The sequence below is a fragment of the Pipistrellus kuhlii genome, unplaced genomic scaffold (assembly GCF_014108245.1).
Source record: "Pipistrellus kuhlii isolate mPipKuh1 unplaced genomic scaffold, mPipKuh1.p scaffold_m20_p_10, whole genome shotgun sequence".
Taxonomy (NCBI): Eukaryota; Metazoa; Chordata; class Mammalia; order Chiroptera; family Vespertilionidae; genus Pipistrellus; species Pipistrellus kuhlii.
Genome location: NW_023425405.1, coordinates 26,765,469 through 26,909,647, shown reverse-complemented (window position 1 = coordinate 26,909,647; position 144,179 = coordinate 26,765,469). Strand labels below are relative to the sequence as shown.

Below are 144,179 nucleotides of genomic sequence, written 5' to 3'. Positions count from 1 at the left end.
CCTGCAAACAACAGGTTTACTTCTATTATATTCTAAAATATTTTTTCCTCTGGCTCTATTTTTTTTTTATTACAATAGTTTATGTTGTTCATTATTTTCCACAAATAAGTGAGATCATGTTATATTTATCTTTTTTCAATTGGCTTACTTCACTTAGACTAATGCTCTCCAGGTCCATCCATGCTGTTGCAAATGGTAAGATTTACAGGGAACTCATACAGTTTAGCAAAAGGAAGATAAACAATCCAATCAAAAAATGGGAAAGTACCTAAATAGACATTTTTCGAAAGAGGACATACAGAAGGCCAAAGAGACATGTGAAAACATGCTCAAAGTCACTAATCATCCGAGCAGTGGCAGCAGGTGCAGCAGGCTGAGATGACCATGAGAGCAGCATGGCACCCCTCCCCGGCTCGGGCTCCTCTCTGGCTCAGGCTCCTCCCTAGCAGCCTGTTTGGTGCACTGCTATTGTACATCCCTCGAGGAATGTCCAATTGCTGGTTTAGATCTGGCCTAAATCGGCAGTTGGACATCCCCCAAGGGGGTAAAGGATTGCAAGAGGCGCAGACCAGGCTAAGTGACCCTCCCTCCTACACTCCCCCATCCCCCATGCATGAATCCATGCACCAGGCCTCAAATTTTAAATAATAGAGAAATTAATCAATAGGTACACAAAAGCTAATGAAATCAGAGATCATTGTATTTACCTAAAACAAATATTTACTGTAACTGTAGATTTTAAAAATCAGTGTCATCCTTTAATCTGTATTCTACTCACAGTTTTATCTTCACATATATTCTTCATTTACACACACCTGAAAAGTTTTATATTTGCTCTTTTGCAATTTAAATCACTAATGCTTAAGGCAAAGCCTCATAAAACTATAAACACCACTCTTGCCTCTTTCAGCTACCAAATCAAAAATATAAGTAATACAATATGGAGGGCAGGGGGTAGAAAGGAGAGAGCAACCAAAGGACTTATATGCATGCATATTAGCATAACCAATGGACACTGACACTGGGTGGTGGGGGCTTATCCTGGGGAATAGGAGTGGCTGTGAAGGGGTCAGTCAGGGAAAAGGAAGACATATGTAATACTTTAAACAATTAAAAAAAAAAGTAATAGAATGTGTACACTATAAGAACAATAAAAGGAAATCTGAAGTTGCACTTTCTCAGTATTTATGAAACAATGTTAAGTTTAAAAGTGTTTATGATTCAATTCACTGTTCTTTTCTCTACTTTTTATATTTTAAAGATATTTGAGACATCAAACAGCTTCTACTAGTGTTCATCCTAATTCTTTTCTTTTCTTTAATTTTTTAAAATATATATTGATATCAGAGAGGAAGGGAGAAAAAGAGAGAGATAGAAACATCAGTGATGAGAGAGAATCATCAATCAGCTGCCTTCTGTACATCCCACACTGGGGAGTAAGCCTGCAACCAGGTATGTGTTCTAACTAGGAATCAAACCGTGACCTCTTGGTTCATAGGTTGGTGTTCAAACACTAAACCATACCAGTCAGGCCATCCTAATTCTTTGAGATATTTCCCATTTACTAATGAAATTTTTAGATTTTTAACTCTTGAAATTTTAGATTTTCAAGACACAGGTAATGATATAAGAATTAAGGTTGTCCATTCTATCTCCACCACCACTTAATATTATGAATCTTCCTTAAATACATAAGATTGATGGTGATTACTCCATCTGAATGTATAATAGCTATGAAGCTCTTTGGCTCTAAGAACAGGTCCAATAAGGCCAAACTTATTTCCTAAGTAGTATATCTTAGAGAACTTTTCAAATAATAACCTCATACATAAATTATTCACATCACAACAGTCATTCGCTTGTAAAGAAAAGAGAAAGAGAAAAAAAGAGCAGAGTTGGTGTACTATGGAAAATTACAGTTTTCAATACCCATTATTTTCTTCATGAATAAAGCCTTAAATTCATTGGGGGAGAAATCCTCAAGCATTTGCTAATGTGGTTTATCCCCAATAGTTGCTTCAGTTCAGATCATACAATCCTTCATTCACTTTGTGAAACCAGTTACTCATGATTACTCAATTTCTTTCTTACAGAGGCATTATCCAGCCTTTTGTTCTCAAAGGTTAAAATACTTCCATGAACCACTACATCACTGCAAAAGTATGCCCTGGTCATAGGATCAAAGTCAGCAACACAACCAAAGACTCGTGGGGAGATAAGTGGGGAGACCTGAATTTTAATGTGATCTCTACAACTAACTAGATTAGAAAAACTCAGCCAGTTATTCCATCTTGAGTTTCTGTTCCAGATATATTTTAAATAAAACAGCAGCTGTTTTATGCAGCCATTCCTAAGATGTGTGCTAAAGCATAAAGCATGTGTGCTTCCAAAAAAGTTTGGGCAACCCTGAGACCTTTACACCCCTCTTGGAGATTCACAAGGAGCATTAACACAGTAAAGGCTCTGACAATTCCTGCAGTTCTACTTAACTTTGTTCAACCAATAAACATTTTAGCTGAAACCGGTTTGGCTCAATGGATAGAGCGTCGGCTTGGGGACTGAAAGGTCCCGGGTTCGATTCCGGTCAAGGGCATGTACCTTGGTTGTGGGCATATCCCCAGTAGGGGGTGTGCAAGAGGCAGCTGATCGATGACTCTCTCTCATTGATGTTTCTAACTCTCTATCTCCCTCTCTGTACAAAATCAATAAAATATATTAAAAAAAACATTTTACTTTATTTTTTTAACTTAATACCCCTGTACATCTGTACAGCCTGCACTGAGAAATTAACTACACTGGTGATTTTCAAATTCTGCTAAATCCTCTTAGTGTTTACCAGGAAACTGTAGTGACGGAAGTAAGGAGGGAAAGAGGAAGCAGTCCACAGGTAGGACAGTAGGTCCTACCCTCATATCATATTTTTATTTTGGGGCCTCCAAACACATATCACTTTAAATAAAGGAATCTATGACTTTAAAGACCAAAAAAATCTACTTGGGTTCTAAAAGTTTCTGACTTAGAAATAATTTATTACTAGTCTGAATTGACATGTTGAGCTTATTATGGGATTTCCCTGTAAAGGGTCCACAGTATTTCCAAGAGAGGTACTTGTGGCAGATTGAATTTACTGTTCATTATCACTCCCTCCTCACCTGTCATTCCCTCCCACCCTCACGTGCTTCCTTAGAGGCAGAGTTCTCTTCTCTGCCCCACTGATTTGGGGCTGGGACATGTGAACTGGAATGTGAGGGTCCAATGTACTTAAGTGGATTATTTTTGTGTTCCTCTTGACTTCTCTTCACCATGAGAAGAGCATGCCCCAGATAACAGATGCTCACCAGCCAAAGTCCAAGAATTAGAAAACACATGAAGCTCAGCTATAGCCACCCCACAACCCTCATGTAATATGAGCAAGAAATTAATGTTTATTGTTATACTAGGGGCCCAGTGGGAGGGGAGGGTCCCTCAGCCCAACCTGCACTCTCTCCAATCTGGGATTCCTCTTGGGATGTCCTACTGATGGCTTAGGCCTGCTCCCCATGGTTCTCTGCTCTCTGAGGACCTGCCTGCTTGACAACACTACAGGCTCTGGAGTCTGCTCTCTGTAAAGGTCTGCTTGTCCTTAGCTTCCGGGGGCAGGGGCAAGCAGGACCCTGCTGTCTGCTAGTTTGCTGCGGGGGACATGCCACCCCACCCCTGGCTACTTGCATCCATGTTGGCTAGGAGCGCTTTGGTCCCGGGGAGGTTCCCACCCTGCCTCCAGCTGCTCTGTGTAGGCTTGGAGTGGCCAGGCCTATGCGGAGAATGCCTGTCCCTGGACGCAGGCCACTTTGCGCAGGAGTGCACAAAAGTGGCTATCCCATCCCCAGCTGCCACAATCTTTCTTGGGTTAATTTGCATAGTTGCTCCTGATTGGCTGGTGTGGCCTAGATATGGTCAACTTGCATATTTATCTTTTATTAGTGTAGCTGCCTCTGAAATTTGGGGACTATTTTTTTTTTTTTGACACAGCAAAAGCTAAAAATCAAAATCTAAGCTGATTTGACTCTCAATCAAGCACCTGCAGTATTATACTATACTTGATAATCAGGTTTAAGATATGAATTGCTAAACTCACTAATAGTTTTGTTATTACTTTGTATAACTGTAAGAAAGTGGAATAGAGAGGAACCAAGATTGTGGCATAGGTAAACACCTGAACTTTCTGCCTTGCACAACCACATCAAAAATACAACTAAAAGACAAATGGATATCACCCAGAACCACAGGAAGGCTGGCTGAGTTGAATTTATACAACTAGAAGGAAAGAGAAAAACACATTAAGAATGGGAGGAGGTGTGGAAGTGCAGAAGTGAAGTGCAGAGGTAGGGGCATGTGCGGAAAAGAGCTGGCAACTGGGTATATTGTTTTTTTCAATCAGAAGGGAGATACAAGCTCCCAATGTCTCTGAACTCCAGTTCCAGGTGAGACTCTGGGGACCCAGACTCATACAGGGAGAAACTGGGCTGTCTGGCATCAGACTGGAAAACGAGGGTGGCTTTCTCTCATAGATTCTTGCAGTGATCATTGTTCCTGCACAGTGCCTCGGGGACCATCAGCCATTGCTGTTTGCTCTGCCCTGGTGATTCCCTGAGACCCTACACAACTTACAACCTCTCCCAAGTTAGCACAGAGGCTTTTGCATATGAATGGCCTGGCCTTTTGCAATCTAAAACCTAACAAACTGCAGCTCAGTCAGAGAGCCCAGAAACTCCAAAAGAAGGCCCAAGGCCCCACAGCAGTTTGCATTGCTTCACAGCTGGGCCTCATCTGGGCACCTCCAAACCCCAAACAAAGAGGAAGAATCTGAAGATCTCTCTGTAGCTCCTGTTGGGTGGCCTCAGGCAATGGCTGACTTTGAGTCTCCTTAGAGATCCAAGAGCCAGTGTACCCAGTGGTCAGAGTAAGACCATCCAGGTTACAACTCTTCACATCATAAGGAAAGAAGGAAGGAAGGAAGGAAGGAAGGAAGGAAGGAAGGAAGGAAGGAAGGAAGGAAGGAAGGAAGGAAGGAAGGAAGGAAGGAAGGAGAGTTATGGACAAATAGTTCAGGTCATATGTTATCAACCAGGGAAAATAAGAGAATATAATTATGCTTCAAACTGTATTTTCTAATGGGTTCACTATAAGTAATTTCACAAACTATACATTTCTATAGACCCAGCCTTTTTTGTTTGTTTGATTGATTGATTGATTGATTGGTTAGCTGTTCTATGTTTTATGCAATAGCAGGAAAAACAAAAAAGAAGGCTGTCAGGGCCAAACTAAAGTCTGGAAGAACATCTCTGTAATTCTGCAAGTTCATTCCCAAGAGATTTCACAACATCCTTGGGGAAATCGGAACACAAAACTTTTACTCAAAAGGTTTTAATATCCTGGCCTCCAGACTTACTCTGAACTGGGAAGTCCCTAAGTATTTTAAAATGAAATTTAAAAACAATCTATAAATATTTCAAAAATTATTTTTTAACATTTTAAATGAAAATGCAATTTAATTGTGTCCCCAGGAACTGCATGTATTTTCTTTTTTTTTCCAGGTTCATTTTACAGTAATTTCTGTAATATATTCAACAGTCATTAATTCTTTTTCCTGATATAAATTCTTAAGAAATTTATACTCTTGCACACAGACTACTTTTCTCAATTGTCACTGACATCAATAAATATAAAAGTTCAGCTGGGCTCGGCCAGTGTTGTTCAGTGATTGAGTTTCAACTTATGAACCAGGAGGTCACAGTTTGATTCCCAGCTGTGGAACATCCCCAGATTGCAGGCTAAATCCCCAGTAGGGGTGTACAGTAGGCAGCTGATCAATGATTCTCTCTCATCATTGATGTTTCTTCTCACTTTTCTTCTTTCCTCTCTGAAGTCAATTAAAATACATAAAAAATCTACACATATAAAAAGCCACTGACCATAACACCGTAATGACCATAATGACTGGTGCTATGACACCCACTATGGCCAGAAAACTGGCTCCTTCAGGTACATAGATCTACTTTTTTCTCCATTGACCCAAGAGCTCTCTATGTGGTTACCAGAGGCTGATCCCTGGTCAGCATTGCAGCTTTACTTATTCCTCTGCTCAAACCTGCTCTTTTCCCATTCTTCCTAGTTCCTGTTCTCAAAAATATCCTTTAATAAGTACTTCCGACTACCAAACTCTCCCACCTGAATCAAGGGCAGGACTGGCTGGCCAACTGCCCCACTCCCTTTCCCCTGGCCAGCCCCACCCCATCAGCCTACCCCACCACAATAGGCCCACAACCCCTCCCCATGGCCGACTCCTCCCCACCATCAGCCCTGCCCCTTATCACCCCCCACCCCAATAGGGAGTGGGGCCAACCAGCCAATCTCCTGCAGCCCCTTCCCCAGGCCATCCCTGCCCTTGATGGGCCCCCACCACCCTTACTGGCCAACAGCCCTTCCCCCTGGGCAGCCCACCCCTGATCACTCCCCTATCCCAATGGGGAGGAGGGCCCCACCACCCTAATCAGTCTGTAGCCCATCCTCCTGGCCAGCCCCACCCCTGATCGTACCCCAATCCTAATAGGGGGTGGACAGGCCAGCCAACCTCCTGAAGCCCCTCCCCTTCCCTGGCTTCTCCCCAAGTAAGCCCCCGTACCTCAATCAGGGGCAGGGCCAGCCAGCCATCCTCCTACGACCCTTCCCCCAGTCCACTGGTCTCGAATTCTTGCACTGGGTCTCTAGTAAATAAATAAAATAGACCAACTGGGGAAGCTGCTATATATATATTATATAACTGAAATTCATGCACTCCCTCAGTCTGGATTGTGAGAGGGCACAGGCCAGGCCAAGAGACCCCAACGTTGCACAATCAGAGCCAAAGAGGGACATGGGAGGTTGGCCAGCTAGGGAGGGACCTCAAATGGGCTCCAGGGCATGTCTAACCCATCTCGCTCTGTCCCAATAGGCCAGACCCCAGCAGCAAGCTAACCTACCTGTCAGAATATTTCCCCCCTGGTGGTCAGTGCACATCATAACAAGCAGTTGAGCAGCCTTAGCATATTATTAGCATATTATGCTTTGATTGGTTGAGTGACTGACAGAACAACCGGACACTTAGTATATTAGGCTTTTGTTATATAGGATATATTCTTGACAAAATAAACCTCAGGAGTTGTTTTTAAGTCAAGGGCATATTGATGTGTGTATGTGTTTGTTTAGTATCTTGTTAACAGGAATTCACAGAATTGAGGGAAACTGTTTCTATAATTTATGAAAAGCTCTATACCAAATACATTCCCTTTTCAATAATATATGGTCTGGCACATCTTCTCATCTATAAAATTTAAAAATATAGGATAATAATTTAGAACAGTTTCTAAATAAATAAGAAAATGAGATTGTTCAAATTTAAATATTTGAGACCAGTTCTCCATGTAATAAGAACATCTTTGTTTAGATAGATTTAATGTATCCAACTATTGTATTTTTTAAAATATAATCAAATTCATAAACTTTACACCTAAATACTGTTTATAAAGTTTTTCTTTCTTGATTTGATCTTACAAATATTGATGTACATTAAACACTCTTTAAACAGTTACGTATTTCTAAAAGTAGGGTAAAAGTGCTGATTAAATATTTCATTTAATCTCTCTGCTACACAAATAACATTCTTAAATACAGCATTCTAGATTTTTTTTTTTTAAGTCACTTTAGTTCAATAGGAATATCAGTTAGAGTTAGGGGTGTCGAACTCAATCAGAGAAGGGGCCAAAATCTAAAATCCAGCCTAAATCGCGGGACGAATGGTTTACTGAACAGTCATAAACTGTCATTGTGATGGAAACGCAGCGCAGTGCAGTGATGACAGTGCAGTGCGGGCCACATTGCAAGGCCTGGCGGGACGGATTTGGCCCGCGGGCCTTGTGTTTGACACATGTGACTTAGGTGGTTGTTCAACCAGGAGACCTGGAGTTCAACCACTTGCTATGACATGTGCTGACCACCAGGGGGTGGCGTGAAACATGGCGGGTATCTGCGACTCAGCACTGGCAGCAGGCTACAGTGGAAGCATTGCCAGCTCTGATGGGCTCCAACAAGAGCATGACTGTGGCGGGATGGTGAAGCAGGGCTGTGATGCTGGGGGTGAAAGCTGGGGCTGCAAGGCTGAAGGCACAAGCTGAGTCCCAATCTCCGCAGGCTACCTCTAGAAACCTCACCCATGCATAGAATTTGTGCACTGCCTTCTAGTCATGGGATATTCTAAAACATCCTCTGAGTTGGACACTAATATTATCCCTTTTTATAGATGAGAGAAGTGAAACACAGAGACAGATAGGAAACTTACAGCAAGTAACACAGTAATGGCAGAAGCAGGTTTGGAACTTATCAATCTAGTCCTTGAATTTGTTCTATGCACTGCTCCCTTTCTAATAAACCTTTATTATTGACTAGAAAATTATACAAGATTCACATCTCCCTAAAGAAATTTATATCTCCAAAATTTTGACATAAGCAAATTGAGCTTGTTAGAAACAATAACCACAAAATTAAACTCACAATGCAAAAGCTAAAATTAGTGCAATATGGTATTGCAAAACAATTATAAATTAATAATTTCTGGGAATTTGAACAAAAAATAGTTAATTGTGACAATGATTTCTAAACAATAAAAAGAAAAAACCTCTTTAAATGACAAAAGGATGCTATACAAAATAATTATCAAAAAGCAAAATAGGTTTTATTGACTTTGCTCTTCTGTGCTTGCTGGGATGAGTTGAGCAAAGTAAAGCTATAACAACAAATGACAACCACATTTCAATCATTTCAGTCATGTCAGTGGTTTAAAGCTGAAAAGTTTATTTTTCATTTACACTACATCTATCACATTTTGGCAGGGTTTTCTGCACCCGGTGTTCTCTCTTAGAACTTACACCATCTGAATTGTCATTGATTGAGGTGATAAGTATCATTACTCTTATTTTATTAACTCCAGCAAGTCATATGGTCATGACTACACTCAAGCAGGTGGGTAAGAGCCATCCCTCTGTATGCTCAAAAATAGAGGGGAAACATTTATTGAGCAGTTTTTCAATCTAGATTATTAGCATCTGGCTTCCAGATACACAAAATTAAGTGTTCAGATTGCAAGGTAGATGGAGCACCAGATAATGTCTATCCTTTCGGCCACTATCAATGCTGAGAATAATAACAAACATGATAATAGCAGCCAATATTCCTTGAGAACTTACAAAATTCTGGACATTGTGCTTTGTATGCATTTTTATTTAACTCAAAAATCTCACAAGGAAAGTCTATTTTATAGAAAAAAAAAAAAAGAAAAAAAACTGAAAAACAGAAACTAAAATACCTTTCTGGGTCTTAGAGCTAGAAACTGTTGGAGCTAGGACAATAACCTAGACCTATACAATCTAATAAATTCCCCCTGTTAGAACTGCTCCTCTATGCTGTTCCCCCATTGTGCTTTATCTCTGAATATTGCAGGCTTTGCAACTATATTCACCAGTGCTAAATAGAACTTGACCCTGGTGGTTTAGCTATAACTGGAAAAGACAACTTCCACAAAGTTTTCTCATAAAGTCTGTTGCCAAGATTATTGAGAACAGCATGTGCTTTTCCAAATTACAGTGATAAGAAGGTCGACCATGCTGAGAGCCACAAGTAAATTCTAAGAAAGCAGCATGTTTCCAAAAGAGGGATATTTCCGCTGGCTTCCACAAAAGCTTGTGCATTTGTTTCTTGGGGAGAAGCTGGCTGAGACTGCTGGTAAACCACATGGAAGCGAGTGCCCTAAATTTACTAATTGGGCTTCCAGAGGGGTGCTACTGCAATAGTCTAGACATCATCATGCTACCCATTAACTTGAAGAAAAAGACCCTTCCATTCTAAAGGCAGAGTAATGGAAGGAAAAAAGGTCTCTGACTAAATAAGTTGTATTCAAATTACTCCCTCACACCTAGGAATTAACCAAAAAAAATGTAACTATGACAATATCTATATAATGTCTACTGAGCTATAAATCTCTTCAACTGGTGTTTATTGTCATGAGTTGGCAGGTGCTGATGATAATGGCCTCGAGCAGTCATGAAGTCACACACACACACACACACACACACACACACACACACACACTATGCCTTCCTTTCTTGCCTCAGGTTCCTTCAAGTCCACTGGATCTCTCTCAGTAATTTGCACCTCCATTGGATTCTTTCTCTCACCTCTAGGGTACAAGGGACTCTGAGCTATTAACTTAGGCTCTTTACCATGCCATGGTTGGTCTGCTGTTTTGGTCCATGATAACCATGGGGCTTCTAAAAGGCTTCCAGTCTCCTCTGGCTTATGCACCCTAAGATATCATGTACCAATTCCCTCTGCTTAGGAGGTGGGAGAGAATTCAGGGCAAGATCTGAGTCTCTCCCATTAATTCTTACATAACCAGACATTCAGATGATTTGGGCATAATTTCTATGCCTTATTACCTTCAGAATTTTTGATTCTGATATCCAAAGCCAAGCTTTTGAACTTTAAAGCACTTATCTGTCTCAAGAACTTGGCTTTTAGAAATATAAAAATCCTTAAAATTTGTTTCTGCTGTGAGTGTCAAAACCCATTGATCAACTCCATTTCTAAACTATACCCTCCCTCCCTCTATGGGTAGTATATAGAGAAAATTATCTTGTTGGGGAAAAGTAATTGGTTCCAAGTTGCCCAGTGGATGAGAAGGAAAGTGGGGTTAGGATCTATCTTAGATATGCTTTCTGGAATTCTGGGTGTTTCCACCTATTTGAGGCTACTCTGATAACTGTGCTAGCATTTATGTAGTATTTAGTATGTGCCAGAACCTTAGATGACTTTATCTTCTAATCCTCACAAGACACTATGAGTTGGACCTTTTATCTCCCTTCAAAGATAAGGAAAGGGAGTCTTGGATACATTTATTAACTTGGCTAAGTCCACACAGGTAGTAAGTAGATGGTGGAGCCAGGCACTATGTTAGTTTCCAAGTGTACAAAGATGAATAACACAAAGATGAATAATATATCAAGATGAATGCATCAACTGGTGTAAACATCATACACTTAAATGGATCCTGAAAGCCCAAGTGACTAGGACTGGTATTAGGATTAAAACAAATAGGAGGGGCATTTGACTAAGGAGTATAAAAGTCTTCCTAAAGAGATTAATACCTGAGTTGATTCAAGAAGAATAAACAGGAGAGTTAGACAAGTAAAAGGAATGGAAGAGGAGAAAAAAGAAAGGATATTTCAGACCCAAGAAATAGAATCAATAAAAGCACAGAGGCAAGCTGAAATAGAATGCTTTGCTTCCTATTTAGGACTGATTTTCCAATTACTTACTATTATATAACAAGCCACCAAAAACTTATATCAGCAGTTATTTTGCTTATGAAGCTGCAATTTGGACAGAGCTTTGTGGGAACACCTCATCTCTGCTCTGCCTACCATCATCTGGGAGAACTCAAATACTGAGGCTAGAATCAGCCAGAGGCTTACCCATACATGAATTGATTGATAACTGTAGTAGGCTGAGACCTTAGCTGATTCTATGGGCTTATAAACCTATCCCTAGCCTATACCTGTGGGTTGAACTTCCTCACAACATGGTGGCAGGGTTGTGAGGATGAGCATCCTGAGAAAGAGTAAACTAGGTGAAAGCCACATCACATTTTTTTAACTGTCCTTGTAAGTCATGCAGTGTCACTTCTATCACATTCTCTTTGCCAAGACAACCACAAAATGCCACCCAACTCCAAAGAGAAGAAAAAAGACCTCAAACCTTGAGGCAATGTTTTAGAACAGCATGGGGAATTAGAAATATGGTTGTGATCATTTTTTTAAGTATACAACCAGACACAATACTAAACATAAAATATATCTACATATATAAAAGGCTAAGTGTCCATCCATCCAACAGGTAGATGTGATGCACACTGACCACCAGGGGCAGATATCCAACACAGGAGCTGCCATGACACACACTGGCCATCCTATAGAATAAAAGTCTAACATGCAAACTGTCCCCTTGACTGGGAGTTCAACCCCTCGCTATGATGTGCTCTGACCACCAGGGGACAGCATGAAACATGGCAGTTGTTGGTGATATGGTGCTGGCAGCAGGCCCCAATGGGCCCCAACAAGAACGGGACTATGGCGAGATGGTGGAACAGATGAGCAGGCGGCATCGGGCCAATGCACATGTGAGTAGGGCTCAATGGCCCTGCCTATGGTGATGAGTGGCAGTGGTGGGGGACGGTGCTGCTTCCCAGCTCCCAGGCACTAAAGGAGCCAGGCAGGGGCTGATGACCCAGACAGAGGAGGCTGCACAAGGACCCAGGGGCCCTGGTGTTTCCCAGGGCCCAGAGGTCAACTGGGACCTGCTCTTCCACACTAGACGCTTGCACTTCAATTGCCAGCCAGGCCTAGGGACTGCACCCATGCATGAATTTCATGCACTGGGCTTCTAGTTTAAAAATAAACTGCACCACAGGCCTGGTGCCAACAAACCAACATTCGACTTCCCCCAAATGGGACACAGGCCCTGCCACCATCCCAGAGCTACACCCCACCAAATTGCAGCCAATGCTGCCAAAACCCCATGGTGCAAAATGCAGCCCACAGCCCAGTTCAGTCCACAAACAATCGCTGTGAGCACCAGGTAATGACATCACATAGCAATGTCCAGCTTACTCTCCCTAGCAACTAGCCTCCTTATAGTTTCTTCAGCCCAGGAACATGACTTGCTTTATACCAAGGTGCAAACATTTTACAGTTTAACCAAATGTTTATGAAGCGTTTCCCATGCTTCATCTCATTTGATCCTCACAAAAGTCATGGAATAAGTAGATAGCAGACACAGTAAAATTCTATTTTCTTTTCATTAGTCTGAAAATGGAGATTTAGAACGCTTAGAAACTTGACCCAACTGAAAAGAAGTAAGACATGGTGGACCTTGACAATGACTTCAGATTTTCTCACTGTGCAGAATATAGTCAAACACGGCTACAGTTAAATATTTTATTCATTGTTCTCCCTGTGTGATCTACAATAATGATCTGTTTTTATATTGATATTTACTGCTATGTTGCTGACAATTATCTGAAAGAGAAGTTGAGGTGCTTCACTGGGCTGGAAAAAGTTTAGCTAAATCAGAAAGCAGGTCTAATTAAGCAAATTTATATATATATATATATATGGCTAAGTTGACTCGCGCGTGCATGATACAAATAAAGTTCTTGCTGGGGCCAGTTGCACATGTATGTTTTGATCTGTCATTGTCGATTGTGAATTTGGTTGACACTTCTATTATAGAGAAAGAGCAAAAAGCAATATTAAAATATTTCTTCTAATTAATTTCTTTCCAATGTTTATGAATCCGTGCACCTGGACACTAGTAACAATATAAGATGCTTTTAATCACCTCCCATAACAATGCTCTTTCCTGATATAATCACATTATTTGCGTGAGATCATTTGATTGACTCATTGTTTACTAGGAGGGGGTTACCAGAATAAAGCCAAAGAAAGAATGTGTCATTCAGAAGCCTTCAACATGACTTACCCACACAGTAAGGTGGCATAGGAAAATTCTGTCACTGCACAAAATACTTGCTATCTTGGCCACACTCATAAACTGTAAGACCACTACAAGCTATGTGTCAAAGACTGCCAAAGATGCCTCTATTTTTCTAGGCAGTAATCTATAAGTCTTGACCAAGAATCTCCAATGAATTTAGTCATTTCAGGAAAGGTCTTATTGTTTGTGGAAATATCCTCAAAATTGCTTGGCCACGTTTAGCTTTATCTGACTTACTGGGTACAACAATCATAGCCCCATGGCATTTAATGGCAACAATCAGATTGTAAGATGTTAATGTCTCTATGTTCTAGAGGGCCCAGACTGCATGATGTGTTAACTAAATGTAAAGCTGTTTTTCTCAGGCAAAGCAGAATGATTGGAATCCTCTTATCTAGAGGAATTTAACCCTGAACTTCCAGCTTCTTCACCACCTCACCACCACTCCCTGTGGGATCAACAGAAACAGAGTAGAGATGCCTGGTTTTTACTGTCCCTCAAATGCAGACAGAGACCCTGTCACCAAGAAATTTACATTGCAGTAACAGAGAAAGAGTTTAATCAAACAGTTGCACAAATATGGAATGTAAGTAAGAAAGGATAAATGCTATGACAAGAAAGCACCTGATTCTATGAAAGCATATCATAAAGAAGCTGACATAACTGAGGAAGGGTTCCCTGAGGAAGTTAGAGTTGACCTGAAGCTGAAGAATGAGTATGAGTTCACCTGGAGTCAGGGTTGAGAGGAAGAAAGGGATGAAGAGGAGTTCCAGAAAGCAAAATGAACAGGGTACCTGGAGGACAGAGCATGGTGAACTCAAGGAAGTAAAAGAAGGGCAGGCGGCACAGCACATAGGCATCCCAGGAAGTGTGAGGCTAGGTGAGGATGGGGGCCCTTTTTTGAGAACAATGAGAAGCCATTCACAAGTTTGTTTGCTTGCTTTTAAATATATTTTTATTTATTTCAGAAGGGACAGGGAGAGGCAGAGAGAGAGAAACATCAATGATGAGAATCATTAATCAGCTGCCTCCTGCACGCCTCAGTCCAACCCGCAAACCAGGCATGTGCCCTGACTGGACTCCAACGAACCTCGACCTCCTGGTTCACAGGTCGAGGCTCCATCACTGATCCACCCTGGCGGGACCAATTCACAAGTCTTAAGCCTCTAGGTCACATGTGTCAAACACAAGGCCCGAGGGCCAAATCCGTCCCGCCAGGCCTTGCAATGTGGCCCACACCACGCTGTCATCACTGCACTCCGCTTCATTTCCATCAATATGACAGTTTATGACTGTTCAGTAAACCATTCGTCCCGCGATTTAGGCTGGATTTTAGATTTTGGCCCCTTCTCTGATTGAGTTCGACACCCCTACTCTAGGTTTTAAAGTTCATTCTATTCAGAACCACGTAACATACAACTAGAGACAACCAAGTGAGAGAACTGGTCCTGGGGCCCTATGGCTCTCGTCCACTTTAACCTCGTGGGCGCGGGGGGAGAGTGGAAGCGAGAGGGCCGCCCACTGCCCGCCCACGCGGTGAGAAACCCTCGGAGTTTCTATCAGCTCCGCCTCCACCGATGGAAAACACGTGTGCACGTTCTGCTCACCGTGAGCCGCTCTCCGGTGTTTCCAGCCTCCACTTAGCTGAGCAGGAATCCAGGCCTTCCGGTGTGGAGGGAAAGCGGAGCCACCGGAAACACCCACGCACGTCACCACCGGAAGCGGAAGCGCCTGGAGGCCTTCGGAGGACCCGAATCTGGAGGCCTGAAGCCTCTGTGTGAAGAAGGCCTCCCGCGTTGCCCCAAGGACCCCATGTGGCCCTCCGGGACCTCGGAGTCATCGCCTTGTTGGTTTCTCCATGCTCTTGGTCCTTGGCAGCACCTCCTCGTGCACCGTCCGTCCGCCTAATGCGCGCGTGGGCCCGCCCGGAAGCCGAGGCGCCGGGGAAACCCCGGGAGGCCATGAAGTCCAGCAGCTTCGACCCAGCCACATCCAGCTGCCACACAGGGACAGACTCTGAATGCGGCTCAAGAAGTGCCACCTTCTCCACCCCGCCAGCCGACCTGCCCTTACCTCAGAACACCTAAAAGGGTCCTAAGAGTCTGAAAGGTTTGGGTGGTGGTGGTTTTTACTTTTATTCTGATGGAATTTGATGAGGTGGCGTTTGGGGAAAACGGAAAACCCCTGAAACAGTCGCCCACCTGGATCGCAACTGGAATAGAGGAGCCATCTATAGGAGATGGGCCCTCAAATTCAGATTATTTTACTAGTATAGTGGGTCAGCCAGAGGAAGGTGAGTCTCTGGGCGCAAGACCAGAGCAGAAGCCGATGGCCCTGCTCTACAGGAAGACAAGCTGGCGCCAGTTTTATGTTGGAAAAGGGCTGGGTATCGCTGCTATTTCCAGAACAAGATTTGGCTGGAGAGGAACATGGCAGATGACAAATAAACCAGTTCCTCAAAAACAGAAGGAAACTCCATTTACATAGGGAAGAAAACTCAAATGATGTTTACAAGGGAGCACTATAAGTCGTGATTCATCACTGGTGCCTGACCCCAATGCCCAGTTCATCTTCCTACAATGAAATGTTTGCCAAATGACTCTCCTGTTCAAAATTTTAGAGGCAAATTCAGGAGGGAAGGTAAATTCCAACGCTCCTCTGTGTTATTTCTGATCTAGTAGAAGCTCGTCTCCTCCACAACCGACCTCCACTGTTCACTAAAGACATCTTCCATCTCATCTGGACTCTGTGTTTATGTCCATGTCCATGCTTGTGCTCATGTCATTCCTCCACGGAACGACATGGCTCTCTTCCTACCATAGAGATCTCTTATTCATCCTTTAGAACATCACTATTTCCCACATGAGTGGAACCTTCCACAGCCACCCCAGTTTACAATTATTTCTCTCTTGCAGATTTTATAGCTCCTGTTACCTCTATCCTTCATATTTGCAACTAATCACAAAAGAATGCACACTCTGCAATATTCTGTAACTATTTCTATAGGTTTGTCTTGTCTCTTGACAGAAAAATACAAGTTCCTTGTTAGGACCCATGTGTTTGGTCTCTTTTACATCTCTCACGGCTCCCAGTTGAAAAGTGAACTTCAGGCAAGAGGACAGGAAGCAACAGACTACATTTAAAAGCGAGTTCCCGTCTGCTGGTATGCTGAGGCGTCGTCAGCATCTTCTATCTCTGAATTGTGTCTCTTCTGTCTTCATGGCTGGAGCGCTTCTGTCTATTGCTCTCTGTTACAGAATTCCAAATGGTCTCGGAGTTGTTTTCTGAAAATATACAAACATATTCTCGACCAAAAGTTAATAAAGGGATATTTTTTTTACATTTTATTTGGGATTCTTTTCCATTTTTTTCCCCCCAAATGGTTTTCCCCTGGCTTGTTTTGTCATCATGTGTGTATTTTCATGGGTATCTTGCTATTAACGTTTCAAATGAAGGTTAATTTTCTAAAGCACAAATTTTTAAGATGGAAATTATTAGCAGGATATATTTTCTTACATGATATTCTTCCACTGTCACCCCCTTTTTTATTTTAAATAATAGGAAACTTTTGGAAATTTTATACTGTAGTCTTGATAGCTTTTACATTTTAATGAAGTTAGTTGCGCTACACTATGACTACTTTAGATTCATAACATGTGCAATTTTACCGTGGCCGCTCTGCCAATAAGAATTTTTGTTAACCCATTAGGAACAGCATTTTGAACAGTACAATCAGTTGTTGTTTTTTGTTTTGTTTTTGTTTTTTTAGAATATTCGTTTATTTCCATTAGCCACATTACTTTCCTCTGAGAAATTGCCTACCATTCATCTGTCATACTCAGCGCTCTAGCATCAATCACATTTATCATGTGTGTATTAGTGGAGTTGATTATTTCCCTTCTTGAGAAGGGCCTGAGCATTCCTGCTGCTAGGTTGGACTTGGATATTAAAAACCCACTTGCCCACACCATGGGTATGAGTCCTCTCAAATAAGTCTTGTTGCAATGAGAGGGCAGCTGCTATCAGCTAAGTCTCTGTTACCTGGGTCCCACTTTGAGCTATGCATGGGAAGCGACGCAGCCAAGGGGGCAGGAGACCTCCCTCAGAATGGGAGAAGGTTCAGGCGCCTGCCATGTTGCAGGGGGGGTTGTGGCCATGGACAACGGCGGGGGGAGGAATGGGGGGCATATCTAGGGAGGGGTGGGATGAGAATGGGGGAATAAGGACAATTATGTGAGACCATAATCAATAAAAAATAATAATAATAATAAGTTGCCTCCAGCAAATTTGTGAAATTTGACCCTAATGGAGTGTGCAGCCATTCAGGTCTCTGTTCATTTAAAAAAAAAAAAAAAAAAAAAAAAAAAAGAGCCCTTACTTGTTTGGATAGAAATCAAGTGTCCCAGGTTCGATTCCGGTCAAGGGCATGTACCTTGGTTGGGGGCACATACCCAGTAGGGAGTGTTCATGAGGCAGCTGATGGATGTTTCGCTCTCATTGATGTTTCTAACTCTCTATCCTTCTCCCTTGTAACAAAATCAATAAAATATATTTTAAAATAATTTAAAAATAAATAAATAAATAAAAGCGAGTTCTCCTGAGCCTGGGCAATTCTATTTTATGAGCAGCAATGACATCTAGTGGTTGGAAAGTTGTATGCCTTCTGACTTGGAAAAAGGCATTCCCAAAGAGAATGTTGTAGAATATTCAATGAATCCAAATTATTCCCATCAACTATGCTTGCTTTTGAAGGGATTTCACATTTTAATTTATGTGCTCTGCCTTCCTCCCAATGCCTCCCCACGCCCTCCTGTGGTCCAACGGCCCACAAACTGCTTATTAGGGGTCCCCACATGTGCTCCTTGTAAACCACAACTTCCTTTTCCCGTAGGAAGATCACCAGAAGCTTTTATGGCAACGATGCTCCGCTTCCTGTTAAAATGAAGTTTACATGCATAAATATTTATTTTGGAAATAAAATATGTAATTTAGAAAGAAACTTGAGATGATAAATTTGATAGAGTAGAAACTCATTTCAGAGCCAAATAGGGGAAAGGCAGTGTGGTATAGAGGAAAGCTGTGGACTTCAGCTTCCAAGGCACTTGGGGTCAGAAGCCAGTTCTTCCCATTAAAGTCACATGGTAGTTATGACAGTAATGTCTCTGGAACTCAATCTCCTTATCTCAAACAATTAGGATGGCATATACCTTGTCAGGATGTTTTCAGGATTAAATAGAATCATGTACAATAAAACTCTGGCCCAGAGTAGGTGGTATTATTATTATTATTATTTGTATTTTACTAAGAATAATTATCCTCATGTTTACAGTTGGATATTGTAAAAAGCCAAAATGCTGGTTTTTAAATTTTCAACTATCTGCGATCCTGATTAAAATGACCTCATCTCTCTTTGTTACAGGTGCTTAAACTACAAAATAATGACTTTGGGAAAACTGCTTTAAATCTCTGAAAATGAGATAGAAATTCTAATCTACTTGAGACTTGAATAGTAATAAAGGGTTTAGAAGAATTGGAACAGACTGATAGTACCTTTACGTAGAGAACTTGAAAAAATGATTTCTAACTCTATAAATTGTGAAGATAATCTGGATTTGTGGATAAAAAAAAAATCAGTTTAGGAATAAATGTGTAAACAAATTTATCACAAGAAAATATTGTGAAGTACTGATTTTTGTGGCCCTCTTATGGGCAGAATGTGAATCACAGTACCCCTTTAATATATATATATTATATATATATTATATATAGTGTTAGAGAGTATCATCTGAGTAGTCTAAGTTTAACCTTATCTGCAGCCTTGTTTTAAAAGTTGACCTTTTTTGCCTATAATCTGGAACTTAACAAATTTTTTCTATATAAGGAATGCTATATACCTATACTGTGGTCTATTTCCTAGTCAGTTCCACAGATTAATACCACAGTTAGACCTCAAATATATAAACCCACAAATAGGACTAGCTCAGTTAGCATCAATTGACAGTGATTACTTTGGAAATATCAAAAAACAGAATTTTGAGATTGGAAGAAATTTGAGATCTCTATTCTAAATTCCAGTGAAATATACCAAAAACACACCTTTCCCCAGTTTTGACCATAGCAATAGGAGCCAATAATCCCCTTCCCACCTAAGTCAGATGTGGCTGTCTTCTCCAATCAGTATTACAGAAATAGCAAGGCATGGGCTGACCTGGGTTCTAATTTTCACTCTTCAATCTGTTATAGAAGAGGGAGTGGACACTGGGGCATAGTCATCCCAAAATCAAAGAGGGTTAAACAAAGGTCTGGTTTGTGCTCACATTAACGACCTTTGCAGGTTGGCTTTAACTCTGTTCCAAATCTTCATCTGTAGTCCAGGCTGCAGTAGCAGCCACTAACAGGAACATGCTCTGAGCAGAGGGGGGAAAATTAATTGACAAGTTAAGTTACTCAAAAACTAAACTCAAGGATCAAGTAAGACTAAGTTATATTATATTAAGTTATACATATCTTATTTAAATTCTATTATGCTATGATATCTTTTATCAGATATTCTGTCCAGTAGATCTGTATATATTTTTTAATGCTCCAGGATTGAGAGACACTGGGGAGGGATAATTCTAGTCCTCGAATCTGGCTGTGCCTGAAGCTAGCAAAACCCCAAGACCTTTGTTTTTCTTTTCTTTTTCTTTTTCTTTTATTAAATATATTTCTTCATTGATTACAGAGAGGAAGGGAGAGGGATAGAGAGATAGAAACATCAATGATGAGAGATAATTATTGCTTGGCTGCCTCCTGCATGCTCCCTACTGGGGATGGAGCCCAGAATCTGGGAATCTGCCCCTGGCCAGAATCGAACCCGGGACCCTTCAGTCCGCAGGCCAACATTCTATCCACTGAGCCAAACCGGCTAAGGCAAGACTTTTGATTTTCATTTAACTATTTGCCATTGGGTTCCTGTCACTTGTAACCTAAAGAGTTCTAATTAATAATACACTCCCTTCAGGCATAGTCAGTTTTGTTGTTGTTTAATACATAAAATTTGAAGAACCAAGTAGTTAACCTTGTTCAGAGTACTAGTACTAAAACAATTCATGCCATAACCCTGAAGCCCTTCATGTTGAGGCTTTACAGTTTTTGTGGTACAGACTTCTAACAAACAAAATATCTCAGAAGATAAAAGGAAAACTCCTTCCTCCTATCCCTTTTGTCTATATTCTAATCACTTACTAATATACCCCATAGCTGGGCCCTTTATCTAGCTTTACTTTTCTCATAGGTTCTTTAGACAGCATTACTTCTATATGGGAAAATATGCCTTTCATTAAAGAAAATTCAAAATAAAAATGGAATCTTAGCTAACCTCTGCTTCCATGCCTATACTGGCAGCTGTTGAGAAGTAGCAGTTCACATTTACAAGTTTTCTCAGTTGTCCTCCATCTCTAACTCCTGGTAAGTGTTAGGTCTTCCAAGGAAGAAAACCAATTACTACTTCTCTTTGGCCATACCCAGAATTTCAGAACAGATGGACCTGGATGCCAAATTTTGCTGTAGAGTTTAATATGTTTTCTTGCTCTAAATTTAAAAAAGTCATTATAATATTTAGTTTACTTAGAATTTAAAGCTACTGTTTTTTTAAAAAAAATACACTTTCACTTTTTCAGGATAGAACATTAACACGTGATCTCAAAATAGAATTAGTTGTAAGAACTCACTCACATATGCTACAAGTATATCTAATATATGATTCAATAATTTGTCCTGTTTTATGGTAACAGCACAAGAACTTCCCCTGTATTGATCATGGATTTTATTTTCTGTATTTTATGATGCTTTAACATCTTGGGCCTTGCTGATTATAGAGAGATTGTCCTTCTCAAGGTTAGCCAATTCTTAGAGACAGCAAACAATTCATCCTGACGTGCTTTTCAAAACCAACCATCCAGAGCCTATAGCTTCGTCTCATTTAATAGACTGCCACATGCTGAGCAAGCCATTATCCCCTGCCCAAATCAGTCCACGATCAGGTGCCAGACAACTAGAGACATCCCCTACACCCAAGTTCACTGAAATTATTCAAACTAGCTAATTCTAAGCCTGTTTATCCTGTGTTGCTATGCCTTTCCTATGGAAACCACAGTAAAGGCTCTTACTTCCTGGCCAACCCTGGGGTGGCCCTGTGCAGAGTACCTTATTTCATGTTTCTAGGGATCTGAGAGTATAACTTCTTCCTTCTTGTCAGTCATTTCTGAATCTATATGTCTTACCATCCCTGCTTAAAACAAGTCCTGAGTACAATTTAAAACCTTGGCAATTTTATTAACTATTCATCAAAATAACTTCTATTAGTAAATATATTATTAATATAAAATTTTATTTACTAGGGTCCCTCTGCATGGCCTGTGGGCATCCGGCCAAAACTGGGAGTCCAACATCTCCCAAGGGATGTAGTAGTGGGTGAAGTGGCAGGCAGCCCCGGAGGAACCCAGGTCGGGAACCACTCCATTTCTGCTCATCCCAGTCCCACTGCGCCTGCCACTCAGTAGGCTTGTTGCAGCTCTGCTGAAGTCTCCACACCCATCCTAGAGTGATACCAGTGTGCCCATGACCTGGTAAGCGGCTGTGGGCTTGCACCCAGTCAGTCCTGATTCCAGTCCTGGTCCGGATGGGGGAGAGGCACACAGGGTGGGTGTCCAAAGGAGAGGTTCGCACCACAGCTGCACTTGCCAGGCGTAAGCCCAGTGTCTGGTGCCCATCAATCAGCTGAGCAGCGCTCCAGCTATGGAAGCTCACTGACCACCAGGGGCCAGCTCCTGCATTGAGCATCTGCCCCTGATGGTCAGTATGCATCATAGTGTCCAGTACAACCATCAATAGTCAAATGGTCACTTAGGCTTTTATATAGAGAGATTTGCCAAAATAGCTTTTCTTAGTAAATGTATTATTAATCTAATGTTTGTTTTTATAATATTCAGAGGTCTCCTTGAGATACTTTTTTTTTTTTAAAGCAAGACTTCAGGAAAGAGGAAAATTCAATTCCATTGAGACTGCTTAAGAATAAATAAGTCCCATATTTTTTTAGGAAAACTTCAGTAATAAAGTCTATAAAGTTGGACTTGTGGTTTACAGAAGGCTCCATAATCTATTTTTGATATGGGTATAATACTATGAGTCATCAAAGGAAAAGTAATTTTCCCTCTGTGGATTAGAAATGATTTCAGAAACCTTTATAAAACTCAAAGGAGAAAAGCATTGATTGCTGTGAACAAGTTGCCTAATTCATTTAGATCTGGTTATTTAATCTTGTCATTTATTTACAGAAAGAGCTATTAACAAGCAAATGGCCCCCACATGTGACTGGCTGATGTTTCCTTGCCTGGAGGAAATTGGTAACAAGTTATATCTTTTCTTTTCGTTGATATTTAAATTAGAATAGAATTGATGGCCTGTTGGTGAACAAAATGGATGATGAATGCTGACTGTGTGACTGGGAGATTTTACCCATCAGAGCCACAATAATGTAATCTTTAATAATTCATATTATGAAATAAAAACATCATTGCCTCTAAGAAGTTATTTATCCTCCATTTAGAAGAGGAACTTTAAAAATATTCTGTATATAAAAACAACTAGGAATAAAGCCAGTGTCTGTTACTTTAAGCAATGACCTCAAATCCTAATTTGAATAAAATCATGTGTAGTACTTTTTAAAAATGCATATTTTTGGATTCTGTTCTCCAGTGATTCTGACTCAGTAGTCTGAAGATAGGCTCAAGAATCTGCATTTTTATTAAGTAGTCTGCATCTTGACACAGGTGTTCCAAGAATCACAATTTAATAAACACAGAGAAACCAGTGGCCTACTTTCCCTGCTTCTAAAGATTCGTTGTTGAGCCATGTGTGCAATCAGCTGTCAGCTTGGGTCCTAAAATATATTCTAGTAGCAGCTTCTGTCTAAACATTGAGCTGATAATATTAATTTTATGTAAATTATATATATATGCATATCAATATGTCTAGATAGACAGATATCTAGAGATAGATATACTTATTTTTTATTATGATTTCGCCCTTTTCAGGTCCAGAAATAAATTTTTATTATGATTTCACCCTTTTCAGGTCCAGTAAAAATTTCAGGTCAGTCATTAAGTTTAACTTACCCTGTCTTAGCTAGGGCAATTTAAACACTTTGAATCTCAGTTTCCTCATCTTGAAAATGGGATTACAATGTACCTTCACAGAATTATGGTGAGCATTGAAGGGGCAGTGGTATATCATGCATTTAGCCCAATATCTAGCAGAGTAAGGGTTAAGTAAATAGTAAGTCTTGTTATTAAAAGATAGGGTAGAAGCACTATGACCCATTGATGCCTTATATTTGTAAGGAAATTGCTATATTTCCAGAGCTCTTTCACACACATCATTTCATTATATCCTCACAATGTGCATATGAGATAGCGGGTATAGGATATTGTCCAGTTTAGAAATAAGGTTCAACTTTGTCATTCGCTGTGCGCATTGGCTCAGACTATGGAGGAGGTAGTGAGTGGGGTGGGAGAGATGAGCCTCAAAGCAACTGAGAAGGTAGGAGTTTCTTTCACCTTTGAAACCAAGGAATTCGTGTATCCTAGAATGCTCCTGTAAACTTTAGAGCTCACAGTGAGTTTCTAATTTGTAGAATGGCAGAGTAGTACAATGGCTAAAAGCAATAGGTTTTGGAGTAAACAAATCTGGTTTTGCCACTATAATGGTTGTTAACTTGACAATGATATTTAAGTTTTTTAAGCCTGGATTGCCTCTTTGCATAATAGTAATACCTAATATTTATTGACTCTTCAATATAATATTTTCAGAGTACAGAAGAGTACTGCTCAGAATAGAGGTAATATATAAGAATCCTTCCACCTATACAAGCTACAATTACTACTAATGTATAGAAGCTGTTATTACAATGGTTAGCTTAAAAACTAAAGTAATAATTTTTCCTAATGTGAAGAGATAGCTAGTGGACAAATTGTTTGCCACCATTATAATCACTTACATTAATAGGAAACAGAGTAAACATGAGCAGTCTGTGTACCTAGGCCCAGATCACAAAATGACTCCATGGCAGGGTCAAAGTTCTGCTCTGTCCAAGACCTTGTCTTGTCTCTAGAGATCACTGTGATCCTTTCATAGCATTCAAAAGGATTTCCACTTGGGGAGTTTCCTTATAGCATTCCAAATGTTCTTGGGTCTGGAAAATTACTTTGTATTCTTATGTTTAATATTCTGAGTTTTGTTAAAGATGGAATTTTTGCTGAATTGAAGGCCCACACAATTCTTACAGGTTCCAACTTGAAACCAATCGGAAATCTTTTATGGCTTTGAGTTAGTCTTGGCAGAACACTTTCAGAGTGGGAGGATTTAATGGGTTTCTTTAAAGAGTCACTTTAAAGCATTCATTTAGGCTCAAACCAAAGTAAACTGACCACTCTATTCCCATGGATGTCAGAGGATCAAGGGTTAGAATTCAGGGGAAATGTGGTAACCAAGCCTATTGAGAATTTGGTTGATAGTTTGAGCCATAAAACAGAAGCAAGTCCATGGTGTCACTAAAAGAAACTTTCTCACAAAACCTTTTTTTTTAAACTTTGTCCATTGACCAGTTAGGGGAGTCTTCAGGCAAGGCATCCCAGCAGCTCATGAGGAGGCTTTCTGATGGAGTTCACCCCATGGGGTTAATAGAATCTACATTCCTTTCATATGTTCCAGTCTGAGCCCTGGCTGGTCTTCTCCCAGTTGCTCCCTACCGCCAGTCACAGCACACCTCATTTTTATGGGTAGGTTGTGCAAGAAATAGGTATCTTTAGTGGCTTCCCACCCAGTTTACCCTTTTCAAAACATTCAAATTGGAATTTTTGCTTCAATATTCTCCTTGAACTTCTTTGCTGAACTCCTAGACTCCCACAAAGGCTGTGAGTGATTGTATAAATCAGTGTTTTTTTGTGGGAGAAATGATCGAAAGCTACTATTTCACCATTATGGACCCTGTCTAACTCTGACTTTGCTTTGTTTTAAATAGTGATGTTTTACTCACATCTGGTATTACTTGATATGGCTCATTTGACCAAAAATGAAACAAGTAGTTACATTATTCGAAAGAGGAAAATAGGCCTTATTGAGTTACTGTGCTTAGTATTATACAGTAAGGATTAAATGGCTTGCCCAAAATTATATGTATAATAAGTGGGGAATTCAGAATTTGAGTTCAAACAAGTTGACTCCAAGAACTGTGCTTTCCAATAAGATGGTCATTAGCCACATGTGGCTTCTAGATTTAAGTAAATTCTATAGACTAGAAATTTAGTTTCCTTAATAGCCACATTGCACATATTCAATAGATACACATGCCTAATGGCTACCATTATCAGACGGTACAGAAATATCTGCATTTTTGCAGAAAGTTCTATCGAAGCAAAACTCTTAGCCTCTATACTACATCACTTCCCCTATACTTTTATATAACATTATAGATTATTAAAGCAATTTATTCTCAAAGTTTTAATTATTCCTTTTGTGCAGGTGACCATACCATTTTCTTAATTATCAGTGCCACATTTTCATCTGTATGCCTGATATGTTCATTTGTACATTCTAATAGCAATGCAAACATGTATTTTTTTTAATGAAAATAAAGGAAATTTATTACCTGTATATGGTACGGAAGTACGGTAGTTGTCAACACAAACCAGACAAACTGTGAATCCTACAGTATCAAGAATTTACTCATTTATTCAATGATAATCATGTCATCATCTTCTGGAACATCATCATAACAATCCAATTCCTGAATTTCCTGGTGAATTTCTTGTGACTCCATTTCTTTCAGAATCAGTGGATCAAATGTCTCATGTTTAGTAATAGCACTGTCTTTAAATGAGTATCGATACTTCTTGTCAAGGTAGCCTGCTCGCAGTGCATTTGCAATGCAACTGTCAGTGATTTTCTCCCATGAATTCTTCACCCAAGTCACAACTTCTTGCAGTTTAGGTTTCACATATTTTTAAACTGAATTTCACCTTATCCTCAAAATCAACTTTCTCTCTTAACCTCTCCATTTTCATCTTTGCTACCCTTTTATTTCCAGTTTCTGAAGGTTAGTCAATGAACTTTTTACTTTTTATTTCCTGTTTTTGTCCTCTGAATCTATATCCTATCAACCTTCCTTTAGAAATATCTCTGAAATAGGACTTTTTTACTGCAATTAAACTAGACCATGATAGTCTAGCTTAGGGGTGTCGAACTCAATCAGAGAAGGGGCCAAAATCTAAAATCCAGCCTAAATCGCTGGCCGAATGGTTTACTGAACAGTCATAAACTGACAATGTTAACCAGAAATGTGAATTTAAAATGAGTGGAACAATCTTTTCCTTAACAGTGCTGTAAACCAACTCACATGCTATCAAGGATTTGGCCCGCGGGCCTTGTGTTTGACACTTGTGGTCTAGCTGAATCTTATCTTTCCCAAATCCTTCCAGTCTATCCATGACATCAGATATCAAATACCAATGGCCCTGTCCCTCATTCTCAGAAAATTACAGTAGTTTAAAAAAAACAAAAAAACAGTTAATGCCTTCTACAATCTTATCTACTTTATCTCTTTCTCCATTTCTGCATGAACTGTTTGTTCTAACCAGACTGGTCTTATTCCTCTATTGAGATACTTGACCTTTGCATTCCTGAGATTATGTTCTCATTCTTCTTCCACTAATCTCCACTTACTTTAAATATTAACTATCCTCCAAGGACTAACCTCAGGGCCCTCCTTATCCTTAGGGTGAAACCATTTTAGGTCATAATGTTCTTTTCAGATGCTTGACTAGTCAGTCACTCTATGTGCTATTCATCACTAACTTCTTGTCTTGCTAGGTATATTGGACTAGGTTCTCCAGAGAAAGAGGAACAATATATTTATATATCCATATATCCTTTTGTGTTTATTTACACCTTTATCTTTATATACTTATATAGATATGAGAGAATGGGTAGATAGATAAATTTTGATTGATTGATCTTAAAGAATTTGCTCCCATCAGTGAGATGGCTGGCAAGACCAAAATCCTCATGGCAGGCTAGAAGGCTGGAAATTCTAACAAGAAGTTAATATCTTGAGACTGGAGACAGAATTTTTCCTCATCATAGGACCTCAGTCTTTTCTCTTAAGGCTTTAACTAATTGGATGAGGCCTACCCACATTATGAAGGATAATCTGCCTTACTCAAAATCTATTGATTTAAATGTTAATCACATCTAAAAAATACATTCACAACAATATGTAGACTGATGTTTAATCAAACATTTGAGTCTCATTACCTATCCAAATTGATATATAGAATCCACCATCACATTGGGTATATATATATTTTTAGAGCATGTGTGTGTGTGTGTGTGTATGTGTGTGTGTGTGTGTGTGTGTGTGTATGCTCTGCAATCGAATAGCTTTATGGAGAAGACAGAAATAAAAATTGTTTATGAAATTTGTCTATACTCAGCAATGATCTTCCTACTATAGTTTGTTCTCTTTGTAGCTTCTATAAAATTTATATCTTTCTTCATCTAGTTAAAAACCCCATGTTTTCCATTTAACCTATCTATCTTAGCTAGGCATCATATTATTCTTATTAACCATGTTTCAGAATTAATTGCCTTTCAAAAAAAATTTTCCCAATTTCTCCTCTGATTTCCCATCTTGGCACATAAACCTAGAACTTTTTTTTAAGCAAGAGACCTTGAAAGCAAAATATATCTTTCTAAATTTGTATTTCTTTGTATCCTCTATAATATTTGCTATGATAATCTACATAGTTATCAATCAGTAAGGATTGGCAGAGTGACAGGTTATTTAGGCCAACAAAGAGTTCTATTCTCACATTACCTACTAATTGTTAGATATTACTACCTGATTATCTCACCAATATCTCACATCATATGTTTCAAACCAAACTTACTTTTCTTCTAAAACATTGGCTGATCTAGAGGAACAAAAAGTTGCCATCATTTCCAACCTATATCTTCCTCTGGAATAATGACCTCTTCATTGCGCCATGCTCTTTCATCTTGTGTTCCTTTGTCTCATGCATTTTTATCTCCACCTGCCTGGGATACTCTTCTTGATCTTTATATGTCATTCTCCTTATTTTAGTTCCACTTTCACCTTAAATACTATCTTCCAGAAGAGGTTTTCCCATACTGAACAGGAGAAGGAAATCTATCTTTTTATTTTTACTCTTATAAACTTACAATATAAGCTCAATACTTTTTCAAAGAATTCCAGAATGAATAGATTAAATAAATATAATACAGTAACTAGGAATCTATAATAATAAAAGCATAATATGCTCATTAGACCAGACATCCTTCTGGATGACCTTCCAGACAAAGCTGGGGCGCGAGGGAAGCCCATGTCCAGTGGGAAGCTGGTGCCAGCAGCTGGGAGAAGGAAAGCCTACTCTTGCATCAATTTTGTGCATCGGGTCTCTAGTTGTAATATAAGGCAGAATGTATCAATGCACATAATACACATATGACCAAAGCACAAAAGGAGGTGATTATTTTCAGGTAGTAACAATGAGGTAGTTGAATGAATGCCTTGTACTCAATGATTATTTACTATGTAATTTGCTATTATTTAAATGATTATTTACTGTGCCACTGACATATGAAAGATATTTATTTTAGTTATTATAATTACTAATTCAGCTAACTAAAAATATTATGGGACTAAACAATATAAAACTGGGTATATATAAACACTACAGACTTTTTTTTTAAAAGAGTGTTTGTTTGGCTCAGTGAATTCTCTTTGCTCACCTTGTTACCCGAGTGCAGTATGACATGAAGAACACAATGTGCTTTAGCTGGAAATTAACTGCTATAATCAGATGTTACCGCATGATCAGAAAATAAGCTTTTTAAAGCATAGTTATGAAAAGTATAGTTAGTTATTTGTTGAGAAGAGAAACTGCACATGACTTTGATGTAAATGAACAGATCATGCATTTAACAAGGTGAGCCTCAATTGTTTTTATTTCTTTTTGTGAATATGAATCGTATTATATATTTGTTAATATCCATAAAATGAAAATAATTGATAGAGTACATTTTATTACTTTTCCTACACATATGTCAACATAACGAAATGGTGTAAAGCTAGTGTAGTAATTATAAAGATTTCCTATTTGGAGTTATGACGATTGACTTCTGAAAAAGGAAGAGCATGCCTTCTTTCTCAGGCACTATCAACTGACCCATTAGGTCTTATTTCTTCATGAAGAAACTTACTATTTCAAAATGTTGGGATTTTTTCAGATGTTCAGGTAGGATTTAATTAGTACTTCTAGAGTTAAAATTCAGATTCTCCATATTCTGTATAATGATCTCAATACATGAGGTTAACGCAAAACAAATGAGGTTCAGTCAAAACATCTCTATTACATTTGCATTGAAATGATAATTTATGTACATAATTTCAATCTTAAAACAAACTAAGATTCTGAAGTGTCATCCAAAGGAAGATACATTATGCTTAATATAATTATAATGATGAGTGGGTTTTCAAACTATTCTACTTTTAGTAACTATTAATTTATATATGGCAGAACCTTTAAATTGCTTACATTTGGTGAACTAGAGAGGCCTTCTTCATCAAACTACTCACAGACACTGTTGCATTAATTTTTTACAGAGAAAACTAAGCATGAGATAATTTAAAGTTTTCATCAATTACAATTAAATCAGAGGCAGAATAGGAAAAAATCCAATGTCATGAAAAACTATGCAGTCATGAAACTTAATATTCCTTCTTTTTTTTCCATTTCTATAATTTTCATTAGCTTTACATCTAAGCCCAAATGAGACAAAGAAGTCATAAATTCAATGATAAAATCTAAAGATACATAACCAGAAACTTCAGTTGGGGTGGAGGGGTGAAAAGGCAGCATGATTTTTCAGAAGCTGTAGGTACATAAAGAATGCTTTATATCAGCTAAGTGATAAAATTTCACATAGTCATGATATATTTGTTGATATTTACTTCAGCATAATTAAGTTATAAAGAAGATGGCAGATTATGAAAAAGCTGAGGAGATGCAAGAAAATTGCCAGAGAAATGGGTAAGTTTTGCCTAAATTCTACAAAAAAGTGTTTTACAACTTCATATATACCTTATCCTTTTCAAAGCTATAGCAAAAAATATAATTTTTTTTCCAAAAATAGCAATCCTATTTGCATTTTGCTGTACTTCTACATAATCAGTGTTACAAGTGTTACAACTGGTTTAAAAAGTAATTTTAGGAAATCAATAGCTACAGGATTTATTGAGTTAGCACTTCAGATATCACATCTTCTGAATTTCTTATAGTTTACCAGATACAGATAATTCTATTTCAGTTATCTATGGATCTTTCATACCACTTGGTACATTTAATAAAATAAAATGTTAAGTTTTGATTTTTTTTTTCACTGAATGTGGATGTCTGTGTATATGTAAGTTATAAAATTTTTCTTCACCTATAATCTATTAATTTAGAGATTTAAAGTTGAAATGTTTTAAAATTTTTTATCTTTAGCATAATGTTTGGGTTAAATTTCAGTGTATAAACTGTGAGCATCAGGTGGACCTCTCTAGATTCTGTGGTTCATTAATGCAGAGCTACAGTAGCCAGAAAGAAGCTCCTGCCATTTCTATGCTCTTCTCCACTTTCTTTTTTAAAAATTATTATAATTATACAATCTTTATTTTTAATGAATTTATTGGGGTGACATTGGTTAATAAAATTATATAGGTGTACAAATCTATAATATATCATCTGTAATATTGTTTTGTGTGTTCACCACCCTAAGTCAAATCTCCTTCTATGACCATTTACCCCCCTGTCCCCTCTTTTGCCTCCCCACCCTATCTTCCCCTCTGGTGATTACCATACTGCTGTCTGTGTCTATGAGTATTTTGTGTTTGTTTGTTCGTTGGTTTCTTTGTTGTTGTTGGTTGCTTCATCTCTTCATCTTTTTCACCCAGCCCCACAACAACCCCCAAACCCCTCTGAAAGCTGTCAATCTATTTTGTATCTATGAATCTTCACTTTCAATTCTGGTCTTTTAAAAGACTACCCATCCGCTCTTTCCAAGGCTTTCCATGAAGGTCAATAGAGACAGAAATGTTTTCCTGAAACAAAATTTATCAAAAGAGAGCATACTGGGTCTTAAGTGTTTGGATTGAAGGAAGGTCTTTTATGATCTTAAAGCACTTTTTGTCACTCTGACTCATCTCAGAGAAAATTGGCTAACCTCAGGTGGAATAGAATTAAGTGACTTCTCATTTATTTTATAATGAGATAAAACAGAAAATAGTAAGTATTGGTGATTATGTTAAGAAACTTCCTTGTGCATGATTGGTAGGAATGTAAAATGATTCAGCTGCTATGGAAAACAGTATGATGGTTCCTTAAGAAGTTAAAAATAGAATTGAAAGCAGAAATTGAAGATATATATATTCATAGCAGCATTATTCACAGTAGCCAAAAAGTAGAAGTAACCCAAGTGTACATTGATTAAGGAATGAATGAATTGGTTTGAAAAATGTGGTGTATATATATACAAATGGAGTAATATTCAGACTTGAAGGAAAATTCCAACATTTGCTACAACTTGAATGAACGCTAATGATATGTAAAGAAATAAGCCCATGAGAAAAGGACAAAATACTGTACGATTCCACTTATATGAAGCTCCTAGACTAGTCAGACTCGCTGGTGTGGCTCAGTATTTGAGCATCAACCTATGCACCAGAAGATCCTAGTTCAATTCCTGATCAGGGCACATGTCTGGGTTGGTCGATGTTAATGTTTCTCTCTCATGGATATTTCTGTCTCCCCTCTTCCTTCATCTCTCTCTCCCAAATCAATAAAGACTTAAAAAAAAATAAAAAATAAAAGTAGAATGGTGGTGGCCAGAAGCTGGCAGAGTTTCTATTTTTCAAGATTCATGGTATTCTGTGGATGGTAAGTGGTGATGGTAACACAACAATATGAATGTACTTGATACCACTGAGAAGTACACTTAAAAAAAGTTGAGATGGTGAATTAAATGTATTTCACCACAATAAAAAAATTCACGCCACTCACAACATATCCCTTCCTCTCCCACCCCTATTCCTTTCTTGTCATTGCTCCCTCCCCATCTGACAAGTCCCTGTCCTTTCACCTCTATGTACATAAACCCTTCCCATTCTTTAAGAACTAGCCCAACCTCCATCTTTTCTATAAAGTTGGCTTTTAATTTCTAGTCCTGAAGCATTGTCTCATCTCCCATAGTATTTTGTCAATTACTCTATTGTAGAATTTTAAAGTTTCTGCTTTGTATAATAGTCATCTGTACATCTTTCTTGTTATGTACCTTAGAGATCTTGAGTTTCTTTTTTTTTAATTTTATTTATTTATTTTTTTAAATATATTTTATTGATTTTTTTTTTGCCCCCCTCCCTCCCTGCCATACATAGCCTCCCTCTCCAGAGTTTTATGTCCATTGGTTGTACTTATATGCATGTATACAAGTCCTTCGGTTGGTCTATTATCTCCCAGATCTCCCTCCTCTCCCCACTATAAATTGACAGTCTGCTTGTTGCTTTACTGTCTCTGAGTAGCTAATTGTTCACTTTGTCTAAGCAGTGCCTTTCAAATAGAAATCAAGATTCATTTGGGGTTATGAGAGTAGTATTATATCATGAACAGTTAAAATTTTTGTTAATTAACTAGAAACTATCAGAATACATTGCATTTGTCCTAGCTGGTTTGGCCCAGTAGATAGAGCGTCAGCCTGTGCACTGAAGGGTCCTGGGTTTCATTCTGATCAAGGGCACATGCCCGGGTTGTGGGCTTGATCCCTGGTGGGGGACATGCAGGAGGCTGATCAATGATTCTCTGTCATCATTGATGTTTCTGCCGCTTTCCCCCCTCTCCCTTCCTCTCTGAAATCAATAAAATATATACATGAAAGAAAAAAAATTCATGCCAGATGTATATCTTCAGTTGTTACTCTAACGTGACAGCCAGTGAGAACTTAACTTTTCAGGGATTATACTAAAAATCTTTGTATTGTCTGTGGTTAATTTTGTTTTTAAAATTGCAATGTTGGTATAATTTGCTACCTTGGGTGAAATTTGACTCTTCAGCACAATTATAACTAGAAAATGTTACAAATTATATTCACAATGTAACGTTACCTTTTAAACATTTATTTTCCAGAAAACTGCAAGAACAACTGCCCAAAGTAAGAAACCAAGTTGTTGGACCTTTTGAGATAGTAAGTAACATCTGTTAGAAAGTATGCATATCAAAAGATTTTAGGGAATTCTCAGTAGTGGATAGACTGTTTGTTTGATAGTTTACATCTATTTGGGGAAAATAGGGATTTTAAAAAAAATTCATCAAAGTATGATTTCCAAAAGGAAAAATATATAACCAACCCAACAGGTCCACAATAAGGCATGGAAAAAACCAACACAAGAACTAGATAATGATTCCAACTTTGGGGGAAGAGTGTGTGCATGTGTGTATGTGTGATCCATAAATTTTATCAGAGGTTATTTTTTAGGGGTAGCCTATATAATAAAGAGCTAATATGCTAATTAGGCTGAACAGCAGAATAACCAACGAAGCCAAGGGCCGAACCCCTCGCACAAATTTCATGCATTTGGCCTCCAGTGGAATTACAAATGACTTTTACTATTTTTGTTTACATTTTAATATTTTCCAGTGAGATTGACAAAAGTTGCTTTTATTTTTAAAATTGTATAAATCCTTTTTAAATAAAAAATAAATATCTAAATATTTTGTAAACGTTATGTATGCATCACAGTATGTTTTAGCATAATTCTTTAGCATTATGTTTAAGGAAAATTTTCAAAAATGCTTTCTCAAAACAGTTCCTCTACTTAATCTAATCTCTAAATCAACCTATTAGATCAATATCACTAAAAATACACTTGAAACTACTTGAAAGTCCATTTTTTAAGAAATCTGGGAAGTAGCCGAGACCGGTTTGGCTCAATGGATAGAGCGTCGGCTTGGGGACTGAAGGGACCCGGGTTCGATTCCGGTCAAGGGCATGTACCTTGGTTGCGGGCATATCCCCAGCAGGGGGTGTGCAAGAGGCAGCTGATCGATGACTCTCTCTCATCGATGTTTCTAACTCTCTATCCCTCTCTCTTCCTCTCTGTAAAAAATCAATAAAATATATTTAAAAAAAAAAAAAAAAAGAAATCTGGGAAGTAGAAGAACATGAGAAAGTTTATCAAGGAGATAACACACTACTCTGGGGGTGTTGAAGGAGCAGATACCCTCTTATCATCTGTAGTAATGAGTACAATGGTATGGCAGTTAATTCATAAATATTTATTAGCTAATGCATGAATGAAAGGAAAACATTGTTTTTTCAGTTTCCACTTATAAAATATCTACTAAGTTCCTGTTATTCAAATCTAATTTTATTTCAGTAACATTATACATTTTATCTTTATCTCTCAGTAAAATAAATAATCCACATTTTTAAGTTCATGTTTTGGTTTTGGAATAGTGTTATGGGGACTTGCTATATAATAGAATGTGAAGCAATCAATATTTGACTTTGTTATTTCTTTCTTCTAAACAGCTTTGCGAATTATTATAGACCTTAATTTACAGAATAAATGTTGTCCTAAGTAGAAATAAATATGAGGAATTTAAAATAAGAATGAAAAATATAATTTATTACATTTGGTGAACTGATTTTTACTAGGTTCATTGCACTTAGTTTTCATTGCTATGATGTTGATAAGCCTAGGGAATTGAAGATCATTGTACATCAATTAAGATATTGTCATTGCAGTCTTTTGAAATGTCTTAATTTATTCCAGAATTAACCAAATGGAGGAAGTTTCTGATTCATATCCACATCTGACCTGACTTGTATCACAGGTCTACAATTTTTACTGATTTTGCTACTTTATATTTTTCAATATACATTGTAATTCCTTAAAATTGGTGACTATTTTTTTACTTTATAAATACTTTTCCGTTGTTTTATTCATTTATTTAGTCAATTAATTTATAAAATGACATTTACTTGATGGCAAAAACTGTAGTTTTGGTTTTGGGTTTTAATTTTTTACAACAAAATGCTACTCTGTTTTGTTTATTTTCCTCAGTTTCGCTTTGCTGATGCGTTGGACATCATACTCATGATCCTGGGATTACTGGCATCGGTGGTAAATGGAGCATGTCTTCCTGTAATGTCACTGATTTTAGGAGAAATGAGTGATAACCTTCTTAGTGGATGTCTACTCAAAAGCAACACAAGTGAGTATAGCTGGAGATGCGGAGGTGTTAAAACAGTCAGCTTATAATATGGATTATTGTATTGTCATATAATATCTACATGGTTTGCATTAAAGTCATTTATTTTTATATATTGCCAGGGACTAAAGAACCAAAATCTGTATTCATCAATATTTTTCAAGGAAACAGAACCAACAGGATGAGTGTGTGTTTGAATACATACATACACACATTATATATGTGTGTATAGAGACAGACACACACACACACACACACACACACACACACACACACACACACACAAGATGTCCCCAAAAAATATATACACACTTTGAATGATTACAAAATCAGTATTTATTAGCATATAGTTCATTTTCAAAATTTAAAAGAATCTATAGAAATGATAATTTTTCTGTCAATAACTGTTTTCAAATTAATGACCATTCTGGTCCAGGCACTGCTGATAACATAAAGCAATGGAATCATTTTATTTGTATTTGTGCACCCTCAATTCATCAATTGTTGTTTGTTTTGTGCCATAAACTTTATCTTTTATGTATCCACATTTTAAAAAGTGGCACTTTAGAATAAATTTTCTTTGTTTAAAGCCTAGTCTAGCTTCACCATTATTTCAAATCAGTTGAACCTGAAAAGGAGTGAAAATTAAATGAGTTATCAACTGCTAAAGTGTGCATACATTTTGGGGGACACAATATTCACAAAGAGAGGGCCAGAGAGGAGAGAGAGAGAGAGAGATGAAAGATGAGATTTCAAGGAATTGGTTCACTCAGTAATGGAAGTTGGCAGGTCCAAAATCTTCAGGGTGGGCCTGAAGGAAGAAGACTCATGAGAGAACCATTATTGCAGTTCAAGTCCAATGGCCATCTATCTGCTCATGGTATCTAATATACAAAAATAATCTGAGATTGAGTATAGTTCAGCTTGTCTTTCTAGAATTTTAAATAATTTTCTATCTAAAGTATGGCATAGGGAATATAGTCAATCATACTGCAATAACTATGTATAGTGTCAGTTGGATACTACATTTATCAAGGTGATCATTTAAGAAGTTATATAATGTCCAATCACTGGGTTATACACCCAAAACAAATATAATATTATATGTCAGCTATAATTGAAAAATAAAAAATTATTTAAAAGGGAAAAATCAGTGATGATTATGTCAAGATTTAATCAAAGGCTTGGGCCATTCCAGGCTATTTATTTGTATTTCAAACTTTAAGAAGAAAATAATCAAGAATGGCTAAATCTTTCATTAATAATATATAGACATACATGGCATTATAGAACATACTATGGCAAAGAAGCCAAAAAGAACAAGCAGAAAAATTATAGTGCTAGAAACAGAAAGCCTGAATAAAGTTAGGAGGGCAATCTTAGCAATCAGGTGTGGAAAAAGTGTTTTTGTGCTTCCAAATTATAAATATCCTTTGTAGCATCCTATTTTAGGGTCATATCCTTCAAGGTGACATTTTTCAGATGTAATTTCCATCAATTGTCCTATGCACCAATATAGTGAATATCCATTTTTTTAATCTAGTGGATATTATAAATATTAATAATTCCCTGATATGTTTTCCCCAAATTATACAGTAGGTAGTATCCTAATAGCTATCTATATACGTAAAGAGGTAATATGCAAATTAGCCAGATGCCTTTAGGCATCAAGACCAGTCAGGAGGAGCTGTGCACACAGATGGGTGGGAGGGGACTGCGTGCTGCCCCCAGCCCCAGTGGACACACACCAAGAGTGGGTGGTGGCGGCAGTAGGAGTGAAGCAGCCAGATCCTGGGTGCAGAGGGAAGCCAGTGCTGGCAGCCAGGGGAAGGAAGGCCTATTCTTGCATGAATCTTCATGCATCAGGCCTCTAGTTTATTATAACTAGGATAAATGTCTCATTAAAATCTGACTGTCTTTTAGATAAAAGCCTAGTTTTATACAGTGTGCTTCCCTCTGTGCCCTATTTGACTTTAAATACTAATTTATAGCCTCTTATTTTCCATCCTAAGGCTAATCTTTCCAAGGTCCCAATCTTGTCTGAATGGAGTAAAGCCATTGATTCTACCTCTGTCTTTGCATGTTAATAATTTTTTGATATTTTTTTATTGCTCTGATTTTGAGCATGTGTTTCTTTTTTTTTCATCTTTATTGTTGAGATTATTATAATTGTTCCACTTCCCCCCCACACAGATCCCCTTTACCTCGTTCCTACCCCACCCTCAGACCTTACCCACCCCCATAAGTGTATGATTTTTGTCCAGTCTCTTCCTACACCCCCCACATCCCTTTTCTCCCAAAAATTGTCAGTCCACTCCCTTTCTATACCCCTGATTCTATTATATTCACCAGATTATTCTGTTCATCAGATTTTTTATTCACTTGACTTTTAGATTCACTTTTTTTGTTGTTGTTTTGTTTTGTTTTAAAGATATATTTTATTGATTTTTCAGAGAGAGGAAGGGAGAAGGATAGAGAGTTAGAAACATTGATGAGATAGAAACATTGACCAGCTGCCTCCTGCACACCCCTCACTGGGGATGTGCCCGCAACCAATGTGCATGTCCTTGACCAGAATCAAATCTGGGACCTTTCAGTCCACAGACCAATGCTCTATTCCACTGAGCTAAACCGGTTTCTGCTAGATTCACTTGTTAACCTGTTAACTGGGGAGTTCCCTTTTTAATTACGCAAAGTACAACCGGCATATACTCTTTCACTAGGACGTGTCAGTACGTCACACCCAATGGACGTAATTTTATATTATTTTTTTTATTTATACTTAATTAAAATAAATGAAATATATATTTTTTCCTTTATTTATATATAAAGCACAAAGGAAAATACAAAATTACAAACAAATAGAAAAGAATACCAACAGAAAAATGGAAACATCGAATTAAAAATTTTACAAACAATTATAAAGATTACAAAAAATATATACCATCCCTCTCAGAGTGCAACATATATTTCAAGGATGCATTCATATGTCCTACCCATTCCCGATAGTGTTTACCTTTGACGTATTTATAGGTCCCGCTCGGTTAACAGGTTAATAGATATGTATTTGTTGTTCATAATTTTTATCTTTACCTTTTTCTTCTTCTTCCTCTTCTTAAAGCATACCTTTCAGCATTTTATATTTTTAATAATTCCCTGATATGTTTTCTTCTTCCTCATCACCAAACATAATAATTCCCTGATATGTTTTCCCCAAATTATACAGTAGGTAGTATCCTAATAGCTATCTATATACGTAAAGAGGTAATATGCAAATTTTTATCTTTACCTTTTTCTTCTTCTTCCTCTTCTTAAAGCATACCTTTCAGCATTTTATATTTTTAATAATTCCCTGATATGTTTTCTTCTTCTTCATCACCAAACATAATAATTCCCTGATATGTTTTCCCCAAATTATACAGTAGGTAGTATCCTAATAGCTATCTATATACGTAAAGAGGTAATATGCAAATATGCAAATTTGGTGATGCTGAATTCCTTTAGCTTTTTCTTATCTGTGAAGCTCTTTTTCTGACCTTCAATTCTGAATGATAGCTTTGCTGGGTACAGTAATCTTGGTTGTAGGTTCTTGCTATTCATCACTTTGAATATTTCTTGCCACTCCCATCTGGCCTTCATAGTTTCTGTTGAGAAATCAGCTGACAATTTTTGGGTACTCCCTTGTAGGTAACTTTGTCTTTTGCTCTTGACATTTTATATAATTATGATGTGAATTAGTGTGGTCCTCATTGTATTACTTTTGTTTGAGGTTCTGTATTATTCTATTGTTGGTATCACTGAAAGAAATTGACCTCCAGGCCTATTGGCTGTGAGGATCAGCTGTGTCTACAATGGGAGAACTTCTGGGCTGGAGACACCCTTATGAGACAAGACTTGCTTCAGTGGGGCTTTGGTGCTCACTGAGTCTGCTCCCTGAGTGTGTTCCTTATGGATCTGAGGAGTTGTAATCTGAATGGTCCTACTCTGACCACTGGGTATACTGGCTCTTGGATCTCTAAGGAGGTGCTAATTTAGCCTCTGCCTGAGGCCATCCAGCAAGAGCTGCAGAGAGATCTTCAGATTCCTCTTCTTTGTTTTGGTATTGGAGGTGCCTAGATGAGGCCCAGCTGTGAAGTAATGCAAGCTGCTGTGGGGTCTTGGGCTTTCTTTTGGATGTTCTGAGTCTTTCTGACTCAGCTATAGTTTATTAGGTAAGTTTAGTTTTCAAAGGACCAGGCCATTCATATGCAAAGGCTTCTGCACACAGTTTGGATGGGGCAGAGTCTCAGGGCAGACAAACAGTAATGGCTTCCCGTCAGCCCTGCCCTAAGAGGCCCCCGGGTCTCAGTGTCTCTTTGTAATCACTGCAAGCACCTCTGAGAGAAAGCCACCCCCGAGTTACAGCAGTCTGTATGAGTCTGAGTCCACAGAATCTCAACTAGAACTGGAGTTCAGAGCAATCGTGAGTTTATGTCTCCTTGTGGATTGAAAAGACCACCTACTATATTTTCCAGCGTATAAGATGACTTTTGAAACAAAAAAAAGTCAACCGAAAATTGGGGGCAAAAGACCAAAATTGCACAAAAATTACCTGCAGATCTTGACGGCAAAGTAAGTCTTTTCTTGAAGTGGGGGGTAGTCTTATACAGCGAATATAGGCCTAAACCTATGTTTTAACTGTAAGATTAGGGGGTCGTCTTATACGCCTGAAAATATGGTACATACTTTGTTGCCCGCCCTCACCATGCGCACGCGCCTCTGTACTTCTGGACTTTACTTCTGCAGCTCCTCTGAGTCTCAGTGTGCTTTTCTCTTTCCTTCTAGTTGTAGAATTTCTACTCAGCCAGCTTTCTTGTGGTTCTGATTGATGTCTGTTTTGTCTTTTAGTTGTAGTTTTGAAGTGGTTGTGCGAGGCAGCAAGGTCAGGTGTTTACCTATGCTGCCATCTTGGTTTCCCTTCAATTTTTTGATATTTTAATGATGGAAGCTAAATTAAGGATGTCATTCTGTTTGTTAAACAAAATAAATAGCCAATTCACTGAGCAAATATTTATTAATTGCCAACTATGTCTCTCTCTCCATCTCTTTCTCTCTCTCTCTCAAAATGAGTGATGAAGGAGGAAAGGGAGGAAAAATCAAGCAACCTAAGGCAGTATCCTTGAGGATATTTCTTCTGTTAGACTGACTCAATAAATTATTGCCTTACCAACTTAAAATAGCCTAGGCCAAACATAACTGGTTGGTACTGCTTGAATTTTAATTTTTGTTTTTGTTTAAGGCTTCTCCAGTTTTACTGAGTTTCATTGTTGAATAATTAGTAAACATAATATTGATTTTCTCAGGGATAATAGAGGAGGGTTATTTGCTCCTAGAAATGAAAATATAAATGTAGCTATTATTGATCAGGAGCCCATTTTTGTGCCACTGAGCTTTTATGCATACTACCTCTATTAATATAATCTCCAAAATGGGATGATGCCATTTTTATGTGATTCTGGGTACCACTTCTAGAAATGTTTATTATATTTATTAATTGAGTTCATCTCATTAAAACTTTATACTTCTATGATACTTCTGTGTCAATTCTGAAATTTGGAATAGCTGCTTTAAAATTGTTTCCTGCCATAATTTTATAAATAGAATGAGAGGAAAATGATGGTTCACATAAAAATAATGATCATAGACAAGGATTATTATATGTGAGATATTTTGGTTATGTAAGAGATGAAGAATTATGATGATGGTAATTCATTTTAAATTTTTATTATAGCGGTTTAAGAAAGAATATAATAATAGTAAATACCGACCACTGTTTTGTGCTCTTGGTGAAATCATGATCGTAGTATACTAATCAATGTTTGATATATTTTTTACCAGATGATATAATTTAAAGTTTATGTAGCAAACTTGTAATTCAAGGAGTATTTTAAATACTGTTTTATTATGTTGCTATCCTTGTTATACTCCATATATTTCAATGAGCTTTATTTACATTTTTCCCATGACTACTGCTTCTAGAACTTGCTTTTCTTGGACTTTCTAAATCATTCCTTGGGGTATCTCAAACTGAATTCTAAATGCATGATCTCAGCAATAAAGGAAAGCTTTATTACTATTAATTACACAATTGTTGTCTGAAATCAAAGATGTCCTAAAGAATTCTTTCTAAGTATGAGTTTCATGGTTAATATTAACTCATAATTTTTCACATTGCATGAGCACTTCTTGAGATCAAAAGTAATTATTTCAAATTTTATGTTAAAGTCATTACATTTATTTTCTTAAGAATGCACTATATTTGGTTTGGAGAGTATGGCCAATGATAAATTAATTGCTTTTATAATTTTAAAAACTTTTTTACAGCAAATTATCGGAACTGTACTCAGTCTCAAGACAAGCTGAATAAAGATATGATTATGTAAGTCAAAATGAAATGTTAATATCACGGACATTGCATGATGCTTTATTAAATACTTATGAGGAAAACTTAAAAGTTTGATCATCAACATGACATATAAGGGATTAAAGCAAACATATCCTCTTTTTTTAGGTATATAAAATATTATTACATATTTTTTCTATTTGAAAGTTATGTAGGTTCATATGCTTTAAGTTTTATTTGACAAAATTGCCATCAATAGAAAATTTTTTTTAGGATTTGCATTTGTACACAAATTTTGCCTCCTAAAACTGAAGGTACATATCATAGAGACTAAAGGACTTGTTTTTCCTTTTTTTAAATATTATTTTTCTTAAAAATATTATAGAAAAAAATCCCACTTCTATAGTTTAAAAAATTAAAAAAGTATGCAAAAAATAGTAAAAATAGTTGTAAAATTGTAATATTTTGTTGACTAATTTTAGAGACTTTTTCAGATCATTATCGTTATTTTTAGACTAAAAATTATAAAGACTGAAATAAGTAATTTATAAGGACATTTTTTGTTAGTAGTTTTATGTACTAAACAGAATGCTTTCCTCTCTCACATATAGGGTGTCCCAAAAAATGTATACACACTTTGAATGATTATAAAGTCAGTATTTATCAACATACAGTTCATTCTCAGTATTTAAAAGAATCTACAGAAATGAATAATATTTTTGTTAATGCCTGTTTCAAACTGATGATCATTCTGATCCAGGCACTGCTGATAACTCAACACAATGGAATCGTAAACATCAAGAATCATTTTTTTCTGTATTTGCAAGCCCTCAGTTCATCAACTGTTGCCATAAACTTTTTAAAAAATATATATGTTATTGATTTTTTTTTTTTTTATAGAGAGAGAAAGGGACAGAGATAGAGAGTTAGAAACATCAATGAGAGAGAAACTTGATCAGCTGCCTCCTGCACACTCCCTATTGGGGATGTGCTTGCAACCAAGGTACATGCCTTTGACAGGAAGTGATACTGGAATTCTTCAGTCCATAGGCCAATGCTCTATCCACTGAGCCAAACCAGTTAGGTCTGTTGCCATAGACTTTATCTTTTATGTATCCCCATAAAAAAAGCCTAGTGGCACTTTAGGATAAATTTTATTTGCTTAAAGCTTAGTCTGATTTCATCCATTATTTCAAATCAGTTAAACCTGAAAATTAAGTGAAGTATCAGCTGTTAAGGTGTATTTACATTTTGGGAGGACACGATATTGAGTTTGTTAGTTAAAGAGACACTATTGTACAGGGTATAATCACTGGATTTCAGTAGTATCTCAATAAAACTATGAGTCTTTACTATAGACTAGGGGTGTCGAACTCAATCAGAGAAGGGGCCAAAATCTAAAATCCAGCCTAAATCGCGGGCCGAATGGTTTACTGAACAGTCATAAACTGTCATTGTGATGGAAACGCAGCGGAGTGCAGTGATGACAGCGCGGTGCGGGCCACATTGCAAGGCCTGGCGGGACGGATTTGGCCCGCGGGCCTTGTGTTTGACACATGTGCTATAGACCAAGGGAATTTGTCATGTTTTCACCCAAGGGTAAAGCCTCTATGTTGCACAATCCCAGGGGATACCTATCACATCACAGTGACACCCTCTGGTCATCATTCTTTTTTTTAATTTTTAAAAACTTTTTTTTTTTTTTTAGAGAGAGAGAAGGGAAAGGGATAGAGAGATGGAAACATCGATAAGAGAAAAACATCACCGATTGGCTGACTCCTTCACACCCCCTACTGGGGATTGAGCTTGAAACCCGGGTTGACCAGGAATTGAGCCAGTGACATCTTAGTTCATGGGTCAGTGCTCAACCACTGAACCACACTGGCCTGTCATGGCTACATCTACTTTAGCTAGGCATGTTATCACTCTATCTCTGTCTCCATCTCTGGAATGCCAGTATAAATTTTTCAAGTGAAAGTATTAAAAAAAATTCTGAAAGGAGCCCTAACTGATTTGACTAAGTGGATGGAATGTTGGCCTGCGGACTGAGGGGTCCCAGGTTCGATTGTCATGGACATATACCTCGGTGGCGGGCACATCCCCAGTAGGGGGTGTGCAAGAGGCAGCTGATCAATGTTTCTTTCTCATCGATGTTTCTAACTCTCTATTCCTCTCCCTTACTCTGTAAAAATATCAATAAACTATATATATATATTATATAGTTTATTGATTTTTTTGGAGAATATATATATATATATATTGCAAGCCCTCAGCCACAAGGTGGCTCAGTTGATTGGAGCATCATCCTGTGCACTAAAAGTTTGTGGATTTGATCCCCAGTCAGGGCCCAGTTGCCCCCAACTTCCTTCCTCTGCTGGCCTGGTAACCCCTAACTGCCCTCCCCTGCAGGCTTAATCTTCCCCAACTGCTCTCCCTCACAACTTCCTTCCCCTGCTGGCCTGATCACCCACAACTGCCCTCCCTTACAGACCTGATCCCTCCCAACTGCCCTCCCCTGCTGGCCATCCTGTGGTGGCAATCTTGTGTTCACTTTGGGGCAGCCATCTTGTGTGTTGGAGTGATGGTCAAATTGCATATTACCTTTTTTATTAAATAGGATAGAGACCTGGTGTATATGCCTGGTCTGTGTGATATGACTTGGGTGTGAAAATAATGTCTTAGGAGAGGAAGCTGAAGGAGTGTGAATACAGTGGGAATGCTTACAATTTAACAACTGTAATCTCACTGGGGGAATAAAATTGGTTCTATAACCATTAGAATTGTTTTTGGATTTGTAATCAAAATGGTTTTATGATTTGTCTTTGACTATTCACAGATAATTGCAAATTTTGGTTTTATAATCCCAAGTCATTTTATATTTGCTTTCCTAAAATTTATTAAATTGGAATTTTTTAATACTTTATAAATACTATCTAATAAAAGAGTAATATGCAAATTGACTGTACAACTGCTACACCCACAGGCCATGCTCACCAGCCAATCAGGAGCCAGTATGCAAATTAACCCCACCAACATGGCCACAGAGCTGCAGCAAGCAGAAGCTTGAGTTTCCCTGGCAATGGAGGAAGCTAAGCTTCCCTGCTGCTTTGGCTGGCCCAGGCCTACAATCAAGGCTACAAAGTTTCAATTATAGAAGATAAATAAATCCCAACAAAAATGGTGGCAGCCATGGAGCTGGAAAGAGCAGGAGGCTTGAGTTGCTCCTGGTGATGGAGGAAGCCAAGCTCCCATAGCCCTGGCCTGCTTTGGCCTCCACTACAAAGTTTCAATTATAGAAGATAAATAAGTTCCAACAAAAATGGCTGTGGCCACAGAGCGAGCAAGAGGCTTGGCTCTGCTCAAAGCTACAAAGCTTCAATTATAGAAGATAAATGAACCCCAGATACCAGGGCCTCCGCTTGGGTCGCTGGGGGCATAGCCAGCCTGCAAACCATCACAGGCCCCTCACCCAGGCCATCCCATGCCCCAAGGGAACCTCAACCTGATCCAGGATACAGTTCATGGCAAACCAGCTGGCCCTCTATCCAACAAATGTAAAATGACTTGGGATTATAAAACCAGAATTTGCAATTATATGTGAATAGTCAAAGATAAATCGTAAAACCATTTTGATTACAAATCCAAAAACAATTCTAATGGTTATAGAACCAATTTTATTCCCCCAGGGAGATTACATTTGTTAAATTGTAAGCATTCCCACTGTTACACTCCTTCAGCTCCCTCTCCTAAAACAGTGTTTTCATACCCAAGTCATATCACACAGACGAGGAGCATTTTTTCTTTCACAAAGCTTAGCAAAATAGTTCCTTTTGACTTAGACCAATAACTTCTATTTATAAATAACCCCTCTTCCCCCAGTGCCTAAATCCACCCACGTCTTTATCCTCCATAGGTTGTCTCTCCTTAGTCCCAGTTCCAGTATGACAGGTCCTCCTCTAAAAGCACCAGTGAGGCCACACCAGTCACACATTAGCTCCTGCCTATACCAATGTTGACTGGGGTCCTAGTTGTCTCGCCCCTTTATGCCCAAGAAAGTTATCGTGTTCTCCTCTCTCTTCCTCATTCTTGCTAGTATTCTCCTGCCTTTTCATGACATCTGTGACAACAAGATATGTGGTTATTCCCAGTCCTTTCTGTCTTGTACAACCCTTCATTGATAACCAAGTAACTGTAACTATCATTGCAATGCTGAAAATCTCTTGGTCTTTTTCCCTCTCAATCTGTATCAACCTCAATAAAACAGTCTCTTCTAGGAGCCAGGAGTCTTAAACCAGTGACTCCTCTCTCCACATGCTCTGCCTTTTAACAGACCTACTTAATAAGAATCTGTAACTTAAAGATCTCCGCTGCTTTGCAAGATCTAGTCAGAACACCACAGCTTCTGTCAAGCCTCATGGAAGATGTCAGGCCCATCAATTCTCACCAATCATTTTGGGTTGAATTAAATTAATATAGTACCACACTATGCTCTTTACTATACTTCTTAACACACATATAGCATCCACTTTAGTAGTTTGAGCACAGAGCTCTTGAGAGCTATCTTTCCCCCTTTCAATATGCCTAGTCACCCTCCCATTGGGCCTAGGAAGCCTGTGCAGGCCTTCTGAGTTTCTCTTAGAACTAAGTATCTAACTGGTTAAAGAGTTCCCCACAACTAGTTATATTTTATGACCTCCGTATAGTATGTGTTGCAGCATCACTCAATTTGCAATCAGTGAAATTTATGAGGAATCTATGTTCTCTTAAATCTGATTTTAAGTGCAAACCACTTACTAGTACTAAACATGCTCCACTTTTAGTATGTCTATATTAAATGCTCAATGTAGAAATGCTACTGAGAGAAAACATGTTCTGAAGACCTGTCTCTATTCTCCTCCCCAATCTTTCAGCACAAATGTGATAGGCTCTTTTTGTTTGGGGGTGTAGTAAGGAGGTATTCGGGGTTTCTTTGGTGATAAGGGAAAAGTTGTTCTTGGATCTCACTAACATTTCTCATCATCTTTTTCAGGTTGACCTTATATTACGTTGGAATAGGAGTTACTGCTTTGGTTTTTGGCTACATGCAAATTTCCTTTTGGGTTATGACTGCAGCACGACAGACCAAGAGAATTCGAAAAGAGTTTTTTCATTCCATTTTGGCACAGGACATCAGCTGGTTTGACAGCTGTAACATTAGTGAACTGAACACTCGAATAACTGAGTAAGAGTATGCACATATAGCCTATCAACTTTGTTTTCATATCTGACATATAAACAAATTGCTGCATTTATTTGTTTCAGTGACATCAACAAAATCAATGATGGTATTGGAGACAAGATTGCTTTGTTGTTTCAAAACCTGTCTACATTTTCCATTGGCCTGGTGATTGGCTTGGTGAAGGGCTGGAAACTCACCCTAGTGACTCTGTCTACATCTCCTCTTATAATTGCTTCAGCGGCCATGTGTTCTAGGGTAGGTGAGATGGCTAATGTGTTGACTAGAAGTGGGAGTGTAAATGAGGTGTTTTACTGAGTTTGCCAGAAAGACATTTCTGTTCATATTTTATGTCTCAAATAGAAAGGAATATTATACATCAAAATTATTTTTGGTTTTGTTTACTGTTAATCAGCATTCTATCCTCAAGTTATTTGGCTATGATGAGGCTGATTTTAGTATATTTCTAACATTAAAAAATATTCATCTTCATTTAGCAGTCTAATGCAACTTCATATGATAGCATGGATAAAGTATTGTTCCTGGATACATCAGATGCTGAGAGTGCCTTAGGGTTCTAAATTCCCAGATAAATGTGTTGCAGTTTATTTCACTAGAACAGAATGAGAAAATCCTAAAATAGTAAATATTCAAATACCTTTTTTATGTCAGCTATTTAAAGTTTAAAATGTTAGTAAGGCTCTGAATTATATTTAAAATGTTTGCTAATGTCTATTTTTATGTACTATGTAAAGCTCTTTAAATTTTTAAATAAATTGTGTATGTGCATTTTAAATTATAGTTTTAGCACTGTTATACTGTGAGTATACCACAAGATATTAACCTATTTACAGCCAAATCTTGAAACCAATGTTTTTTGTGAAGTCTAAAAACAACCAATATATCCCTAATAGCTATCTCCAAATCATGTTTTTGGTAAGTCTACTAATGTACATACTCATCTCCTAGATTTGAGGCATAGTATACTCTTAAGGGATGGATAGAGTTTTTAATTTTGCAAAGCTAATTATTCATTATGAAAATCAACCCCATAAAATTCACTGAGTGTATTTTCTAGCAATATAAAAAGTCAACCAAACAAGAATTTTTAGCAATGATAATATTCTGTGGTTAATAATTCCTTAACAATAGACCCAAATGTTTACACAGCAAATCTTTATTTAGTGTGACTTCGAGTGTTGACCTGGTAACCCTTATCAAAATCTTATTTGAAATTAGAACCTCTTAGGAGAAATATTACCCACAATATGTTGCTAAGATCAAATCTTTAACTTAACTGCCCAGGGAAGTGACGTAGATAAGTTGTTTAAAAAGAATAGCAGTGGGGAATCTAAGTTCTGTTATTGTTGTATTAACTGATTATGAAGATGAAGCAAGTAAAAGTTATCAATTGACTAAAGAAGTTAGGTGGATAGTTTCTATCTTCCTTCAATTTAATTTATTTAGCAAACATTTATTAAATAAATATGCACTATACCCAAGGCTTTTTGCTGCTTCCCTTCTAGTGATATATCATAGAAATTATAATATTTTGCATTAATTCATAAAATAATGGGCATTACTCAATTTATGCTACCTTCTGAGTTTAACAACTGACAAATTTGTCTTATACAAAATCAGCTCCAATGATGTGAAATATACTTTGCAAGTGGATAGCTCTGCTATGTGAGTAGGCAGCAGTTAGACTCAGAGGACAAATTCCATTCCCTTTCATTGTGCTAATTATTAAATTAAATCCTCTACTAATTAAAGGAGTAATAAGTGCATATAATAGAGGAAAGGGCCCATTCTGATTTTAAAATTTTGGGAAATCACATAAACCTTCCTAATATGACAAAGAGTGATATTCTCCTCTCTTTGTCTCTGGAATCTCACCTCTTAGTGTTTGGAGATACAGCATTTTCTAAGATGGCTGCATTACACAGTAATAGCTTCTGGGGTCATAACCCAGGCATATGCAGGATCATCTTCTCCTGCTAAAACCTGTGACCAATATCCTTATAAGCCTTGCTTTTTACATAATAACAAATCAAGTCAAGTTAAATTAAGCTTACTAATTTCCAGAGTACTCCCAAAATAACTGAATTCTAATATCCTTCTTCAATTCAAGTCTTTATCAGTTATATAAACACCCAAGTTTTTAAAAATACAAAGGGGGAAAAAACAGTAAAACTCTACTCGTAGAAAGCAAAAATAGAGATTTAGATTCTAGGTTATGTTAGGTTAAGATCTTTCACTTCTGTGAGACTTTATAAGTCAATTAAGCCTGGACAGTATGACTCAGGGTTGAGTATTGATCAATGAACCAGGAGGTCACTGTTTGATTCCCAGTCAGGGGACATGCCTAGGTTCTGGGCTCAGTCCTCGGTAGGGGGGCATGCAGGAGGCAGCCAATCAATGATTCTCTGTCATCATTAATGTTTTTATCTCTCTTTCCCTCTCCCTTCCTCTCTGAAATGAATTTTTTAAAATCAGTTAATATATCTGGCTATTGGTTTCCTCATTTGTAAACCAACGAGGTTAGATTAAGTGACATTAAGTACCTTTTGCAATAATCTTATATAATAAAAGGCTAATATGCAAATTGACCAAATGGCAGAATGACCAGTAGCCATGATGCACACTGACCACCAGGGGCAGCTGCACAATACAGGAGCTGCCCCCTGGTGGTCAGTGCTGCTCACAGGGGGAGTGCTGCTCATCCAGAAGCCGGGCTCATAGCTGGCCAGCATAGTGGTTGTGGTGGGAGCCTCTCTCATCTCTGCAGCAGCTCTAAGGAACAGTGAGCTGAGTGGCAAGGAAGCTGGCAGGTGAACATTCCCTGGGGGTCCCAGAATGTGAGAGAATGCAAGCCAGGCTGAGGGACCCCTTTCCCCAATGCACAAATTTCGTGTACTAGTTCTCTAAGTAAAATTATGTTATTCTAAATTCTACCTGAATTAAATGTTCTATGCATTGTTACTACCCTCGGTCATTCTTTGGTTAACTATAGTTATGGTTTATTACAGATAGTCATCTCATTAACCAATAAGGAATTAAATGCCTATTCCAAAGCTGGAGCTGTGGCAGAAGAAGTTTTGTCATCGATCCGAACAGTCATAGCCTTTGGGGCCCAAGAGAAAGAAATTCAAAGGTCTATTCTTTTAATTATGATAATATATGCTTGGTTTTATTTTTCCTCCCAAAGACTATTATATTATGTTTTGTCTTTTAAAGATATGCATACAATCTAAAAGATGCAAAGGATGTTGGCATTAAAAAGACTATAGCTTCAAAACTCTCTCTTGGTGCTGTGTACTTCTTTATGAATGGAACCTATGGACTCACTTTCTGGTATGGAACCTCCTTGATTCTGAGTGGAGAATCTGGTTATACCATCGGAACTGTCCTTGCTGTAAGTTGTATGTGAGAACAAAAGTAACTGGCCTACATACAATTTTTATTTAGAGTATAGTAAAAAAAAAAAATTCTCTTTGAATAATATTTAATATTCAAATGTGAAGATTTTTAGTAAACATAGGAATACTGTTTCCTTCAAATGATTTGTATATACTTTAAATTTTAGTTACAAATGGCAGGATATATTCATCTAGCCTATCTTCTAAAAGCATCACACTTTTAGAAGAATCATAATTTAATTTTCCACTGGGAGACAGAGTTTCCTTAATCTAGTAGTCAAAAAGACCAGTGTCTGGTGAGACTTCTTCTTTCAATCTTGCTGAGATAAAATGGTACTTTACATTCACTTTGCTAAATGTCTTCCTTCTGGAAATATTCTATAGATTGGACTCTCCTGTCCTTCTCTGTTCTTTCCACAAATAGGCATGTTTAAAACAGACTAGCCCTGGCCAGTGGCTCAGGTGGTTAGAGCATTGTCCCATACACAAAGAAGATTGCAGGTTCGATTCCTAGTCAGAGCACATTCCTAGGTTGTGGGTTTGATCCCTAGTCGGGGCGCATATGAGAGGAAACTGATAGATGTTTCTCTCTCACATTGATGTTTCTCTCTCTCCAAAATCAATGAACATATCCTGTGAGCATTTAAACAAACAAATAAAATCAGACTATATAAATAATCCTACTTGTCCATATTATAATTTAGAATTATTTAAACTCTTAGGGATTATGCATTAAATTTGAATTTACTCAGTTATTATCTCTGCTGGACATTGGGTGTCATTTAATGCTGGTGGTCTTGATCCAGCATCTAGAAAGGTTCTGGAGAAGGGGCTGTGTGTAAATTAAATTACAGCCAGAATTAAACAAAATTTGAAAGGCATATGAAGGGTGGGAGATGGTGGGGGAGGGGGTCAGAGTACCCTGTTTCCCCAAAAATAAGACAGTGTCTTATATTAATTTTTTCTCCCAAAGTTGCGCTAGGTCTTATTTTCAGGGGATGTCTTATCTTTCCATAAGCTAGGTATTTTCGGGGAAACACGGTAGCCTGGCTGAAGAAACCAAATTCTCCTTGTCTCAGGACCCTTTGCTTTTTATTAACACAATTTGTCCTAGGGCAAGGTGGAGATATATACTTCAAAGGGTAGGGTTTAGGTATAGAAGCAATGTCAGATTGGGGAATTGCCTTTGGCTGTTCAGGTGTTTAGCCAACAGGAGGCAATAATATGTAGATTAAGATGCCCTGAGCTGTCTGGCAACAAATAATAAATTTAATGCATCCTATTCAGATTTGGGGAAATGCCTTTAGCTATTCCCAGATGATTCAGCCCTTGCTGACAAGATGAAATTGGCTTCTGGTACCTTCCAAGTTTCAACAATCAACAGATCATTTTAGGATTAAGAACTATTCGCCTTGCTGAACTGAATTGATCTGGTCTATATATTTCAATTTATGTATGGCTCTCCTATTCTATATAGATTTCTATTTTCCTCAGCTAAAATCATCTTCTGAATTTGAGATTTCCATAGTAAAGACTTAAGCTATTTATTTATTTCATATAAATAAATGTTCAGCATGAAGAATTTATGTGTGACTTGGGCAAATGACTTGCTATACCTCAGTTTCCTCCTCTATAAATAGGGAAAATAGCATCTAGCTTGTGGGGTTCTTTTCTTATTTGAATTTTTGCAAAGATGTGTCTGTATGAAAATGTTCAGTAAATCAAGAGTTCATAAGAGTTTGGACAGAAATAGTATAATGTCTATAAGTTAGTAAAATCAAACACATTCTTCTTTTTAAAATTCAAGGAGGGAAGTGCAACTCACCTCCTCACACAGCCAGGTTCAGATATGGCAGGCACTCCTCTGTAAGCCAATTTTCCTGCTCAGACTTCCCAGGTGATAATGACAGGACTATGGGACAATCAAAAGTTGTTCCACATTAGGAAAAGGCCAAATATACTTGGATTAACTTGATTCCTTTATATTTGACAGCAGCTTCCAGTCTCTCCTATATAATTTTAACCAACTGTATACTTTATTCTGTTGTCTCTCTTATATAACTGAGGAAAGATAAATATTATTTTTTTTTCTTTTAGGTTTTCTTTAGTGTAATTCATAGTAGTTATTGCATTGGAACAGCAGCCCCTAACTTTGAAACCTTTACCATAGCCCGAGGAGCTGCCTTTAATATTTTTCAGGTTATTGACAAGGTAAGACTTCTGATTGCTTTGGAATATAACTAGTATTGCTGCAATAAGGAAACAAAACAAAAAGGTGGGCAAAACTCATGTTGGGCAATTGACTATGGAAAGATTGCTTTAATTCTCCTACAAGGAGATTGTTTTATTAAAACCTTCATGTCTAATCAATGCCCTTCAAGCAAAAAGGAAAATATTATAAAAGACAATCATCTTTAAACTATACTGTAGTAAGTAGCAATTTGTCAACTTATTCCCTTGAAGATTTATAGCATTCTCTTTGTTTTTTCAAGGAACCTGCTATAGATAATTTCTCAACAACAGGTTATAAACCCACATGCATAGAAGGAACTGTGGAATTTAAAAATGTTTCTTTCAGTTATCCATCAAGACCATCTGTCAAGGTAGATTAAAATTAATTACAGAATTGTACAGTTTTCTTATATTATCACCAACTGGCTAAGATCTCCTCTTATAAAATAATCTGGGATCAGTTTGGCTAAAACTAGCCACTCTGTTCAGAGACTTTAAAAGAGAGATAGAGAGAAAGAGGAAAGAGGTGGTGGTGAGGAGGAAGGAAAGTAAAATCAGTAATGGACAGATAACCCTGGATGAGCTAATCACATTTTGCAGCCTCTTTTCTATACTCAGCTGACTAAAGCATTTTCAACTCCCTGGGATTTCTTCACTCTGTATTTGTGAGCACACCAAAATATCTTGGATTGATGATGCCACCTATTGGTGAACTCTGGATGTTATCCACCCAGCATAACTCATTTTAATCTAATTTCTAACCTGGGAGAATTATGCACAGGTTGTGCGTTTCACTTCTCCCTTTCCTAGGGCATTTACTGCATCAGCATTTGTGCCTCAGTTACTTCCCCTCTCACTTTTACACACACACAAACACACTCATGTATGCACACACAGCACAGTGTCTTCTGTCATTCAGCCTTTGACAAGTTCTTGAGAAAATATGTTTCTTCTATTGTCTTCCTCCTTTCATTTTATTGTGTATTTCCCCAAAAGAGTAGTTAAAGAATGTGAGGAGTAACTACTAACAAATACTTGTTTCATAGAAAAAGGACATGATTTTAAGTGAAATTAATAAAATTGCTCAGTATCAAACTATAGTAGTAATGCCTTTTAAAGTATGATATAAATGTCCCCTGTATAATTTGCATCAAAAAAGATCTACCTACTCCTGTTTCCTTATTTTTCTCTAAGTCTTTGATTGAAATTCTCTTTTCAAAGCTCTTTTTTTTTATTTATTGTTACTTAATTACCATTATTACAGGAGTACTGTCTTCCATTTTTCTTAACATAAATAGAGGATTAACTCCATTTTACAACTACGCTTGGGCTGTCTTCCTGGAAACAAGCACCAATTGTGCTATTATATTGCAGAGTAAAGTGCTCTCTGGGTTTTAAGCAACTGTTTTTGAAATGAACTTTTGAAATAGCTCTGTTCATTAAGCTGAAGAATTTTTAAAAAGAAAAAGTTCACTCATTTTACATAAAACACATATTCTTCTAGGGAAAGAACAGAAACCTACTCTAGAGTAAAAGTGCAGGTGGAGCAGGAGGTCCTCCCACTAGGGGTCCTGATTTCTCACCTCCTTTAAAGAATTTTTCTCCGCTTGGCCCTTTGAAGGTTTTATGTTTGGCTATTTAAAGGGTCTGTTTCTTTACAAATGGAGAGATCAAAGTGAGGGAATCCAAAGAAAGATTTCCATACTTGGGGCTAAATACATACAAATGCAAGCTAAGATAGGTGAGAATTTCTCAACAGGATTGCTCTTGTCATCTGGGAGGTTTCTCTCACTTTGCAGGTTCTTGGAACACTACCAGTAAATTCTGGTTTCAACCCCCCAGTTACTGAGAAAATTTTGAAGTGCTTCCCCTAAGCTGAAATGTCTCCATGGGATCCACCACTAGGAGAAGGAGGGTTTCTGTTGGTGGAATCTCATTCAGCGGAGTCCCTAAAAAGTTTCAACAGTTGTTTTACTTTTGAATTTATTTTGTAATAATGTTAAATATATTCTAAAAAAGAAATTACTTAAGTAGCTCACCAAGATATCTGATAAGATTTCATTCAGTTGTTGCAATTAAAAGTAAAATTTTCACTAACTTAGTAGTCATGAAATTCATATAAAGTATTTCAGCTGCAATATAGTTTGCTGTGGCTAGTTAATATTTAATAAGTACTCTTAATTTATATTTCTTCTTTATATAGAGAGATGATGATTCTTTTACTATTATTTTCCAAAATTATGTAGGTTATTATTATATATGTATGTATATATAATAGATATATACATAAACAAACAAAATCTAAATTTGTTTTTAAGAGCACTGAAGAATTTGTTTTATGTTAAATTATATTAAATTTCTGAAAATATGTAAACCATATTTTCATTTAACCTAGTTTTGTGGAATTTTCCCCATACATTCCAATAGATTCTGAAAGGCCTGAATCTCAAGATTAATTCTGGAGAGACAGTAGCCTTGGTTGGCCCCAATGGCAGTGGGAAGAGTACAGCAGTCCAACTTCTGCAGAGGTTATATGATCCCCAAGACGGCTTTGTAAGTGCACCTACAAATATGCAGAAGCTGCTCAGTGAGATTTGGAAATACCACCTATTACAAAGATCTTACAGCTATGTTAACTTTTAATTTTTAACAGTGGGGCTCCAAGAGAAGCAATATTGTTTTCTTTCCTATATATGCATTCATTCAATAAATATTTCTGAGCATTTACTATGTGCCAGTCACTGTTTTATGTCCTGGGAATACATTGGTAAACAAAGCACAAAAACCTCTACCTTCATCAATTTTACATCCTCATAAGTAGACAGACAATAAATAAAATAAGTTATATAGTAGGAATTAAATGCTGTAGAGAAAAACAGAATAGTAATTTGTAGTACCCAGAACTTAACAAGAATTTCAGTTTCTCAAAACATCCCAAAAGAATGACATCTGTAGAGAATATGCTCTCTCATTTTTTTCTGTCACCTATAATGTTGCACTTAATTTTCTTACCCTTGTACATGGCATAAAGAATGAGACTATGATAGTCACAGGACCATAATTTTTAATGCTTCTATTCAAATTTTCAACTATTCTTTTTAAAAGAAAATCTACTCTCTAATTGCCTGATTTCATTTAAATTTGATTTCTTAGTAAGTCTTCATTTAGAATCTTCAACACCCCACTCATGTACCCATGCTAATGCTGAATAAATTATTGGATAACCATTCCATATATAAAGCAGTTGTACAAAATACCAGAATTGGTGAGAAAGAGAGACTCTTTAAGTTATATTTATCAAACATTGGCTTCTGTCATTGGAATATGTTAGGGTAATAGGTAATGGTACTATCTCTGGAGAAGACAATTTACTATTATTTTGCAATAAATGGTGTGTTGAAGAGAAGTAAGGAAGGATATTTCTTAGGGGGGGGGGAATGAAAGATCACATCAGTCTTAAAATAACAAAACTGAAGTTACATGTATCTACACAATGACAGGGGATATATCTTTATAGTTCTAGTTTGTGGTTCTTAGAATAAAGATATTTAAATGATATCGCAAGATTTGAAGCAGATTTTTTAAATATTTTGTTTGTTCCTATCTATCAGAAAAAAGTCTCTTAACAATATAAATGCTATAAATATTTTATCAAAATATAGTCAGTCTTTGACTCCTGAAAAACTGTGCTTCTCAGCTTATGTTTTAGACTAGTAAAAAAGACTAAAAACAATTAAATAAAAGGCATCACCACATGATTCATTCCTTTGGATTGGCAGATCACAGTGGATGGGAATGACATCAGAACTTTAAATGTGCAGCATTATCGAGAACATATTGGAGTGGTCAGCCAAGAGCCTGTTTTGTTTGGGACTACCATTATTAACAATATTAAATATGGACGAGAAGGCGTGACTGATGAAGAGATTGAAAAAGCAGCAAAGGATGCAAATGCTTATGATTTTATAATGGAATTTCCCCATGTAAGTACACTATGTAGCCTATATTTTTAGCTTAGAGCTAAAGCACTATAATATTCCAAAATGAAATAAAAAAACAATAACTTCTACAGAGCAGAAAAATGTGATTAATTTTTTAGTTGTCCTAACATCTATAAATGAGAGAGCATGGTAACAACCAAAAAAAAATGCATCATTGAAATTTTAAAAATCATATTTGGTTCTAATTGGTTCTCACTGTAAATGAAAATATAAAATAAAGATTATGTGAGACAAAGCAGAGAAATGCTATCTCGAAAATGTTGATTTGCAAGGCCATCTTGTGGCTAAGAGTGGGATTGTCACACAAAATGTTCAGATTGGGTCTGTGATTAAGCAAAAGAATAACTAAGATTGTTTTTTAGAAGCACATAGAGCTAATATTAGACATGAAATATGAAATCATACTTGGAAATAGACATAAACTAATATCTTGGTATTAGGACATTTCTTAATGGAATGGGTATTTAGAAATGATTGCTGTAAACCATTTATTTACATTTTCTTTTTTTCCTTTTTTTTTTAAATATTGATTTTTATTTTTTTTTTTTACAGAGAGGAAGAGAGAGGGGTAGAGAGTTAGAAACATTGATGAGAGAGAATCATCAATCAGCTGCCTCTTGCACACCCTGTACTGGAGATGTGCCCGCAACCCAGGTACATGCCCTTGAACCCGGGACTTTTCAGTCCACAGGCCAATGCTCTATCCATTGAGCCAAACCGGTTTTGGCCATTTATTTACATTTTCAAAGTATTTGTTCATCGGTACCGCTGAAATTGTTGTGGGGAGTACCCTGTGAAATATGGAAGGATAATATTTGAAATTAAAATACAGGCAAAATTTCACCATTCCTGAAGGAAACAATAACAAAAAAGTTCATTTTAATGAGTATGCTTTACAAACTGCCTTCCATGAATCATTATAATTTTGTTCATTTTTTAATAAAATTTTTTGTTATGCTAGTAAATACCTCCTATCTCCATTCTTAGTATCATAATTAAGACAGAAAACTCATTAAAGATTTGAGGTCATTCTTTGCCTTATGGTTCAGGAAAACACAGATTTTCTTTCTTTGACCTTTTGAGACTTACAATGACTTCCTTTTCTCAAAACACCAGTCATCTTCAGTTTCTCACTTGGAATTAGGGAGCTTTCTGGTGCCTCTGAAATCATACCCTATAAGTTACTACTGTCTTTTACTAAAAGTCTCACAGCTATACAAAAATGTCCCTTGCTATAAATAAAATAGTAAATTTTAAAGATATAATCCAAAGAACAAATTAGAGATATTAGCTTATGATGATAGAAACTAAATTTCACAGCCATGTTAATCCTGAGAAATAAGGATAAGCACAATAATAAAAATTGCAAAAGAGGTTAATGCATATAGGTGAAATGTTTGAAAAAGTTATGCTCAAAATAAAACCACATTACTTTTGTGAAACTTCTGTGATATACATATATTTTTAGTTATTATATTAGGATTAACTAATACTTGCTAGCTTTTCCCAATAAATAACCCTAAGTCTGGCTAAAATAGGACAATTGTTTCTAAACAATGGATGAAAGGTAGCATAAAACTGTGATTCCTGAGAGAAAGGAAGCTCATGAAGAAAGTCTGTGATTTTGCAGCATTCTGCCTGGGAACAAGTTTCTGACCCCACTTCTGGGAAGTGGAATACAGACAGAGCTGAAAGACAGAATTTCAGAGCAGCTTAAGCAAAGATAGAGGAAATGAGAGAGCTGTGGAGCTGAGGTGGGGTCAGAGGTCCATGTAGATACCGCTGGGGAATCTTTGTCTGAGTATAAGACTTGTATCCAAGGCTTACCAGAGAGCAGGTGATACAAAGCTGAGAGGAGAATGGAGATGCTAAAAGTTGAGCAGGATCGTGGGGAAGTTGAAAACACAACCCAGCCAGAATGGAGAAATCACATTAACACCTTTTAAATACCTCAGGCATGTAGCTGAGACACCAATAAAAGCTACACCTTAGGAGTAAAGACCACACCTTAGAGTAAGGCTGACTCTAGACCTGCCCTGACAAATTCTAAAACCACACACGCCATGACAAGATCCCCAGAGTAGATATAACTTGGAGGTTGGGTCCTGCCAAGTTTTGAGACAACAGATTTACTCCCAACAAATCATAAAACCAAGATTATACAAGTTCAAGGTGCTAAGTCAATATTTGAATTACCTACTAGAATGATATCAACATTTTTTTCCACAAGAAAACAAATTCAGAGTCTCCAATATATGCACAGAATTGAGTACATCATAATTTAGTTTATGCACTTCAGAAAAGCTTTAAAATGAATGAGGCAAAAAGAAAAAAAGAAAAGATAAATCTGAAAGGATAAATAGACAAATCCACAATTTTAGCTGAAGTCTCTAATACTTGATAGAACAAATAGGCAAAAAGTAAGGATATATATAAAATATGCCCATAACAGAATTAATAATACAAATTCACAAATATTTGAATTTAAATAACCCACTTCTAAATAATCTGTAGCTCAAAGAGGAAATTTAAAGGAAAATTTAAAAAATCTTTTTATCTAAATAAAAATGAAAATGCAGTGAACCAATAGTTGTGGGATACAGTTAAGACACTGCCTTGGTAGAAACATAGCATTAAATATTTACTTTAGAAAATCTAAAATCTATAAACTATGTTTTTACCTTGAGAAATAGAATAAAAAGAGCAAGTCAAACCCCAAGCAAGCAGAAGGAGGGAAAAAAATAAAGATTAGAGTAGCAATTAGTAAAATAAAAAATGGAGAAACATTAGAAGGAATCATTAAAACCAAAATCTGGTACTTTGATAAGATTAATAAAATCAGTAAAACTATATCAGGACTGATGAAAAAACAATAAAAGAGTAACTACCAATCTTGCCAGATTAAATATGTATATACTCCAAAAAAGTAAAAGAAGACCTAAATTGAAAAAAGTTTTAAGGGGAAGTTTATTTTTGCAGTAAACTTATTCATACTCTTTTTCAGAATATCCAGGACAGAGATTGTGTGTAATGCATGAAATTGCTAAAAAAAACATTTTTAATAGTAGTTAAATATGTTTTTGTATTAGTGTTCTTTTAAAGATAGCAACATATTCTAAAAATTACCTAAAAACTTTGAAAATTCAAATTGTTAAAAATCCTTGATATATCATATGTTCTCATTTCTTTTATCCTTGGCCAGATTTTTCTTAGGTCCTGGCTTTACTCGACTTTTTAACTCGATAGCTGTTTATTTTTATAAAGAATAAACCAAAGGTCAAAACCAGCCAGACTGGTATTAAAACATAACTGTTTGTCATTTCCTTTTCTTATCATTTGATCATGCTATCCTCTGTTTCTATGCTCTTTCCTATTTTCCATTAGAAATTTAATACCTTAGTAGGGGAAAAAGGAACTCAAATGAGTGGAGGACAGAAACAGAGAATCGCGATTGCTCGAGCTTTAGTTCGAAACCCAAAGATACTGCTCTTAGATGAGGCTACCTCTGCCCTAGATACAGAAAGCGAATCCGTTGTTCAAACTGCACTGGAAAAGGTAAGTGAGCAGACATATTTCTGATTTTTATGTTCCTGATTCAGCATTATTTTTAAACACAAGAAAGTATAGTACCATAGCACATTATTCATTAAGTTTAGTTCACTCCTTAACATATGCATGCAGTTTGTTCACCCTTTTAAACATTTATGTGATGGTTATAGGAAATGATATGGAGAAGAGAAAAAGATGCTGTAATTGGTGCTAAATACATATTTGAGAATGATATCCAAGCAGTCATCCTATATAAATCTTCATTCCAATAGGTCTGCATTTCCACCTCCTCATAGTAACCCTACCTCTACTACCATCGTGGTTATAACTATGTTCACCTTTGCCTTTTCCATACACACCTATGGAATTCTCTTCTCTCACAACTTTTCTTCTTTAGGGCAGCCCTGGAGCATCATTTTAACTTAATTTCACCTCAAGTAGAGAAGGATGCAGTGTGATTTGACCTGCACTTGAACCATCCTATCCCTACAGCCCTGGGCCCTCAAACCTCCTACTGACCTGCTTACTGCAAGCTGCTGCACATGCTTTATGGCCACATGCAGTCATGACTCTTGACCAAATTGTTCTGCATCTGGAAGGGTGGTTAGTGAGGGATCTGGTAATTTTTCAATGGCCAAACCCTCTTTTTAATCATGGCCTCCAAACCCTTTAGAAAGCTTAATGTCACATTTTATTTTAACCTTATTTGAAAATGTACTGTGTTTTTTTCTCAAGAAAAGGATAAACTTTTTCTTTTTAAATATTGACTTTGTGGGAGCAGAAATGGTTGTTGGCAGCCAGAGTGCTCACTGCTTACTGAAAAATTTATTACTTAATCTTATCAACTTGCAAATTAGATTGTATATGTTTTTAACCCTTGTTTCCATCACATGGTGAGTATGTCACATGTTGTATGTGATATTTTTTATTTTCATAAAATGAACAACCGATAAGGAAATTCATATTTATGCGGACACTTTGCTAATTTGGTTCATTTGGGTGAAGAAGAAACAGTGATTCCCTCAAGGGCATGACTAATGCTTATTCATTTTTTATACTTATTATCTAGGACAGGGCTTTTATCTATAGAATGCACTCAAATTATGTTCAGAATTGTTGATGTTTCATTCCTTAGGGCTGAATGTACTAAAAAAGTGATTATATTTAACATAACTATCTCTTAAGTTACATAAGAGTTTTTTCCAGGCGTATTGAGGTATAGTTACCATAGGTATATAAGATTTTTTAAAACATATTATAATAGGCCCTAGAATTATTTAAAGGTTAAATATCTCCATTGTCTTTTCATCCAGTATATTAATCACTTCAGGCAATCAAAACTTGTTTAAACTTTAGCCCTGGCCAGTGTTCTAAGTAGTTGCAGGGGTCTTCAAAGTACGGCCCGTGGGCCACACGTGGCCCGCAGAGGAGTCTGATCCGGCCCGCCAGGTTTTTTGGGCAGTGAGCGCAGCCGAGGTGTTACAGTAGGAATTAGTAGTTCATATAGTCCGGCCCTCCAGCTCTCTGAGGGACCGTGATCTGGCCCCCACTTTAAAAAGTTTGAGGACCCCTGATAGAGCATCAGCCTTTGAGTCAAAGGGCCATGGGTTCAGTTCCGGCACAAGGGCGCATGCCTGGGTTGCAGGTTTCACCGCCAGCCCTGGTCGGGGTGTGTGGGAGGCAACCAATTGATGTGTCTCACATCAATGTTTCTCTCTGTTTCTCTCTCCTTCTCTCCCTCCTACTCTCTCTAAAAGTCAATGGAAAAAAATATATTCTGGTGAGGATTTTTTTTTTAAAGCAACTTGTTTAAACTTTAAAAATAAATAATTGCTTGGCAACATGATAAACTAATACGCAATTTTTTTTCCTTCCTGGTTAAAATGAAATCTACATTATAAGTAAAAAGAGAACAATGCCAAATATTTGTAAACTATGATCCCAATTACATAAAATAATTGTATACGTGAAAAAAAAATGAAAGCAACATATATGAAAGTAATAACAGTTGTGTGGCAGAATTATGGGTTTTTTTTTAAGATTTTAAAAAAATTCATTGCTATTACTGTTTTTTAGTTTATAAAGCATGGTATTAAATCAACATTGTAGAGATGTATACATGTGAAACTGCTTTAATCAGTATTTGTTCTTTTGTGGCATAAGGGTAAATGGTAATAAATGGGGTGATGTAGCACAGTAAATTGGATTAATTATATATGCCTCAATTTATTGGAAAATGACTCCTGGCAAAGAGAAAAGTTAAAATGTAGGTAAGTTAAAATACCCCTTCTTACTGATGCATCTCTCCATGCCCAGCCTTCACATATTCCTCCCAACCCTTTCTCTCCATTGCCACATTAACTTCCTTTTATATTAAGTTCGAAAACCAGTAAAACTAATCTGTAGTGGCTTTTAAAAATTATATTATTAGTTTCCTGGAGCAGAAGATGGGTTTTGATTAAAAAGGGACTTGATCTCACTAGGATTATTACAATATCTAATTCCCTGCTTCAGCCCAAAACCACTTCAGTCTTTTCTCAGCACAGGACCACGTAATGCTATTAATGTGTAAATTTGATCATGACATGCCTCTGCTTCAAATCATCCAGTGACTTCTTATCTCACTCTAAATAAAAACCTAACTCCTTTCAGTAAGTTTTTTTGGAATTAGGTACCAAACTCCTTCTGGAAATTCACATCCCTCCACTCTCCCCCACATTGGATGCTCCTTAAAGATGTCATAGCACTTTTCGTCAGTTAACATACTGTGTATGTATGTATGTATGTATGTATGTATGTATCTATGTATTTTGTAGTCTTTCTTTTCCCACTGGAATGTGAACTTTCTGATTGCAAAGGCTTTGCTTGCTTGATTAACTGTAGTGTCCCCAGCACCAGAACCATGACTGGCCTTAGTAGACAGGTAATAGATACTTGTTGAAAGGATTTTGTATGAGTATGATACAGAATAGTTCCAAGACCTGAAGTACCCTTTTCTGGATTTCTTAATTGCCCAAAACTAGTTTTTATTCATTAGTCTTGTTCAAGAAGAGAATCTAGGGCCCATGGATAAAGGTTAATGCCACAGGCTATGTGGTTCCACTTTGCTACTGGTTTGGACCTGGCGTGCCAATGCAGCAAGCTTCCAGGCTGTCCCACTGTGAGGAGGCACAGCATGGACATCTCCAGGTTACTAGGGAAGCAGAGGAAGCCCACACTGGTTTTAGAATAAGACCTGTAAAAGCTCTTTGAAATGTTAGAAGTTGAATGCAAATCTAAGGAATAATTATTATTAAAAGAAGGTCAACTATCCCACATCAATGGAGAATCTTTAAAAAGGCCCTTTACTAATTATGAGGGAAATGTTTCCACCACTGTTTATTCTTAGAAGAGATAGAACTGCTCCTATTGCAACCTTTTTGGGCTTTTCTTTATCATCACTGTTCTTTCCCACTATAATGCATTCGGTTGGTGTTCCTCCAAGAGCCTTTATATTTATACTACCTGGATAACTGAACAACAAGAAAATTGGTATATTACAGTAAGCGGTGGGTTTCTTTCTTAAATTAAGCACCAAGAAATGGTTATCCAAAGTTGAAGCTAGCTTGATTATTGTGCACACATGCGTGCACACACAACACACACACACACACACACACACACACATATATTTTGGTGTCTCTACCATATGTAAATTACACATCTTGCTATCTAGGATATTGAGGATTTTTAATATATTTTTTTCTTTTAACCATTTGTGGCAACACTATAATAATTGGGAACAGAAAGGGGATTTCTGCAAGGGAATTTCCTTGGCTGGAATTTAGCCAGAAAAGCAAAAGTAACAAAGAAACTACCTCATTCCCAAAGCATCATGGCATATTTTATAAGTCTGCTTAACCAAGCTCACATTTGTAAGGCTTGGTGTTAAGTTATAGGCCACTAACTTCTTTTAGAGTAGGGCTTCTTCCCTCTTAATACATCAGTTCCCCATTGAGACACTTTAGAAAAATCTTCAAATGCACTTATACACAGAGATTTACAAATAATATTGAAGGGTTCATAGATTCCCTGGAGCCATTCATATATCTTTATTTTAGGTTTAATAAAGAAATAAATGGATAATAATAGCTAAGAATCCATTGATCCCAGTCAGTGTGGCTCAGTGGTTGAGCATTGATCTATGAACCAGGAGGTGACAGTTTGATTCTGAGTCAGGGTACATGCCCAGGTTGTGGGCTTGATCCCCAGTAGGGGGAATAATGGGAGTAGCCGATTAATGATGCTCTTTCTTTCATCATTGATGTTTCTACCTCCCTCTCCTTCTCCTTTCCTCTCTGAGATCAATAAAAATATATTTTATGAAAATAACCCAATGATTAAGAACACTTATTCTCCTGCTTCACTAATGTACACACTGAAGTACATTTGGGCAATAGTGAAGTCAGAACCTGGACCCAGACTGTCAGCCTTCATTCACATAGCCACCATGCTGTCCTGCATCAAAATTATACATTTGCCAAAGGACTGAAGCAAAATCCGAATTTAGATCACTGTTCAAAACTAGCCTCTTATTAAATATTAGAGGCCTGGTGAATGAAATTCATCCATGGGGAGTGGGGAGGTGTCTCTCAGCCCAGCCTGCACCCTCTCCAATCTGGGACCCTTCGAGAGATGGCCCAACTGCCCATTTAGGCCCGATCCCATCAGGCAATCTGACATCCCTCTCACAATCCAGGACTGCTGACTCCCAACTGTTCGCCTGCCTGCCTTTCTGATTTCCCCTAATCATTTCTACCTGCCAGCCTGACCACTCCCTAACCACTCCCCTGCCATCCTGATTGATGCCTAACTGCTCCCCTGTCAGCCTGGTTATCCCTAACTTCCCTCCCCTACAGGCTTAATCACCCCCCAACTGCCCTCCCTTGCAGACCTGGTCCCTCTCAACTGCCCTTCCCTGCTGGCTATCTTGTGGCAACCATTTTCTGTCCACATGGGAGCAGCCATATTTGACCACATGGGGACAGCCATCTTGTGTGTTGGAGTGATGGTCAATTTGCATATTATGCTTTTATTAGATAGGACTAGTGACCTAGTGCAGAGATTCATGCACATTAAAAGGAAATTAATTAGAAGAAATATTTTAATAGTGTATTTGCCCTTTATAATAGAAGTGTCAGAAATGAAAGAAAATTAGTAAAATGTATATGAAAGTAATATATAAGTTGATTAATAAATAAACAATAACAACAAAGACATGATATATAAACAACATTGATAAAAATAATGACTGATAAATTGACTAAACTTATTCTAATATCTTTCTGTAGCACATTAAGGAGCAAAAAGAGAAAACCTGCAATAAAAACAGTTCAAACTAGTATGTCTAAGGTTATTTATTACAACATCAATCATTTTTAACTTGACCATTTTACAACCTCTTAAATCTCAAAGACATGATAAGATCTGCCTGTATGAAAAAAATAGAATCTAATAAAAAAAAAGAGTGATGGGTAATTTTTAAAGAACAAATTTAATTTATATACATGATTCCCCTGTTCAGAAACCTCAATAAATTCTATTATTTTCAATAGTTTCAAAAAAGGTTTTCTTTACTTATAGATTTAGAATACAAGAGTTTGGAATACTCATCTGCCTCATCTAGAATATATACTGTGCCGAAACTGGTTTGGCTCAGTGGATAGAGCGTCGGTCTGCAGACTGAAGGGTCCCAGGTTCGATTCTGGTCAAGGGCATGTACCTTGGTTGCGGGCACATCCCCTGTGGGGGTGTGCAAGAGATGGCTGATCAATGTTTCTTGAACACTATCCCTCTCCCTTCCTCTCTGTAAAAAATCAATAAAATACATACTAAAAAAAAAAAAAAAAAAAAAAAAAAAGAAGAATATATACTTCAATGGAGAGGCCTTTTTAGAGAATAGAGAACACCATACCAGATTTTAGTACCAGTCCTTCCAGTGACTAGCTGAAGGCTTGAGCAAGCCTCTTAATTTTTCTGAGCTCTAATTTCTTTCTCTGTAATAGATACGAATAAAAATAAGAACAACAGTAAACAGTAATATATAAGTACTGTAGTATCAATAATATTAGCTATCAGTTCTTAAGTACCCAGAACATTTTTAGTGTGCCTGTAATATGCCAAAAGTATCAGATATTGTGCTAAGCATTTACAAAGCTATAGTACCTCAAGATTAACAAGTCAATCTTGTAGAGGAATAATAAAGCTAAAAGACCTAGATTAGTAGATATGAAAGGCTATTTTAAATCTATGAAAGCTAAGACAATGTAGTATCCTATATAATAAAAGCCAAATATGCGAATTGACAGAACGGTGGAAGACTGGTGGAACAACTGGTCGCTGTGACTACCAGGGGGCACACTGACCACCGGGGGGCAGATGCTCAATGCAAGAGCTTCCTCCAGCCTACAGGCCTCAGGCCAGCCAAGGCAGGTGCTAGCAGGGACCCCCCAATCACCCTGCCAGTCGCTGTGCAGAGGGAGGTGACCAGTGGGGGGAGAGGGGGTTGCGACCAGGGGGCGGAGCCAGCTGGCTAGCGGGAGGTTACAGGGGAGCCTTCATGGGTGTGGGCGCCAGCAGTGACCCCACACACACAAAATCGCCCTGCTGGTTGGCCAACAGATCAACCCTGATTGCCACCCAGGCCTAGGGACCCTATCCATACATGAATTTCTCACATTGGGCCTCTAATTAGTGTAATAACAAACCACATAGAACAGTATACAGAATACAAAAACAGACACAAATAATGGTCACCTGAATTAATGACAAAGTCAGCTCTGCAGAGTAACAGAGAAAGGATGGTCTTTTTTAAAAAAAAAAAAAAATGCTGATGGGACAACGGTTAACATTAGTCCCTTTATCTGCAGGGGATATGTTCCAAGATCCCTAGTGTATGCCTGAAACTGCAGATAGTACTGAGCCCTATATACACATGCCAGACATTAATATATATGCTTTTTCTGATATATACATACTTACGATAGAGTTTAATTTATACTAGGCACAGTAAGAGATTAATAACAATGACTAATAGAGTTTAATTTATACTAGGCACAGTAAGAGATTAATAACAATGACTAATAATAGAACAGTTACAACAATGTACTGTAATAAAAGTCATATGAATGCAGTCTCTCTAAATGTTTTATGAATTGTTTATTTCTGGAATTTTCCACTTAATATATTTAGACCACAGTTGACTCAGGATAACTGAAACTGTAAAAAGTGAAACCTTCAATAAGGAGTACCACTGTACAGGGAAAATGTACACTGATTCCTACTTGACATCACATACAATTCATTTCCAATGAAGTATAGATCTAAATATGAAACACAAATTATAAAGATTGTAAGATAATAGATAGAAAAACACCCACATGACATTGGAGTAAAGATTTCTTAAATAGAACACAAAAAATCATAAACTGATCACTAAAATTTTTTTAATTATATTCATCAAAAACACCATTAAGAAAGTGAAAAGACAACCATTTAGAGGGAAAAACATAAGTGTAAAACACAGAACTTGACAGAGTACTCATGTATAGAATATATAAACAATCCTGAAAACTGATGAGAAAAAGACAGTTCCTATAGAAAAAAATGAGCAAAAATCTACAATTTGCAGGAGAGAATATCCAAATTGTCAATAACCAACTAAAAAGTAGTTCAACTTTATCAGTCAAAAGGGAAATGTAAATAAAAGCCACAATATGATAGCATTTGTCTACCAAAACTCTCCTGCACTTTTGAAGGTTTATAAATTGGGACAACCACTTTAAAAAAGCTGTTTGGCAGAACCTTAAAAAGCTAAGCATATGACTCATTAATTCTTCTAGGTATATAACTAGTAGAATGGGTACATATGTTCACCAAATAAACATGTATAAGAACCTATTTATTATGGGGGGAAATCTAAAACTACCCAAATGCTCATCAGCATAGTATGGGTAAATAAATTGTGGTATATTTGCACAATAGAATTCAGCAATAAGAATGAAAGATTCGCCAAAACCGGTTTGGTTCAGTGGTAGAGCGTCGGTCTGTGGACTGAAAGGTCCCGGGTTCGATTCCGGTCAAGGGCATGTATCTTGGTTGCTGGCACATCCCCAGTAGGGGGTATGCAAGAGGCAGCTGGTCGATGTTACTCTCCCATCGATGTTTCTGGCTCTCTATCTCTCTTTCTTCCTCTCTGTAAAAAAATCAATAAAATATATATTTAAAAAAATGAAAAATTCACAATTCTATAGAAGAAACAAAATAGATGAATCTCAAAAACATAATGTTAAACAAAAGTACCTAGTCATATAACCTTCTATGACTGGGTGTTTTTGATTAACATTATGTTTCCATTTATATAAAATAACAAAACAAAAAAACCACACACACACACTAATCTATGCTGTTAGAAGTCAGGATCGTGGTTGCCATTGGTGTGTGTGAACTGGACAACAGTGATTGGAAGAGAGCCTGAGAGAGTCTCAGCTGATCTGTTTCCTAATCTGGGTACTGTACATCTGGATTTATTCAGTTTTCAAAGTGCATTGATCTGTACCCTTAGTGTACTTTTCCATATGTATATGATACTTGTAAAAAAATTAAAAACATATGTACCTACCTCATTAAGAAATATCTCCATTCTAGAGATGAAGAAAATGAGAAATAGTGAGTTTAAGTTACTTAATTATTTTTTAAATTTTGTTAAAATGTATTTTTATTGATTTCAGAGAGGAAGGGAGAGGGAGGGAGAGATAGAAACATCAATGATGAGAGAGAATCATTGATCAGCTGCTTCCTGCACAGCCTGCATAGGAGATCAAGCCCACAACCTGGCAGCATGTGCCCTGACCCGGCATTGAACTGGTCAACTCTTGGGGCATGGGTTGATGGTCAATTTCCTAAGCCACATTCGTCAGGCTACTTAGTTATTTTTAGTTACTAATAACCAGAGAGCTGTTAGGTGACTCAGATTAAAGGGTTTTTAGTTTCCTTTCTAGTTCTAAAATACCGTGGTTTTATAAATCCACCAATTTGGAATCTAATTAACTTTATGACTTCCTTCTTATTTTAATTTTCATTGGCCTTGCTAATGTATCAGTGTTTCCAAATGCCAATATCCAAAGTAACATTCTCTGACATTTAAAATATATGACAAGTAGTTTTCTTGAATAGCGAAGAGTTTGTTATTCTATTAATTTTATATTGTTTCTGTATTTCTTGTTTTTAGGCAAGCAAAGGTCGGACTACAATTGTGGTGGCACATCGACTTTCCACTATTCGAACTGCAGATCTGATTGTGGCCATAAAAGATGGGATGGTGGTAGAAAAAGGAACACATGCAGAACTAATGGCAAAACAAAGTTTATATTATTCACTTGCAATGTCACAGGTAATGTTTACATGATATAATGTTATGTTATCAGGGTGTTTTTTTTTTTTAACCAGAATCCCAACTCTGCAATTTAATAATTTTAGGACCTTGACTAAGTTATTTAAATTTTTTTTGGCCTGTTTTCTAATCTCTACTAGGGAAAATAATAGTAACATATTCATGAATTCTTGTGAATACTAAATTGATTTATTCATATACAGTGCTTTGAATTATTATTGACATAAATTTTACTATATTATTATTACCAGCATTAGCATTATCCAGTGAAACTTTTCAGAAAAGTTCAAACCATGGAGATTCGTGATGTAGTTATTTGTCTTAAACATGCATGATTATTTGCAGACATATTCATTTAGTGAGTTTCCACATGAAAATGAGATAAAACAGATAGAGATACCAAAACTTATTTTGTCTAGCAGCCTTCTCAGGAAAAGAAGTTGTCTTTGTCCTGTTAGAGAACCTCCTTAGAAAAATTTATTATTAGAAGAGGTCAGAATGTTACTTTAAACTTGTCACAAAGTACATAACTCCCAAAAAAAAGCCAAATAAAAGATTTCTTTCTTATAACAGAAATTTATAGGGGAGGAAAGAAAGGGATAGCACAAAGGAATGTCTGATTAAAGATGTTAGGATAGTATAGGACTGGTTAAAGTTCACTGTACTTTGAAATGACTGATTAACAGTTGTTAAGCTTGTCAAAGAATCAGTGTCCCTGGGAAGCCTTTCATGTGTATATTCTCCTTTGTACCTAAATCTACCTATGTCTTTCATCTCCACTCCCCACCCTGATCTGGGCCACAATCACCCTGACTAGGCTCCTCATTTCTGTCTCACTCCCTTCCTCTTCTCTGTTCTCAGGGAAGCCAAATTTATTTACTCACACCACTCAGATGAGCAGACAATACCTAGCTCCTTTATTTCATGAAAGCTGGTCTCGTTTCTCTGAGTAGCAAGAAAAACTAGACTTAGAGCGTTCTGGTTTAGAACTTCATCCTGTCCTATGATTTAAACAGTTCCATTGATATTTTTGGAACTCCTTATTGTTTATGAACTGGCCTCACCACTTTTGATTTTTAACCAGTTTGGAACGGGCAGCAGTGGCTGGCCCGGAAAGTATTATTCTCCTGAGATCTTCCTCAGGCTCAGGACCAGCCTCACATTTAAGTGCCTAGCTACATGTTAGAAAATTATCTTTAAATCAGCTCTCCCACTAAGCTCCTTAACCTAAGATCTGCCCCTGCTGATGGAATAATTGTTTTGGATTAAGGCATTGTTTTCTCCAGTTAATTATACAGATCTTTAGGGAGAGACAGGGTGTGTGGGGAAGGCACAGTAAGTCATTGTCACTCACTAACATTTTAGTATAAGTTGGACTTGCTCTTTATGAAGCCTGAAAACTTCAGCAAGACCTGCTGAATAAGAATATACTACTTTCAATAACAGAGGCAATAGTGTTTAAAGGGATGGTTAATAAAGTTTCTTTGAATTTTTAAGGCCTTAGTCTAATGGTAACCTGTATGTTCGTCATTTAAGGATATTAAAAAAGCTGGTGAGCAGATGGAATCAGTGGCATATTCTGAAAAAAATACCAGTTCAGCTCCTCTGTGCTCCATGAATACCATCAAGTCACACTTTACTGACAAGTCTGAGGAATCTACTCAGCATAAAGAGGTAATGTTCAACTATCAACAAGTTTACCCCATGTTCTCCAATGAATTTTTATTTAATCCTTACAATATTTAGGATGCATCTATGATAAAATGTTACTATAGCACTAAACTTATAAAACATAACTCTTTCCCAAACTTTAGTATCACCAGTACGTTGTGAAGAAAGAGGCCCTCAAATAAGCTGGCACTTTTGTCAGAAGCCATTGTGCAAACAAGACATCTCATGAGAATGTTACATTATTCTTTCTTTCCTATGAGGCAAACTGTGTTTAAAACAGTGGCTCAGGAATTGTGGTACAGATACTACCAGTGATGTTCAAAATTAATTTGGGTCATATAAAAACCCAGATCCACCCCACTACCAGGACAGATAGGCCCCAGCATGTACAGGATCTAGTCCTCTAATCCCAGAGCACAACCAGAGAGAGTGAGGAAAATGTTCAGAGTATGCATTGAGGCATGTTTAGAGAAGACAGGCTGAAATGAGTGAGGTAAATTGGAAATTGAAGAGAGTAGTCCTAAGTGGTATGAGATATAAAGAGGGTTACAGCAGGGTGATCTGGACTAGGAGAGAGCCTGGGGGTAGGAATGGGGAAGCAAGCATGAGAACAAGTACTCCTTGCCCAAGTGAACAAAGCTGTGTGCAGAAGGGTGCAGGCATCAGTGATCTGGCTGAAGCACAGGCCCATGCTGTCTAGTCCTTACACCTTCACTGGCCAAGCGAAGAGCTGGAGAAAGCACGTGGTATTCAAACGCATGAGAAAACAGGCACTGAGCTCTTAGAAAACTGTAGGCAGAACAATGAAGAAAAGAGTTCACCCTGCAGGAGTGTTCTCGGATAGCCGCCAGAAAGAGCAGGAAGAAAAAGTGGAAGTATTCTATTTTCAGGTTCTGAAATGACATATATTAGTTGAAGATAGACTGTGATGTTAATGGCAGTCAAAGTAAATTTCAGAGCAAAAATATTAGTTTGTCAAGAACTGAAGAGAGAAATAGATAAATTTGCAATTATATTCAGAAATTTCAACACCCCTCTCTTAAATATTGATGGAACAAATAAACAATAGTTCAATAAAGATAGAAATAGCATTATTAGTACTGTCAACCGACCTGACCTAATAAACATTTATAAAAGTCTAGACTTATCAATAGAATACACATTCTTTTCAAATGCATTTGAAACATTCACCAATATAGGCCATATTCTGGACCATAACACAAGTCTCAATAAACTTAAAAATTCAGGTAATTCAAAGTATATTACCTGACCAAAATAGAATTAAAAAAAAAAAATCAAGAACAGAAAGTAGATATGTTCTTTGGAAGTTAAGTAACTCAGTTTCAAATAATGGATCAAAGAAGAAATCAAAAGAGAAATTCAGAAGTGTTTTTAACTGAACAAAATGAAAATGTCAAATGAAGCACAAAAGGATGCTAAAAGATGTATACTACTAAATACCTAGATAGTATATTAAAAAAATCTCAAATTAGTATACTAATAAACTTCCCCTTAAAAAACTAAAAGGAAAAGAATAACTATTGTACAAAGAGGAAAAATCAATGAATTCCAAAGCTGGTTCTTTGAGAACATCAATAAACTGAAAAACCACTGGACTAAATGAGCAAGTAAAACTTAGAAAGAAGACACAAATTACCAATATTAAGAATTAGAGTGATGACATCAACACATAAATTACGAATATTAAAATAATAATAAAACAATCATATGAAAACATTTCTGCCAACAAATACTACAACTCTGATGGAATGGGCAAACTCTTTGAATACCAAAGCCTACTAAAAAAAAAAAAATGTAATAGCTTGAATAATATTATATCTTTTCAAATGAAATTAAATTTGTAGTTAAAACCTTTTTTTATAAAGAAAACTCCATCCCCAGGTGGCTTTACTAGTGAATTATACCAAACAGAAAATTGAAGAGAAAGGAATTCCTATTTCTGAGAATAACATTTCATACAGGCTAATAGAAGTAAAGAAAAATTTACATGTTATTTCCTCTGTGAGTCTTAGCTATCAAAACATGTGGGTTGATTAGTACTTTTTAATGGTAGCAACTGAGTGAAATGCCAAAAGGAGAAGTTGCACAAATAGTCACTTTTAAGCATGATTCCAGTAATATGGGCAGTGAAATCTTTCTAAGAAAAATTATTTCTACTGATTCATCTATTGTATTTGATATTTTACATTATCAGTCTATTTAAGATGTCTAACTTCTCTAGGTTCCATTATGCTCTCAAACTGGGGTTTTAACCAAAGTATTTTATTTATAGACAGATCTCCCTGAAGTTTCACTATTAAAAATTTTAAAATTAAACAAGTCTGAATGGCTTTCTGTGGTTCTGGGGACATTGGCTTCTGTTCTAAATGGGACTGTTCATCCAATATTTTCCATCATCTTTGCAAAAATCATAACTGTAAGTAAAACTAATTTGCTAATAGTTTCAACTATTATAAACAAAGTGTGGCCTGAGAGAACCAACCTGTTGTACGCTGATTCAGCAAGAGGAAATTTGGGGTTCCCTCTACTGTGGGATCCATGACAGAAAGGTTAACTAATGCTCTCAGGGAACAAACCAGCCACTATTGTGAAGATTTTGGCTGGGACTTGTTGATTGGGCAATCAGTAAATAAATTGCTTTGTGTTCTAATTTTGACTCCAGTGCTGTATCAGCATTCCAAAGCATTGAAGCAATAAAATAGACAAATACGACTGCTCTTCTTTCAACTGTTCAGAACAATGGCCATTTTTTTTTTATTAACAGCTAAGTCAAGGAGAGGAAAAAGGAGTTTTAGATTGTGCTGAGGGACCTAGGAAAGTTGATGGACTCAAGGATTTTACCAGAGCTATGTTAAGTTTTCAGTCTCTCAGATTTGCACAGTTATGCCTTATCAACATAGATGCCAATATGTACATATATATTATAATTACCAATTTTAGGAACAGTTTCTAAGGACATGTGCAAAGTTCTCATATTGCAGGTAGTACTCTAAATAGAAGAATACTAAGAAATCTGACTTATTGGAAATAATTCAAACTGATAGTTTCTTTGATAATATACTGTGAAAATAATAACAGGTAAAGGACTCATTTGTCTGATTTTATAAATGCGTAGCTTAAGTGAGAGAATTAACAGCAAATTATACTTTTATCCCATTTAATAAACATAGAGGATAAAACAATGGTACATTTTATTATGTTGAAATTCATTTTTAAAATCCTGATGAATAGACATTTTAGTTTTTTCTCTCGTATTTTTTTCAATCACCTGATTTTTAAAAATCTATTCTTTTTCAGATGTTTGAAAAAGATGATAAAACCACATTAAAGCATGACGCAGAAATTTATTCCATGGTATTTATCATTTTGGGTGTTATTTGCCTTGTCACTTATTTCATTCAGGTAAGATTTCAATGAATTAAACAAGCTTTAATGAGATTACTTATTTACGTTATCTTATCTATTTGAGATAAAAATAATAGCTAAGTGCAATAACTAAATAAAATATAAATAAGCAAATATAGTAACTATTATAAAGAAATAAGAAAGAGTTAAGAATAAATGTTTTTCTTGTTTTCTTCTTGTTTTCCAGGGATTCTTTTATGGCAGAGCAGGAGAAATTTTGACCATGAGATTAAGGCACCTGGCATTTAAAACCATGTTATATCAGGTCAGTGTTTAGTTGATTTTTTTTTTCTTATTTTATTTAAAATGTGCTTTTAACTATCCTAGCTTTGGATAATTCTTCAAATCAATTTCTTGATATAGCCTTTCTTTTGCTCATTTAAAAACATGCTTTTTGTGTTCCAAGAGGCATCTGATGTCAGAATTCTTATAGTGTATTTCTGTAAGAGGAGCAAGTTCAAAATTGTATTCAAAAGTACAACTTATAGAAAGCAAGGTTTAGAGTCTGCTCCTCATTCCTTGCATATTTCTTAACAAATCTTTATTTAATGTATAATGTAGTATTCTAGGATCAGAATGGAAACTCAAATTAAAACTGAAAAGGAAAGTTAAGAGCTACAATACCTTGAATAACATATGTGAAAAGGAGTTAATTCCCCTTGTTCTCACCCATGTGCACAGCTTTTTTTTCACTTCATACTTTTTTTATTTTTAAATCTTTATTGTTGAGATTACAGATGTACCCCTTTTCTCTCCCATTGCCCCCCTCCACCGAGTGTCTACCTTGCCCCAAGCCTTCATGACCTTTTGTCTCTGTCCATGGTAATGCTTATATGCATAAACTAAACAAACAAGGAATCTAATGAACAAAATAAACTGATGAATAAATAGAACCAGAGGCATGGAAACAAACACTTCATATTTCTTAAAGCAGCCAATCTCTCCTTCCTTAGAGGAGTTCTGAATTCAGATAACATCAGTCTAGTTGGCAGATCGGCCTACTGAACACTGGTGATCAATCACACATGTGAAAAAAATAAAACTAGGTGGATTAAGTAATAATCTTGAGAAGTGAGTCTTGGGGGCAAATGATAGGAATGTCTGTTTGGCACCTCAAAAACTCTTTCAGGAGACTGAGGTGTATTGGGTTACCCTGAAAGCAGTAATCACTGGGAGCCCTTCACCATAGTATTTTCTGTCACCAGAACTCACTGTGCAGGAACAAATAGCTTCCTGCCGGGTCATTTCTTTTCAGAAATAGAGTTTCTGTCACTCCAGTCAAATCATCAAAACCAGATTTTACATCTTGTGACTTTTAGCAGTAGCGTTTGAAGGGCTGCTGTATAACAAAACTCTTTTACTTCTGTGCACTTAGGGAACTAGGAGATACAAAATGCAGCAAAACAAATGGGAGGTTCCCCAGAGCAACCTGATGCTCCAAAGCAGTTGGTGCCTGGAACCCTCTGCTCAAAAAGGTCCAGAGACTGGAGCCTCTCCTTAATCCAGAAAAAGGGAAATGTAAGGGATCATAAAACCATATAGTGCCTGCACGTCTGGCTCACGTCAAACTTGGTACTTTAGTTTGCTTTTGTTTTTTAATTTATGAACGCAGTGTCTTTGCTGCAAATCTCTGATGATATAAGGAGGAGTTTTAATTATCTAATACTATGTTTCACACTAGTTGACAACATTTGCTCATTTTTGGTTTTTCTTTATGATTTATGTTTTTTTTATATTCAAGGATTTTCAGTTTATGGAAATTTTTGAAAATGTTCCCTAATTGAATGTTTTAAATAACAGAGTATACATTTTAACCTTTAAAGTAGGGGTGTCGAACTCAATCAGAGAAGGGGCCAAAATCTAAAATCCAGCCTAAATCGCAGGCCGAATGGTTTACTGAACAGTCATAAACTGTCATTGTGATGGAAACGCAGCGGAGTGCAGTGATGACAGCGCGGTGCGGGCCACATTGCAAGGCCTGGCGGGACGGATTTGGCCCGCGGGCCTTGTGTTTGACACATGTGCTTTAAAGCATTACTTTGAGCCAAAACCGGTTTTGCTCAGTGGATAGAGCGTTGGTCTGCAGACTGAAAGGTCCCAGGTTCGATTCAGGTCAAGGGCATGTACATTGGTTGTGGGCACATCCCCGGTGGGGGGTGTGCAGGAGGCAGCTGGTCGATATATCTCTATCATTGATGTTTCTAACTCTCTATCCCTCTCTCTTCCTCTCTGTGAAAAATCAATAAAATATATTATTTTTAAAAAAGCATTACTTTGAAATTCCTCTATAGAGGTTTACAGTATGCTTTTAATAGAAGAGCCTCAAGGACACTTCAACTTGTAGATATTATTAATTCAATATCCTGTTTGTTAATAATGGACACTGATGCTTTGCCTAGCACTAGCCTTGTGAACATAAGGACAGTAACATTCATGGATAAAGTAGCTTCTGCCCATAAGAATGCACCAATCTCTAAGCCATAAACTCTGATCCTTCCAAAAACATGCATGTACAGAGATACACACAGAATATCTATGTTATTTGTGTTTTTAAAATTCCCTCATGAATTTAACTCAGCCCTTTAAGCTTAGTGTTTGTTTTCCCTTTTCATCCTTCTGCATTCTTTTTGCTTCTTATCTTTGTGGGGTGTGTGTGTGTGTGTGTGTGTGTGTGTGTGTAATTGGAAGAAAATAAAATAATAGTAATTTGGGTTTTTTTTATAAATATATTTCCCAATTTCACTTTTATCTACAGTGAGGGAAGCTCCTAATGTTCAGTTTTGCCTAACTCTTATTACCTGATTTTTGTCCCAAGTTAAGACTTTTTAAGGCTTAGAAAGCATGCTGAGACTTGCAGTGCTTTTTATAACCATTTTGAAACCTCATTTGAGGTAGAGGTATTTATGGAATCAGGTGTGTCTTTTTATAGGTATAAAATCCATATTTTATTTGATTACTTGCACTCCTTCCAGTTAAAAGAATGTTCTAATTGTTGCTGACTTTAGTGGTTGTAAATAATTCTTTGCCAATTGTGTTTCAAAGCTAAATTTATGCAGAGTGTCCCAAAAAATGTGTATACACTTTCACAGTTGAGAGCTCAATTTTGAAAATGAAATGTATTTTAATAAACACTGCCTTTATAATTATTCAAAGTGTGTATATATATTTTTGGGACACCCTATATTTCTTAATGATAAATATTGACCTTTAGATCTATTGGTGTTTTGTTTTGTTTTTAACAGATTTGAACTTTATTTTTGCCCATTACTCTCTAAATTAGATTGGCTAAGTCTTCTGTGGGAGTGTCTCTAAATCATAAGATGATGGCATTAAATGGTGATTCCTAAGGATCTCAAAGGGCTAATTCCAAAAGTATTTGAGGTAACAAGTACTGAAGCAGGAGGAATAAGTAATGAAACTCAACTACAATACTGCAGTTAGATGGGAGGTCCTTGTTTAAAATCTCTGGCATCTCGTTGCCTAAATTCAAATCCTAGCCTCAGTACTGGCCAGCTGTGTGGCCCAGGGCAAGTCATATTTAATCTCTCTGTACCTCGGTTTCCTCATTTGTAAACTATGGATGGATAATAATATCCACCTCACAAAAGTGTGGTAATTAAATGAAAAAGTATATACCAGGTACATACATAGTGTTATTTATTTCTAGTAAATTTTTTGGCAGGAAAAAAGTGGATTTGCTAGTATAAAAAAAAAAAAAAAAACCTGATAGCCTTACTTATTTTACCATCAGAAATAGAAAAAGCAAGCTAATTTTTACTCAACACCAGCTATGTTCTAGAAACTCTAAGCATTTGAGCAAATATTGGAAAATGATCCCTAGTGTACAGTTGCTGACTTGAAAAACAATTCTGTACATCTTGCTGATTGAACACCAGATAATGACTAAGATTAGTCACATATGTATCTTAAGCTTGGTGTTACTATAGAATCAAGAATGGAATATTCAGTAATGAATTTTCTTTCTACATTTTAACATCCTATTGTATATAAAAAATTCTCTATGCAACTCATGTCATATTGCAATATAAAAATAATTAGAAAATGTACAGTATATCTTAAATTGTTTGTGTCTACAATGAAAAACAGGCAATGTCTTCCAGTTCAAGAGTACTATAGTATTACTGTTGCTGATGTGAGTTCCCAATATGTTAGGCTCTTGACTGGGGTTGTTTTCAAAGTGACTGTGTAGTGCAGATCATGATCTCCATAGGATGCCCTCTGGGTATCTAGAGAGTAGTGCTGCCATGCCAGGATTGTACACATTCTGCCTCCTGCCTTATTCCCTTTTGAGAGCTTTATTCTCAAGTGACTTCAAGATTACTGCATAGCCTTCTATCTGTTACGCTTTTGTTTTGTTGGCAGAAATCTGTATGTAACCTAGGTATCAGGTTCCTGGCTGGGTTGTTGTAAGCCCAGTTATTTAACTCACTAAAACAAGTAATTCTTCAGAGCAGTCTCCTGTAGTTTTAATCCACAAGAGATACGCAGTTTGAGTGAGTGGGAGGAAACACTCAATAGCTACTAAGATCAGAATTCCTTGGGTTGTAAAGTTCTAAGTGCTGTCTCTATTTGCTGTTGAAAATGAAATTGTTTATAATATGTTGCTTTTATAGCTTATGTTCTTTTCTGTCTCCTTCTTCAGATTGCATGCTTCTTGGCTGCAGGAGTTTCATAGCAGCCTTTCTGTCTCCTTAGCTTCTCACAATGGCCAGTGCTTGTAAAATGTAGTGGGTAGTATGAAGCGTCAAAGAAAGCCTTGCTTATGTGGGTCCTAAAGAGAAAAAGATAGACTTTTTATTCCTAATTGGTTTAAATAGAAAGATCTGGAAATATTTATAAATTCTGTGGTGCATTACCTTACTTTTTAAATAGGGTTTGCTCTCCACAAACTACTTGTGTAGTAAAATTACAAATTACTTGGTGGTTCAAACTAATCATTTTTAACATTGATTATTCTAACAATACTAGAAGCCCAATGCACAAATTTGTGCACCAGTGGGATCCCTCAGCCTGGCCTACAGGATCAAGCTGAAGCTGGTTCTCTGACATCCCCTGAGGGGTTCCGGATTGTGAGAGGGTGCAGGCCAAGCTGAGGAACACCACTGGAGCACAACTTGGGCCAGGGAGGGACGCAGGAGGTTGGCCAACCAGTGGGAGGGACCGTGGGAGGGCTCCAGGGCATGTCCGGCCTGTCTAGCTCAGTCCTGACCTGCCAGACCTCAGCAGCAAGCTAACCTACCTGTTGGAGCATTTGCTCCCTGGTAGTCAGTGCACGTCATAGCAAGCAGTTAAGCAGCCTTAGCATATCATTAGCATATTACACTTTGATTGGTTGAATGGGCAGTTGGACACTTAGCATTTTAGGCTTTTATCATATAGGATTGTAGGATGGCAATAAGTCCAAGCTGTTGGACTTAATTTTTCAGTTTATATCTAAGTATAGATCATTGTGAAATAAGAAATAAAAGTCATTTGATGTGATATTTATAAAAATTAAGGACCTGTGAGTGAGGAGGCAGGTAAATAAATGCCTTGTGACATACTACAGCAAAATAATAACTCAGAGAATCTTTTTAATACTCGTATGTTAATTCCCTTTTTTCTCTAGGATATTTCCTGGTTTGATGATAAGGAAAACAACACAGGTGCCTTGACAACATTATTAGCCACAGATATAGCACAAATTCAAGGAGTATGTATATTGCTTTTATTTTTTTTTAATGGCATATGTATGTGGTATGCATGTGTGTGTGTGTGTGTGTGTGTGTGCACATATATGTGAACTATACTGGGATGACCCACATCTTTAAGGAGACCAGGTAAGTCCCAGGGCTAAAAAGAGATCTCAGTAAAAGATGTAAGGATATTTAATAAAAGAAGAAAGTTTAGCCCAGCCAGTGTGGCTCAGTGGTTGAGTGCCAACACATAAGCCAGGAGCTCACAGTTTGATTCCCAGTCAGGGCACATGCCTGGGTTGGGAGCTCAATCCCCAGTAGAAGGCATGCAGGAGGCAACTGATTGATGATTCTCTCTTATCATGGATGTTTCTACCTCTCTTTCCCTCTCCCTTTCTCTCTCTGAAATCAATAAAAACATTTGTTTAATTTAAAAAAGAACATTTAGTTTTTTCTTCCCCCTAATAAATAAGATCTTATTTACCATAATATCTAACAAGTTAGATTCATGTGTACATCTGGAAATGATTCTGTACTAGTTGTTATACAGATCAAGTTAGAGATATGTGTAATAATGACTGGTCATGTTATGCATAAACAAAATATTTATGCACCATATTCAAAATTAATGGCAGAATGACCAGAATAATGTATGTCAAAGTGATGCTTAAATAAGTTTGGGGAGTACAGTAGTATGGAAAATAATTTATTAATTTTCTTCCAGTTATTTTAAGAAAATTAACCTTTGATCACCAGTGGGATTTTAACTATGATTGAGAAAATGAGTGCAAAACAAGTTTTCACACTTTTAAGTTAAATGAGGTAAAGCTTCTAATCTCTTTGTTAAAACAAGAGCTCTTGCAGTTATAGTCTCATTTTTCCTTATCATTACTATGGGAGAAAAGGAAAGTTGATGCACCTCCCTCTGAATGACAGAAAATCTTAAACGTATTTTTATTTATAAACTAGAGGCCTGGTGCATGAAATTCTTGCACAGGGGGAGGGTATCCTTCAGCCCAGCCTCCACCCTCCCCAATCTGGCACCATTTGAGGGATGTCTGACCACTCGTTTAGGCCCGATCCCAGTGGGGTCCCTCAGCCTGGCCTACAAGATTGGGCTGAAACTGGCTCTCCAACATCCCCCAAAGGGTCCCAGATTGTGAGAGGGTGCAGGCGAGACTGAGGGACCCTATCGGTGCACAATCGGGCCTGGTTGTCTCCAACTGGCCTCCTCTGACGGCAGTCGAACATCCCTAAATGGAAGGTCGGACATCCCTCTCAAAATCCAGGACTGTTGGCTCCCAACTGCTCATCTAAGTGCCTGATTGCCCCTAATTGCTTCTGCCTGCAAGCCTAATCACCTCCTAACCACTCCCCTGCCAGCCTGATAGACAAGTAACTGCTCCTTGGCCGGCCCAATTGCCCCTAACTGCCCTCCCTTATCGGCCTAGTCACCCCTAACTGCCCTCCCCTGCCATTCTGGTCATATTTAACTGTTCTCCCCTGCAGGCCTGGTCACCTCCAACTGCCCTCCCTGCTGGCCTGATCATTCACAACTGCCCTCCCCTGCTGGCCTTGACCCACCCACTGCCCTCCCCTGCAACCTGGTCCTGCCTAACTGCCCTCCCATGCAGGCCTGGGTCCTCCACAACTGCCCTCCCTGATGGCCTGATCACCCACAACTGTCCTCCTCTGCAGGCTTGGTCCACCCCAACTGCCCTCCCCATCTGACCTGGTCTCTCCCAACTGCCCTCCTCTGCTGGCCCAGTCACCCCTAACTGCCCTCTCTTCTTACTTGATTACCCACAACTGCCCTCTCCAGTCCTCCCCTGCAGGCTTGGGTCCCCCCCCCCCCCCCCGCCGCAACTGCCCTCCCTTCCTGGCCTAGTCTCCCCCAACTGCCCTCCTCTGTTGGCCTGGTCATCCCTAACTGCCCACAATTGCCCTCCCCTGCAGGTCATCTTGTGGTGGCCATCTTGTGTCTTGGAGTGATGGTCAATTTGCATATTACTCTTTTATTAGATAGGATATTAAAATGTCAATTATAGCATTGTTACCAGAGCAACAATTATTAGCTGAAACAGCCCATCAAAATTGCATTTTATGGAGGCTATTTCCACAGAATATAGCCATTATTCTAACTTATGTAACTTCTGCAAGACCTTGTTCAAGATATAGATACAAGGGCAGATTTCTATTAGCAGAGAATAGAACAAGTTGGTTACAGCTATGAATATTCCAATACATCTATATTAGTTTGGAAAAGTATTTTAATCATATAGAAAGAGCTCAAGAGGAAAGGGATATCACCTTTATCTTTTCCTAAAACTCTTTTTGATAATTTTGAAGGCAAGGCTCTAAATTTTATTAGATAGTATTTAAATATTAAGATAGGGTTGAGTAGTTAAATTTTACCGGCATAGTGGGGAAAATAGAATTTCACTTACTAAAGTAATGAGCATAGCATTAATAGCACAAATAGAATTATGTAAATGACAATGTATTTTTTCAGAAATTCCGGGGTTTAACTCTTTAGACAGAAATATCGTTCTCTATAATTTTTATTTGAATCCCCATTCTACATAATTTGCTGTTTTCTTCTTTACTGTGGGAATATGTTTTTCTTACTATCATTTAGATCTTTTAAGAATTCAGTGAAAAGACATTCTTACTGGCAGCTGTATTTTATATGAGTGCCATCTTCTCTTTTAGCAAGTGTTTAACAAAAGAACAGATTAGGATTGAAAGACCAACATTATTTTCCTTAAATTCATTAGTTGTTTCTAATAAATAGTGCTGTCTTTCATCAAGAGAAATTAATGAGAATATGTGTCAGCCTAATTCCTTATAAGCATCTGACTAATACAATTTGATCACTTGAAACTTTGTTGCAATTGTAAATGTTGGTCTCATAACAACTTTTGGACAGGTCATTTTCATTGAATGAGAAGAAGTAGCTAACGAAATAATGGTTGTAATACTGATTGTTGAATTTAAAAAGCAAAAAGGCCAATGAAGGATTTCAAGAGTGCGACTAAGTCTACTAGCATGTAATTCACATAAGTCCTTGCTTTGCCATATAAAGATAAATTCATATCTAAGGTGAATGGATACTCTTTTTATCTAAGGAAGAATTATTTATAAGTCCTATTTATCCACTATTTTTTTCTCTCATAAAGACACACTACCCTATGGAATAATTCAGGATCATATTTCCTATCATAGCAATTTAAGACTTATTCATCTCAGTCTCTTCATCATGTAATTTCAGTTATATTTTATTTTATCAAATGTATTAGGGTGAATGTTGATAAATAGTTCCTTCATAATAATAAATATTATTTTGAAATCTTTACTAATGACCAAAAAATATATGTCCCTGGCCATTTTTAGAAACTCTGATACTTTGAGAGCCATGAAAAACACATGTTAGTAAAATAAAGTCATAGGACAACATGATTCCTGAAATAGTTCAATAAATACAACTAATTTAGCTAGTATTATTTCAGTCTGAGGTCATGGTATATTACCATTGTATCTGTCAACAGACTATTTTCTATTTAAAATGTATCTTTACTAAAGGTATAAGGCCATTTTAGATCCTTTGGAAGACTAGATTTCACAAAATTACAAAGATATTATTTCTGTATCTTTTAGCAACCCTTTTGCATCAACTAAAAGTCTTATCTCATTTTTGTCCACAAAAAAGTATATTATTGACACTACAGTGTACACTTGATGTAATACTGACAGACACAAATATTAGTTACAAGAATTCTTCTCATCATAAATATGATTATACTCCCTAAAGAAATTAAAAAAAAACTCATTAATTCCAAAAGCCCAACGAAATGATTAAGTATAACTAAGCTATCATTAAATGAACAATAGTGACCTCATTTCTTGACTTAACTTTTTGGGAAATGTATAAAACAGCTTGTCATTACTTGTGATTCAAAGAATGTTAGTAGTGGGGAGGGGTGGGAGAAGGCAATAGAGAGAAAAACAGGACATATGTAATACTTTCAACAATAAAGATTTTTTTAATGTATCTTTATTTATTTCATAGAGGAAGGGAGAGGGAGAAATAGAAACATCAATGATGAGAGAAAATAATTGATTGGATGCCTCTTGCACATCCCCCACTGGGGATTAAGCCTGCAATCGAGGCATGTACCCTTGACTGGAATCGAACCTGGGACCTACAGTCCACAGGCTGTTGCTCTATCCACTGAGCCAAACCAGCTAGGGCTACAACAATATATATTTATTTTAAAAAGGTTAGTAATCATCAAAATAACTTTATTATAGTGTAAGTGTGGCATATAATCAAAATGACTTTATCATAGCATAATTTCTTCATAAAACTAAAAAGTGAAAATTTTCTAATTTTTCTGTGTTGCTTTTCTATGAACTAGAAATATTGCGATGAGTGCTTAGTCTGATAATGTTAATGTATTTTATACATTTTTAGTATTATATAATGTCATGGCATCATAAACACAATGCTATGTCACTTAATTATAACACAAAGTAACCCACAGTCTATTGTTCCTTAAAAGCAGGACATTCAAAATCTTTTCTCTTCCTTCATTGTTTTTAGATGTTGAATATGCATGCACTAGTAATTTTTTTAAATTAGGATAAAATGTCAGTATAGCAATACATGTGGCACTCAACATGCTGTCAAATTGTAATCACCTCACAGATTTGCCACACGCTGAGCAGCAGTACAAAGTAAAGAGAGTGACACAAGGTTTCTCTAGCAACTACTCAACTCCATCATCATAGCACTAAGACAGTCACAGGCAATAGGTTCCAGTGAGAGTTTATTCCTAGACACTGAAATTTTCATTTGATGTGAGTCTCTCTGATATCTGCATTATCTCTTAACTTTGAAAAATATTTTATATCTATATAGAAAAGCCTAAGCAACTGAATGACCAGTTGACCAATTGCTATGATATGCACTGACCACCAGGGGACAGATGCTCAACACACAGGATAGGGCTTCCTCCTGTCTGGATTGGGCCTGTGGGAATCAGGCTGAATCTGGCTATCTAGCATCCCCTGAGGGGTGCAAGATTGCGAGAGGGTGTAGGCCAACCCGAGAGACCCAACCTGTGCATGAATTTGTGCACTGGGCCTCTAGTACAATAATAACTTTTAACATCATTGTCTGCTAGGTCTAACATTTGTGTCAATTTGGGGTCAGTTTTAATTGCTTTATTTTTATGCTCATTGTGAGTTTTATTTTACTGCTTTTTGCATACCTGCAATTTTGACACACTGTAAATTTAACATTTTTGAGTGCTGTATATTTTTGTATTTTTATATATTTGGTTTTGTTCTGAGATGTAATTAAGTTACCTTAGAAACAGTTTGATCTATTTGGGTCTATTTTTTTAAAAACATATTTTATTGATTTTTTACAAAGAAGAAGGGAGAAGGATAGAGAGTTAGAAATATTGATGAGAGAGAAACATCAATCAGCTGCCTCCTGCACACCTCCCACTGGGGATGTGCCCGCAACCAAGGTATATGCCCTTGACTGGAATCGAGCCTGGGACCCTTAAGTCTGCAGATTGATGCTCTATCCACTGAGCCAAACCAGTTTCGGCTCCACTTGGGTCTTGATTTTGAGGTTTATTAGGCAGGATTACAGCCTACTATTCAGGCAAAATCCTTCTACATATTACATTCAACATTGTGAATCATGAGGTTTTCCGGTTTAGCTGGTATGACCAGGCACTATTCCCAGCCCTTATACATACATTACTCAGCTGAGTATTGAAGGAAGAACTTCTGCAGATATCCAGATTTCTCTCTGTGTATACCTCTCTCTGGTGTTCTGTGCAACAAATTCTAGCTTCCGTGACCTCCCCAGAGCTCAGCTACATTTACTCAAGTTAGGGCTCTACTCTGTTGGGCTCCGTTGTAATTAACAATTTCTCCTTTGAAGCCTGGCTGCTCTTTCAAGGGGTAAGCTAGGACAATCATAGAGCTCACCTACTTTGTTCCCCATCTCTACCCTTGGTTTTTAAGTTTAGTACCTTGAAACCCATTGGTTCATAGTTTTGTCTATTTTTTTGTTTGTTTGTTTTAGATGGGAGCATAAAACCATTCCATTACTCCATGTTAGCCAGAAGCAGAAATCCAATATATAGAACTTTATTTCTACAATTATGTACTGAGTTTCCTTCCATTTATTTTCTTATGCTAGCCATTCCTCTTTGTATACTGTAATTCTCTTAGAAAAGTTGTATGCCTCACAGTTAGCATAGTACCTAAGAATTGAAATATACTCTATAATTATCTAAAGAAGTATTTAATCATGATTTTCTGCTCTTAATTTCCAAGAAAAAAACAACTGTATCTTTGTGCATGTTTCTAAAAGATCTAAGGAAGTTCTGTTACACTTATTCTGATTCCAGTTCTAATTCATTTGAGAGGCACATTATTCCTCAAAGACCATTTTCCATTAGTTCTCACAGCATTTTTCAAAGCCAAATATCTGTTATTTTCTATTAATTCTTCATGGAACAGGACAAATATATTCAGACTTTTTTTGTCCTACCTCCATCACCAAAAGGCACGGTTTGTAGGCTGTTCTTAGCTGAAATGGCTAAACATTTTGAGAAGTTTATGGTAGCTTAAACTAATATACCATGTAAAAAGGTATATAATCTTATTTTTAAGCAGATTAGTACACAAATGGATAACCAAAATGCAAAGATTTGCAAATGCAAGTCACTTTGTAGAAAGGGCTTTTTATTATTGTTGTTTTTTTTAATGACAATACTAATTTGGCAGTACTTGAGTGAACATTTATATGATTTTTTAAATATATATATATATATATATATATATATATATATATATATATATATATATTAATTGATTTCAGAGAGGAAAGGAGAGGGAGAGATCAAAAGAGAAACATCAATGATGAGAATCATTGGTCAGCTGCCTCCTGAAGGCCCCCAATTGGGGATCTGCAACCTTGGCCTGTGTCCTTGACTGGAATCAAACCTCTATCCACTGAGTCAAACCAGCTAGGGCTGAGATGATCTTTTAGATAAGAAATCTGACACTAGCTACCAAGAATGTAAGAGCACGTACCATTTTACATATTACTTCAGACTAAGAATTTAACAGTAGAAAATAAAATATAAACACAAAGACTTCACACAAGGTGCTCATTATATCTTTATTATTAATAGTGAAAACTAGGAAACAACCTAAATATTTTTGAAGACTAATTATAATGATTCAGGAAAAAGTTTGTAGTATAATGTGAAGTGATAAAAGCAGGATATAGCCCGAGACTAGAGTCAAATCTTGACAGCTATTGTCCTGGTGTGCTAAAATTCTCAGAGAGAATCTGCTGGTCTTGATTCACTTGATTCAGCAAGTGCCCCCAGTAGTGTCCAGACCAGAAACAAAGGCTTCCCAGCTACTAGATAGAATGGGTTGTTTGTTTGTCAGATTTCCTCATACCCATTAGGGAGTTAATTATAGTATGTTATAACCCTTTTCCAAAAAGAAAAAAAGAAAAAAAGCAGGATAGAAAAAGCTACATACATATAATAATCCTAACTTGAATATGTATCTATTTATGTCTAGAAGGATGTAAGTTTTAGCATTATCTAAATCTTTTCCAATTGTAATACTTTCATGATCAGAGAAAAAATATGTTTTAAAATGTGAAATAAGCCCTGGCCAGGTAGTGCAGTTGCTTAAAGCATAGTCCCAATAGGGCAAGGTTGCAAGTTTGATCCTTGTCAGGCACCAAAAAAAAAAAAAAAAGAAGAAGAAGAAGAAAAAAGGAAAAAAAAAAGTGAATTGATATCTTGGTTGATTATAGTTGTGTTTTTAGGTAAATATGGATCTCATTTTTTTCAGAAGAATTTAACATTGTGTTTATTATTTTTCACATGTCCTATTGAAAGTTGATACATAAGGCATGTAGTTCCTAGAAAATATATTTCTATTTATTTAAATTTTTAAAAATTTCTTTTGTTACCTTACACCATGATGTTTCCAACTCCTCTTCTACTTTGATATTATTTCTTTAGAGTTTGCATAGTGAAACCAAGTTATAAAGTGCAGAAAGGGAATGTAGATACCATATTCAAAGTGTATATTTTAATGAATATCCTCAGTTATTCCATTCAACTCCACCATGGCATAGTGGCTAAGAGTACCAGCCTTCCATCAGTGCAGGGGGAGGACAGAACTGGGGTTACAGCCCACATACCATGAGTGGGCATCCATGTGTGGCAGCAGCCTGGTGTGGGAATGCCGAGCCAGAGCAGAGTGAGGAAGATGCCCATGCAGGGCAGAGGCAGGGGCCGTGATAGCAGAGTGGTTACATACTGAGGGATTAATCACATGAGTCTATTAAAGAAAATGAGAGCCAGGTTTCTCACTGTTGAAAGGGGACAGCAAATATTGGAAGGGAAAATGCTGTAAATAACCTTATGGTGTTGGATTGGAACTGTAGATATTGATGTGAACTCATGCATTTCAATAAATATAACTAGAGAAATAAATGTAGATTTCCATGTGTGCATGCATCTGTACATACATATACACACACACACACACACACACACATTTCCCAGTTCTAGCTACTGACATTTCACTAATAATGAGCACAATTGGCACCATATATTGACTTCTAAATCACATTCTCCACTAAAAGGAACCAAGACTCCTTAGAGAAAAGACAGATTCCAGGAGTAGGGACTGGAAAATCTTTTTTGTGTCAGGAAGTATTTAAAGCATGATAGGAATATGTCAAAGAACAACAATATCAGACATAAGGTAGATAAATAAAGCATAAAGAGTCCATAGCACAGGACATTTTTAAAATATGGCTATTACTTAATCCCTAAGTATAAATTCAAAGTTAAAAATCTAAGTATAAATCCTAAAAAAGAAAGCCTACCTTGTTTTTCAAGAAACTATAATAGCAATTCTTATAAATTTTAGATTAACTGACTTTTTCCCCCCAAAATATGTCTGATTATAGGCAACAGGTTCTAGGATTGGTGTCTTAACACAAAATGCAACTAACATGGGACTGTCCATTATCGTGTCCCTCATATATGGATGGGAGATGACACTCTTGATTCTGACTATTGCTCCAGTGCTTGCTCTGACAGGAATGATTGAAACCTCAGCAATGGTTGGATTTGCCAACAAGGATAAACAAGAATTTAAGCATGCTGGAAAGGTAAAATAAAGACTGTTATCATCATAACATTTTAAGAGAAAATAATCAGAGCTCCCATCTTTACAATATGCTAACTTCTTTTCTTAGGAATCTTTAAGTGTTGTATATGTATTGAAATGCATATATACAAGTCAAAGATGGGTTATAGACCTTTTATAGCAATAGGGTACACGATTTAGACCATGGACTCTAGAGTCAAACTGGCTGAATTAGAATCCATATTCTATCACTAACAAATGTGTGATACAAGCATGTCAACATTTTTGGACTTCAATTTCTTCATCTGTAAAGTGGGATTGATAGTATCCTCTTATACATTTTTGAATTACATAAAACACTTAGCATTGTTATATGCAGAACACTTAGAATAGTATCTGGACCCAGCATGTCAAACTTGTGGCCTGTGAACCACATGTGGCCCACAATGAATATTTTTGCAGCCTAGCCAATATAACAATATGTAAAAAATGTTTTAATAAAAATTTTGTAACTTAATTTTTACAATATCCTGTTATGCATAATATTAATAACAAACTACAACATTCACTAATGACTGATTACTATGATCATGTTGCATTCATTTCCCTTATGCACTGGCTCACCATTTCTCTCCACTTATAATAGTAGTGAATATTTTAGCAAACGATTGCCACATCTTTAGTCTTGTACTGCAAGCACATCAAACTCAAAGGCTAACACAGTCCAAATAAACAAGGTTTAAGTTTACGTGTACCTCAAAAAAACAAAAGCTTCAATTTTCATGGAAAAGTAGGTTTATTTCTATAGAGACTTGCTGAATACAAAGGGCTGAAATAAATGAGTAATTTTTGACATAAAATAATAGAAAATTTTAATTAAAATTATTTTTTCTTTAACATTAACTTGCCAGACACTGAATACTGCACAAATTAATGAGCGTAACACAAATAAACCTATTTTTCTTGTTCTCCTAAAGTGAAATATTTTCTGTTGTGCACACCAAACAAGTCAGTACAAGACTAATGACATGGCTATCAGCTGCTAAAATATTCACTGCCAGTATTAGTGGAGAGAAATGGTGGGCCTGCATGTAGAGCATGTAAGGGAAATAAATGCAAAATGATTATATTAATCAGTCATTAGCGAACATTGTAGTTCACTATTAATAACTAGAGGCCCGGTTCACAAAATTCATGCATGGGAGGTGTATCCTTCAGGCCAGCCTGCACCCTCTCCAATCTGGGACCCCTCGAGGGATGTCTGACTTTCCATTTAGGCCCTATCCCAGAAGGTAGGATTGGGCCTAAATAGAAATTCGGACATCCCCCTCACAATCTAGGACTGCTGGCTCTCAACTGCTCGCCTGTCTGCCTTCCTGATTGTCCCTAACCACTTCTACCTGCCAGCCTGATCATGCCCTAACCATTCCTCTGCCAACCTGATTGATTCCTAACTGCTCCCCTACCAGCCCTATTGCCCCTAACTGCCCTCCCCTGCAGGCCTAGGTTCCCTCAAACTGCCCTCCCCTGCTGGCCAACTTGTGGCAGTCAAATTGTGTCCATATGGGGGCAGCTATCTTTGACCACATGGGGGCAGCCATCCTGTGTGTTGGAGTGACAGCCAATTTGCATATTACTCTTTTATTAGATAGGATAGGAGCCTGGTGGGGGCTGGCTGGTTTGCCCTGAAGGGTGTCGTGGATCAGGGTGGGAGTTCCCTTATGGCATGGGGTGGCCTGGGCGAGGGGCCTGTGGTGGTTTGCAGGCCAGCCACACCCCCTGGTGACCCAAGCATAAGCTGGAAGCAGGTATCTGGGATTTATTTATCTTCTATAATTGAAACTTTGTAGCCTTGAATGGAGGCCAGGGCAGGCCAGGGCCAGGGAAGCTTGGCTTCTTCCATCGCTGGGGAAACCCAAGCCTCCTGCTTGCTCCAGCTCTGTAACTACAGCCATCTTGGTTGGGTTAATTTGCATACTTGCTCCTGATTGGGCATAGCTTGTGGGCATAGCGGAGGTATGGTCAATTTACATGTTTCTCTTTTATTAGAAAGGATTATGTATAACAGGATATTGTAAAAATTAAATTAGGAAAATTTTATTAAAACATTTCTTATATCTGTTATATTGGCTGGGCCACAAAAATATTTGTTGTGGGCCACATGTGGCCCATGGGCCGTGAGTCTGACAAATTCTTGTGCTGACTTGTTTGGTGTGCACAACAGAAAATATTTCACTTTAGGAGAACAAGAAAAATAGGTTTTTTTGTGTTACGCTTATTAATTTGTGCAGTTATTCAGTGTCTGGTAAGTTAATGTTCAAAAAATATTAATTTTTATTAAATTGTTCTATTAATTTATGTTAATGATTACTCATTTATTTCAGCCCTTTGTATTCAGCATGTCTCTATCAAAATAAAACTACATTTCCATGAAAATTAAAGCTTTTGTTTTTTTTTGCAGCCCACATAAATTTAAACCTTTATTATTTGGCCTTTGAATTTGACATGCTTGATCTGGACAGTAAGTAATCAGTAATGTCAGCCATTATTACTACTACAATCTCATGGGGGAACTTGCTAACATATGATTTCTTATTCTCTGATTACTGAATAATTACATTTTCTTGAACAATTCTGGGTATTTTTACTTTTCAAAAGAAAGAAGAAATATAATAGTTACTGCATACATAGTGATGCACTTTTTTTTCCAAATTGATAGTGACTAAGACAAGGTTTTAGACAAGAACCATTTTTATGCTGATCAAAATGAGCAATTTAATTTCTTGAAAAATGCTTTGATATATTTAAGCTTCTCAGGATCAATTATATCCATAAAAATAGTAATTATATTGGGGACTTAGGGAAACATTAGTACTATATCATAACCTCTATAATTGAAACGGGTATCATTTGGTTTAATTAAGCACCCAAAGTAGGACTCCCTTTTACAACATCCCTGTCAACCTGTCAAGTATCCATCCATCTCTTACCACCCCCCCCCCCCCATTCTCTCTAGGGGCAGGCAAGGCAGTACATTACTTTCCAAATTATTATTATATTTTTTGTGGGCCTTCTATCCTACTCTTCGTGGCTTTCATTTTGGTACAGGTCCAAAGCCTGTTTCTTATGACAGCCTTTTGGAGAATGCATCATGTAAACCTTGGCTATTCGTCCCCAAGTCTTGAACCTGTTCTGAAGATATGGTTCCAGAGATCTTTAGCACACTGGTAAACATCCTCTGAATATGAAAATGATTTTAAGATCACTTATGGTTGCCCAACCAATGTGGCTCAGTGGTTGAGCATTGACCTATGAACCAGGAGGTCACAGTTCAATTCCTGGTCAGGGCACATGCCCAGGTTGTGTGCTAGATTCCCAGTAGGGGGCATACCGGAGGCAGCTGATCACTGATTCTCATCATTGATGTTTCTATCTTTCTCTCCCTTTCCCGTCCTCTCCGAAATCAATAAAAATGTATTTATAAAAAATACATTTTACTTATGGTCTGTAAAACTGACTATGCTGCAGTTGGCACATTATAGATAGCATGAATATTTATGAAGAGGGATGCCAAGCACATGACTCATCTAAATCTGGTTTGTATGACCTTGGGGCTTTTCTACCTTTCTTATACTATTGATATATAGATAAGGACCTTTGGAATGCATGCTTGGGCAGTACAGACTGAAATACTTACTATATATTTGCCTCAGACATAGTGAAAAGTTGTTTGCTTAACTCTGCCTATATGCAAATGATCATAACTTCCAAATTAATGGGGCCCTAATTAATTATATTTTACCCATCTTAATTGTTATGTCATGAACTTTAGTTGTATTCACCTTTTGATTTTTCCTTTTTATATTATTAGAGTAAACATAGAATGTACAATCAGTAACTTCAATCAAATAGGCAATAGCTTTCCCAGTACCTTTAAATCAGCCTATTTACCAAACATTAAAACTTCAAATATGGACAATAAAACATATTGCTCCTTCTTTGGTTGCATGTGTAGATTTTGACAAATCACCAAATGTTTTATTTTCAGACTTAAAATGGCCATATTAGTTTTTATTTTAAAGACTGTTTTCTAAGGTTCTAAATTGATAATAGTCCTTTCTCCGTTATAAAAAATTATCACAGATTTTAAAAAATCACTTCTATTTTTTTCAAGATTTAAGCATTCTTCTCCATTTATCTTGCATACAACAGAATGCTACAAATTGAGGTTTCCTTGGGTTCATTTTGAAATTAATGACAATTTCAAACAAAACATCAAAATTGAGAGTAGAATCCAGGTTTTTCTGACTTAAGTCCAGAAACCTTTCCTGTAACGCAAATTCTCCTTCAAAGACCATTTGGTGTCCACCTAAATCTTGCTCTGTATCGTAGCCCCCCCTCGGCCACTCTGGAAACAGAATGTAAAAGGAGGGAGGTCCTCTTCCCAGCCAACATGTGTTCTCATGTTCCAGAAGTTGGTCTAAGCAAAAAGTCTCAATTTTGGATCCCACATGATTACTCTTTTTTAAAACTATATAAATATGGGAACGCATCCATTATATTTTAATGGAGTATTTTTTAAGTTCACAGACTATAGCTTATAAAGAATTCTGTAGCCATACCCCATCTTCCTTTACTGCAATGTTCCTGAGCCTTTTGGTTGCTATTTGCTTTTCTGTACTAGAATAAAATAGTTATTTTTTTTCTCTCTACTGTCTTCTCCTTGAATTATCTTGTAATTCATAGGGCAGTTCTTTTGCATAATTACATATGAACATAATGCTCACTACTGTTGGATCCTATCCTTCTGCCTATGGAACCAATTTAAATAGAAGTTTAGTGAAGACTTGACAGAAGCTAAATTTAGGTCAGTGAACTAAATCTTTTTTTTCTTCCAGGTTTTAAAACTTCTTGTTTGCATATTAAAAATTGTGCATTCCAATAATTAAAATCATTTGAACAAAAAAAACTTCATTTTACAGCTGCAGGACCCCTTGGACCAGCTTGGTGTTTATTCTAAATTTCACCCTTGTCCCATCCAGCTCCTTCCTTCACTAACATGCAAGTTCCCCCCTTCCCCTCCAGCCAGCCAGGCAGATGGGAGCACAGGTGCGGCCTTCGTGGTCAGTAGTTCTGACGTGAAAGGGGGCAGCACAGTCACTTAAACTGATCCAACCTCTTTGCATCTTACACGCTTAAACATCTAAAAGAAGCAAAATAAGAAAGCAATGCTTGTAGAATGTACAGTGCAAATTGGCAGCGCATGCCTCATTACGATGCGCCTGCTTACTTCTCCTGTTCAGTCTTTTCTTTTGAAGGCAGTGGGTTTTTCTCCTGCGTTTCCGTCTTCTTCAATTTCGACTTATCGAATGTCTCAATCTCAGCATTATCGGGTTTGTCAGACATGGTTCCAGAGGAAGCCGAGCGAGGTGTGTGAACAAGAGAAGTCTGATCTGCTCAGTAACCGCCGGCGAGTTGGGCTAAATCTTTTTTAAAGTTTTCCTTGAGGCTGTTATCCTGAAATGTTATTTTCTTATTTTATTTTGGGGAAAGAAAAAAGGAAGCTAAAAAAAACTCATTAGGAAATCTTACTGAGTTGATGTACTCAATATATCCCCTGTATAAATGATAGAAATTCACAACTACGGTAGGAGAATTTTAAGCATTATTAATTTATTTCTTCCTTTTATTGTCCTATTTTATAAGATAGCAACTGAAGCTGTGGAGAATATACGCACATTAGTATCATTGACAAGAGAAAAAGCTTTTGAGCAAAAGTATGAGGAGACGCTTCAGACTCAGCACAGGTGATTGTAGATCCATACTAACGCCATTAATTATAGTTTGCCCCTGTAAAGGCTGTACTCCTGTTGACCCCAGTAATTTGCCTGCCAATCCATTTTCTCTGGAACCTTTCTTAACAATGCCATATCATAATTTCTCATTTGGTTTCACCAAGAGGAGACTAAAAGAGGAATAAAAAACAAGCACGGTTAAAAATGTTTTAGGTCCTCCCATATTGCCATGTGCTTTTACTAAATGTGTACCTTTTTTTTATTTCCCTAAAGTACGACTGGGGAAATATATATATATTTTAAATTGAATCTATAAAATGGTTCACATCTTTTAAACCAATTTATAAATAATAAATGTGATCACCCCTTTTAATTTTAAACTAGTCATCCTAATCATATTTACTCACTGATATTCTTTGTATTACTTTATCAGAGAGATAGTTTTATACTGTTATGCACATGTTTGTGGTTGGTACTGACCTTTAATTTCACTATTTAATCTCCTAGCTAAAGATTAGGATAGAAAATATTTTAACTTCTAAACCAGATCTCCTTAACTCTCTCATTAACTGTCCTCTGACAGATTTATCCATTCATTTGGAAGTAAATAGAGGCAACTTGTTATACTGAATTAAGTGTATACTAAAAGTCCTGGCCGGGTAGCTTAGTTGGCTAGAGCAGTGGTCGACAAACTCATTAGTCAACAGAGCCAAATATCAACAGTTCAATGATTGAAATTTCTTTTGAGAACCAAAAACCAACTTCTGCTCATGGCCCACGGAGTTTCAATTGCACTGCACATGCGTGCCAGCACGTGGTATTTTATGGAAGAGCCACACTAAAGGGGCCAAAGAGCTGCATGTGGTTCTCGAGCCACAGTTTGCCGACCACTGGGATTGAGCATCATCCCAATACACCAAGGTTGTGGGTCTGATTCCCAGAAAGTGCACATACAGGAAGCAACCAATGACTGCATAAATAAGTGGAATAATAAATAGATGTTTCTCTCTCAAATCAGTTTTTATTTTAAGTATATAACTATAGAGAAAATCATTACATTTTCTGTTTTCTCTATAATAATTTTTAGTAGTTAAAAAATAACTAATTCTTAGGAAAATGTATGTCCCTTAAAAAATATGTCTAATCTCCTTTATTCATTACTCTACATTTATTAAAATGTGTTTGGTATACCTTATGACCCATTATTTAGTAAATTTTGTGCATTTCAGAAATACCCTGAAGAAAGCACAGATCATTGGAATCTGTTATGCATTCAGCCATGCTTTTGTATATTTTGCCTATGCAGTGGGGTTTCGATTTGGAGTCTATTTAATTCAAGCTGGACGAATGACCCCAGAGGGCATGTTCATGTAAGTTGTACAAAAATATAAACCCTGTAAATGAGTCATGTATTTAAAATGACCAGAAATGTGTGTAGTTTATAGCATTATCATTTTAATCATATATGTGGGAAAGGCATGCTGGGAAACTTGTTAATTTTTTTTTTTTAAATGTAAGTGTAGTCTAGCTGGTAAAATACTGATAGTGATATAATACAGGTAATCTGAATTCAGTTCCTAACTAAATTGCTCTTTTTTCAGTATATTAGAATTTGGTAATGTGGAGAGGGGTAAACTATGCCTTCTGATCATCCATTTCTCTGGAATCTGTGAGGCTTCATGGATCTCTCAGAGTGGAGATGGTTTTATCAAATACTAGAGGCCTGGTGCATGAAATTCATGCACAGGTAGGGTTCCTAGGCCTGGCTGGTGATCAGGGCCAATCAGGTTCTTCGCCTCCTCCTTCCCTCACTCCCTCAGTGCCCCGCCACTACCACTGGTTGCCCAACATGTTCTGTACTGCCCCCTGGTGGTCAGCACATGTCATAGCAAGTAATCAAACTCCCAGTCTCCCAGCCAAACTCCTGAGGGGACACTTTGTATATAGCCTTTTATATATATAAATGACTGTAAATCAGTCTTCCGTCTGTCCCATATAATAATTCCCCAGGTCTTTGCCGAGTTGCCTCTTTCTCACCATCCAGGCCTCTGCTCCTAAGTGCATTCTTCAGAGAGACTTATCCTTATGGCCCTAAGTAGATCCCGTCCCCCTCCTCATCATCACTCTCTATTATATTACCATGTTTTATGCATAACACTTACCACTATATAAAATTTACCTTTTTGACTCCTTATTTATTGACTGCATAGACTGTAAGCTTAGGGAGAGCAGAGCTTAATCTGTTTTGGTCACTAATGTTGCCCTAGAACCAAAAACAAAAGCTTGGCACATAGTAGGCACATAATAAATATTTATTGAATGAATGACTAAATCAAAAATAAAAGGGAAAATTTGAACTGCATAATTAAGCAGTCTAGTCATTCTTAGAAATGTGCTTCCAGAGTCAATGTTTTCACATTACTCCTGTTTTTCAAGATTCTTCTGTTTTTCTTCCCTTCTATATCCACACAGCTAACACTAGGTACTTTGGTAGCAGGACTGGAACTAAGTCAAAGACAACTTTATATAAAAATAGGATGTTTGTAATTGGGAGTCTACTTCTACATACTAAGATTCATTTAGATTAAAACTAAGTGAAGAATTTTCTTAGTTAAAGGATGATACAGTTGAAACTGGTTTGGTTCAGTGGATAGAGAGACAGACTGTGGACTAAAAGTTTCCCAGGTTCGATTTCGGTCTAGGGCATGTACCTGGGTTGGGGGCACATCCCCAGTGAAGAGTGTGCAGGAGGCAGCTGATTGATGTTTCTCTCTCATCGATGTTTCTAGCTCACTATCCCTCTCCCTTCCTCTCTGTAATAAATCAACAAAATATATATATTTTTAAAAAGGATGATACAACCTTGCCCTGGCTGATAGTTCAGTGGTTAAAGCATTGGCTAAGTGCCCCAGTCACCAATGATGTATCTCTATGGTACATCTCCATCTCTGTTTCTCTCTCTCTCTCCCTCCCCTCCTGCCACTCTCTCTAAAAAAGAAAAAATGGAAAAAATATCCTCAGGTGAGGATTAACAACAACAACAAAATCATACCACCTCAACATCGTACTGATCACTATCATGCCTGCAAGTGAAATTAGGCAGGATGTTTCTTGAAAAGGGCCTTTGAAGATGCCAACCATTCTGTTCATATGATAATCATGATAACAACAAACCCTTCTCAAATATTAAGGACTTTTCATGCATTATCTGACTAGTCTTCTCAACTACCTTGTGAAATATTATAATGCCCAATTTACATATGGGAAAAATTAAGACTCAAGAAGGAAATTACCTAACTTGCCCAAAGTCACTTAATCAGCAAGTAGTACAGCACAGATTTTAGTTCATGATTCAACATGGCAGAGGCTTTGCTTGGTAGACTTTTTTAATTATTATCATCATTATGATTACTATTGTTACTAATTCTGTAGACAATTTTGCATAGAATCTTTCTGTAAAATTATATTTTTAAAAACTTCTTGCTTAGCTTTCTCAACATTTGAATATCTAGGACTGGACTGATTCTTAACATAAATGGAACAAGTCACTTATTTAATTATTTTATGACCCTAAAATATAAGAGAATTAAAAGGCCCCACTACAAAAATTTCTTCTCCTTCTGGTGTACCACATTTCATGAGTTACTTACATTAAATTCATAAAAAGGTTAATTTCTGGAGACAAGCATTTTAGCTCTCAGAACATATATAGAATATTAACATAAGAGTAATGATTAATGAACACTATCACATTGGTATTGCCCAGTGTCCTGAGGAAAGAAACAGGGAGCTATCTGAGCTAAGCAACTAATATCACATTTTGAGTTTCATACGCCAGTCTACAGACAAAATAAGGATACCCATCCTTTTATAGAATGGGCAAAGGAGAGAGTCTCTGGGAGAAAGGAATACATGGCTATGCAAAAAACGTGAACAGATGAGGTTTGTCTTCAACATCAAAGTCTCCAATCTTCTTAGAAACCCAATGTAGCCCCCAACTACCATGAATATGTCACAAGAGTGTCTTTAGATACACTAAATTACACTTGGCCTAGAAGACTGTGCCTTGCAGAATCTAGGGTGATCGACAGCTTTCTATCTAATCAACTAACTGAGTGAAAGAGTTTACAAAGAAACTCTCTCCTACTAGAATCATCCTTAAGTAAAAATAACCTTGGGTCATTCTCTAAATCAACAGTGTCCTAACTCACCAATCATGAAGCTGATTAAAATGCAGCCATCTGAAGCTCCTCCCACCAATCTAATCCAGATTTTTGTAGATCTAGTATAGGGCCAGGAATCTACATTTTACCAAATATTCCAGATTATTCTGAGGATCACACTTTCTTTAAGAAATAGAGGCCCTAGCTGGTTTGGCTCAGTGGATAGAATGTCAGCCTGTGGACTGAAGGGTCCCTGGTTCAATTCCGGTCAAGGGCATATGCCTGGGTTTCTGGTCCGATCCCCAATGTTGAGCATGCAGGAGGCAGCTGATCAATGATTCTCTCTCATCATTGATATTTCTATCTCTCTCTCCCTATCCCATCCTCTCTGAAATCAATAAAAATACTTTTTTTTTTAATTTTAAAGGAAGAAATAGGGGAATGGGGACTGAATCCCAGTCTACTCTCCATAATTGCTTAAAACCTTAGGGTTTTCTTTTGGCCACTACCAAAAACCTCCTAGAATTATATAAAAATTGGAGAAATCATATTTTAGTTTATTGTTAAATATAAAGATGTTCTACTCACTCTATAAAATGAGAATGTATTTTCATGATTTATAGCTATAGGGATGGATAAATGGTCTCTCTTTCAGAAATAATAGTGTTACTTCAGAAATAATAGTGTATAGCCTTAAAGGGAGATGCACAAAGGGAGTTTTTAACAGCACAATGCCTTGATGTGCTCATAATATCAGTTTATCAGAGTGGCTAATATAAGCCTTAATAAAACAAACAAAAAAAAGGGTGGGGCAACATACATTTTCTATGGTAGAAGCTATCTTTATCTCTATTGTTATAGACGTTTCTCTGGGATGAGCATTTTTTTGAGAGGTGACTCCATTTTCACTCTGCTGCCTTGCACAGGCATTTAGACAATCTCTTGTTTAGATCCTCATACACATATATGTTTAGTAAAACTCTCCCCTCTGCCTCTGTTGGCCCAGGTAACACTTTTGACTCACTTCCCTATAATTGTGCACACTTTGAAAAATACAAAATAATTTTCTCCTCTCTGATTTTTAGTGCCTCTAAATTAGTTTCTAGCTGACTTGCACTTTGCAAATTGGTTCAGAAATCATTATTGTCTAGCAGAGGTTACTGTAACTCTTCATACCCCCACTACTGAACTTTCCTCTTCATTTCTCCTTCTTTGCTATACGAATTAGCAGGAAGCTAAGTAGAACACATGGCTAAGAAAGAATCAAGGCCTGACAGCCTTCAATACAGTAATAATAAAAGCCACAGCTTTAGCCAAAACTGGTTTGGCTCAGTGGATAGAGCATTGGCCTGCGGACTGAAAGGTCCCAGGTTCGATTCCCGGTCAAGGGCATGTACCTTGGTTGTGGGCACTTCCCCAGTGGGAAGTGTGCAGGAGGCAGCTGATCGATGATTCTCTCTCATTGATGTTTCTAACTCTCTATCCCTCTCTCTTCCTCTCTGTAAAAAATCAATAAAATATAAAAAAAAATTTAAAAGCCACAGCTTTGAAAACTGCCTAAAAGACAGAGCCAAAGTCTTTACTGACCAAAACAGGCAGGTTTTCAATAAATATTGATAGTTGGTTGATAGCTTAAAATAATAAGGGATACAGATGCAAGCTAGGCCTCCGTCACCAGCTTTGCTGTGCTAGGCTGGGAAGCCCTGGAAGAACTATGAGTCATCATTATAATCAGGAAAGCCACCTTAGTTAGCTAAAACAAGGAGAGCAGGAAAGTCTTCTTTTAATGTTCCCTGCAATGGCAGCCACTCAACTCCTGCCCCACCCCTCCCCAGAGATTATCCAAAGGAGAGGAGGACTAGATAAGGAGTCTAAATAGAGGGATCAATGACTGAAGGGATGTAAAGGAGACAAGTCAAGCGAGATTTGATATTTAGGGCCTTCTGAAGATGCTAATACGGAAACAAGTGATAACAAACTCCAACAAGCAGACATCTAGAGTTCGGGCCAGCTTTCCATTCGAAACAGCACCAAGTATGGGAGAACAATGAACAAGGAAGTTCAAGGTCCATTCCTATGGTTTCACAGTTATGTGTCCCTAGGCAAATGGCTTGATTTCTTTAGGCTAGAGTTTCTTCATTTGTTAAAAAGTTGTATGAGTTCCTGCCCTCCTTATCTCCTAGGTGATCAGATGGCATCACATATATGAAAACATTGACTAGTTAGGACCTTTGATCTGTGTCTCTTATCTGGACGAGAAACTCTTAAAATTACCTGAACTTCAAAGGTTATTGTGGTGTACAAAGCAAAGGACAATAACTATGTGGTAGAAAATTACAAAGAAAGATCATTATTGGGCCTTCAGCATTAGAGTTGTTGTCTGGATCAAAAGATTATATTCCTGTGCCTGCTTTTTCCTTTACTTTTAGAGCTCCATTGTTTTAAATGAACCTAACTAGATTCAAATGCTTTATCTTTTGACAGAGTTTTTACTGCAATTGCTTACGGAGCTATGGCCATTGGAGAAACACTTGCTTTGGCACCTGAATATTCAAGAGCCAAATCCGGGGCTGCACATCTGTTTGCTTTATTGGAAAAGAAACCAAATATAGAAAGCTATAGTCATGAAGGGAAAAAACCAGTAAGCACAACTATGATTTTAAATGTCCACTTATTGTTAATTGTCTATATTAAGCTAATCTCTATACTGGACTGTGTTTGCATAGTGAAGCTGAAGGAAACCCGGGTTTTTGTGAAGTCCAGTAGTGAAGACAACAAGAAGCACAGATATAAAAATCTAAACAAAAGTAAAAGAAACCAGCCCTGATAGGTTTTGCTCAATGGAGAGAGCGTCTGCCTGCAGACTCAGGAGTCCCAGGTTCGATCTGGTCAAGGGCATGTGCCTTGATTGCAGACACATCCCCAGTGGGGGTATGCAGAAGGCAGCTGATTGATGTTATCTCTCTCATTGATGTTTCTAACTCTCTATCCCTTCCTCTCTGTAAAAAAAAAAAAAAAAAAAAAAAAAAAAATCAATAAAATATATACTTTTTAAAAAGTAACAGAAACCCATGGGCAGGCAGCAGTTCCACAGAGAGGAATATGATGTTTAAAATTAAAGTAGTGTGGAAACATGTTCAATTGTCAGAAAGTGCTAAGCCAATGTGCTATAATGTGTCCCTACCTTTCTAAACACTGCCAACTTTCTTTCACAGGACACATGTGAAGGGAATATAGAGTTTCGGGAAGTCTCTTTCTTCTATCCATGTCGTCCAGATGTTCTCATCCTCCGTGGCTTATCCCTCAGTATTGAGAAAGGGAAGACAGTAGCATTTGTTGGGAGCAGTGGCTGTGGGAAAAGCACTTCTGTCCAACTTCTGCAGAGATTTTATGATCCCATGAAAGGACAAATAGTAAGACTTAATTTAAATACAACTTATCTGGGGATTAGTGGTGCTATTCTTAAACATTCTCTTGGGTTTAAGTATCTTCACTAGTTTGGGTAGGGCAAACAGTACAGTAGTTAAAAGAAAGAAAAATACTATCCCTTAACTAAGAGGACAAGCAAACCAATAATAGGAATGATGGATAGGACTTTGACGCTAAGTGTAAAGACCCAAAGATACTTCAGCCATTATGGTGGTAGAAATTTTCATCTTATAAGCCGTGGAATTCTTTTAAAATACAGGTGTTGGAGGAACGGCCTAATATCCATACTTGGGCACTTTATTCTGTTCTGGTTTAAGACAGAGATAATAGTTTCCTCTGCTTCTCTGGCTCAGGCCTTTTGCTGTTCCCACTGACCATCTTCAACCCTTCCACCTCCAATTCCCAAAACTTTGTGCACGATTAGGGCTAATCAGAATCAGTTCTATAAATCCTACAATCAGATCTCAAAAAAAAAAAAAAAAAATGCCACCTCTCCCTCCTTTGAACTCTAAAGACTGTTTTTCTCACCTGGGACTTTTCTTACTCTACAGTATATTCAGGTTTTCACTAATCCTCTCCCCGCAACCACCACCATATTACACACATACACAAGCACAATCTTCTGTTCTCTTCTCACACAAAAAAGCATAAGCCCTTATTTTCTTGCAATTTACAGTCTTTTCCCCATCACAGATTCTCAATGACTCTTTGCAGAATGGAATGGTCCAAAATGGCTCCCCTTTTTTTTTTTTTTTACCAATAATAAGTCCACAATGAGTACAAGTATTAGGAACTACTCATCTGTCTGCACAAAGCATATGACACTCCCTCCTTTAAGACCCCCAATGGTTTTCCATCACAGTTAGAGTAACCCATAGTCCATAGCATCAATCAAGGTCCTTCAGGATCTGGCACCTGCCTCTCTCTCCAAACTCCTTCCCTATCACCCCCAATTCCAGTTCATTGTACACTGTGTGTCTATGTTCTTTAAACTTACTTATGGGTCTTTGATCTTCCTATTATGCTGGTTAGAATATTTTACTCTTCTTTGCTGGCTCCTTCTCATCATTCATGTTTCAGACTAAATGGTACTTTAGGTAGGGCTTTCTTACATAACCCCATAGAAAATAATGAATCCACCCACATTCATCCCACATCCCCACATCCTCAACTATCCTCTCTCCCATTATCCTGTCTTTATGACACTTTCTATTTCTAGTTTGAGTTCTTTGTTAGTGTGATTATTGCCTGCCTCTCTCCACCAGAATATAAGGTGCAGGAGGGCAAGAGCTTTGTCTTATTTGCCACTATTTCCCTGGTGCCTAAAGAGCCCCCTCACAGAGTAGGTTGATGGATGTTATATGGACATAAACATGGCTGTGTGCAAAACGACATATTTCTACATGTGGGCTACTATATCAGTCTATACATACTCTCTGAGTTTTAATAAAGTGCGGTCCTGTTATGGTGGAGGTACATGACTTTAGTACAGAGCAGCAGGCTCTATTCTAAACTCTGGTAGGTCTCTAGAATATATGGCCATTCCTAGAAATGTCAAGTTTAGGAGGAGCTGGCATTTTAGTCATTTACTCACTGTCTGCTTGTATGAGACATATGATTTATGAGCCTTCCTTGAGTAACATTATACTACTAAATAGCTTGAATGCCTAACCTTCTTGTTATGATTTGTGTGTTTGAATACAGTGAACTGTAACATGATACAGTGTTGGATCTTCACATACCATTCTCCATTCTGGTTTTGGCAGCTATTTGATGGTGTGGATGCAAAGGAATTGAACATACAATGGCTTCGTTCCCAAATAGCAATCGTTTCTCAAGAGCCTGTGCTCTTCAACTCTAGCATTGCTGAGAACATCGCATATGGTGACATCAGCCGTGTTGTGCCATTAGATGAGATAAAAGAAGTAGCAAGTGCAGCAAATATCCATTCTTTTATTGAAGGTCTCCCTGAGGTAAGAAAATATCTGAAATCTTGAACTTCAAAGCTGCCAACTTAGCCTAAGTTGGTCAGTGAGGTTAAATGGTTGTTTTACATGTTCCATGTGTTATACAATGTATTTATTACCAGCATCTAATGTAAAGTTACATGTAAATGCAAAGTTTGAAATTTTTATGTGACTATTTTTCCAAGACAAAACTATTTAAATATTCACTGAATTATTATTTATTATATTTATTACTTATTATTATTCTTCCTCACAGCAACCAGAGGGATCCTTTAAAAACATTAGTTTTTATGTTAAAAAAAACAAAAACAAACTCCTGGTTGAAAACTTCTTAATAGTATCCCTTTGTTCTTACAAGAAAGTCCAAATTCCTCATGTGGCTGGCAAGGCCCTGTATATCTCTCCAATTCCTTCCTCACCATGTGCTGGCTCTGCTCTAACCACTCTGGCCTCTTTTCTATCTTACAATATAAATACATCAAGTTCTTCCCTACCTCAGGACATTTGCACTTGTTTTTTTCTTCACTTGGGACCTCCCGTCCTCTGGCTTTTTGCAGAACTCGCTGCTTAACTTTCAAGCTCTTTCAAACGTCACCTTTGTAGAGGCCTTCCTGGACACCTTATATAACCTTTGGGGATTCGGAAGGGTGAATACCAGGAAGTTAGTTTGAAGCGTGCTAAGGGTAATACATCTGTGGTATATGCCATGCAGATGACCTTCAGGCACTTGTAAATATCAACTTGGAGCATGGGAGATGAGTTGCAACAACACCTTGGTCTTAAGGCTTCTCTGAGAAACAGACCAGGTGTAGATGCACCATAGTCCACACAAATCACGCAGTGGCAGCTCAATGAAGCCACACCATGGCTTCTTGAACAGGACTTTGACCACTGGAACCACCCTGCAACTCCACCCCAGGGCCCCCAGGGGTTTTCCAGAATGCAATTGATTTAGGATTAGATCTTTTCTATGTTCCCTCCAGGACCCAAGTGGCTTTGAGCCCCAGGTCCGTATTAAGAAGCCATTGCCCCTTCATCTCATAAAACAGGTAACTTCAGGGCATTCACCATCTCAGTGTTTGCCAGAAAACTGATTCATGTTTTCAGTTTAAACAGGAAAGAATGGAATTCTATGATTCATTAAAATCAAACCGTCAGTTTAAGTATCAGAAAATGTTTTTGTATATCTACCTTTATATCTACATTTATAATCTGTTCTGCCTATGATAAGCAAAAACATCTGAATTTGATCTTCATCCAATTCATTCTTGAGACTTATATTTTCCTATAATCCAGAGAAGGCCAAAAATGCAAAGTGATTTATAAGCTAGTCTTGTACCTTCTTCAGCTACATGGAAAGAACCCTGTACAATTTAAGTGAGACTAGTTAAAAGAGCTACAAGCCCATGATCATTCCCCATTCTCTGTTTTTTGTTTTGAGGTTAAATCTCAACTTAGATGGGAATTTTGCAGTGTGTGGAAATAAATGACACAGTTCTTTCAGATTACCCTATCCTATAATTCCAAATTTTACAAAATACATTTTAGGAGAAGGGATTTAGCCTGCTGGCATTCCCAGATAAAATCTCAGAGGAGATAGTTGAAGTCTGTTTTCTTTGTACAGCATTTCACTTCAGAAAAAAAAGCACTTTCACTGAGCGTTAGTAATTCAGACATCCATTGTTTGATATAAAGAAAGCAACTGCACATTTTAAATTAAAAAATGAGTTTTGAATGAAGTAGACACATTTGTCATAAGGCTGTGTCATAGGCTCTCTCAGTACCAGCTTTGCCCAGTGACAGTCAGATGTGAAGGGAAAGGTAATTGATTCAAGCAGCTCCATGGTGCCAGGACAAAATGGACAGCATATAATCACATGCTGCATCTTCTCTGTGGTGCAGCGACTGATCCACCTTTAGAAGGATGTACCCTTGGACTTGCTTTCCACTAGAACAGATCCATCCTCCCATTCTTGTTGGGGGACCACAGACATGCATTGGTTAGATAAATGGCAACCCCTACTAGAAAGCAGTGTGAAACCCTGGTGGGAAGAAGATTCCATAGGACAATCTAGAAAGCAAGCAGGAGGCTGCTTTCGCCAACTGAACTGACCACTCTTGATTCAGCAGACTCCAAACGCTGCAGGATGTGAGACATTCCCTTTACCCATCCGGAGCAGGAGACACTGGAGAAAGGGTAGTTCATTAGTCAGTAAGAGAGCTGTGGAAACACTGTGAAGTCCTAAATGTGATGCCAACCTAACTTATTGCCAGGCAGCATCCTATCGCTGAGTACAGCCTCCTGGTATCTGAAGAGATATGCCTGTAGAGATTTAACAAGAGCTAAAATGAAGGGACCCAATAATTTCCTTGAGTTTAGATACTTTAAATCATGTTGATCTGAAAATAGAAGGTAATGCAACTTAATGGTAAAAGATTTGTGTTTACTTGGAACTTCTTTTTTTTTTTTTTGCCAATTGTTTTTTCTCTTATGCTTTAATTCAAACAGTTCCTTTGTAGGAGCATAATGGCAAAGGTCTGTTGCCTGTGACTAGATTTGATATGTAAATGAGATGGTAGTGTTTACTGCTGGTTTAGCATTCATTTGCAACAAAGCACAAGAATATATTCCAGTACTTGTTGGGACACAAATTTTCCAGAGTAGGAAAATTTGAAATATTTAGATGGTTCTCACCCACAGTTGCCATGCTAATTTAAATAACCAAGCCTTACTTTCTTAATTGTCTGTTCCTGTAATAGAAATACAACACACAAGTTGGACTGAAAGGAACACAGCTTTCTGGTGGCCAAAAACAAAGACTAGCTATTGCAAGGGCTCTTCTCCGAAAACCAAAAATTTTATTGTTGGATGAGGCCACTTCATCCCTTGACAATGAGAATGAAAAGGTAACATCCTCTTTTTTCATCTCCGAATATAATATTACATATGAGAGTGGAGAATCATGGGGGGAGAAGGGGAGTTCAGTTTAGAAAAAGAATGGCCTGGAGAGAATTGTAGTCACCAGTTCTAATTAAGGTTAGAGGCTGGTGAAGTGATAGGGGAAGTGGGAGAGAATTGGGACACAGGGCATCTTATGTTCTATAAAGGTGTTCTCTCTTGAATTTGTCTCATTATTTAAAAAGGGGCCTGATACTTGAAATGTTTCTCCATTCAAAGAAAAAGCACAAAAAAATTAACTTTTCTATTTTATTATTAGTCCCATAAAGCCAAACAAATTAATAAGGCAATCTACCTGTGTCACAGAGTGTTCTACACTTTAGTGTGGGAGCCTGCTAATTACTCCATAATTAATTATAATTAGCTCAGTTTGGGAAGGAAACCAAGAAACATACACATGTGATAGACCCATACTGCAAACTCTTTCATATGTTTAATTTTGCTATGTCCTTGTCCCCTAGTTTTTCACCTATTAGGCACTTATTTGTTAAATGAACATTGGTCAAATAAGAGATAATCATTAACACAGGGTAAGGCAAAATAGGCTTATAGTTGTTCATATGGAAAATAATACAAGAATAAACTCTGTGTTTCCCATACTCATAACTGTAAACCTGTTTGTCCTACCCTGTATTTATTGAGTACTCATTATTATATGCTGTCGTCTCAAGCCTCATAGCAATTCAATAAATTAGATTATTTTATCATCAAGCTCATTTTACAGATTAGAGCACTGAGGCTTAGAAAAGTTAAGTGACTTCCCTAAATTCTAATAGAGGGTGTCTGATCTAAGAACTCGTTTCTATTGAATAGGATGACTATTTCTCAAAGTAGGGCAACTTCCTTGGGAATAAGCATATAAGCCAAAACTGTTATTAATTGGTTTGATTTGGGCGAGTTTATTCACATCTAACCTAAGCTGCTGATCACAAGTCCTTCTCTCTTGCAGGTGGTTCAGCAGGCCCTTGATCAGGCCAGTAAGGGGAGGACGTGCCTAGTGGTGGCTCACAGACTCTCCACAATACAGAATGCAGATCTGATAGTGGTTCTGCACAATGGAAAAGTAAAGGAGTGGGGAACTCATCAAGAGCTCCTGAGAAACCAAGACATATATTTTAAATTAGTAAATGCACAGTCAGTGCAGTGATGCTACTGGAGTTAGCACATGTTTTGATCTTTGTGTAATGCAAAGAGAAAATACTTAGTAATCGTGTGGCATGCTTTGATCTCCTAGACTGTATATATCATATCTAGAATCATGCTTTTCAAGTATAGACATGTTCTATTTACATACCATCTTCCTTCAGGTTTGTAAAAGCAAACAAGAATGTTCTACACTCATCTGAGTGAGACAATGCCTGTATGCTTCACTTGATAAAAATGCTCTGGCATACTGGCTTGTAAAGCAGTTTCTGCAAAGTGAATCTATTTTCCATTGACTTCTGCATGAATCCAGGAATATGTTCCAAGAGGAAAAATTTTTCCAGGTAACTAAGTTGAAAGATTTTAGCAAAGAAAGAGTAAGATGTAGTTGGGCCTGTGGCATTACGGGGGGCGGGGGGGGGGGGGGGATAAAAAATAATAAATTAATTAAAAAAAAAAATATATATATATATATATATAAAATTTGGAATTTTCAGCATTTTGTAACACATATTAGAGTACTTTGAACTAATCCTTTTCTTCAGACCTTAGGAATTTCTCTTATAACATCTCTCTCAGAGTTTCTCTCTTAATGAATGTCCACTGTTTCAAAAAATTATTTCCCTTTGTTAGGGGGATAGGAAGATTACATTGTAAAATTTCTGACAAATTAGGTAGTTATTTCCATTTCATCAGTAAATGAAGTGCCTCACATGATCCACCCTGAATATTCCATTATCCTGAGCTTTGGGTTTGGCAGAATAAGTCACAGGCCTACCCATGTATGAACACTTATTTACTTAAAACAAGAGCTACTTTTATTATGGGTGAATGATTAAAAATGCCTTTATTATTAGTGAATTAAGTAAATTTGTTTAAATTTTATAGATACCTTATTTTATGTATATATGATTTAAAATTTCTGTGTAAATAACATTACTCATCTGAGTCGTGTTTTCCATTTACCTAAATATATAATTTCATCTAGTGACTTTATTTCTATTCTTAATTCTATTTCTTTTCATTTACAGTAACACTACAGCCAGCCTCTCTAGAATGTATTCTGTCAGTCATCCACAGTATTGTGGAGAAAATTTAAATGATGTGCGTATTATGCCACTTTTTAAAATGCAAAACAAAGATAGGGTTGGGAGTTTGAGAACCAGATGTAGTGTTCAGAGGCATTGTCACTGAAAGCCTTGTGGCCGCTGTGCTATGCATGGTGGCTTCTCTTCCCAGAGAGAGGGCATGCCGGAGGAAAGGGCCGTGCGGTATGACGTGCAGAAAGTCCCCACAGGGGAACTGGGCTCCGGCTCTGTAATCTCTACGCTCTCCATCTAATTCATAGCCCTACCTAATTTTGATTGGCATTTTATTTTAAGAGATTCCAAAGGATGCTTTACAGGCAGCATTCTCTTAAGTGAAGTCACTGCCTTCACTGGAATAAGCAAATATGCCGAGAATTGTTCAACAGTTTACCAGGATCTGCGGGGCTATCAGCTGTTAAAGGCAGAAAGTAAGTGGAAGCCAGCTGCTTTTCAGTTTAACGGTTTAAAATGCCGTGCTGTTCTGAAATGGTTTTAAAATATCTTCTAATTAAAACATTGGTCTCAGTGGAATCAAAGCACCTGTCCCTAAAGTTATTTCAACCAGCTATGAAATTACTTTGATGAGCTCAGAGTTTGAGGAAAACTTGTAATAATATTTTCAAAATGAACAATCATTTACACATTTTATTGGTTTTCTAAGTCTGACTTTTTAATCTTTATACTTTTTCTTAAAGAAAAATATCTAACTGAAAAATATCCAAATTAAGAATTGACATTTTTACCTTTAAAAACAAAAACAAAAAAGCAAATTTAAATCTAGGTTTTAAATTTTAAATCACTCATTAAAACACTTACAAGTTAATTATTAAATAATAATACATTAGGTTTGTAGTTCACAGCTTGGTATTTCCTTAAGGCATTAAGCAATGAAGGCCAGATTATTCAGGGCACCAAGTCAGTAAGTTAAAGATATGTTGTCCTCTTAAAGGGCCTTGAATATAGTAGATGTTCAATACTAAATACTATGAGATTCAATTCAAAAAGACAACTATCATAGCAAGTGAAATTATTGATATTAAAATGAGGCACACACATTTACTGAAAAAGCAAACCTGATGAGCTGCAAATTGTTTTGCTTCAACAATCACATATGGATTTCTCCACTATTCTAGTAAGCCAAAATCACATAAAGCAAAGAAGTACAATAGCATTCACTTATATGGAAAAACCACACCCAACAATAACGTACCAAGTCATACCAAGTGCACTTAATTACATTCAGTTTTACGCTAAGCATAACTCCCTTATAAACTCACTTACAAAAAAAAAACTCACTTAGCCTTTTCTAGTACCTTAGGATGTAGCTTGCCAAGAGATGCACAAAATAAATCGAAACAATGCCCAGATCACAGGCAGTTCAAAGCTTTGGCCACTTGGTGCTGAGATGCTAAGTGTAGTGCCGAGCGTGGCAGAGCCACTCTCGCTGCTCAATAAATGCTGAAAGCTAATTTTACTTTAAACCTTTTTTCGTAAAATTGAAAATCCTCTTCAGGTTGTTTGTTTGTTTGTTTGTTTGTTTGTTTTTTTGGAGAGAGCAGACAGACACTGATGTAGGTCTTTCCTAAAATAAAAAGTGACTTAACAGGAGATTTCAGAAAGCAGGGAGACCTGTATCACCATATCCCTGATCATAGTATGATCAGTCATTGTCGACCATTGGATAATATACTTCTATTCTTGGCTAGTTTAAGCCCATAAAAACTTTTTCTTTCCATTCACATAGTAAATGTAATTTTAATTAACTTATTTTTCATTTAATATTTAGTCTTATCATAGTTCAAGTTGGCTTTATTTAATTTTGAAATAATTTTGTACTAGAACATACATTGCCAAATTATTTCCCACAGAGCTTATCTAAATTAATAATCCCCTAATCTTGAACACTTCCTGGTCTCAGGAAAACACTGATTTCTGCCAGTTATGATTCACAGCCTTAATACTTATCCAGATTAATCTCAATTTAAACTCGTCTAAGTATTCTTGCCCTCTGCTTCTCCTTTGCCTTTGGGTTTGGATATATAGTAGTAGCAACAGACACTAATGAAGTACCAGTTTAAACTGAAAGGGGGGTGGAGAGTGAGGGGACCTGTAAATACCTGGCCTAGAAAGACCTGAATTCAACACAAGGTGGTTCACCAGAGAGGTCAGGATCTATCTCACAGTCCTCCTCTAAATGTCAGCGGGTTACAGTAGCCTTCAACCATCATCACATCCTATCCTTTGCACCACCTTCCTTCCTAGGGAAAGGGGGGGAAGCTGTTCAGTGAGTCTTAAAGTAATTGCAACACCAATGAAAGTTCCAGTGGAATAGAAAAAATTAGGTAAGGATAAGGCATGGCACAGGTATTAGTGAAAAGAATAAAAACCAAACCCTACCATGTCACACCTGTTTTATAACTAAGCCAGCCAGCCTCCTTTACATCTTGCCACTCCTTAAAATAAGCTATGCTGTGTCTCCATGTTAAGTCAACTTAGGTCATAGCTAATAACCTGGTTTTTAGGCACTATTATAATATGTATAGAATGTCTTTACATATGACCTGTTGTACCATCGTATGCATAGAGTATGCACAAGTGCTTTGCACATGACCTGCTGTATAAAAATATTTCCTGTTAGCATTGAGCTATGTATTCATTGTTTTAGTTTGAGGACTTATTCCAAGTAGGTTTGTGAAGTGGAATCATAAGAACTAGTCAAGGGGGGAAACTGGGAAAACTGAGGTAGAAGAATGAGGATAGAGTGATTGGGAGACATAGCTTTCAAGCCTTATTTCCTTACTATTAGCAATAATTACCAGAAATTTAAAAGTTCATTTAAAAGCCATTTCTTAAAAATAAAGCACAAATCACTAAACATCTCTGCATAGTACCTCAAGTTTCTCTTTCTAGCACAGCCACACTGATGAGACATGTATTACTTCCCTGTTGTTGCTGTAACAAATTACCACAGATTTAGTGGATTAAAGCAACACCTTGATGAGAGAGCAAAAACCCACATTTCCTGCCTCCAAGTCCTGTACATTTCCATTGCAACCTTCTACCCTCATTGCTAGGCCAGGATTTAGAATGTAATTGTCTTTCTCTTTTTACTTTTGCTGTTGGATGTGCTATTTCCTTTTATTCTGAGACTAGATTTTATTAAGTAGAAGTTTATACTAAGTTCTAATCTTAGTCTCTTTCCACTAAATAACTTTATGTGCAAGTGAAAACAGCATCCTTAATATTATAAATTTATGTGTTTTACACACTTCTACCTTTAGAATTTCATACTTTTTAATTTTTCTAAAACCATTTTTAAACTACTGCTTTTAATGAGAGCTAGCTTTTTTTTTTTTTTTTTTTTGTAAAATTTTCCACACAGGCTTGAGATAAGCATTTTATGTACATTATTTCTTTAGTCCTCACAACAACTTTATAATGGCACATGCTAATATGTCTCTTTAAAGAGAAGAAAACCAAAGCTTAAGGAAATTAAGTAGCTTGTTGAGATTTGGGACTCTGGGATGCATATCCTTGTCTAACTCCGAAGCCTTCACTCTCAATCATAGCCTAAAGGACTTCTTTCTAAAATTTATTCAGGAAGATGGCTGGCTGAATTGAGAGTACAGTCACTGCTCACAGGAGTACAACAGGTCAATGTGAAGATAAGAGCTAGTTTTGACAGCAGTTACATAGTCTAATAAAATGAATCAGCCACACCCTAAAAATACTCTCTACATTCACACCATTAGCAAAAGATTGCATTCAGCCCAAGGTTTAAGATCTGTTTTTTCTTTAGAGTTTATTTACCTGTACAAGTGTTGTGGATGTGAACATATTTTTACATGGACAAAGTTGCAGAAATATGAGAATTCCAAGATAAAAAAACATTTTTTAAAGAGGCATAGTTTTTAGACAAAAGACATAGTATCTGTGATTATAGTGTATGGAAATATGCTGAAATATGTGAATTTATTGGGTATGTTATCTTAATGATTTATGTTTAATTATCAAGGCAAATTTAATCCTAATTTTTTTTTCTTTTTAAACTGCTTTAGTTTATTGAAACTTCAGAAAAACAAAAGTTAGACAATTTGGTGAGTGAATAACTGTAAATGAGTAATTTACTGCTGCATTATTAGACTGAGGGAAAGAATGGTCTAGTACAGTGGTCGGCAAACTCATTAGTCAACGGAGCCAAATATCAACAGTACAACAGAAATTTCTTTTGAGAGCCCAATTTTTTAAACTTAACTATATAGGTAAGTACATTGTTATTAACTTAATTAGGGCACTCCTAAACTGGCTAAAAACTCAAGGGGCCAAAGAGCTGCATGTGGCTCTTGAGTTGTAGTTTGCCAGCCACTGGTCTAGTAGATGGATCTGTGTTTTTGTAAATGATGTAATGATTGAATGCTATTCTTTATAAGCCAAGAAAATTTTGCTATTGAATGGAGGTATTTGGTTTGACCATCATCAACTCTGTTACACTACAGTAATCTCTATATATTGGGTCGGCAACGAAGTAATTGCGGATTTTTTAAAGAAAATCAAAGACAATTTTTTCATGGAACTAAATAACTTTATTCTGTAATGTATTGCCCATTTTGATCAATGACCTTTTGCCATCTTTCAGGCAGCATCATAATCCCACGTTCAAAAAACTTCTGGTTTTTATTAGCAAAAAACTGAATCAGGTACGATTTGACATCATCATCATTATTGAAATTTTTACCATTCAAGGAGTTTTGTAAAGATCGAAACAAAAAGTAATCAGATGGTGCAAGGTCAGGACTATATGGTGGATGTGGCAAAACATCCCAACCAAGCTCCATTAATTTTTGCCGAGTGACCAAAGATGTGTGTGGCCTTGCATTGTCATGATGGAATACAACACCTTTTCGATTTGTCAATTCGGGCCGCTTTTCTTCAACTGCATTGTTTAATTTCATTAGTTGTTCAATGTAGACATCAGAATTGATCGTTCTGTTGGGTGGTAAGAGTTCAAAGTAGACAATTCCTTTGTAATCCCACCAAACTGATAACAAAACCTTCTTTTGATGAATATCAGCTTTTGATGTTGTTTGAGTTGGTTCACCTGGCCTGCTCCACGATCTTTTCCACTTGATATTGTTGTAAACAACCCATTTTTCATCGCCAGTTATCAGTCGTTTTAAAAATGGATCATTTTCATTACGTTTCTTTAGCAAATCACAGCTGCTAATGCGTTGCGTTAACTGTGATTCTTTCAGTTCGTGAGGAACCCATGTATCGAGTTTTTGAACATAGCCAAGTTGTTTTAAGTGATTTTCAATGCATGTATGTGATACATGAAGCTTCTCTGCAATCTCACGTGTTGTACTGTGACAGTCCGAATTGATTATTGCTTTGATTAGGGCGTCATCAACTTCAACTGGACGACCAGAGCGTTTTTCATCTTTGAGTGAAAAATCACCAGAACGAAATTTGGCAAACCAATTTTGACACTGCCGTTCTTTTAAGGCTTCGTCACCATAAACAGCACATAACTTTTTATGAGCTTGTGATGCGTTTTTCCCTTTGCGGAAATAAAAAAGCAAAATATGACGAAAATGTTCCTTTTGATTTTCCATTTTTCAACGAACGCCAAACGAAAACTACAAAACAGATCAAAAAACTTTTTTTACCGATTAACAGCTGAATAGCCAACAATCAAATAACAAAATGTGTTTTACATTTGTACTACGTCTGCAAACCTAAAAATTCAACTGAAGCCATATATGTGTAAAACCCGCAATTACTTAGTTGCCAACCCAATATAAAAGCCTAAGCTACTGGCCAACTGTTCGACCAATGGCTATGATGCACACTGACGACCAGGGGGCAGATGCTCAATGCAGAAGCAGAAACCACAGGCATAGAAACATGGAACAGACTGATGAATCTCAGAGGGAAGGGAGGAGGGGGGAAGGCAGGAAGAGATTACCAAAGATCTTACATGCATACTAGAGACCTGGTGCATGGATTCATGCAAAGGTGGGGTCCCTCAACCTGGCCTGTGTGCTCTCGCAATCCAGGAACCCATGGGGGATGTTGGAGAACCAGTTTCAGCCCAATCCCCGCAGGCCAGGCCAAGGGATTCTTGCACAGGGCCTCTAGTTCTAATATATAAAAAGCCAGGGGCCATCATGACTAAAACAACCGGCGTACATGACCAAACAGCAAGCTGCATGGGGCTTCAAGGCTGGCAAGGGGGTTAGTGAGGGATGATCAAATGACTAAACGGCAGGCTGGTGGGGTGATTAGACTGGCAGGAGGGGAGCAGTTGTGGACGACCAGGCCAGCTGGGGGAGGGGGGAAGTAAGGGGCAATTAGGCCAGCAGAGAGGGGCAGTTAGGGAAGACCAGGCCAGCAGAAGGGGCAGTTGGGGGTGACCAGGCCAGCAGAGGGGAGCAGTTAGGGGCAACCAGCCTGGCGGGTTGGGGGATAGTTGGAGGCAATTAGGTCAGCAGGCAGAGGTGGTTAGCAGTGATCAGGCTGGCAGGGGATCAATTAGGAGTGATCAGGCAGGCAGGAAGGTGAGCAATTAGGAGCCAGTGGTCCCGGATTATGAGAGCAATTAGGAGCCAAGGGGTCCTGGATTAGAGAGGGTCAAGGCTGGGCTGAGGTGACCCCTCCCCCCACCCATGCACAAATTTCGTGCTCCAGGCCTCAGGTATATACAATAAATGGCTAAAATATTTTCTGCCCAATTGAGAGTTAAGAAGAGATTACATGAAAAAAAGATTGAAGTTGATTACCAAAGCATTGTTAATAATTGGAGAGAAGAAAATATTTGAAAAATAACAAAATGTAATACACTACAGCAATCAATCAGCTTAGTACTTGAAGAACAAAAATATTCCATCATCAAATCCTCAGAAAATATGTACAAATTTAAATTCCTAGTCCCATGGCCCCAATTCAGGGAGAATTACACCTTTGCCTATATTAGTTTCATGAATTCCTTTAGTCCCCAATTTTTTAGAGCTAAGTCCCCTGAGAAGAAAGGGGTAATGAGTGATATATTAGCCAAAAAGGAAGAGAAGGTCATGGAGAATTAGAACAAGGTCAGCAGGGCTCCCAAAAATGGAGAAAGGAGAAAACCTCCAAAATAACAAAGATAAATGCCTTCCGTTATAAAATGGAATTTTCCTGGTATTAGTTGTAGCAATAATAAGATTAATAATATTAAATAAGCTAGCACTGCTAAAAATAATTCTTATTCACTGAGTACTCATCTATCAGACACTGTGATTGAGATTTATAGGTATTAACTTACCGACAATAGGACACATCCCATTATTTTTCATATTTTACTAAATGGAAAAACTGAAGCACAGAATGATTAAGGAACTATCCCAAGGTCAAATACCAAGGAAATGACAGAATGAGGCTACAACCAAAAAAAAAAAATCTGACTCAATTGCCCATACTCAGCTGATCCATCCTCCCTCTACGTTGGAATTGAAAATGCTCAGGTGCTTTGAAGTTGCTCACTTAGAAAGCAACTTGCTGTTTGCCTCCTCCCAACATTGAAAAAATACAAAGGTGGGTAGTTCCTCTTTGGTTAACATTCTGGCGTGAAGCTGGATCTCTTTCCTACCCATGCACACACTGAAAAAAATTCTCATACAAAACCCAAGCACAACTTGGAAGGGTTAGAAATGCAGCTGCTCTGGCAGTTAGCAATTTTTCCCACTACTCTTCAATCTCCCCTGCCATCAGACACACTCACAGTGTAGGGGAAGATTAGGCCGGTATCTACATAGGATGTCTCTCACTGTTGAATCATCCCTGATATCTTTATTTTCAGGGTGTTTATCATAACTCTTTTGTTCTATTTGCATCCCACTTGCTGGTGCATCATTCCTTTCTCTGGTTAAGATAAAAAAAAAAAAAGATCTTGATAGCTGTATCACACTGAAACAAAGACAGATTCACCAATGTAGCTGGGGGAAAAAAGTAGTGACATATACGCTTTGGGCAAGTGTTGACTAAGGTGTAGTCATCAAAACTGGTTCGGGTTTACTTAACTATTCTGAGGCTTCTATTCATACAAATGACTTTGGAAATAATGTAAAATAATGCTTCAGGTAAAGTATTGAAAGTGGGGTGTTCAATGATTGACTATAACATTCTATGTATTGTCAGAAAGCCATTAATCTAGACAAAATTAAAACATTCGGCGTGACCACTAGTAAACTATATCACAGACCCAGCATCTACAAAATAAGCAACAGAGGTACAAACATAAAATTTTGATTATATACATTTGTGAAATGTGAGGGGCAACAGTCTCATGTTTTTCTCTTACGATATGTATTTCAAGTTGCTCCCTCAGTAAGAATGGAATCTTCACAGAAACTCTAATCTGTCAGACAAGAGTTACCTCTTCTTCTTTCTCCACGTTAATTTTTATCAAGGTAGATTATAGAGCCAAAGATAAGATACTTTCTTTTATTTACTCCAATAAAATTTTTCTAAAATGTGTGAAATTTTAGTAGAAATACAAAGTAAGGACTCAGAGGACCTCTAGCTCTAAATCTAGGGTCCATTTACAGGCGGCAGGTGCTGATTGAGATGAATATATTTTTAAGAACGATAGTCTGTATCAGAGTCTCAAAGGGACTTGTAAACAACAAAAAGGTTGAGAAGCATTGTTATAGACAAAATAAAAAAAACCTGCCTCTAAACTGAGTCACTTTATATAGAATCCATGAGTAAAAGTTGTAGACATGAGCCTGGATAGAAATATTAATCAAGACTAGTAAGTGGTAAGTTGTAACTTATTTTCTCTTTCACAGTATAGCTTTTAATTTTTTTTTAATTTTTTTTTTTTTTTTTTTTTTTTTTTACAGAGAGGAAGGGAGAAGGGTAGAGAATTAGAAACATCAATGAGAGAGAAACATCGATCAGCTGCCTCCTGCACACTCCCTACCGGGGATGTGCCTGCAACCAAGGTACATGCCCTTGACCGGAATCGAACCTGGGACCTTTCAGTCCACAGGCCGACGCTCTTTCCACTGAGCCAAACTGGTGCCGGCTCACAGTATAGCTTTTAAAAGGCATAGGGACTTGTCTCCTTTTTTGGGGGGGAGGGAGGGTGGAGGGGAAAAGGGGGGTAGGGAATCTCTTTTTAGTTTCAGCGTGTTGAGAATGTCTTGTATATGATTAAAAAAAGAAAGAACTTTTCTAAATCTCTATTTACCACCATCAGTGATCTCTGGATAAAAAATAAAAAAAAATAAAAAATAAAAAATAGATTTTAGAAAGAGAGGAAGGAATATGGAGACAGAGAAAGAAACAAGGACCAGCTGCCACCCACACACACCTAGACTGGAACTAAACCCACCACCAAGGCATGTGCTCTCACCAGCCAGCTCTCTTCGTTTGTTATACACAATAGAATATTTAAATTTACTTAATAATTGAGTAACTTTATTTGGAGGGCAAACTAAATTAACCCCTGTCCCCTTGTAACAATTGGAGATAAAAATAGATTAGTCTTAATTTCCAGTAAATATGTTTACACTTGCAGACCAAGCTTTAAGTTAACACACTTTGAACATTTTAAAATTATAATACTATAATGCCTGCATATTGTTAATTTTAGAGTCATAAGGGCAGGATGTTAGGGTGATCTTTATTTTTTTCTAACAATATTTTTCCCTTAAAGAAAGAATGCCAGAAATAATTTCTATTTTACAATTATGAGTAAGTTCTCAAATTATGGCTGTGATTCATGATCATGTGCAAGGCTTATTTTTAGCACAAAGAAGATAATTCAGTATGTATTGATTTGATATTTTTAAAATTTTTGAATAAAATCTCGTTTAATTTAAAATAGCACTATAAGTTAAACTTTTATTTCTATTACACTTTAGCTGAGGCTATATTAAAGATATGCTCTTGCCAAGACCGGTTTGGCTCAATGGATAGAGCGTCAGTCTGTGGACTGAAGGGTCCCAGGTTCAATTCCGGTCAAGGGCATTGGTTGCGGGCTCATCCCCGGTAGGGAGTGTGCAGGAGGCAGCTGATTGATGTCTCTCTCTCATCGATGTTTCTAGCTCTCTATCCCTCTCCCTTCCTCTCTGTAAAAAAATCAATAAAATATACTTTTAAAAAAGATATGCTTTAATGTGATATGATCTAATGAGTCCAATCTGATCATATTTGTCAAATCATATTATCTTCATCTTAATACAAAAACTTTTTATTTTAATGAACTATATTTTAAAGACATATCCCTGAGTACTAGCTTTCCAGTAACTTACTAATTTAGTACGTAATATCTGCATATACAAGTTGATCATAAGAAGTTGAATAAGCTGAAACCAGTTTGGCCAGTGGATGGAGCGTCGGCCTATGGACTGAAAAGTCCCAGGTTTGGTTCCAGTCAAGGGCATGTGCCTTGGTTGCTGGCACATCCTCCGTGGGAGGTGTGCAGGAGGTGGCTGCTCAATGTTTCTCTGTCATCAATGTTTCTAACTCTATTCCTCTCCCTTCCTCTCTGTAAAAAGTCAATAAAAAAATTTTTTTAAAGAAGTTGAACAAAAAGATGTCAACATTTTGCTAAGTTACACCCTACCACTGACAGAGTGCAGTGCAAAATTTATTGCCTTTAACTCTTTTTAAAATTATATACCAATATTGATATCTTAGGGTTGACAAACATACCATTGTAATATAGGATGTTGACATTAGGGAAAACTACTAGAACTCAACGTACTATTTTTACAACTTCTCAGTTACTCTAAAATTATTCCAAAATGAATAGTGTCATTTAAAAAAAAAAAATGAAGTTAAAAAAAACATATCACTGCTCTTAGAGAATTAAATAATAAGAGTAGTTCCAAAACTACTTCACAGACATAAGTATCATTTCTGTAACAGGGGTTATACTATAATATTGTATTATATCCTTCTTTAGAAACAAAAATTTTCTCTGGAAAACAACAGGTGAAATTTTGACAATGGAACACTTCACTGACTGATTTTACTAATACACATGAAAACATTCCAGTGAACATGTCACTAAACAGAATATGTTCACATTTAATAATTATACGATACACTAAGTAAATTAAATCATATGCTTCCTACAAAGTATATTCAACTAAAGAATATAATGCCCAAGGTTGTTTTACTGCTCTCTACTCATACTACCACATTTAATTGTAATAATAAACTAAATTATGTCACTATTGAGGCATGGGAAATATATATATGTACCTTACTAGAAGTTACCATTACAGTTTGTTTATTTTTTTAAAATATTTTCTTTATTGATTTCAGAGAGAAGGGAGGAGAGAGAGATAGAAACATCAATGATGAGAGACAATCATTAATCGGCTGCCTCCTGCATGCCCCTTCCTGGGGATCCAGCCCACAACCCAGGTATGTGCCCCTGGCCGGAATACACCCTGGGAACCTTCAGTATGCAGGCTGACGCTCTTTCCACTGAGCCAATCCGGCTAGGGCACCATTGCAGTTTTAAGCCAAATATTAATATTTATTTATTGGGAGAAAAAATAAAACTTAGTTTGCTTAATAATGCCTACAAGAAGCTTATTTTCTTGAAGTTTGGAAATGTAATTTAATATTATGAAAATGATTTCTTTCCCCCTAAATAGAGACTTCATAGATGTATAAATTCTGTTAAAACATATGTAATTTGTTGACATTTTTTAAACATCATTAAATTGATGCGAATGTCTTATATATGCATTCCCACCTGCCACTGGGTTCCCCCTTTCCCCCTCCTTACAAAGACCATTGTTCCTTAAATTGAAAGGGGAAAGAAACTGCTTATGCAAAAAAGAAAGAAAGGAAGGAAGCCAAAATAAGGGCTAAGTATGTAAGAGAGAAATGAAGCATTGATCAGTGTAAAGAATGAGCACAAAACTTCCTGCAGTGATGGGAAACCTGATGATAGGTTACCTGCATAATTAGGGACATTAAATTGGGTGCAAAATTGAGTAGTACAAATCCTTTAATTTCAGTTGAACTAGACAATCACCTAAACTTTTGAGTGGGGTGGGGGTGGACATCTACTTTTTTCTATTTCTGTGCTTAAAATGGAGTGGCTAAATAACTTAAAGCTGGAAGGATTGGTTCCCTCGAGAACATAAAGATAACCCCAGGTGAATTAGTGAGGGGTTTTTTCCCAACATTCTGTCAGAGTGGCAAGGTGAAATGAACATAGTGTTGTAAATCAACTCATTGTTTGGGCCCTTTCAAATTAGTTGCCAAGAGAGGAGTGAAAACTTGATAAGCAGGCTCCAGTTTCTATGTGTTGATTTAGAAATCTTAAAGCTTGTGGGAGCTCAATTTATTTAATGGAAGAAATTTAAAGGGAAGAAAAGTAAACAAGGAAAATGCTATGCAATGAAACACTGATGTAAGTGGAGTCTAAAGGGTTTTCTTTAAAAAGCAAAACAATGGAGATCCACCGTGCTTTCAAATTAAAAATTTAGATTCCTTTGATTTAAAGTTGAGTCTGACTTCCTTTTTGAGTTTCAAGATGTCATGACCCACTGAAATATTCAAACTGTTGATGCTGTTTCTTATCTGTCTTGGGGGGAAAATGAAATATAAATAAAAATCTTAAAGAGTTAAGTCCACATTTCTCTAGTAGATAGGTGACTGTTTTGAATGAAGCAGGAAATGCATTTTTTTTTTTTTCCTTTTCCTTTTAACCTCATCCCCACGGAAACTCTTTTCTGAACTGCAAACTATCTAGGTTCTGAACACTGGTCACTGCAGCCTCAGGTTTTGACCCTTTTACTCAGGAATCAAACAAGAGGAGTACTCCACCAAAATAAGTGAAGAGAGGTGGCAAGGCTAAGTCCAGGTATTTGGAGGCAAGTCCCAGGAAATGTGTTTTGTTTTGTTTTTCCGGGAAAACAGGGCCGCTTTTATCAATGTGTGCTTTGTCCTGATAGGAATGCATACTTAAGCACCAGAGCAAATGTTATTTTGCCCTCAAACAAGGTTCTTGAGTAGAGATTTTTTAAAGTATTTCAAAACACAAATAAAACTTATACGAAAAAAAGTGACACTAAACTGCTTTGCAGGGCCAAGAAAGATGAGAGCAGGGAAGGACTAGCTCATCCACACGGAGATCTGAAAGACACTTGTAGCTAACATGGGAAGCTTCATTTAGCATTGAGCGACCGGGAAATTCTGTTCCTACTGATGGCCCAGTGGGAATTCCCACTCCAACAACCCATGAAATGTTACTGCATAATTATTCACCTTCGGAGGCCCATTAGAACTTATCAGCAGAGCAAGAAATTTAATTTAAACTCACCCTTCTGTGCTAAAGAATGACTGGGACAGAAGATCAAAGCAGGGAAACTTTGTCCTCCAGTGGTTTGCAACACCTAGGCCCAATAGGGTGAGAAAACAGGCATTCCAGCGCGCCCCGGCCTTCCGGGCCTGGAGAGAGGGGGGTGGGGGCAGGGCTCCAGGCACCAGCAGAACTGAGGGAGGAGGGTCCAGGTGGCTCAGGAGCTCCCGGTGGCCTTCGTGCTTCTGTGAGCAGCTGCAGAGGCTTGGCATTGGAGGCCCTCACTTCGGACCAGATAGGTCACCCCCCGACTTCCCCGCCTCAGGGATACCAGGCAGGGGAGTCTGAGGACTTAGCCATAGGCCAGCCACAGCCACGCGCAGGTGTGCAGCTCAGAACACGCTGGATACAGGTGCTGACAGTGTTTTTGCCCCTGCTCATCACAGGGTGCCTTAAGTGCATACAGCCGATGCAGGCACCACCGTCAGTGCCGAGTTTAATCCTTGGCATACCTCAAAGTACAAGTAAACCATGGACCACCCTGCACCATGAGCTTCTACGATGGCCTAGAGGCGCCTAAGACAGGCAGGGGAAGGAGCTTCACAGGAGCTAGCTTCTTCCTCACCTTCCTCCCTGAGCTTTAAAGGGGATAGTTAAAGGGAATACGGCACTTATTTCAGATGGAGGTGACCCACCTGTCCTCAGACTGTCACCAAAGCATAGGGCCTGGACAATGCTGCTAGCATTCCCCGTATGCCCAGCTTCCCAAAAGGTCCCGAGGCAAGGAGGGAAAAGAGGAAGGCTTCCTAAGAGAGGTTATTGGGGTTTAGGTACAACGTGGTAAAGTTCTATTCAACAGGTACAGTGATTGTACATCTATAGTTATAAAATGCTCCAAGGTGGCTAATGTGTCCTTTCATTTCCGAAATCAAAAAGGGCAAAGATTTTCCACAGCCAATCCTCCTCAATTTTGCTCCCTTTGTAATAACAGCGTGGGAAAAGGTGTGCAAGTTCCTTCCTTCGAGTCTGGCAAACCCATAATAAAACGGCAATAAAACTTGCCACCGATGGAGCACGCAGCACCACTTCCTTGAAGGCCTGGCGGGAGGGGAGGCAGATGCAGTTTGGGCAGGAAGTTGAGGAGGGCAGGCATTGGTCACTTGGGCCAAGAGAGAACCCCACACAAATTTGGGAAGAACCACCTTGGCCAGTCTACCTCCGATGGCACCAGCAAGATGCAACGTGGGGAGTGCCGCCCTGAGAGGGTGAGACGGAGGCCCAGGTCCAGGCGCTCACAGGATGGCCGCGGGCAGTGGATTTGGAGCACCTGGGAAGGGGAGAGAGAGGAATCCTCCACCCCAGTCCCGCCCCGGGAGGCTCCCTGCACTGACTGCCACGGCGGGATCGCGCGGGGCCAGAGGCTCGGTGCAGCTCAGGTTGGCCAGCATCGCCCGCCCAAGGCCAGCTGCAGAGCAGGCGCGGGGCACGGGGTGGCGCTCGCTGTCCGTGGCGCCTCTGTGCGCGCAGGGAGCTGGCCCCCGCAGCACGGGGTGGACCGTGAAGACCCCAGACCGCTACCTCACCCCACGCTTCTCTGCAAACCGGGGCGCGTGGGTGCGAGGACTGTGCGCCTCGCCCACTCGGAGCCCTTCCCGGGGGGAGGGGGAAGGGGGGTCCTTCTGGGACCACCCTGCTTGGCACATCGAGGAGCGGGATGGGAACAGGAGAGAATCAGTGGCAGCGTTTGGAAAGGCTGGGAATTCCCCTGGGCTCAAAAGCTCCCCCCTGAACTCCCTGAAAAGGAAAAAGCGGAAACTTTGGGCATCCGGACAGACCTCCGCTAAGAGCCCCGCAGGAGAAGCAGAGGGCGCCGCCCCCAGCCCCTCCGGCGCGAAGAGACGCACTTGCCCTCGAAGCCAAGTTAGGGAGCGCGTGGGCTTCAAAGGAGCCCCAGGAAACGGGCTTAAAAGAACGGCCTTCGCACAGTAGCGAGAAGCGGCAGCTTCCAGCCGGCGCTGACGTCCGGCTTTCTTTCCCGGTCACCCCCAAGCTCCCCGCTGTCCCTGGAGCTCGGAAAGCCCCCGCCTGCCGTTAGGAGCCAAAGCTAAATGAAAATGATGGCTACTTCCTCGCCGCCAGGAGACTCCGCAGAAAATTAAATTAAATGAAACACGCGCCCAGGGACCAAAGAAAATAGATTTCTTCCCCTCCTTCTTCTCCTCCTCCCCCCCCCCCCCCCCCCCCCCCCCCCCCGGGCTGGACCAAATCAACGCTGGTGTGCACCGCGTGCAGCGAACCTAACGCGGTGCCCACTGGCGCGCATCACCTTCAGCAGCGGCCAGGGCCGGGACGGCGAGGAATTACCGGCTTCCCTCTAATCCGGAAACAGGGAATAAATAGGACACAGGCAAATTCTGAACCTTATTATTATTTTTTTTTTCAACAGCGGCATCAATTGTGTACGGAGGAAAGTCTTCAAAAGATGCCACCCAGAACAACAGTCCTAACTTAAAAAACAAAAAAACAAAACAAAAAAAACAACAACGAGTAAAGCTTTAGTCTACCCTTCACGCCTTTTGAGTCTTAACATGATTTTCTTTCGATGCAGTGATAGAATTAACTACGGGGCTATTTATTCATTTTTTTTTAAGAGCAGACAACTATAGAAATCATTTTTTTAAAAAAAGACACTTGATCATACCTAAATTTTTCTTAAGAGTATATATAGGGAGAAATTATAATGCCCGTTTGGACAGAAGCAACAAAAAAAATCAGGAAAATAAAACCCTTTTTATTTTTCAAATTACCTGCACCAAATCTAGCCCCCATTGAGACTGTATGTATGAAAAATTGAGCAAAATGCAGAACTTCTTTCATTATAATATTTACCTCTACCATTTTAGGTGAGGGGAAAAATATCAAGACCATGCTTTTTTCTTTTAAAGTCCCTACCTTAATTAACCAAACTAAAGGACCATCTGACCTTTTAGCTAGTCCTCTAAAATAAAATATTTACTTTAAAGAAATTCCTCCACAGCCCTGCTGTAACACTGCGTTCCAAACTCTCACCAAAAGATCTGGGGGTGAGAGGGGGGATGAAAATTTTGATGGCAGGATTATCGATCTACCCACTCAGGAGTCCAGTCTCATCACCTGCTTGTCTTTAATTCTTAATTTCAGCATTCTCTCCCCCAGGGAAATTCAGTGGAGAAGTTATACCAAGATTGGAGTAAGAGGACAGTGGAAGGAAAGCAAACCCGTCCAGGAACTTTTCCAAAGAGCAGTTGATAGCAGGAGAGTAAGTCACGCATCACATTTGCTTAAATTAAATTCCTATCATAAAATACCTCCTTGATAGTCCAACCTCAACAAATCGCAGTCATGTACGTCTCTAAGGGGAAGAGAACATCCTCAAAGAAGCTGAGCCAGAATGGGAGGAAGCAGAATGAGAAAAGAACACTGAAGTGTGGGGAAGAAATGAGACAGGTCCACAGAAAGGCTGGACTGAGAGCGGGCTGACGCACGCTGGCCTGACCTCTGGGTCAACAAGTAGTTTAACTCTACCTTGATCTGCGAGACTGGACCCTTGTCCCTTAGTTCAAAGTGAAACCCAGCATTTGGGTTTGAGTGAGCCTCCAAGGCACTGTGAGAGGCGCTTTATCACAGACAAGGCAGAGGGAAATCACAATCCTGCACTTCACCCACCATCCATCCCCCCAAGAGGGAACCCAGCCCGCCCTGCAGAACAGCAATCTAGAAATACTGTTCAATAGACATCACAGCAAAATACACCGACACTGGAAGGGAGAGGAGGGGGAGTGGAAGAAAGTGAAAGTTTTTCATTTACAACTACCGAAAAATCCGTCCCCCTGCAGCCACCCCCAAGAAATCATCTTCTAGACAATATCTTTGCCATCATCCACCTCTTAAATCAAATGTGATCTGTATGTAATGCAACTGATATTATAAATGCACCAAGCAGCTTTCCTTACCTGCCACTACATTTAACTCCTTCAGAACCGGTTCCTCCTCAGCACTGCAACTTTCAATAAAAAAAGAAACAACACTTAAATTGTGTGCTGCGTGTTATTCCTAGGAAGGAAGTGACAGAAAGAGACTATTTTACTTAAAAACCAAAGAATCAGAGCAGCTTGCTTCCCTGAAATTATAGGAATTGAAGATCACAAATATTTGCAAAACAGCATGATCAAGACAGTCTGCATCTTAAGCCCAAACTGCAGTCCTAAAATATTTTACCCCCAATTGATTTTTCTTCTACATTTACAATATTCACAGCACTCTGTATTTTCACTTGTTTATATGGGTAAGAAGGACTTCATATACTTTTCAATGGAAGATTTTCAGTTTGAGATATACACCAAGACTGAACTTGGAGTGAGGAGAATGCAAACGGAAAGAAAGAAGCTAAACTGAAAAGAATCTGAACACACTAACTTTTTATTCAATTTGATTCAAAATAATATTACTCTAATAGTGAAATAGTTTGATATAACAATCAACATTTAAAGTAATTTTTTTTTATGTTTCAAAGTATGGCTCAAGGAACCCATTACTTAAATGCACTTAGACATAACAAGACAATTTTTTATTGGCATCTTTGACACCTGTGAACAATAGCCTAGTAAATAGATTAAGGTTTAACCTTCCTTTTCTTTGGTGGCTGTTTAGAGACTTTAAAAGAACAGATAACTCATTTCAACAGGAATCTACTACCGATATTTACCTCTACATAATCTTTAGCTAAGACATGGAATGCCAAAAACAAGCTTTTGTTAGCTTGACCTCCTCCACCCCCTAACAACAAAAGTTATCCCCAAACCCATGTTTTTATTTTAGATGTATTGATCTTCCAGTGTAAGTCTTGCCCTTTTAAATACCAAATACAATCAACCTGAGTTCTTCTGGAGAGTGAGAAGGAAGCAAAACGGGAAATTCCTTGGAATTGTTTTGGTGACTTAGTCCAAATTTTAAGAGGTCAGTAAATCCTGATGCTTTGAGCTAAACCTACTGGTAAATAATTAATTACATTTCTTAGACACTATAATCTTTATCTTGGTAAATAGAGAAAACAGTTTTGCCAGATAAATCATTCTATTGAAGTAATATTAAAGGCGATTATTTAAATAGTACCACAAAACAGCATTATATTTTGCTTAAATAGACATTTAACTGAGAACAAAATGCAAATGTCCATAGTTTAAACAGAAAAAAAAAAATACAAATTAACTGGCCTAGTCTTTTATCTGAGTTTATTAATACCATTTAAAATATTACAAATAAATCAATTACATCTCATGCATTTAAAATGCAAGTCTAAAATGTTCTAGAGAAAGGCTTTTCATTTCAATGTGAAATATCCAAATTATTTCAACATTACAATGAGCAATTAGTTTGCAGAATTTGCAAACATTTAAATGTAAGTGTCAGGAGTGTTTGTTAACAGTTAAACAATATTACCTTCAGGAAATACACAAAGGCCAAAGTTAGTTGAGTTTCACTTGGACAATTTATTTAATACATGGGTTTTGGCAAACCCAGTGATGAAATATAGGAGAACTCTCACTTTTAACTATACCTGAACTGCCAGCAAATGCAAATAAGTACATGCTCCATTAAATTAAATGTCACCCCACATTTATCAAATATTGTCTTAATTACAGTTCGATAGCTATCTAAATTAATATTCGAGCAACACTAGGCCCTGAAAGTGCGTTTGTGGCTCTGCACCTCCAGAAGTGAGTTCAAAAAGCCTGCAGTCTTCACAACTGCCACAATAACTCTTAATATTTTCTTGTAACCAAAAAAATCAAGTTTACTTCGATATATTTTCAAATATTTACTGGGAGTAATGTACAAGAAAAATACTATACAAAATCGTCTCCTGGACAGCTGCACCTCGCACCCATAGGCTGGTGGAGTTATAGTTCATTGGTAACTAATCTAGAGCGATTCTCCAGTGGTACAAACCATTAGGTTCAGATTATTTTTACAAAGGTGTTTCCCCTCCCCCTACTTTCCCTCTTTTGGCATTTAAATTTAAACTGCAGCCTCGTCTGATATAAACGATAGCTTTCTTCACTTGTTTATAAGTTCAAATCACACACAAAAAAGTTTCACCCTAATAATCTTCAATGGATTGCAAGAATTTACAGATACGGGTACTATACAAATTGATGTATGGAGTAGCAAAAAAAAGGGGGGGGGGAGATTAGGCTCGGGGGTGATGAAAAACGAGGTAGAAAAGGACAAACACGGAGATAGTGAATCTGTTCTCACCGGAAAAGGGGTATTTTTGCATAAGAAAGACACCTACCCTCACCCCACCCCCACCCCATAAGTTAAATTAATTCCACCAGAATAACTTTGGGATCAATATTAGCACAGTTTTGAGAGAAAGACTTGCTCACTGCTGGAGGAAAAGCTATCTAGATGGGAAACCAAGGGAAGGGATGCCTTTTTCCCCCTCCCTTTAGGTTTTTAGTTTTTAAAAAAATGTTATAGTGACAGAAGGCTGCCAAGACGGCCCTTGGTTGAAACTTGCATGGGTCCCGCCTCAGGGAACAAAGGGAGAGGGGCCGAGCTGGAGCTGGGACAGCTCAACTCCGCAAACTCCGCAACTCCGTGCGGCCAGGAGGGCCCCCGCCCAGCGCTCCCACGGGGCGGGAGGCGGCCGGCGGTCCTGGCCCCGAGTGCGCGGCCGCCCCGGCGGGGATGCCCACGCGGGCCTCCTGCCTCGCCCTCCCCAGCTAAGCCCAGCCTTGTCCCACCGAATCGCTGCCGCCCCGGAGCGGGCCTGTCCCCCGGGGCTCTGGACTCCACCTCCAGGGCCGCTTCCCTCTGGAAGGCCCTTCGCACCATGGGATGGAGGGAGGGGAATCAAGGGAGGGCGAGGACAGACGAAGGCCCGGCGGGGCGTGGGTGCCCGCAGCGCGGAGCTCCGACGGGGTCCCCGGTGGAGAAGGAAAGCCGGGGCCCCCCGCGGACGGCAATGCGTGTGTTACTTACATGTACGTCCACATGCCCTTTACAGAGTTAAGTCCCAGAGGGAGCGAGTGAGAACAGAGGGACAGAAAGAGGCAGGAGCGGAGGCCAGGACGGACAGACAGACGGGGACCGGCCGGGGCGGGAGGAGGCCACGGGGAGGAGGGCCAGGAGGCGCGGGGCTCGCGGTCACTCCAGGCCATTGCGGTGGCCGGGCTCGGGGGGCGGCAGCAGCTCCGGGGAGTGGCAGGGCGGGCTGCCCGCGGCGCTGTGCTCGCTGTCGGTGTCGCTGCCCTTCTTGCCGCCGCTGCCGGAGCCCGCGGAGCCGCCGGCGCTGTGCGTCTTCACGTGCTTGCTGAGGTGGTCGCTGCGCATGAAGCGCTTGTTGCAGACGGGGCAGGCGAAGCGCTTCTCGCCCGTGTGGGTCCGCAGGTGCCGCTGCAGCTCGTCGGAGCGCGTGAAGCGCTTGCCGCAGAAGAGCCAGTTGCACACGAAGGGCCGCTCGCCCGTGTGCCAGCGCAGGTGCGCCTTCAGGTGCGACGTCTTGCCGTACACCTTGCCGCAGCCGGGGATGTGGCAGCTGTGCAGGCCCTTGCGCCGCAGGCTCGCCCCCGCGGGGCCCAGGCGCTCGGCCTCCTGGCAGTTGGGGCAGTCGCAGGTGGCGCGGCCGGAGTAGCGGCGCGCGGAGGAGCGCGGGGAGCCCCCCAGCGGCGCCGCCGCCGGCCCCGCGCCCAGCATGGAGCCCCCCGCGCCGGCCAGCGGCGACGGGGCCGAGTCCGGGTAGGAGCCGGGCAGCACGGGCTTGAAGCCGTCCACCATGAGGTGCTGGCCGGCGGCGGGGCCGAGCAGGTGCGAGGAGGCGCCGCTGCTGAAGGCCGAGTGGCCGAGGCCCGAGTAGTCCGAGTTGTAGCCTCCGAGGGGCGAGTGCAGCGAGGTCTGGAGCCCCCCGGCGGCCGCGTGCAGCGAGCCCGGCAGCGCCGCCGCCGCGCCGCTCGGGTTCTGCACGTCGATCCAGCCCGCGCCCACGTCCCACCAGCTGGAGGCGCCGGCCGCGCCCACGTCGCCCGCGGCGGCGGCGGCGGCGCCCAGGCCCGGGTGCGAGGGCTTGAACCACGACTCGTAAGGGTGCGCCATGCCCACGCGCGGGTAGATGCCCTGCAGCCCGTCCACCGAGGCGTGCACCTTGGAGATGAACACGGGCTGGTGGGCGCCGTCCTGCGAGTGCGCCGAGGAGGAGCCGCCGCCGCCGCCCCCGCCGCCCCCGCCGCCGCCGCCGGCCCCGGACACGCCGGGCGCCGGGAACACCGCGTAGTCGTTGGCGAAGGGCGAGGCGGAGGCGGCGGCCGCGGCGGCCGCGGCGGCGGCGGCGCTGCTGGAGGTGAGGGAGAAGGCGCTGGAGCCCGGAGAGCCGCCGCAGCCGAACGAGTCGGACACCAGGGCCGCGGCCGCCGCCGCCGCAGCCGCCGCCGCCGCCGCCGCCGAGGACGAGCCGCCGCTCCGGGAGGCCCCCGCCACGCCGCCGAAGCCGGACAGGCCGGAGCCCACTACATTGCAGCTGCCCGAGGAGGACGAGGAGGAGCGTTTCCAGGGGTGGAAGCCCTTGCCGAAGGAAGAGGAGCTGTCCGAGAGGGAGGAGGGCGACGGGCTGGGGCTGCCGATCTTATTGCAGGTAGCAGCGAGCATGGCCAGAGGAGTGGATCCCAACCGCGGTTCTTCCTGCGGGAAGGGGGGTAGGGGTGTGGGGGAGGGAGAGGGAGAGGGTGGGGATGGGGGTGGGTAGAGTAGGCCGGCGGGGGAGGGAGGAAAGAAAATCTGCATCAGATCTCCGGGAGCCCCTCCGCACGAGCGCCCCGCTGCTGCACCCCGAGTCTCGCTGCGGCGCGCCGCCGCCAACTCACCTGGCTCCCCCGACCGCCCCGGCGCCCGGCCGCCTCCTACGCTGCGGGCGGGGAGCAGGGTGGCTGCCGGCGGCGTCCGGGTCGGGAGCAAAGCGCCATGCTAAGGGAGAGCGGGACACAGTCTCACCCACACACACTCCCGCGCCCCCAAGCCCCGGCACTGCGAAACACACAAGCAAAAAGCAAAAGTCCGGATTCGGGGGGGGGGGGGGGCGGGGGGGGAGAGAAAGAAAGTTTCCTTTGCCGAGAAGCCTGGAGGGAAACCGTGGATTGCTAAAAAAAAAAAAAAAAAAAAAAAAAAAAAAAAAAAAAAAAAAAAGCGCTTCCCGTGTCATCCAGAAAAAGAGTTTTTTGAAAACCCTGCTCCGGTTCCCCCAGATCCCCCTCCTGGCTGGTGTCTCCCGGGCCAACCGAGGTCACAAACTACAAAGCTGGCTCACTTGCTCTTCCTGCTGTTCTTTTCATTTTCTTTATTTAAAAAAATTCTACAATAGTTTAAAAAAAATAAAATAAAACGAGACGGGTTCCACGTACCTGCAAGACAAGGACTGCGGAATTGTTTAAGGGGGTGAGAGGAAAATCTGCCGTTTGCCCAGGAGGAAAAAAAACTTGCTCTCTTTTCACCCCCGAAATCGTCGCCTGCAAAATGGGCAGGAGCGCAGGTCTCCCGGGCGGGGAGCGGCCGGGCGCGGCGAGGCGGCCGGTCTGAGTGCCCTCCGAACCTCTTCCTGCGCTCACAAAAATGCCTCTGCCCCCCTCTCCCCCTCTTTCTTTTCTCCAAACTCCCTTGTATTTAAAGAAGAAAGGGGGGGGGGAGGGGGAAAAAACTCTCCATAGAGACTGATAGCCCGTGGCCTGGCCGGGGCGACTCGAACCCCCCTCCGATCGGCCATAAAAAGGGAACCTCATTAAAGCGGCGAGAGAAAGCCCTGAGCGAGACTCACCCCTAGAAGTGAAGTTGCCATCACACACCAGTGCCCTCCTCCTCCTCTCGGAGGATCTGTTTTATATTGATAAATCGGAGGCCGTGTTTTTTTTGGAGGTGTGCAATACAATGATCAGGTCCGCCCATTCCGCCACAATTGTAGCTCCCTCTCCGGCTTTGAAGTGCCGCGGGGGCGCGGCCAGCCAATCTGCGGCCTCGCCGGGCCCGCCGCGCGCGCCGTGAGGTCACCGGCGCCGCCGCCGCCGCCGGGGGGGGGGGGGGGGGGGGGGGGCCCGGGGGGGGGGGGGGCCGGGCGGCGTGTGCTCCCGAGCGGGTGTGAGTGTGCAACAACGTGCCTGCGTGCGTGTGAGGTCGGGAGGAGGATAGGGGCTGTGAGTGTGGCAGTGGGGCGCTGGTGAAGGGGGGCTGGGGGGGAGGGGAGGGACAGTGCTGAGAAGGGGGGTGTGACAATATCACTGCGGGCGACAATGGGGGGAGGGGAGAGAGACGGATCAGTAAAGTGAGGAGGGGAAAGGTGTGAGTGCACTACAGGGTAGCGGAGTGACAGGCCCAGGGAGGGGCGGGGAGGTGGTGGAAGTGCGCGGTGGGGGGGAGAGGGAGGAGTGTGAGTGTGTGTGTGTGTGTGTGCAAGAGGATGGGGGGGGTGCGCGCGCGCCCTGGGTGTGGGGGGAGAGGAAGGCTGTTTGTACGCGTGTGTGTATGTGTGTGTGTGTGTGTGTGTGTGTGTGTGAGAGAGAGAGAGAGAGAGAGAGAGAGAGAGAGAGAGAGAGAGAGAGAGAGAGAGAGAGAGAGAAGTTGGGGGTGTAGGGCAGGACTGTGCAGGAAGTGCTCCTACCTAAGAGAGCAGAGGTTGGCGACTTGAAGAAGGAATCTTCGAAGTTGAGCGAGGGAGGCTGAGCCCTTGATAAATGTGCGCAATCGCCATCCCCGTCGCCAACTTCTTCTGGTTTCTTGCACCTAAAACCTCAAGGGGTCTTTTTCTTAACTTCTTAGACGTCCTCGCGGTATCGTTTGAAGAGAGTCGTGCGGATACCTACCTTTCCTTTCCCCGACTCTGGCGGATGGAGGGAAGGCGGGGAGGCGGGGGCGTATTTTTAGGGGTGCGTTAGGGCGTGTGTGCGCCTGCGTCCAGGAGTTGTTCCTTGGATGCGGTGGTTTTCTTTTTCTTTTCTTTTTTCTTTTCTTTTTTTTCCCCTTCCTGCTGAGGTGGGGTTCATCTTTGGAAGGGCCGGTCTCACTGTAGGGGAGGGGGTGTGTGTTTGTCCCCTGACGATGAGTACATCTCAGTACAAAAAAAGGCTTAGATGGAGAAAGGGGTGAGAGAATATTGTGTTTTTTTCCCCTTGGGGTGAGAAATTGAGGAGCGTTTTTGTGGAATTGAGGAGTCTTCACAAGAAATCACAACTGCCTCTTTCTGAGAGGAAAAATTGGGATTTTGATTGATATGTGTGGGTTTTATTTATCTGAGAATAGAGACAAGGTTTTGACAGATCTTGGGCCACATATATAGAGGTGTCTGCGTCCCATAGTGTTTGGGCCAGATATCTGGGAATGCGTGTGCATGTTAATAGATACACTCAGTTCAAATTCAGTGGGCTTTAGTCACTTGCTTCCCATTTGTGTTATTAGTTGCCTTCAGAAATGTCATTACGATTTCACTGCCACCACGAGGAAACATCTTAAACCGCAGAAAGCACCACACCAGTGAAACAAAAAGTCCACAGCCCTTGGCACCCTATTGAATATTCATTTGGGTTTTTTTTTAAGTAATTCATATTTCTAAGCAGTTGTAAATGCCCTCAGAAATCTAATTTTAAAGCAGAATTGATTAAAATGTTACTAGCTGGGAAAATTTTTTTTTTCTGGGTAAACATTTTTTTTGTTAACACTCCTCAGAGCTTCTATAGAGAAAAACACACACACACACACACACACACACAAAAACCCTCCTGGCGTTTACCGAAACCCAAAGTCAGGTAGTAATCTGTGAAGTTTCATTGAGCAGAGTTGAGTCTGGTGTCATGGTGTACAAGTGCGTGTTTCTGACCCCTTTTCAACATTGTTGGGATATTGACTGTACATCATATCTATTGATTAAGGGGGTAAGGTACACTCTCCGACTCTGAAGTAAGCATGTAGTAAATTAATGAACTGCTTTCTTTCTCTGAAGGCTGACGCTTACCATAAATGTCGTGTTTCTCCCCGCAAGCCACTCTGAATGATTTTAGCGTGTTGAGAAGGCGTGACAGGCCAGCCCAGAAGGAGGAAGGGGTGGGGGAAGGAGGGAACTCCGTTTAACAAATAAAAGAGAATTAACTTCATTGCTTTGGTCTTTTCCTATAATGATATTCATTTTAAGGACCTAATACACAGTTGTTCAAATTTAGGGCTTAATTCTAATCAATACCACCATCACCCTCAAAGGTGGAGGCGGGGGAGGGGGAGGACTTTGAGGGAAGACTCCCTTTATGAATAGTTATTTAATCTTTTTATCTTCCAATCTTCTGGAAGGAAGTGAGGCAGGACTGTCAAAAGTTAAATGCTGATTCTGAAAGTAAACAGAGGCACTAACCACTGTTTCTTGAAAAATTACTATTTTGAGATACCTACTTCTAAGTCCTTTATTTCTATAAACCCAGTTTAGAACCATGAATTCTTCCTATGACAATGGGTCACACAAAGTGTGTGTGGATTCTTCAATTTACATAAGGTTGGCTTGCATTTGGGGGATTTTCACAGGGGTTGAATGTGGATCTTTCTTCATAAGAAGATATATAAATATATATTTATTCCACTTCCATTTAAAAAGTTAGGTATTTATTTCATAGTACTAGTATTGGTCAAAGGGCATTTTTTCTTAGTCCACCCTCCCAACACGTGGTTAGTGCTTATCCTACAAGGTAAGACAGCCAGAGTAAAAGAGGAAAGACAGAAAATGATATAATGGACCAAACATTAAAACAGCAATGATGTTGCTTCTGGTTCCAATGAAACTAGTCTAATGGCACCTCTTTCTCTACTTTCCATAAGTGACTCCATCATTTAAGCCAGCCAACCCCCCCCTCGACCCCCCCTCGTCCCCGGTCCCCTGTCCCCACCTAAGGGAACGTCTGAAATTCATTGTAGTTACAGCCTGTCCAGCAAAACATTTCACATTGCACATAGCTCGGTTTACCTTTTGTGATATTGACCCTTACTCCTGAGTATAATACCTCGATACCATAGAGGTCTGGATGGGGAAAGGGGGGAGGAAGATAAGTGCAGGCTTTCTAACAAATTAAAAGTTTCCCCCACTCCCTGTGAAGTTTAATGTGCTGGCAGGGAGGGGTAGATGGCTATTCTGCTGTTTCTTACAAACCTGTGGGATCCACTTTCAATAAAGCTAAAATCTATTAGCATTCTGTATGCATCTGCAGCATAAATTTCATTTGAATTTCAAATTTAATAAACCAGGAGGTTTTTAATCATCCCTGGTTTTATTTGTTTGATATTAACATGCTTATTGACCGGGTCTGGTGACCAGTTTGATCATTACAGGACAGCAAAAAGTTAATTAAAACGACCACAGCCCCTTAATCATATCATCTGTCTCATCCATGTCCTTCTCTTTATTACCGGTGATGATGGATAGTCTCCCAGATTAATTTCTCTGTTTCTTCGATTTGGACAACAGCTTTTGGGACCTAATTTACATCCTGGGAACAACTTGCTCAAGTATATCCAACACCTTGCAGCTACAATATACATCAACATCTCCTTAGATGGAGCAGAAAAGGAGAGGGGGGTGTGTGTGTGTGTGAGAGAGAGAGCGAGAGAGCGAGAGAGCGAGAGAGCGAGAGAGCGAGAGAGAGAGAGAGAGAGAGAGAGAGAGAGAGAGAGCGAGCGCTTTTCAGGCACGTTTGAAGACTAGTCAATGTTGCGATTTGGAGCTCTTATGCTTTCGAAGCCAAAGGAATAGAAGGTCCTAAAAGCAAATTGGAGGCCTCTATCCCTGCTTTTTCCTTTTCAGGGAGGTGGGGAGTGAAATATGCCTCTGCTGTTTGGTTAAATAGATTGAAACATGTAGGCACAGCGGCAAGTAAATAAAGCCATTTGTAACCGTTTAAGGACTAGTACAATTAGGGATTTATAGTCGAACACATCAAAGTTCTCCGGGCTTTCAAGTGTCCGGCATCACATCTACATCGAATATACGGTTTTTAACATAGGTGTGTTCCGGTCCGGTCCGGTCTAAATCGGGATGTGGGGGGGGGGGGGGGGGGACGGAGGGCGGCGGGCATGCACATGAACTACAGAGGCGCTACCTCCGCTGGGTACGCTCCAACCGGGCTCCTCGCAGCCGGGTCCCCGGGAGTTGGCACCGACGCGCAAGCCCTGGAAGCAGACGGGCGAGCCCACCGAGTGGATGCGGTGCTGCCCCGCATCCCTGCAGGGCGCCTCTCCCACCCCTCCACCCCCGAAATAAGGAAACGACCCCCCAATCCCTGGCCCGGGTGCGGGGACCTCGCTCGCGGATGCGTTGGTGACTCAATAAAGCGGGGAGAGGGGCGGGGAGCCAGCCCGGCGCCGCCGGCGTGTGCGGGGAGGAGCGGGCCGGGCCGGGTTAGGCTAGGTGAGGGGTGTCTCCTGGTCAGGAGCTCCCCGGCCAAAGTTTCTCCCCCGCTGAAAAGAAAGCCTGTGGGTTCCGGAGGGGGTCCCCTGAGCTGCCCACCCCCGCTCTCGGGCGGCCGCGCGGGAAGTTGCCTGAGGTGTGCGGGCAGGGAGGCCATAAAAGCTCTGGCTGGTGGCACATTTAGAGCGGCGGGAGGGATGGGATCAGGCGGCCGCAGCCCGGAGAGGGCTGTGTTTTCCTGATTGGAAAATGGGAACTTCCACGCTGAACAATAGCCCCTATTAGGGAGGTTATTTGGTTTCAAACTGCCCGGCCAATTTTATAGCCGGGTCCTGACTGCCCAGGCCCCGCTGAATTGGATGCATTTGTTGACCCCAGCAAAGCAACAGCGACCTGGTCTGTCCCACAGGCTCTCCCCGTGGGGGCAAAGCATCGCCTTGGGCACTCTTTGGGAGGACCTGGGACCACTCGGAAAAGCATCCTCCCCCCCCTCTTTTTTTTTTTTTTCTTAATTGGATCTATATTTTTCTTCCATTTCCCACTGCTTAATTTTTTTTTATTCTCTGCCACTTCAAAAATTTCCAAAGTTAGAGATGGCTTTCACTAAGAGACTTTCTCATCTAACTTAGGATATCCCGTGCTTTGATTCACTTTAGCTAGGGCATTCAAATTCAGAAGACAAGGAGGACTTCCTCCACATATCAATCATATGACTTTGTAGGTAAATCCATGGGCATCGGGAGGGGAAATGTGAAGGCACTTACCTAAACTGGCATTTCTCTCTCTCGTAAAGGAAGAAAAAATTACATTTCCTTGCTTGTTCTCTACATGCCTAATGTTCATGTCCTCATAGTATGTTGGTATGACCGAGTGCTAGTTCTACAGGCAGGCGTGTCCTCTATGGTATATTTCATATTCATCTCTGCCAGCCCACAGATGAAATTGATAATTAATTCCACACCACTTCATAGTCCTTCTTCATCATGCAAATGAAGAAAACATGTAAGGAAAAGAGAGTTTGCCCCTTTGTGGTGCATGGTGTGTGTGTGTGTGTGTGTTCTTGTTTAGCAAAGCAAGAATCAGAGGCTGAGGCATTCGGAGGAGTTCCTCTCTTTTTTCCTAGAATGGATTTGTTTAGGCTGTTTTCCCTTTTGTTGTTATATATCACTTTCTCACAGCTAACATGCAGAGTTAAAAACTACTAAATTCTTATCCTCAGCCGTATTGATTTCTTTTCATTCCGTCCTGATACTAGAGGAGGTAATGCTCCCAGATTACCCCGTCGTCTCCTCCAGACGGTTGACAATTGCAATCGCAGTTTCGGGAAGATAAATGTTACTCTGGGAATTGTGTTTAATTACAAATAATCTAGGCGCTGCATCGGGTCTCTGGCTTTCACCACACATGTGTTCACATCATTGTACCAGGCTTACAAACAAGTGATGTATTTTTTTTTGGGGGGGGGGCAGAGGTGGTAATATTTTTGAAAGGCGATACAATTTGCTTTTCTAAAATCAGGGAACAAATGAGGATGCACCCACTTGGGGTTTCTCAAGGGACCCTGAGAGGTAACACAGATCAAAATAACACCAACAACGAAACGTGTTGGGCCTATGGATACTTGAAAGCTTAAGAAAGAAAGAAAAGGAAAAAAAAATCACTGGCATTTACCTTTAGGTCAATTTTATTGAAATAAAAACACTGAAAACCAACCGCTCTTTGTTGAGTTCCTCACATCCCTTCTATAAATCCATTTCTGTAGTGAGCGTTTTTTGTTTGTTTGTTTGTTTGTTTTTTTGAGCGCTCCCGTTCCTTTTTGTCTCAGAGTTATGCAGATTTTCCCCAAAGTCCCCCAATGGGTGATTTTTACAGTTCCTCTTGCAACTCAGCTGCTACCTTTGTGTGTCTCCTTCTTTGCTGACGTGGCAGCAGTTAGTGCTGTTTGTGTGTGCTCGCGCTTTTTTTTTCTTCCCCTCTAATAGTCTTATTAACAAGAGAAAAGGTGGCGAGCAGGTTATTCTCTCACCCTGACCTGGCTGTAAGAGTAAGATGAGCAGCACTGAACAGATGTCCCCATTTAAGCCGCTCTTTTCCCACATGCCTGCTAGATATTGCAGGCGCGCAGGAAGCTCGCTGCAAACCTGGCCCATTTCAGGCCATAATGGCCACGTTATTTCGGCCCAGTGAACACGAACAAAATCGCGTGCTTTAGAATCATTCGATTCTGAGTCCAGGAAAAAAAAAAAAAAAAAAAAAAAAAGCAGGGAGTGTGGTGGCAGTGGGGGTGGCTAGGGAGGGGTTCGTCTGGGGGGGGGGCGGGAGGAGAGGAAGCCCATTTCATCTCGGATCGCAGGAAGAGAACTTGCTCAAAAGAATTTTCCCCCGGCAAAGATGGTATAATTTACAGCGCAATTTAATAATCCGAGGGGCAATGCAAGAGCCCTTTGCGTTGTAAACCGCTTCTAATTACCTGCCAGAGCAATTAGCTGACTATCACGAAGAAATTAGATCGCTCAATGTAGCATAAATAATGTGAATAATTTCGTAAGAAGAATGGAAAGCGAGACCTGGTGTTTCTTTATAAGGAAATAACACCTCGTACGGTACGAGCCCTCCATGCACACACATTAATGTCTAGGCATGCATGGCAATGAGTCCGAGCAGGGCCCCCTGGCTGCGGTTCAGCACGTCCCCACTCGCTGTGCGGGGTGGAAGTCAGCTTCCAGGCCTCGGCTCTCCAGCCTTCCAGCTCACAGTAATTAACACGTAGCCACTTCAATGGGGAAACCTGTTTTCCAGATGATTTTTACAATGTGGCTTTATGTCTCATTTGGCAGTTTAAATAGCTGGAGTTGTTTTCTGGCTGCATCCCTGCTATCATCTGTTGAGCCTATTTTGCTCAGACTATTGAATCCCAACCAAAACTTGGGTGCAGGGCTTTTTTGCTAAGTTGCTTTTTCTTAAGAAGTAAGGGTGTCAGAAGCCACCCTGGGGACACGAGGGCGAGTCATTCCTGTGGGGACGGGAAAGGTGCCTGCTGCCTTGAGAGAGGTTGTAAAGGACGTTGGAATGTTTCTGTGTTCTTCTCTATGACTTTTTATTTCAAAAACGACGTCATGCACATACACTGTGTAACTCAGATCTCCTGACTGGGGGGTCTCCTAGAGGGGGGATTTGCGTGGTGAGTTCACCCAGGCTAGCGAAGAGTTGTAAGGGTAATGCAACTAATTTTGGAGAGAAACTGCCAGTACATTTAGGTGTCTGATAACACTACCGAGCTCCTTGTAATTTAGTGGGTTTGCAAATTACAAACGAGAAGACAGCTTCAAAAGATGTTTGGGAATCAAATGTGTGCCCCAACCCCTACGCACACAAGCTGTGGCCACAGCGCCCCACACTTGCCAGCGCCTCCACAGTGAAGGGAGTCCCGGCCCCGTTCTCCCCGGGAAATGAGGTGAATCACACGTCTGGGTCAAGCTGAATCAGCCCCGCAGAGTTTCCTTGGGAATCCAACTGGACTGGACCTGTGTGTTGGCCACAGCGAGAGAGGCGTGGTGTGGGTCCCCCATGTGCTCGATCAGGCACAGCCTGAGGGGGCGGGTCCTGCCCCAGCAGCCCTCCTGGGTGAGGGTTAGCGTCCCCACACCCCCCTCGTCCCTACACAGGAAAGCTTCAGCCAGTTCATTTCTAAACACCTTCCACGCCTGACTTCAGGGAGTTTTGCAAGACTTCGCAATGGTCCTGGCGGCCCTACTGGCTGCACACACCCAGTTTCCTTCTCCAGAAAAGACAGAGGATTTTGCTGGGGACTGGAGAGTTCTAGGTGGAAACAGAAGGCACCACAGAGATTAATTTTGACAACTCAGGCTACAAATTGGATTATTGCTATGTCTGGCCTCACGTCTATGCACCACCTTAGGCTCGTTCCCCCCTTTAGATAGACGGGCACTGGGATAAGGGGCAGGCCATAATCCTACAGAGTGGGACACACTGAACAGACGCCACCCCCACTTCAGGCGGTGTTTAAAATATCTACATCCGCTCTAGGAAATTGGTGACATGATGCCCTCATCACTGGGTTCAAGGGCATCTACCCTACCCTTTGCGAAGTCCCTCTTTCAAGGCCAGACAGAAACGTCCATCTAGAAGGTACAGGGGACATGTTTTTGTTTAAGGATTGACAAGTATCCACTCCACTGCCCAGCAGATGTTATTTAAGAGGAAATAAAATCTTGATTTTGCCTATGGACTCTGGAAAAGTAATATATGTTGCTCGGGTACTGAGGAGGCAATTTCCTCTGGCCCTCACCCACAGCTCCTTTTCCCCCAACCGTTAGCACCACCCCTCCCCCAATGCTGCCTTGAGGATTCCCCATCTTAAATAACAAGGACCCTGCTGGCCATCAAAGGAGGCTGCCCCATTTTTATTCAAAACAAGATCCAGGATTGCAGGACTTCAGGGAGGGGGGAGAGTAAGGATCAGACCTTTCCCTCCTGAAGTGTCTGCACTTAATCCCCAATAGTCTGTATAGTGCCCCCTTCCCTCTCCTTTGTCTTTATTTAAAGAATTCCCCCCCCCCCCCCATGCTCCTTCAGGTGAAGGAAATGAGATGAACTGATTCCTACCACACCTGTAATTGCTCTAAGAACATTTTCCAACGGGGCCTGGTAAAGCAAACACCTGGGTCTTTGATGGACACGGAAGAAAGCAAGCATTGGAAGAAGCCAAGCCCACTCCTTTGGAGTCTTCACTAAGCAAGCATGTACAGCGGTGCAGGACGGAAAGTTCTCGTTTTTTCTGTAGATGGTGCTTCCAGTAGTTTCGTAAATGGTGTCTACTTGAACATAGGAGAGCCCTCCAACCCTCACCCCCACGAAGCTGGAGAAAGCAGTTGTTGCAAAAATAGAACGATTTCATAGTATTATCCGAAGGTCAGTTTACTTGAAGCTTTCTGGATAAAAACGTTGGAAGAGCTTATGGATCTGCTCCAAAACCTTGTCCCCTTTGGTGCAAGAAGAGACAAAAGGAAGACAAACGTGATCTCTACAGTCCTGGCATACCAACCAAACTAAAGAGCCAAAGCCAAGCCAAAAGAAGCATTCTGTTGTTGCCAAAAGGCACCTGCACTATTGATGTTATTGATCTACTGATATCAGGTCATTAAAGAGCCTTGGGTTCAAATTTCAGTCTTGCAATAGGTTTTAATAGATTTAACTGCAATTAATATATATTATTTAAAGTTTTGAGATAAGCCTTCGATACTTATAAGTAGTTTTTATCAGTTGATTTGCTGTTCACGTACCAATAAATCAAAACTATTTCTTAAACTCAAAGAGTCAGTGATTGGAATTTCTTTCCCCTTTCGCTACCTAATATTTAAGAACAGAAATCCCCACACGGTTAGACGTAGGTGGGAAAACTGTAGGCTTAGAAGTCGGCGGGAGGAAATAACCCCTCGGCGTGAACGTGAGAAAGCCCTGCTATGCCCCAGCGTGTGCCTCAGTTGGAGGTCAGCACGTGGGGAACCGGCTGTCCAAGGATCCCTTAGCATCGGCGCCCACCAGGCTCCGGGGGGACCCGCGCGTTCCCGCCCCGGGGTGTCCGGGCACCTTCCGAGGCTCCCCGTCACCCCGT

At 39.0% G+C, this 144,179-nt stretch overlaps 3 protein-coding genes, 1 non-coding gene and 1 pseudogene across 8 annotated transcripts; 2 read left to right on the top strand and 3 right to left on the bottom strand.

Annotated features, from left to right (window-relative positions):
* LOC118714573 overlaps positions 1 to 15,586 on the bottom strand; it is a 17,144-nt pseudogene extending 1,558 nt beyond the window's left edge.
* Positions 15,587 to 30,720: 15,134 nt separating this feature from the next.
* ABCB5 (ATP binding cassette subfamily B member 5) lies at positions 30,721 to 109,736 on the top strand. Its single transcript, XM_036429217.1, has 27 exons — positions 30,721 to 30,773; positions 33,903 to 33,960; positions 35,843 to 35,993; positions 42,354 to 42,408; positions 47,402 to 47,593; positions 47,674 to 47,845; positions 50,617 to 50,741; positions 50,825 to 51,002; positions 53,104 to 53,217; positions 53,499 to 53,609; positions 55,666 to 55,791; positions 57,018 to 57,221; positions 60,624 to 60,794; positions 70,057 to 70,218; positions 71,755 to 71,892; positions 74,183 to 74,326; positions 75,208 to 75,312; positions 75,503 to 75,580; positions 80,945 to 81,028; positions 90,049 to 90,252; positions 95,937 to 96,037; positions 97,255 to 97,395; positions 102,673 to 102,829; positions 103,404 to 103,601; positions 105,384 to 105,590; positions 108,345 to 108,491; positions 109,493 to 109,736. Exons 1-27 carry the CDS (start codon positions 30,721 to 30,723, stop codon positions 109,688 to 109,690), a joined length of 3,774 nt encoding a protein of 1,257 aa, XP_036285110.1. The 3' UTR covers positions 109,691 to 109,736.
* Positions 88,333 to 88,458, top strand: LOC118714618. The gene has a single exon (XR_004986624.1). It is a non-coding gene; the product is annotated as a small nucleolar RNA SNORA3/SNORA45 family (small nucleolar RNA).
* LOC118714209 (thymosin beta-4-like) lies at positions 95,126 to 95,722 on the bottom strand. The gene has a single exon (XM_036429218.1). The coding sequence runs from the start codon at positions 95,634 to 95,636 to the stop codon at positions 95,517 to 95,519; it is 120 nt and encodes a 39-aa protein (XP_036285111.1). The 5' UTR covers positions 95,637 to 95,722; the 3' UTR covers positions 95,126 to 95,516.
* Positions 109,737 to 131,176: 21,440 nt separating the features above from the next.
* SP8 (Sp8 transcription factor) lies at positions 131,177 to 134,068 on the bottom strand. 5 transcript variants are annotated; one of them, XM_036429213.2, is made up of 3 exons: positions 133,931 to 134,062; positions 132,987 to 133,086; positions 131,177 to 132,800 (listed from the first exon to the last, which is right to left on the bottom strand). In XM_036429213.2, the coding sequence occupies exons 1-3, from the start codon at positions 133,949 to 133,951 to the stop codon at positions 131,278 to 131,280; spliced, it is 1,644 nt and encodes a 547-aa protein (XP_036285106.1). In that variant the 5' UTR covers positions 133,952 to 134,062; the 3' UTR covers positions 131,177 to 131,277. The 5 variants fall into 5 exon arrangements, with proteins under 5 accessions (XP_036285106.1, XP_036285107.1, XP_036285109.1 ...); XM_036429214.2 differs by lacking the exon at positions 132,987 to 133,086 and having other exon boundaries at positions 131,177 to 132,804; positions 133,931 to 134,068; XM_036429216.2 differs by lacking the exon at positions 132,987 to 133,086 and having other exon boundaries at positions 133,931 to 134,065.
* Between the last annotated feature and the right edge of the window lie 10,111 nt (positions 134,069 to 144,179).

Bases quoted from the DNA above. Each gene is read 5' to 3' on its own strand.
- ABCB5 (XM_036429217.1), top strand. From the start codon at position 30,721: ATGGCAGATTATGAAAAAGCTGAGGAGATGCAAGAAAATTGCCAGAGA. The intron at 53,610-55,665 runs GTAGATTAAAAT...ACATTCCAATAG, and splicing joins CATCAAGACCATCTGTCAAG to ATTCTGAAAGGCCTGAATCT. The intron at 55,792-57,017 runs GTAAGTGCACCT...TTGGATTGGCAG, and splicing joins ATGATCCCCAAGACGGCTTT to ATCACAGTGGATGGGAATGA.
- LOC118714209 (XM_036429218.1), bottom strand. From the start codon at position 95,636: ATGTCTGACAAACCCGATAATGCTGAGATTGAGACATTCGATAAGTCG.
- SP8 (XM_036429211.2), bottom strand. From the start codon at position 133,895: ATGAGGTTCCCTTTTTATGGCCGATCGGAGGGGGGTTCGAGTCGCCCC. The intron at 132,805-133,520 runs GTACGTGGAACC...CCCTTCCCGCAG, and splicing joins CCGCAGTCCTTGTCTTGCAG to GAAGAACCGCGGTTGGGATC.